The sequence below is a fragment of the Coregonus clupeaformis genome, chromosome 8 (assembly GCF_020615455.1).
Source record: "Coregonus clupeaformis isolate EN_2021a chromosome 8, ASM2061545v1, whole genome shotgun sequence".
In the NCBI taxonomy this organism is placed as follows: domain Eukaryota; kingdom Metazoa; phylum Chordata; class Actinopteri; order Salmoniformes; family Salmonidae; genus Coregonus; species Coregonus clupeaformis.
In genome coordinates, this window is record NC_059199.1 from 61825155 (window position 1) to 61966609 (window position 141455).

A 141455-nucleotide genomic window follows, 5' to 3' on the forward strand; every position below is an offset into this window, starting at 1 on the left:
CTGATTGGACAGATGGCAAAGAGGGCCGTTTCCTTTTGAAATGCAGACCCTAATGTGACGAGCAGTGACAAGTTGGCCAGCACATGACAATCAAAAGTTAGACGCATTTCTAACAAACCAGGAAAGTATCATGACCATGATGGTATTACAGTACTGTCCCTCTTCAATGCCACTCCATTCAACCCATGCATGCTCACACACATAAAGTACACATTTGAAAACACTTTGGAGCGACACACACACACACACACACACACACACACACACACAATCTCTCTCTCTCTTTATTTTCTAACCACTAATCTATAACTTTTCTCTTCTTTTAATTATAAAAATACATCAACAAAGCATTTACCAAGCTCTATCAAAAACAAATAACTAAACCAAACCACGTTGTAGCCCTGTCGTTGATTTACAGTTGGTAAGGCAGCAGAGGAGCACCTGCCCACTGGCCTCCACATATGGGCACCTGGGGTTGATCACCATGGAGACAGAGGGACACACGTTGCACCGCAGCCGGCTCTGGGGGGCGTGTCTGATGGAGCCAGATGCACACTGGGATATTGTACGTTCTACCTGCTTGGATGACAAATGGTTTTCATGGGTCACTTCAATAACAGGGAGGGAGAAAGTGGTGAAAATGTTCTCAAAGTGAACTAAACTAATTAGTTATTAATAGCCAATGCCAGTCGGATTGCCATAATTTGGAACTGAAATAGTACGCACTTCTTCTTTTCCTTGTAGGGGAAACCTCTGGTTGAGACAGAAATATAATGTTAAAGAGAAACTGCTCCTAAAAACCAACTTCTCATTTAGAAAACAGCGTATGTGGTATCGATATTTGTCAGAAACATTTATTCTACTGTCAAAATTGACTACAAAGTGTAAATAGGATAATTTTGATCATAAAGTCAGAGTTTTGTACCTGAGTATGTCACAATGTAAATGAAGGTTGGGTTCCTTTCAATCCTGCCCACATGCCCACAGCTGGTAGCACACAAGTAATCATCAATTCGGAGTGCAGCTGCATGCGACCCGATCGTAATGCCCATGGTAAATGTGTTTTTACTTTGGATATCCCTATGGGGCTAGTTAGGGACCATTGGTAAATTACACAATGTACATGGCACAATATGTAAAGATTTCAATAGCTCCAAATTTAAATGACTTAAAAACCTCAAACCAACTATAAATTGTAGAAATTCATATACAAATATTGAAAGCATTTAATGAGAAAACTAAAAGGTGTGCAACATGAAAATATTGTCTCATTTGTATTGGATTTATTGACGGTCCCTAACTAGCCCTGGAGATAGGCTATCCAAAGCCAAACCAATTTTGCCACGGTCGCACACCAGCCAGCTGAAGCTAATTGGCAAAATAATTTGGCTAACTCTCCCACCTGCGAACACACACACACACGAGACACCCACATCAATCCACACCCCGAAACCAACACACGTATGAATTCAGTCATGGCCGCTAGCATTTTTTTATTAACCAAATCTAAAACAAGGCCAAATCAGAATGTTCAGCCACCCTTTAAGATTCTGCATCATTTAAGGCAGACACAGGGCATTCAAGCTGTAAAACAATGGTCTGGTCCAGAAACAAACCCTAGAGTGCAATACAGAAATCTGGCCACAGATCTTTGCTTAGCACGAGAACCTCTTTCAGCAAACCTTTCTAATACACTTTGTTGGTGACTTTAGGTGTCATGACCGCTACAACAGCAGCGCCACCAACACCACAACTTCTAACAGTCTTTTCAGAGTGACACAGGATCGATAATAGGTTCGATAAAGGACAAATGATGATACAGGTTTATAAGCTGTGAACTTACAGTAGAAGTCTACATACAGACGCAGGTCTCCATTAGTCACTGTAACATTCTTGATATCACTGACAACTTCAACAGGGAAGCTATATTTACACTGAAAAGAGTGCAAAGAGAGAGGGGGGTGGGGGGCATGTAATCAATAATGGCACACTCGCTACAGTGTTGTGTTTTGCCTGTAATAATAGCTATAATTTGTTGTTTTGTCTGTAATAGTAGTCAACAGAACAATGATGGGTTCAATGCCCTCTTGTCCAGGTATTTTAGACATCAGGAAGCAATTGGTGAGTTTATTTACTGGACTGCAGTGCTGCTAAACGCACATGAAGGCTGATTGTGGCATTCAAGTTGTTGTTGGTTAGCTAGCTAGCTACTTCACCCCACGTTGACAGTAGTAAGTTCTGGTGGCAATAACATGGTAAACCATTTGTCAGACGTCAGAACACTCAAGTGGCAAAGCACAGCCCCAAAGCATTGGGAGTGGCTAACAAGCTGTTGCATGGTTTACAAACCAGGCATTGCTCGTAAACTAGCTTACATGGAGCAGAAAACAGCTAGCTGAATTTCTAACATATTCTTTACAGATTTTTTTTTTGTAATTTTTTTTTCATTTTTCCACAAACAAACAAACAAACAAATAAACAAAAACAAAAACATTGTACAGCATAAAAACATTGAGTATGACGTTCAGACATATCCTCCAACATAGCACACATACACAGTCAAATAGTATCTCACAAGTTACAATACAGAACTAAATGAGTTCACAAGCATAAGTCATCACCTCCCAGTCAACAACATGACAAATAAAACACGTCCAGCTTCTAGAATTGTCGTTTCTACCAGTGATCCTAGCAAGCATTTGTTCATAAGATGCTAGTAGCATGACCCTTCCAAATTCTAAGGATTACTCTAGCTGCTGTAACCATACCAACAGTGATAAGTGTAAATTCCTCATTTGTTACATTGGGTAACTCTTTCTATAGCCAAAGAGACATATTCTTGGTGAAACTAGAATTGTCAACCCTAACCATTCCTCCAGATATTTCAAAACATCTTTCTAGTAAGGCAGCACTAATGTACATTCCCATATTGCGTGTAAGAATGTCCCAGTGTCATTTTGGCATTTCTAACACAGAATTGTTGGTCAGCCCCCTCTTATGAAGCCTTGTTGTAGTATATCATATTGAGTAAGTTTCCCCCTGTGTCACGACTTACCTCCGAAGCTGCCACCTCTCCTTGTTGGGGCAGGCTTCGGCGTTCGTCGTCACCGGCCTTCTAGCCACTGCCGCTCCGCATCTCAGCATTCCATTTGTATTGTCTTGTTTATTACACACACCTGGTTCATATCCCCTCATCAGTACCTGTATAAGTGTTCCCTCTGCCCCTTGTCTTTGTGTGTGATTGTTTCTTGTGGAGGATAGTGAAGCTCGGTGGAGCTCCGTGTATTTTGTATCGCCGGGATATTTCTCAGTGTGCCATGTATTTTCCAGTGCGCCTGTTTTGCGCACTAGAGTGTTTTGACGCATTTCTGCGTAACTCTGTAATTGCGGAATAAAGCCTGTTATTCTGTGATATACCCTCCTGCACCTGACTCCTTCGACATCCCGATGGATCGGGTTCTCCAGGTCGTCCAACGCCTGGAGAGGAGAGGACCCAATCTTTCAGGACCAGCTGAGCGACCGGATCCAGCCACCCACACCCCAGCAACTAGAGGGATCCATATATCCCGACCACGGGATTTCGACGGGACAGCTGCCCTCTTTCAGGGATTCCTTCTACAACTGGAGTTATTCTATTCAATCATCAGCCCGGCTCCATCGGAGCAGGACAAGGTGTCCGCCTTCGTCTCCTGCCTCTCGGGGAAAGCCCTGGAGTGGGCCAACGCGGTCTGGAGTGAGGGAGGAGCCTACGGAGCCTACAGACAACTACGATGAGTTCGCTCGCCTCTTTCGGGCCGTCTTCAATCACCCGACCGAAGGTAGAGAGGTGGGCGAGCGGCTGGTCCACCTGAGGCAGGGGACGAGGACCGCGCAGGACTTTGCCCTGGAGTTTCGGACCCTAGCGGCTGGGTCCGGGTGGAACGAGCGGGCCCTCATCGGCCACTTCCGGTGCCATCTACGAGAGGACGTCCGAAGGGAGCTAGCCTGCCGGGACACCATGTTGTCCTTCAACCAACTGGTGACATGGCCATCCGGTTGGACAAGCTGCTGGCTGCTAGTCCTGGAAGGGGCATGCATTGGCACATAGTCTAGGCATTACATTGGTTCCCCTATCCATTCCACTCCCCATCAGAGCACTTGACAGTCGACCATTAGGCTCCGGGTCTGTTAGGGAAGTTACAGCACCAGTCACTATGGTTACGCACGATACCCATAGAGAGCAAGTCCCCTTTATTTATTATTGAGTCTCCTGATTTCCCTGTTGTGTTAGGTCTTCCCTGGTTAGCACTACACAACCCCACCTTTTCATGGCCGCAGAGGGTTGTCACAGGGTGTTCGCGAGAGTGTCAGGGTAGGTGTCTAGGAGTTTCAGTTGGTGCAACCACGCTGTGCCTCCCAGGAGTCATGTGTATCCCCTGTCGCAGGCTGAAATGGAGGCGATGGTTCGAAAGTTTGGGGTCACTTAGAAATGTCCTTGTTTTCCATGAAAACATACATGAAATGAGTTTGAATAGGAAATATAGCAATATGCATAGGAAATGTAGTCATTGACAAAGTTAGAAATAATGATTTTTAATTGAAATAATAATTGTGTCCTTCAAACTTAGCTTTTGTCAAAGAATCCTCAATTTGCAGCAATTACAGCCATGCAGACCTTTGGCATTCTAGTTGTCAATTTGTTGAGGTAATCTGAAGAGATTTCACCCCATGCTTCCTGAAGCACCTCCCACAAGTTGGATTGGCTTGATGGGCACTTCTTACGTACCATACGGTCAAGCTGCTCCCACAACAGCTCAGTAGGGTTGAGATCCGGTGACTGTGCTGGCCACTCCATTTTAGACAGAATACCAGCTGACTGCTTCTTCCCTAAATAGTTATTGCATAGTTTGGAGCTGTGCTTTGGGTCATTGTCCTGTTGTAGGAGGAAATTGGCTCCAATCAAGCGCCGTCCACAGGGTATGGTATGGCATTGCAAAATGGAGTGATAGCCTTCCTTTTTCAAGATCCCTTTTACCCTGTACAAATCTCCCACTTTACCACCACCAAAGCACCCCCAGACCATCACATTGCCTCCACCATGCTTGACAGATGGCATCAAGCACTCCTCCAGCATCTTTTCATTTGGTCTTTGTCTCACAAATGTTCTTCTTTGTGATCCGAACACCTCAAACTTCGATTAGTCTGTCCATAACACTTTTCTCCAATCTTTCTCTGTCCAGTGTTTGTGTTCTTTTGCCCATCTTAATATTTTATTTTTATTGGCCAGTCTGAGATATGGCTTTTTCTTTGCAACTCTGCCTAGAAGGTCAGCATCCCGGAGTCGCCTCTTCACTGTTGACGTTGAGACTGGTGTTTTGCGGGTACTATTTAATGAAGCTGCCAGTTGAGGACCTGTGAGGCGTCTGTTTCTCAAACTAGACACACTAATGTATTTGTCCTCTTGCTCAGTTGTGCACCGGGGCCTCCCACTCCTCTTTCTATTCTGGTTAGAGCCAGTTTGCGCTGTTCTGTGAAGGGAGTAGTACACAGCGTTGTACGAGATCTTCAGTTTCTTGGCAATTTCTCGCATGCAATAGCCTTAATTTCTCAGAACAAGAATAGACTGACGAGTTTCAGAAGCAAGTTCTTTGTTTCTGGCCATTTTGAGCCTGTAATCGAACCCACAATTGATGATGCTCCAGATACTCAACTAGTCTCAAGAAGGCCAGTTTTATTGCTTCTTTAATCAGCACAACTGTTTTCAGCTATGCTAACATAATTGCAAAAGGGTTTTCCAATGATCAATTAGCCTTTTCAAATGATAAACTTGGATTAGCAAACACAACGTGCCATTGGAACACAGGACTGATGGTTGCTGATAATGGGCCTCTGTACGCCTATGTAGATATTCCATTAAAAATCAGCCATTTCCAGCTACAATAGCCATTTACAGCATTAACAATGTCTACACTGTATTTCTGATAAATTTGATGTTATTTTAATGGACATTTTAATGCTTTTCTTTCGTAAACAAGGACATTTCTAAGTGACCCAAAACTTTTGAATGGTATTGTGTGTGTGTGTGTGTGTGTGTGTGTGTGTATATATATATATCCTTTGTTAAAATATATTTTCCTTTATTATTTTCCAACCCCACCACCCCTCCCCTAATTGGAGTAAACTAGTTTAGGCCTCTACTTCCAGCTTATACATACTATATAAATTTTATGGACACATGTCACGCCCTGGCCTTGAGAGGCCGGTTGTCTTTAGTTGGTTTGGTCAGGGCGTGAGTATCTATGTTAGAATTTCTATGTTTAGGTTCTAGTTTTCCTATTTCTATGTCTGGCCGGGTGTGATTCCCAATCAGAGGCAGCTGTCGCTGGTTGTCTCTGATTGGGGATCATACTTAGGTAGCCCATTGCCTACTGTGTATTGTGGGATCTTGTTTCTGTTAGGCTGGTGTGTGTATAGCCCTTTGTTGTATATTTATTGAGTAAATAAACATGTACGCTTTTCACGCTGCACCTTGGTCTGACCCGTCTCTCAACGATCGTGACAACACAATTCTATTTTGTTTGTTTTTACTCCTGAACTTCAACCTCTCCGATCATTTTCACGATGTCCATCCGGTTTGCTTCTATATGCCATATCTTTAAAACTGTGCTCTTTCACAAAAGTTCTCAACCTATATACAGTGAGGGAAAAAAGTATTTGATCCCCTGCTGATTTTGTACGTTTGCCCACTGACAAAGAAATGATCAGTCTATAATTTTAATGGTAGGTTTATTTGAACAGTCAGAGACAGAATAACAACAACAAAATCCAGATAAACGCATGTCAAAAATGTTATAAATTGATTTGCATTTTAATGAGGGAAATAAGTATTTGACCCCCTCTCAATCAGAAAGATTTCTGGCTCCCAGGTGTCTTTTATACAGGTAACGAGCTGAGATTAGGAGCACACTCTTAAAGGGAGTGCTCCTAATCTCAGCTTGTTACCTGTATAAAAGACACCTGTCCACAGAAGCAATCAATCAATCAGATTCCAAACTCTCCACCATGGCCAACACCAATGAGCTCTCCAAGGATGTCAGGGACAAGATTGTAGACCTACACAAGGCTGGAGTGGGCTACAAGACCATCGCCAAGCAGCTTGGTGAGAAGGTGACAACAACTGTCAATCTCCCTCGGCCTGGGGCTCCATGCAAGATCTCACCTCGTGGAGTTGCAATGATCATGAGAACGGTGAGGAATCAGCCCAGAACTACACGGGAGGATCTTGTCAATGATCTCAAGGCAGCTGGGACCATAGTCACCAAGAAAACAATTGGTAACACACTATGCCGTGAAGGACTGAAATCCTGCAGCGCCCGCAAGGTCCCCCTGCTCAAGAAAGCACATATACATGCCCATCTGAAGTTTGCCAATGAACATCTGAATGATTCAGAGGAGAACTGGGTGAAAGTGTTGTGGTCAGATGAGACCAAAATGGAGCTCTTTGGCATCAACTCAACTCGCCGTGTTTGGAGGAGGAGGAATGCTGCCTATGACCACAAGAACACCATCCCCACCGTCAAACATGGAGGTGGAAACATTATGCTTTGGGGGTGTTTGTCTGCTAAGGGGACAGGACAACTTCACCGTATCAAAGGGAAGATGGACAGGGCCATGTGCCGTCAAATCTTGGGTGAGAACCTCCTTCCCTCAGCCAGGGCATTGAAAATGGGTCGTGGATGGGTATTGCAGCATGACAATGACCCAAAACACACGGCCAAGGCAACAAAGGAGTGGCTCAAGAAGTAGCACATTAAGGTCCTGGAGTGGCCTAGCCAGTCTCCAGACCTTAATCCCATAGAAAATCTGTGGAGGGAGCTTTGAGTTCATTAAGGTTTGAGTTGCCAAACGTCAGCCTCAAAACCTTAATGACTTGGAGAAGATCTGCAAAGAGGACTGGGACAAAATCCCTCCTGAGATGTGTGCAAACCTGGTGGCCAACTACAAGAAACGTCTGACCTCTGTGATTGCCAACAAGGGTTTTGCCACCAAGTACTAAGTCATGTTTTGCAGAGGGGTCAAATAGTTATTTCCCTCATTAAAATGCAAATCAATTTATAACATTTTTGACATGCGTTTTTCTGGATTTTTTTGTTGTTATTCTGTCTCTCACTGTTCAAATAAACCTACCATTACAATTATAGACTGATCATTTCTTTGTCAGTGTGCAAACGTACAAAATCAGCAGGGGATCAAATACTTTTTTCCCTCACTGTACTTATTATGGACACAGTATGTTTTACATTAGTTATTTTGTTGTTATTAGTCTCAACTTTCAGCTCCATTCAACCCCTCCCATCTATCTCTCTAACACCATCCATAATGGATTTCTATTTGCCATATATTTTTCAACTGTACTGTGATGTTTCACAAAAGTTCTGAACTTTCTATGGCTTGTGTTTGCTAATCCTGAGTGGCGCAGTGGTCTAAGGCACTGCATCGCAGTGCTAACTGTGCCACTAGAGATCCTGGTTCGAATCCAAGCTCTGTCGTAACCGGCCGCGACCGGGAGACTCATGGGCGGCGCACAATTCGTCCAGGGTAGGGGAGGGAATGGCCGGCAGGGATGTAGCTCAGTTGATAGAGCATGGCGTTTGCAACGCCAGGGTTGTGGGTTCGTTTCCCACGGGGGACCAGTATAATTCTTTTTTTTTTATAATAATGTATGCACTCACTAACTGTAAGTCGCTCTGGATAACCCTTCTATTCTCATTGTTTCTACAGATTGAAAATATTTTTTTTTGCAGAAAGTATTATTATATTATTGATCGATTGACTATGACTTTTCAGAGCACCCAGTAGTGCTATCTGCAGGGTTAGCTCCAGGTAAATATTGCAATACTTCAGCCATTCCTGGACCTGTGACCAAAAACAAGCTACAAATGGACAGTACCAAAACAAATGATCTAATGATTGTCTCTTCGCAGCAAAATCTGCAGAGCTGGGAAGATTGTATCCCCCATATAAATAATATTCTATTGGTAGCAAGAATTTTGTATAATGATTTAAATTGAACAATTCTACGTTTTAAATCAGGTGTCGTTTTGCGTATCAGTTCATAAACATTTGCCATGGAATCGGTACGTCAAATCTCTTCCCAACTATTTTGCAATCTATATGGGACGGCTGTCAAGCCTTTGGTCCTTAAATGAAACTGGTATTCTTTTTTATTTATCACAATTTTCTTTAACCAATTATGTTCTTTAATGCAGGGCCGACAGGCAAGTTCCTTACTTTTTCCCCCTTCCACTTTCCTCTTCCATTTTTGCGGTAATGCTGCAATTATTTGGTTGTAATTTTGGGTAGAGCAGACATTTCCATATGTTTTGCGACATAACTCCACCAGTCCTACCGATGATATAATTTACGAAGATTATACCTTTTTTTTTTATATATAATGTTTTTTTAATCAATTAGTATATTTAAGTTTAACCACAATATTTGTTGCATTATTTGTTCTGTCGTTTCTGGAGGATTAAATTGAAATTGCAGCCAACTTTCTATGGCTTGTTTTAGAAATAGTGATATTTTGGAAATGATTTCCTTTTCAAATAACTGAAAGTGAGAGGTTGTAATCTGAATAAAGGGAAAAAGGCCATTCTTGAACATGGGGTGAGACAATCTTACTAATTTGCTAGAGAACCAGTTCAGATTTAAGTATAACTTTTGTATGACTGAAGCTTTTAGTGATAGGTCTAATGCTTTAATATTTAATAATTTCTATCCTCTGAATTCATATTCATTATATACATTTTTATTTATTTTTTATTTATTTTTTATTTAACCTTTATTTAACCAGGTAAGCCAGTTGAGAACAAATTCTCATTTACAACTGCGACCTGGCCAAGATAAAGCAAAGCAGTGCGATAAAAACAACAACACAGAGTTACATATGGGGTAAAACAAAACATAAAGTAAAAAATACCACAGAAAATATATGTACAGTGTGTGCAATTGTAGCAAGTTATGGAGGTAAGGCAATAAATAGGCCATAGTGCAAAATAATTACAATTAGTATTAACACTGGAATGATAGATGTGCAAGAGATGATGTGAAAATCGAGATACTGGGGTGCAAATGAGCAAAATAAATAACAATATGGGGATGAGGTAGTTGGGTGGGCTAATTTCAGAAGGGCTGCGTACAGGTGCAGTGATCGGTAAGGTGCTCTGACAACTGATGCTTAAAGTTAGTGAGGGAGATAAGAGTCTCCAGCTTCAGAGATTTTTGCAGTTTGTTCCAGTCATTGGCAGCAGAGAACTGGAAGGAATGGCGGCCAAAGGAGGTGTTGGCTTTGGGGATGACCAGTGAGATATACCTGCTGGAGCCCATTTAATTTTGTCTGGCTTGCCGTTCCAAATAAAATGGAATATTTTTTTCTCATATAATTTAAAAAACTGTTCGCTAGGTCGTAGGCAAGACCATAAGCAAATAGGTAAACTGGGATAATATTAAAGAGTTCATCAGGGTGATTTTTCCACAAATAGACAGGTATTTCCCTTTCCATGGTAGCAAGATCTTATCTATTTTTGCTAACTTTCTATTAAAATGTATTGGAGTGAGATCATTTATTTATTTTGGGATATGTATTCCGAGTATATCCACATCACCATCAGACCATTTTATTGGTAAACTACACGGTAATGTAAAAATTGTATTTTTGAGTGATCCAATACATAATAAAGTCAATGTATCATAATTTGGTTGTAATCCAGAGAGGTTAGAAAATGTATCTAGATCCTCTATGAGGCTGTGGAGGGATTCAAGTTGTGGATTTAAAAGAAAACATGAATCATCAGCGTAGAATGACACCTTTGTTTTGACACCTTTGTTTTTCTAATCCCTTGATATTATTGTTGGATCTGATTTGAATAGCTAACATTTCGATGGCCATAATAAATAGATATGCCGATAGTGGACAACCTTGGTTTTACTAGCCTATGTGGCTTTCCGCGTGTTAGGCTTGAAGAAGTTTTTAGCGTGTGTCGACATTCCAATAACGCCACTTTAGCGAGATGTTTCAAAATGTTAATGATCTATATATTAAACTGTACTTCAAGTCAATATTTTAAGACAAAAATTAAAGTGTATGCCGTTAAATTTCAGTATTTAAATGTGGGTATTAGGAGCTCTCTAAAGTGCTGCCATCTTATTCTTTATTTTTACTATTTTCTACATTGTAGAATAAAAAATTAAAATAAAGTGTTAAACATTTTAGATTCTTCAAAGTAGCCACACTTTGCCTTGATGACAGCTCTGCACACTCTTGGCATTCTCTCAACCAGCTTCACCTGGAATGCTTTTCCAACAGTCTTGAAGGAGTTCCCACATATGCTGAGCACTTATTGGCTGCTTTTCCTTCACTCTGCGGTCCAACTCATCCCAAACCATCTCAATTGGGTTGAGGTCAGGTGATTGTGGAGGCCAAGTTATCTGATGCAGCACTCCATCACTCTCCTTCTTGGTCTGATAGCCCTTACACAGCCTGGAGGTGTGTTTTGGGTCATTGTCCTGTTGAAAACCAATGATAGTCCCACTAAGCGCAAACCAGATGGGATGGCGTATCGCTGCAGAATGCTGTGGTATCCATGCTGGTTAAGTGTGCCTTGAATTCTAAATAAATCACAGACAGTGTCACCAGCAAAGCAACCCCACACCATAACACCTCCTCCTCCATGCTTCACGGTGGGAACCACACATGTGGAGATCATCCGTTCACCTACTCTGCGTCTCACAAAGACACGGCGGTTGGAACCAAAAATCTCAAATTTGGACTCATCAGACCAAAGGACAGATTTCCACTTGTCTAATGTCCATTGCTCGTGTTTCCCACAGCATTCTGCAGCGATACGCCATCCCATCTGGTTTGCGCTTAGCCCTCCAGGCTGTGTAAGGGCTATTAGACCAAGAAGGAGAGTGATGGAGTGCTGCATCAGATTACCTGGCCTCCACAATCGCCTGACCTCAACCCAATTGAGATGGTTTGGGATGAGTTGGACCGCAGAGTGAAGGAAAAGCAGCCAACAAGTGCTCAGCATATGTGGGAACTCCTTCAAAACTGTTGGAAATGCATTCCTCATGAAGCTGGTTAAGAGTGTGCAAAGCTGTCATCAAGGCAAAGGGTGCCTACTTTGAAGAATCTAAAATCTAAAATATATTGTGTTATTTGTTTAACACTTTTTTTGGTTACTACGTGATTCCATATGTGTTGTTTCATAGTTTTGATGTCTTCACTATTATTCTACAATGTAGAAAATAGTAACAAATAAAGAAAAACCCTTGAATGAGTAGGTGTGTACAAACGTTTGACTGGTACTGTAAGTAAAAATACTTTAAAGCAGTACTTAAGTAGTTTTATATTTTTGACAAGTTTTACTTTACTTCACAAAATTCCTAAAGAAAATATGTACTTTGTTCTCCAATACATTTTCCCTGACACCCAAAAGAACTCGTTACATTTCGAATGCTCAGGCAGGACAGCAATGAGACCAGGCTGAGCAATATGGTCCAATTGATGTACCTGTCAATATAACGCATTGTCATCCCTATGGATCTGTCGGACTCACTTAACACAAATACTGTGTTTGTAAATTATATCTGAGTGTTAGTGTGCCCCTCTCTGTCTGTAAATAAATTTAAAACAATAAAATTGTGCCGTCTGGTTTGCTTAATATAAAGAATTTGACGTATAGCATTTACTTTTTACTTTTACTCAAGCATATGCACAAAATCTGCCTGGTAGTTAACCGACCCTGGCAGATTAATGCTGGTGTGGGCCAGAACTAACTGTTATCTGGGATGAATTGAGAGAATTCCCCCAAACCTGAATTCCAGATAGGCCTGATTACCTATTTGAGTGTTCCATGGTGCAGAGTAGAGAGATCTACTGACGTGCGTAACATAGCAGGTTATATGATGATGGACTGATATCTCTCCATTAGAGACTGTAACATAGCAGGTTATATGATGATGGACTAATATCTCTCCATTAGAGACTGTAACATAGCAGGTTATATGATGATGGACTGATATCTCTCCATTAGAGACTGTAACATAGCAGGTTATATGATGTTGGACTAATATCTCTCCATTAGAGACTGTAACATAGCAGGTTATATGATGTTGGACTAATATCTCTCCATTAGAGACTGTAACATTTACATTTACATTTACATTTTAGTCATTTAGCAGACGCTCTTATCCAGAGCGACTTACAGGAGCAATTAGGGTTAAGTGCCTTGCTCAAGGGCACATTAACGTCATTTAGCAGACGCTCTTAGCCAGAGCGACTCACAAATTGGTGCGTTCACCCTATAGCCAGTGGGATAACCACTTTACAATTTGGGGGGGGTAGAAGGATTACTTTATCCTATCCCAGGTATTCCTTAAAGAGGTGGGGTTTCAAATGTCTCCGGAAGGTGGTGAGTGACTCCGCTGTCCTGGCGTCGTGAGGGAGCTTGTTCCACCATTGGGGTGCCAGAGCAGCGAACAGTTTTGACTGGGCTGAGCGGGAACTATGCTTCCGCAGAGGAAGGGAGCCAGCAGGCCAGAGGTGGATGAACGCAATGCCCTCGTTTGGGTGTAGGGACTGATCAGAGCCTGAAGGTACAGAGGTGCCGTTCCCCTCACTGCTCCATAGGCAAGCACCATGGTCTTGTAGCGGATGCGAGCTTCAACTGGAAGCCAGTGGAGTGTGCGGAGGAGGGGGTGACGTGAGAGAACTTGGGAAGGTTGAACACCAGACGGGCTGCGGCATTCTGGATGAGTTGTAGGGGTTTAATGGCACAGGCAGGGAGGCCAGCCAACAGCGAGTTGCAGTAGTCCAGCCGGGAGATGACAAGTGCCTGGATTAGGACCTGTGCCGCTTCCTGTGTAAGGCAGGGTCGTACTCTCCGAATGTTGTAGAGCATGAACCTGCAGGAGCGGGTCACCGCCTTTGATGTTGGCGGAGAACGACAGGGTGTTGTCCAGGGTCACGCCTAGGCTCTTCGCAGACTCTGGGAGGAGGACACAGCGGAGTTGTCAACCGTGATGGCGAGATCATGGAACGGGCAGTCCTTCCCGGGAGAAAGAGCAGCTCCGTCTTGCCAGGGTTCAGCTTGAGGTGGTGATCCGTCATCCATACTGATATGTCTGCCAGACATGCAGAGATGCGATTCGCCACCTGGTTATCAGAAGGGGGAAAGGAGAAGATTAGTTGTGTATCGTCAGCGTAGCAATGATAGGAAAGGCCATGTGAGGATATGACAGAGCCAAGTGACTTGGTGTATAGGGAGAAAAGGAGAGGGCCTAGAACTGAGCCCTGGGGGACACCAGTGGTGAGAGCACGTGGTGCGGAGACAGCTTCTCGCCACGCCACTTGGTAGGAGCGACCGGTCAGGTAGGACGCAATCCAGGAGTGAGCCGCGCCGGAGATGCCCAGCTCGGAGATAGCAGGTTATATGATGATGGACTAATATCTCTCCATTAGAGACTGTAACATAGCAGGTTATATGATGTTGGACTAATATCTCTCCATTAGAGACTGTAACATAGCAGGTTATATGATGATGGACTGATATCTCTCCATTAGAGACTGTAACATAGCAGGTTATATGATGATGGACTAATATCTCTCCATTAGAGACTGTAACATAGCAGGTTATATGATGTTGGACTAATATCTCTCCATTAGAGACTGTAACATAGCAGGTTATATGATGATGGACTGATATCTCTCCATTAGAGACTGTAACATAGCAGGTTATATGATGTTGGACTAATATCTCTCCATTAGAGACTGTAACATAGCAGGTTATATGATGATGGACTGATATCTCTCCATTAGAGACTGTAACATAGCAGGTTATATGATGATGGACTAATATCTCTCCATTAGAGACTGTAACATAGCAGGTTATATGATGATGGACTAATATCTCTCCATTAGAGACTGTAACATAGCAGGTTATATGATGTTGGACTAATATCTCTCCATTAGAGACTGTAACATAGCAGGTTATATGATGTTGGACTAATATCTCTCCATTAGAGACTGTAACATAGCAGGTTATATGATAATGGACTAACATCTCTCCATTAGAGACTGTAACATAGCAGGTTATATGATGATGGACTAATATCTCTCCATTAGAGACTGTAACATAGCAGGTTATATGATGTTGGACTAATATCTCTCCATTAGAGACTGTAACATAGCAGGTTATATGATGATGGACTAATATCTCTCCATTAGAGACTGTAACATAGCAGGTTATATGATGTTGGACTAATATCTCTCCATTAGAGACTGTAACATAGCAGGTTATATGATGATGGACTAATATCTCTCCATTAGAGACTGTAACATAGCAGGTTATATGATGTTGGACTAATATCTCTCCATTAGAGACTGTAACATAGCAGGTTATATGATGAGGGACTAATATCTCTCCATTAGAGACTCCCTGTAGTCATATGTTTGGTTATGTCCCAAATGGCACCTATTCCGTACATAGTGCACTACTTTTGACCAGCGCTCCAGGGCTCCAGGGCTCCAGGGCTCTGGTCAAAAGTAGTGCACTATGAAGAGAATAGGTCCCTTTTGGGACAGACCCACAAATATATGACTACAGGAAGTCTCTAATGGAGAGATATTAGTATATAATAGGGTGCAATTCAGGAAGTGGCCAATATGACTGATAATGATGGAGAGACAGAACAGAATAGGGGGAGGAGGGTTAGGGGGAGGAGAAGAGGAAACCCCTGCAATGTGTAAGAATATAAATGCTGGGGCATGCAGCATCAGTCAGACAAAACAAGTAGCCTACCAACTTCACCATCACTCAGGAGCATCCCTGGACACGGAGCCTACAAATAATTAACTGGAACATGACTTCTTCTACACACTGTACGTCTGACGTCACACTAATCCGCCGTTCTCCTTGGTCACAGAAGCTGGGTTGGATTTTTTGTATTCTGTCACTCACTCTCTTGCTCTGCTCTCCTTTCAGATCTCTCACTCCTCTCGGTGCTCGTTGTGTTAGTTAAGACGAGTCCCGTGCCCAGCGCGCTCTCTGATCTCAAGACCTCGGGATGGACCTCAGGAGAGGAGCTCGCGACAGACTCGTTCTCAGGTGAAACGGGCGCGCCACCGAAGTGGGAGCAAATTGTCAAGATGCTTGTTCACGAGGTAACCACCTTCAGAGACCAACAGGTGAGTTGTTTTATGTGTGTTTTCCATTTTGAACGTTATAGTTGAAAACGACAATAAACATTGAAAATAATAAATTAAACCAATCTGAAAAATATAACTTTTATTCCTCCTTGTGTTGTAGTTTGTGGAGGAGTTTCAGAAGCCTGTGGAAGAGATGTCATCGTTCACACAGCACCAGGTCCCCTCCACCCCCCCACACCTCTCCAAGACACTTTGCTTCACCTCCAAAAAGGTAAAGATGGAGATCAATTAATGTCTCTGACCTGTGTCTGGAATTCTTTCCAAATAACGAAGCTACGGTATTCCTTTTGTGATCGAAATGAAAAATCCCCTAACTGAAAAATACGCATTTAAATGGTAGAAGCAGATGGACTGTAAGGTAGCAACATGCAAAGATCTTTATTGTCTGACAGTCTGAGCCTAGTTCCTCTGTTTCTTCCTTCTAGAATCTAGGCCCTAGGGAGTTTAAATAAAATGTGACTAATTGATGAATTGATTGAGGGTGTTTGTTGTCCCCTCTCCTAAAGGAGGCATGTCTGCAGGAGATCAGTCGTGGTCTGCAGGTGTACCAGGTTCTTCTCCAGCACGTTAAGGCTGAATACCCACAATCCACCCTGCTCCCCTCTGTCACACACCAGACCACAGTCCTGATAGGGCTGGTCAAAGACCAGGTATGTAATATAAAAGTTATAGTATTACATTGGAATACTACTTAAATAGCATTTAAAAAATAAAAAAGTTGACTTTCATTGTAGTCCATGGGCTGATTTCCCAGACTTGCATTAATTCAGATGCCTACATTTTAGCACAGTCTTGTGGCACACAGATGCCCTAACGTAGTGTATCTCTCTCTCTCTCTCTCTCCAGATGAAGGCTGCTGAGGTAGTACAGGATGTGTCTGCCAGTGAGAGGGAGCGTGTGCTGGGTGAGGTGACTACAGGGACAGAGTGGGAGAGGAAGACCAGCGTTCACACCATCCTTAGGGAGCTACGTAACTTCCTGGTTGACACCAAGAGAGCCCTCTGCGGCATGGGAAAGAGGGGAAAAGGCTTCCAGTAACCATGACAACACCGCTGTGGGCAGAGGGTGTGTTATAGCAGGCCTGGTGCAGAAACCTGCAGTGTCTTATTCTCTAATGCAGTGGTTTCTTTTTATTTATTTATTGAATGTAGTACTTGACTGAACTTGAACTTGAAAATGATCAAAATATTTATGGTTGACATAAAATGCACTGAATTAATTTATTTTATTTGATTCATTCATTTGATCTCGTGAAGCTTTGTGCCTCATGTATACATTCTAGTAACTTTTTATACAAATATATATTTATAGCAAATAGTGTTATTTATTTCCATACAAATGGACTCCGAATGTATTTTTCTAATGATATGCTGTTGATGGATTTCAAGCTCAGAATTAAATGCATCTCCAAGTGCCTTAACAGTACATCAGTGACTTCATGTTGGACAGACACTGTGACAAATGTCGTGGATACAAAAATGAATAATAAATGGTCTCAGAGAATAGAGAAATGTGTTGCTCCTGTGTTGTTTGTTTACTGAACATAGTTTCAACCAGATGGTTATTTGCACGTTGTCATCACAACAAAACATTATTTCCACTGATCGATAGGTGAATTGACCAACCAGTGAATCACAACAAACAGTCATCTTCTCTCAAAGGTGATTTATAGACAAAGTCAGGTCCACTTTCAACCAACAGGCAGACATTTAAAGTAAAAAGACAAACACAGATCCATGACCAAATGACAAGATAACAAAGTTGTACATGTTCCCAAACAGAGAGGAAACAAAACAAGAGAGAAACGTTGGTCACTCCGCAGTAATGGAGCGGTTTCAAAATATGATGTCCATCACGCCCTTGGGTGTTTCAGAATAAGAAGAACGTTCAGAGCTTCATGTCTCCGACACAACCTGAGTGACGTGACACTGAAAGTTCCAACCAACCTATAATATATGGGCCATATAGAAATTGGTGAGGGTAAGATGGCGTCCGTTTCCGTGGTGACAGCTGGGAGTCACATGACCACGGTTGGAGGTGGTGATTGGCCGGGTCAGGGTTGTCCTCAGCCCCACAGCAGACTGGAAGAGAAAAAACAAGGTCAGAGGTCATCTTCGTCTGAATAGTACGGCTCCCCATTCCCTATATAGTGCACTACTTTGACCAGAGCCATGGAACACTATTCCCTATATCAGGTGGCCAAACCCCAGACAGACAGACAGACACACAGTATACCTTAGGATGTTTGGCTCAGGCATTCCAGGATCCCCCCCCCGTGCAAAACCTGTCAATCAAAAAACAAAGGAGAGCAGAGATGAAGAGAAGCAAATTGTTGAAGAGATGTTAGTTGCACTCCCGAACTTCGTTTTTTCAAAGCCTGCTTAACATCTGTTTGTATCTGAGCTGTTTTCCAATAGAACAGGCTCCATCATATCCTCGGACTCAAACTGGCCATTGTAGTTATCTAGCATCAGTAGCTTGCTCCTGAGAAGGGGTGAACATGCGTGTTGCGTAACCAACTCTTGAAGAGTCATAACATTCCAGACCTGAGCATCGGGCAGACAGCGTCGGGATTTCCCCTACTTCCTGACCCTTCCTCAACCCCTCTCTCTTTCTCGCCTTCTCTTTGTCCCCAATCTCTCTCTCTCCCTTTCCTCCTCTGTTTCCCTCTCCCCCCTCTCCTCCTGGCCAGCAGTTGTCCCTGTGGTCCAATAGAGATGTCAGGGAAGGAAGCTGAATGTTGGAACTGACTACCCTAATAGCTAAGACACATCGCAAAGATGAACGGCTAAAAGCAGCCACGGTGGCCACGATGTGCTAGCGATCATTTGCTGGGTGTGAACGAACGGCGGAGATTCAACATCTAGAACCGTCTGGAAATGTTTTTTGGTCTCTAACACCTGTTACTGACCGGTGAGAGAGGGGAGGGGATAAGAGAATAGCAACCTTTAAGAGTGGACAGCTAGCTTGTGAAACTCAGTCAGTGTGTCATCATAAGTTACATTTCGGTTTCTGCAACCATTCATTCACTCCATTCATTCATGCCACATTGCATCACCATCCTCATTCCTGACACTGCAGACATTCTGGGTTTCCCCATCACATTCTCTGAAGATAGTTAGTGTGTGTGTGTGTGTGTGTGTGTGTGTGTGTGTGTGTGTGTGTGCGCATACTGTGTATCCATGCTAGCTTGCGGTAGACACTCAGAGGTTCCCCCAGTGTAACTATCTCCCTCCCAGAGAAGCTGTAACCACTCCGGAGCTAAATATAACTACTGGTCTGGTACCAAAACATTAGCCCACGTAGCATAAGAGATGCGCTGTGCGAATCAAAATTGTTGATACCCAATAGCAATGTGCATTCTGCACTGGTCTCTGAATACAAGTCATGGTGCCCCCACACAAACCATAACCCTCAGTTTGCACCTAGAGAGGAGAGGGGGATCCTTGGAAAGGAGCGGTGCAGTTTCATCAAAAAATGGACAGCTGTGCCATATAGATTGCAAAATAGTTGGGAAGAAATGTTTGATGTACCGATTCCATGGCACATGGTTTATATATATATAGGGGATTCAACCATCCCAGCTCTGCAGATTTTGCTGCGAAGAGAATCATTAGATCATTTGTTTTGGTACTGTCCATATGTAGCTTGTTTTTGGTCGCAGGTTCAGGAATGGCTGAAGGATTGCAATATTTACCTGGAGCTAACTCTGCAAATAGCACTGCTGGGTGATTTGAAGTCATTGTCAATCAATCAATAATATAATAATACTTTTAGCAAAAATGTTTTTCTTTAATTTACAATCTGTAGAAACTATGAGAATAGAAAGGTTCAGAACTTTTGTGAAACATCACAGCACAGCTGAAAAATATATGGCAAATAGAAATCAAAACTGGATGGTGTTAAGAGATAGATTGGAGGGGTTGAGGGTAGCTGAAGGATGGGATTAAAAACAAACAAAAGATGTTGTAAAATATATTGTGTCCGTAAACATGTACAGTACCAGTCAAAAGTTTGGACACACCTACTCATTCAAGGGTTTTTCTTTATTTTTTACAATGTTTTACATTGTAGAATAATAGTGAAGACATCAAAACTATGAAATAACACATATGGAATCATGTAGTAACCAAAAAAGTGTTAAACAAATCAAAATATATTTTATATTTGAGATTCTTCAAATAGCCACCCTTTGCCTTGACAGCTTTGCATACTCTTGGCATTCTCTCAACCAGCTTCATGAGGTAGTCACCTGGAATGCATTTCAATTAACAAGTGTGCCTTCTCAAAAGCTAATTTGTGGGATTTCTTTCCTTCTTAATGCGTTTGAGCCAATCAGTTGTGTTGTGACATGGTGGGGGGGGTATACAGAAGATAGCCCTATTTGGTAAAATACCAAGTCCATATTATGGCAAGAACATCCTCTGTAGCTCAGCTGGTAGAGCACAGCGCTTGTAACGCCAGGGTAGTGGGTTCGATCCCTGGGACCACCCATACACAATAATGTATGCACGCACGACTGTAAGTCGCTTTGGATAAAAGCGTCTGCTAAATGGCATATTATATTATAAGAACAGCTCAAATAAGCAAAGAGAAACGACAGTCCATCATTACTTTAAGACATGAAGGTCAGTCAATACGGAACATTAAGAACTTTGAAAGTTTCTTCAAATGCAGTCGCAAAAACCATCAAGCGCTATGATGAAACTGGCTCTCATGAGGACCGCCACAGGAAAGGAAGACCCAGAGTTACCTCTGCTGCAGAGGATAAGTTCATTAGAGTTACCAGCCTCAGAAATTGCAGCCCCAATAAATGCTTCACAGAGTTCAAGTCACAGACACATCTCAACATTAACTGTTCAGAGGGGACTGTGTGAATCAAGGCTTTATGGTTGAATTGATGCAAAGAAACCACTACTAAAGGACACCAATAAGAATAAGAGACCTGCTTGGGCCAAGAAACACGAGCAATGGACATTAGACCGGTGGAAATTTGTCCTTTGGTCTGGAGTCCAAATTGGAGATTTTTGGTTCCAATCGCCATGTCTTTCTGAGAAGCGGTGGGTGAACGGATGACCTCTGCATGTGTATTTTCCACCGTAAAGCATGGAGGAGATTGTGTTATGGTGAGGGGGTGCTTTGCTGGTGACACTGTCTGTGATTTATTTAGAATTCAAGGCACACTTAAACAGCATGGCTACCACAACATTCTGCAGCGATACACCATCCCATCTGGTTTGGACTTAGTGGGACTATCATTTGTTTTTCAACAGGACAATGACCCAACACACCTCCAGGCTGTGTAAGGGCTATTTGACCAAGAAGGAGAGTGATGGAGCGCTGCATCAGATGACCTGGCCTCCACAATCACCTGACCTCAATGCAATTGAGACGGTTTGGGATGAGTCGGACCGCAGAGTGATGGAAAAGCAGCAAACAAGTGCTCAGCATATGTGGGAACTCCTTCAAGACTGTTGGAAAAGCAGTCCAGGTGAAGCTGGTTGAGAGAATGCCAAAAGTGTGCAAAGCTGTCATCAAGGCACAGGGTGGCTATTTCAACAATCTCAAATATAAAATATGTTTTGATTTGTTTAACACTTTTTGGGTTACTACATGATTCCATATGTGTTATTTCTTAGTGTTGATGTCTTCACTATTATTCTACAATGTAAAAAATAGTAAAAATAAAGAAAAACCCTTGATTGAGTAGGTGTATCCAAACATTGACTGGTAGTGTATATAGTATGTATAAGCTGGAAGTAGAAGCTTAAGTGTTGTTATCCATTAGTTTACTCCAATTAGGGGAGGGGTGGTAGGGTTAGGGTAAAATAATAAAGGAAAATATATTTACAAAAAAAATATATGGGGGATTGGAAATGATGCAGACAATTACATTGATGGAAGCTACAATCTATCTGCAATATTAAAGCTGATCTACCCCCCTATTTATAAATTCGAGTTAGGGGAAGCTCGTTTGCGTATTGCGACCACTGCATGCGATTGGAATTGCATTATCAGCTGTATGTTTTTCCTATTTCAATTAGGTAATTTTAGATAAGCCACGCCACCACCCCCACATTTATGGAGATTTGTGGCCGTCGCCTGACAAAGGGATTTCCTGTCGAAATAATAGCTAAACCAGCTAGTTAGACTTTTCCCAAACTCGGTCCTGGGGACTCCAAATGGTGCACATTTAGTTTTTTGCCATAGCACTACACAGCCGATTCAAATGATCAACTCATCACTGTGTAGTACTAGGGCAAAACCCAAAAATGTACTAACCATGTGGTGTGTGTGCGCTGGGGTAGCTGTAGTAAGACAGCGCTGTGGCTGAAGCGTTCAGGGTCAAATGGCGAGATCAGAATCATGGTTCCCCACGGGAAAAACCAACCTTTTTTTAGTTAGCTAGTTTCCCTTGACAGCTAGGGCGTACCTGTGTTAATTCAGGGACTGTCTCTATCAGGTTTCATTTCCCAATTCACACTCCTAGCTATGATAACTGACTACTGTGAACCACAGCTCAGCGTTTCCCAAATTTGGTTGGTTTCTCGCGTGGGGGCCCATGATTCTGATCTCGCCTGTGACACGCGAAAGCCGTACACACACATATCAAAGCAGTAGCGCACCGCTGCAGAACATTTGACCCTGAACGCTTCAGCCACAGCGCTGTCTTACCCCAGCGCACACACGCCACACAAACAAACTAAGGTTTAACACTAAGAGCCCCAATGTGTGTTTAGCCTAATTTCCTTTGACAGCTGGGGCATATCTGCGTTAATTAATTCAGGGACTGTTTCTCTCTGGTTTAATTTTCCCATTCACACCCCTGGCTATGATAACTGACCACCGTGAGCCACAGCTCAGTGTTTCCCAAACTCGGTCCTGGTGTGCACATTGTGTTTTTAGCCTGCGCTAGGACACCCGGCTGCTAACATGCTAAGCTAATCGGCTAGGCCCGTACTAACCCAGATAGAGCACCGTGGGGATGAAACCCCAGCGGATGACGAACTGTCCGGCCTGGAACACCGTCTGCAGCCGTTGTTTGGTCTCTTTGCTGAGCTTCGCCATGGTACTATACAGGTAAACCCCGGCTAAGGTACACAGATATCTAGCGAGTTCACAGATTCTGTGAAGGACGTGAAAAAGCGGAAGTCGACGGAGGAAGCTTGGCCGTAAAGCAAGGCAGGTGGTTTTGCTTTTTGCGACAGTTGGTACAATCACAATTGTGACGAGCGCCACTTTGTGGGCGCAATGGGAAATGTTTATCTGCTCCAAGTTTCTCGGTTACCCAGAAGTAAAATTCTCCCGAAAATTGTCACTTCTATCCGTTTACACGTGAATCTTTCCATGTGAGATTAGCTCCAAGCAAACTCCTCATACTTCTCAAATGAACATTACGCCTAAAATTAAAATAATACATTCTGAAATATGCTTGCTCATAACATACAAACTGGCTGCATACTTTCACTCAGATGTTTGTGTTTGAGAACTAGGCCCATCATGTTATCTCCTGAGTGAGGATGAGTGAGTGTGTGTGTGTTTGCATGTATTACTGCACTGTTGGTGCTAGAAACACAAGCATTTCGCTACACCCGCAATAACATCTGCTAAACATATGTGTGACCAATAACATTTGATTCGAAGAAAAGCAACAGACATATAGTGAAATATAGAAAGACTTTATTCTCAGAGAGAGTATCTCTATCAGTGAGTTATCTTCAGACAGAAAAGCCAAAACAACAACTGAAGTCCAATAATATGTACAGATTCATGACATCCCGTAAAGCAACAGAATACAGTAACATGATTGTTATTGTTCCACCATATGAATATAAAACTGATCTAGAACACTGACTGACAGAACTCTGGGACTGATAGAACACTGGTTCTAGAACACAAAGGTTCCAGAAGGGCAGACTTTATTCTGCATTCAGATGTCCAGTAGGAAACAACAGTGTTCTGTCTGACCTACAGACTCCCAACCATAGAAATAGAATGAATAGAATGGGCATCACCATTCAAGTCAATGATGGCATAATGGGTGGACTGGCGGCCATTGCGAGTGTGCCCATAGGAGCAAAGCAGGAAGTAAAAGCAGTATGTGTACACATCAATATGTGCTGTGATTTGTTTAAACTCAACTGACATTACAAGCCACATCAGTTAACAATTTGAATGAACATTCCACATTACCTTGGAAATGATTGCATCACAATACCAGGCAGCCATTGCGAGTGTACCTATGGGTTTACCAGTCAAATTGCCAGGGTTAGAGCTTCCAAGCCCGTTCTATCCATTCTATTTCTATGCTCCCAAAACTTCTCTCCATCTGCACTGCAGTGAACTTTATTGCCACCAAATGGAGAAGAGTGTGACTTTCTGACTCATATGTTCTGCTAGTCAGCAGTACACCTATCCTCAAAGGGTGTTATTTATGTGTATTACGTTATAAAGCAGGTGATGAAATACCAGAGAACAGATTAATTAAAGATCAACCAATCAATCAATAAAGATCAACCCTTGCTTGAATAGGCCTACTCCCAATTCCCTAGCCCCTATACCCACTACTCCTAAGCCTAGGGATGTGTTTGGGATGGTGGTGGTGGGTTTGGGAGTGAGGCCTGTATCGTGCAGGGTTCGGTTCTTCTTGTGCTTTAACACTGAAGGGATTAAATACTGCTAAAACAACAACAACTATCTCTCTCGCAGGAAAATAGCACACATATAACTAGACTTTCTGCTGTACATAGAACACCACAGTTAAAAATGTAGACTCTGCAATATGACATCAGCATACAGGGTGGGGGTGACTTCCTGCTGAATCACTCCTTTCCCCTTTCGTTGGAGCGTCCCTGCGCGCCTCCGCCATATGCACAAGTGTCCCAAAGCTGAGGGAGTGGAAATGATCGAGGGTGTAGGGGGGCTAATTAGACCCTCCGATAGCCACTTCGGCCAAGCCAGCAAGGCTGCAGGCTTCAGAGCCAAGTGCTATCCTGACACGCACTGTGATATGTTTGCAATTTGATACAAAAGAATGGAGAGGCGTGCCTAATTATAAGCCCCTTGCAGTTGTCTGATTTCAAGATTTGACACATGTAACAGATGGAAAAACCTCACAAATTAAACATTTAACTGTTACTGAGGTTTATATCTTGTAAAATGACAGGGGGATTTGTTAATTTGAATTTCATGCTCATTTTATTATTTACAAGTGGAACATGAATTAGATCATTCAAGTCAGTAGTGTGTCCCGAAGTTGATGGGTTTAGTGATCCCTCTGGAAGTCACCCTCTGAGTTTCATCAGCAACGTGACAACGGAGGGCCCTCCAAGCGAGTTGGTAGGGGAGAGGGGGTGGTTTGGGATTCACTGTTACACTTATATCAATACTGTTAGCAGGAAGTCACACCACTGTGTATGATGATGTCATATTGCGGAGTGTATCTTTAAAAACCCAAGTCTCTCTCTTCATCACAGTTTACAAAAACAGTTCACACATCATCATACAAACATTAAAACAAACCCACCCCAATCAACTTACTGATCGGAAACATAACGACCCCAATCAACTTGTTTATTAATCCAATCCGATCAGTGAGAAAAGAACCAAAGAGAGATAGATATTGCTTCTAATAGGATGACATCAATCAATACTTTTCAGACATTTACGACATTCATAATTTTTTTGGGGGTTTCTATAATTTAGCAATCTGTCATTTAATCATTACGTGGGATGCAGAATTATTCAGACTGGATGAATAAATAGTTGCTATGGCAATGAGTGTGAACTTGGCATTGTGTTGGGGTTGTTCAAACCCTAGTGCATGATGAGTAGGAACACAGGATTACCACCTGGGGTGGGGGGGCGTGGTCAGGAGGGACAAACAGGAGTCTTTTAAATACTCCATTTCCAAACCCTTTCAAAAAACAGTTGTAGTGAGTCACTCTGTCCAGTCTCGAGTTCTGTATGGTTACCACCAGGGGGGGGTGGTTTAGTAACTCCAGGGTTGAGTGATGGACCCAGGCTCCCAGGCTCCCTGGACCCAGGCTCTCGCTTTGGGGAGAGAGGAGTGGGAGGAGAGGAGCCGGCCTTTGGAGGTGGGAAGCTGTCCTACTGGAGAAGAAGAGGTGGGGGAGATGAAGAATGGTGTGGAGAGGAAATAAGTGGGGATGGTGAAGAGAGGAGGGGGACGAGGGGGAATGTGTTAATGACTTTGTGTTCCAGTCCCACTGGCAGGCTGTTAGTCCAGGTCAAAGGTACAGGGGCATGAGGTTAGAAGGTTTAGATGGGGGGGTGAGAAGTCAAGGGTTAAATGTCAGGGTTCACAGGTCACTCCTAAAGTGCACGCTGATGCTTGGCGAGCGCTTGATGTGGTTGGGGGAGGGGCTTATATAGCCTAGCTCCTCCTCCTGTAGGCTGCCACTGCACGAATAGCGGGCAGCCTCTGGGTTACTACGGTTACCTCCAGTGTTGTTTCCTTCATAGGAGCGGGAGAACACGGCGCTGGCTGTACGCGATAGGCTGCTCAGAGCGCTATGGCCCGGCCCCTTGGGCACCGAATGGCTGGACGTCAGCGTCAGACGTTTGATTGACAGATCCAGGTTCTCGACCAGGGCCTGCCCCCCTGGAGGACAAGCCTCCTTCTCCTTATGCGACCGTCCGCCTAAATGCCACTTCCTGCTTCCTGTCTTGGTCCCTCCCACTCCAAGGGTGATACTGTTGCTGATAGTGATGGTGGGCGGAGTCAGCAAGTCTGGGCTGGCCCCTCTTGTAGGCCACACCCCTTCATCCACTTCCGAGATCTCCATCAACTCGTCCGGGGAACCCAAATCCACTGCGTCTAACAAGAGAGGGAGGAAGGGAGAGAGACGGGGGGAGAGAGCGAGAAAGAGAAGGAGAGAGGAGTTAGTTGTCATTAAATGACAGAGAGTAGAATGGTAGAGCAGGCTACAGCACAGGACAGGAGAGGGGTAGCCAGCTAGCAGTGGTTGAAGTGGGCTGGTGCTGACCCCGGTAGTGAGTAGTACCGGCACCTTTTTCCATTCCACTTCAAGCACTGGTTGCCATTCAGCTGTACTACTGGGTGATTGCAGTTAGTGGTGCTGCGATCAGTTAACTTATCAGGTATCACCAGTTATCTGAGGGCAGCAACAGGCAGAGGTCTGGGCAGCAGAAGTAGTAGAAAGCAAAACACACCCACCACACACACCCACCACACACACACACACACACACACACACACACACACACACACCCACACACACTACCATCTACTATCTTATACTAGCAGACAGATAGGTAGGTCCTTCATTAAAACTGAACTGATAAATACTGAAATTAATACTAAATAAAAACGTTATAACATCTGGGGAAGAGACTCCAAAGTATGGAAAGACTAGATAAAACCACTGTCTGATTTGATGAGCACAGTGACCTAATGGCCAATCCAGAGCTGCCTATCCTCCTCAGCTGCTACAGCTAACCAATCAGAAGAGAGCAGTCTGTATCCCCCGGCAACCCAGTGATGTGTTGGAGCAAGGCGTTTTAGAGACCAAAATACTTCGACACACACCAAACTTCCTTCACAGTGAATGGAGAACGGATGGAGAACGGATGGAGAACAGATGGAGAACAGATGGAGAACAGACGGAGAACAGATGGAGAACAGATGGAGAACGGATGGAGAACAGACGGAGAACAGACGGAGAACAGACGGAGAACGGATGGAGAATGGATGGAGAACAGATGGAGAACAGACGGAGAACGGATGGAGAACAGATGGAGAACAGACGGAGAACAGACGGAGAACAGATGGAGAACAGATGGAGAACAGATGGAGAACAGATGGAGAACAGACGGAGAACGGATGGAGAACAGACGGAGAACAGACGGAGAACAGACGGAGAACAGATGGAGAACAGATGGAGAACAGATGGAGAACAGATGGAGAACAGATGGAGAACAGATGGAGAACAGATGGAAAGAGTGAGGAGGAAGAAGGGACCTCTCACACTGAGCAAATCGGAGGAAAATCGGAGGACATATCAGGAGAGAGGCAACGCAGCGCGGCAAAAGTTAGTCAGCAAACCAATCAGCCATCATGCTTAGATAAGACCACGCCTCCACACACTGTTACCTAGGTTACCCCGGGGATGGGGAGGGTCTTAGTACTGGGCCCTCCCTGCAGAGGCGGGCCCAGAACCCTCGTCCACCAATCGCCTCACAGACTTCTGCCTCCTGACCTCTTGACCCCTAAGACTGAGGTCGTGGGTGGGGCTGACCTCCGAGGCTGACCCCAGCGGCTCCGGCTCGGGCTGGGTTAAAGGTCGGGGGTCACGGGGTCGTAGAGAGTCTCCATTGGGCATCGTCACACTGATCTCTGGGATGGATGACCCTTGACCTCCAGGGGCCGCCGGGTCACTGTCTACACTGACCTCCTGGGACTCTGGGGTCATGGAGATGAAGACACAGATATGAGACAGACACACAAACAGACAGTAAAATAAATGTGATGGCAAAAAAATCATGATCACACAGTATACAGAATATAGTGATACTGCACATTCAGACAGTGATAATGTACATGCATGTATAATGATCCATACAGTAAACTATACAAACAGAGACAGTGATCATGTACAGACAGTGATTATGTATCAGTAATATGCATAGACAGTGATAATGCATCAGTAATATGCATAGACAGTGATAATGCATCAGTAATATGCATAGACAGTGATAATGCATCAGTAATATGCATAGACAGTGATAATGCATCAGTGATATGTATAGACAGTGATAATGCATCAGTAATATGTATAGACAGTGAATGCATCAGTGATATGTATAGACAGTGATAATGTATCAGTAAAAGTATAGACAGTGATAGAGCATGGCGTTGGGTTGTGGGTTCGATTCCCACGGGGGGCCAGTATGAAAAATAAAAAATAATAAAAAATAATGTATGCACTCACTAACTGCTAAATGACTAAAAATTTAAATGTAAAATAATGCATCAGTAATATGTATAGACAGTGATAATGCATCAGTGATATGTATAGACAGTGATAATGCATCAGTAATATGTATAGACAGTGATAATGCATCAGTGATATGCATAGACAGTGATAATGTATCATTAATATGTATAGACAGTGATAATGTATCAGTGATACATATAGACAGTGATCATGTATCAGTAATATGTATAGACAGTGATAATGTATAGAGAACAATATGGAGACAGATGAGCAGTGATGTAGTGAATAATACATAGATTAGTACATGTCTTGATGTGGAGAACCCATGGCATGCTGAACTCCAGTTCCTCCTGGAACTGATAACCTCTCATTAGTAGTCAGTAGAGCTGTGTGGATGGGAAGGGTCTGGAACTGATAACCTCTCATTAGTAGTCAGTAGAGCTGTGTGGATGGGAAGGGTATGGAACTGATAACCTCTCATTAGTAGTCAGTAGAGCTGTGTGGATGGGAAGGGTCTGGAACTGATAACCTCTCATTAGTAGTCAGTAGAGCTGTGTGGATGGGAAGGGTATGGAACTGATAACCTCTCAGTAGTAGTCAGTAGAGCTGTGTGGATGGGAAGGGTCTGGAACTGATAACCTCTCATTAGTAGTCAGCAGAGCTGTGTGGATGGGAAGGGTCTGGAACTGATAACCTCTCATTAGTAGTCAGTAGAGCTGTGTGGATGGGAAGGGTCTGGAACTGATAACCTCTCATTAGTAGTCAGTAGAGCTGTGTGGATGGGAAGGGTCTGGAACTGATAACCTCTCAGTAGTAGTCAGTAGAGCTGTGTGGATGGGAAGGGTCTGGAACTGATAACCTCTCATTAGTAGTCAGCAGAGCTGTGTGGATGGGAAGGGTCTGGAACTGATAACCTCTCATTAGTAGTCAGTAGAGCTGTGTGGATGGGAAGGGTCTGGAACTGATAACCTCTCATTAGTAGTCAGCAGAGCTGTGTGGATGGGAAGGGTATGGAACTGATAACCTCTCAGTAGTAGTCAGTAGAGCTGTGTGGATGGGAAGGGTCTGGAACTGATAACCTCTCATTAGTAGTCAGTAGAGCTGTGTGGATGGGAAGGGTATGGAACTGATAACCTCTCAGTAGTAGTCAGTAGAGCTGTGTGGATGGGAAGGGTCTGGAACTGATAACCTCTCATTAGTAGTCAGTAGAGCTGTGTGGATGGAAAGGGTATGGAACTGATAACCTCTCAGTAGTAGTCAGTAGAGCTGTGTGGATGGGAAGGGTCTGGAACTGATAACCTCTCATTAGTAGTCAGTAGAGCTGTGTGGATGGGAAGGGTATTCGAACTGATAACCTCTCAGTAGTAGTCAGTAGAGCTGTGTGGATGGGAAGGGTATGGAACTGATAACCTCTCATTAGTAGTCAGCAGAGCTGTGTGGATGGGAAGGGTCTGGAACTGATAACCTCTCACTAGTAGTCAGTAGAGCTGTGTGGATGGGAAGGGTCTGGAACTGATAACCTCTCATTAGTAGTCAGCAGAGCTGTGTGGATGGGAAGGGTCTGGAACTGATAACCTCTCATTAGTAGTCAGCAGAGCTGTGTGGATGGGAAGGGTCTGGAACTGATAACCTCTCATTAGTAGTCAGCAGAGCTGTGTGGATGGGAAGGGTCTGGAACTGATAATCTCTCATTAGTAGTCAGTAGAGCTGTGTGGATGGGAAGGCTCTGGAACTGATAACCTCTCACTAGTAGTCAGTAGAGCTGTGTGGATGGGAAGGGTCTGGAACTGATAACCTCTCATTAGTAGTCAGCAGAGCTGTGTGGATGGGAAGGGTCTGGAACTGATAACCTCTCATTAGTAGTCAGTAGAGCTGTGTGGATGGGAAGGGTCTGGAACTGATAACCTCTCATTAGTAGTCAGTAGAGCTGTGTGGATGGGAAGGGTCTGGAACTGATCACCTCTCATTAGGACATTGTCCTACAGACAGACCACTACAGAGACAGACAAATGTCTATAATCACTAGAGTAGCTACAGACAATAGGCCAGATACCCTACTAACTCTAGGATAGAGTATCTGTGTGAATGTGTGTGTGTGTGTGTGTGTGTGTGTGTATCTTACCATGTCGTTTCCATCGGTGTCCTCTGATAGAGAGTGATGTGACTGCATTCCGTGAGATCCTACAGGACGGAATTCACATTCAGAGGGACAATTATTAGTAGTTCAAAACAGGTAAACAGGAAACATTTGTAATTTTAGATCATCATCCATCAAAAAACAATATTGATCTAACTTGGCACATGATACTGTTATTGAATGCAATGTGAAAATCCAATAAATAAAAATGTCCACACACAAAAGAAGATAACTCTATGAAACTACACCTATAGATGAAACATGGATACTGTGTAGATAGAGTTTATACAGAACATACCTAGAGGAAGTTGGAGTCACCTCCACCTGAATGATGCAAGCTCCTTCTTTACCACCGCCAGACTTTAGCGCTGCACACTGTTGGGACGACTTGATGGCATTACCCACCTAAACACACAATGTTAGGCATTGACAACGGTACTGTTGAACAACCACTGCCTGCTGTAAAGCTGTTTGATACAGCAGCAGCCTTCAGGATTACAGATTAACATCTCAAAGTCTCAACACTGAATAATCTACTGGGTTTACAGGCACCACACACACACACACACACACACACAACATGGGAGAGGTCAGTGTCCTGGCACACACCTGTGTGTGTGTGTGTGTGTGTGTGTGTGTGTGTGTGTGTGTGTGTGTGTGTGTGTGTGTGTGAGATGTCACCCACCAGTAGAGCTTCAGGGAACAGTTCTAACTGAGCTCGGTACAGAACATCATCCAGCGCCTTGGAACCCAGGTCCATCTCCCCATTACACCTGGAACACACACACACACACACACACACACACACATCAACCCTCTCGTTCACAGGGTCCGGGTAAAGGTTAAAATCAGGGGTCAGAGGTCAGGGCTAGTGTGTATCAAAGGAGGCTGGTGGGAGTAGCTATAGGAGGACTGGCTCATTGTAATGGCTGGAATGGAATAAATGGAACAGAGTCAAACATGTGGTTTCCATATGTTTGATACCGTTCCATTAATTCCATTCCAGCCATTACAATGAGCCTGTCCTCCTATAGCTCCTCCCACCAGCCTCCTCTGGTGTGTGTGTGTGTGTTCTCACAGTGCGTAGTGTATCCCTGTGACGAGTTGAACCAGGAACTCAGAGGTGACGGTCAGACGAGAGCTGATGCCTTTATACCTCCTCAGCTGTTGCCGTGGGAAACCACAGATACACACCCTGTTAACCAATCACAGGACAGAGAATACCATCAGTCAACCAATCACAGTTTAAAGAACACAGTCAACCAACCAGAACACAAAAGGGCAAGCTTTGAGAAATGTGTCAGCCAGCGTATCTTTAAATAAAAGAGCACTAGGATTTGAAAAATCCATACCAGTCTAGGTATACTGCTATGTTTTGGCAGGTTTTGCAAGTAAACTTTATTTTTGGGACAAGACAAAGAAGTCTATTACTTGTGTCTAAGTCTATTACCTCAAGCAGCCCTGTTCCTAAAGGCCACAGTGGTACCTGCCTGCAACTTTCTATCCAGTAGAACTGCAGTGAGCTGATCACCTCTCTGTGTCTCTTTAACTCAGTGTTCATCACACTGATGCTCAACCACTGCCAGCAGATGAACTACTCCTCAGAGAGAGATCTATGTGTGTTTTCGTGTGTGTGTGTGTGTGTGTGTGTGTGCGCGCGCGTCCTAGCCCCTCTGGAAAGTGGTAGTATCTTGGCTCAGTTCCACGCTAAAGTCTTTAAGACAGGGGTATCAAACGTACGGCCCGCGGGCCGGATCAGGCCCGCAAACGGGTTTAATCCGGCCTGCGAGATGATTTTCCAAAAAAATAAAACAATCTAAAAAAATTTTTTTGGGAAAGTATAAAAATGCGCTGCAATTTTTCAATAAAATAAACTGCTGTTCCAATTGCATCCACTGGATGGCGCAATAGCAATTGTGTTAAGCAAGCAAACTGTTTATACCGGGGCAGAGCAAGTAGGTCAAGCACGTGCAGCCAATGAGCTACTTTTTTTCCCCGCGATATTTATTACGGCTTCTACTTTTAACATTATGTGCTTTGGCACCCTCATTGCCCCAATATGTCTCTGTCAAAAAAGAGAAAAGTGGACGCAGAGTGTTCCAAGAAAAATGGTCATCCTATTTAATCACGGAATTGAATGGGAAAGCTGTATGTTTGGTGTGTTCAGAGCATGTTGCAGTGCTGAAAGAATATAACCTTCGTTGCCACTATGTGAGTCTTCATGCCGACAAATATGACAACTTTCAAGGACAGCAGAGATGAGAGAAGGTGAATGAACTGTTGGCGGGTCTGAAGAAACAGCAGTCTGTGTTTACTCACAGCCGAGACATCAGTGACGCTGCAGTGAAAGCTAGCTACCTCATTGCTAATGAAATCGCAGTGGCTTCAAAACCATTTAGTGAGGGTGAATTTGTAAAAACATGCATGATGAAGGCAGCAGAGATTGTGTGCCCTGAAAAGCACCAGGCTTTTGCAAATATCAGCCTGACAAGAAACACAGTTGCAGACAGGATTTCCGATCTTTCAGTGGATTTGGACAGCCAGTTGAAGCAAAAAGTAAAGTCATTTATTGCGTTTTCGGTTGCAATTGATGAAAGCACGGACATTACAGATGTTGCACAACTGGCCATTTTCATCTGCGGAGTTGATGACACATTGACCGTCACCGAGGAGTTTGTGGAGTTGGTGCCGATGACAGATACAACGACAGCAGCTGATATTTTTACTGCACTCGTCGGCGCGCTGGACAGGGTCGGAGTGGACTGGTCCCGCGCTGTCAGCCTGGCTACAGATGGTGCGCCCTCAATGATCGAGAAAAAAGCAGGCGTTGTGACAAAGTTCAGAGAGAAAGTGCAATCTGCAAATGGAGGACGTGATTTTTTGACTTTTCACTGTATTTTGCACCAGGAGGCTTTGTGTTGCAAGTCATTAAAGATGGATAACGTCATGAAGGTGGTCATCCAAACTGTTAATTTCATCCGATCCAGAAGCCTGAATCACCGTCAGTTTGACAGCCTTCTCAGAGAGAAAGACCACATCTATGGCCTGCCATACCACACTGAGGTAAGATGGTTAAGCCGAGGTGCTGTGCCGAGGCGTTTCTTTGATTTACGAGAAGAAATTTAACAGTTCATGGAAGAAAAGGGCAAACCAGTGTTAGAATTTCATTCCGCAGAATGGATGCAGGACCTTGCATTTATGGTGGATGTTACAGAGCACCTGAATAACTTGAACAAACAGCTGCAAGGGCGCAACAAAGTTGTCACGCAGTATTATGACAGCATACGTTCTTTCAAGTTGAAGCTGTCATTGTGGGAGACGCAACTTGCCGGTGGTGATGCAGCTCACTTCCCCTGTCTGAAAAATGTGTGCGCGACCCAACATGTGAGAGACATGAAGCGGTTCAAAGATAAAATAACGGGACTGTTACGGGAGTTTGAGCAACGCTTTCAGATTTATGTTTATATGTTTTTATGTTGATGTGCTATTGTTTTTAATTGATTTTATTTTATTTGTATATTTAACCTATTCTTGACTCTGTGGTTCTTGCACTTGTTTGGGGAACAGGATTTCATTATTTGTATCTACATTTCTGCCTGAGAAATGACACCCTGATATAGTTCAGTGATCTGTGAAACAGTTCTGTTAATCACTGAGGCATTGTGTGTTTGTGTGTTCTTTTTCTTTAGAATTTTCAAATAAACTTGACGTGTTTTATGATTAATAGTGATGTTGTGCTTGTACTATTTTGGACACACTGTCCTCAGGCTCCAGCTTTATGTTGTATGTTGATCGTATTAAAACAAAGAAAACAATCTGAAGTTGTTGTTTTTAAGTTATATATATACCATGATTTTTCCGGTCCGGCCCACTTGGGAATAGATTTTCCTCCATGTGGCCCCTGAGCTAAAATGAGTTTGACACCCCTGCTTTAAGAGGATCAGATGAGTGGATGCTGGCAGGGGAGTGTGAATGTGTGTGTGTGTGTGTGTGTGTGTGGGTTACAGTGTGTGTTTGGAACTGACTTTCCCTGATGGCAGAACAGTGCAGGGTCATGACAGTATGCCCTCTGGGTCATCATATTAAAGTATTATCTGTGTTTGTGACCGTGTGTGTGTTACCTGGAGCTGAGCTGGCAGAGGGACTGCAGAGAGGAGGAGGCCATGTAGCTGAGAGCTGCATTGTAACTCAGCAGCAGGAAGGTCAGCACCTCAAACCTACACACACACATTTATGTTACTATCCTTGTGGGGACCAACAAATGTATTCCCATTAAAAATACTATTTTTCCTAACCACTAACCCCTTAACCCGTAACTCCTCACCCTAACTTTAATTCTAACCCTAAACCTAAAAGCCTAAAATATCATTTTTCCTTGTGGGGAACGGCAAAATGTCTCCACTAGTCCAAATTCTCCTTGTTTTACTATCCTTGAGAGGACTTCTGGTCCCCACAAGGATAGTAAAACCACAAACACAAAATGCAACATTAACACAAACCAAGAACTGCTGCACAACAGTCAATTAGTCATAAAATAAATGTATCACACTGCAGTCCAGCTCCAATTCAACCACAGCTCGCTGTGTCTGACCTGTTCTGAGCAGTGAAGGTTTCTCTCTGTAGGTGAGGCCCGCTGTACACCACTCTACTCAGCCCGTGATTGGCTAAAGCCCCTTCCGTCAACGCCAGGGAGCCAATGGTGGAGGGCTGGTGGAGGGGTTTATTCATATTAATAACTTGACCCATAGAAAGTTTCAGTACTCTGGATTTTTGAGTCATGGATTAGAAACACTTTCTACGGGGGAAGATTTAACAGTTAGCCATCTCTATCCATACACTATTGTTCATAGAGAAAGACTGACTTGGACTTACCTCGTGGTAGACTGAGGGTTTAGAGAGGGAGGGGACAGTGAAGGAGAGGACTTTACTCTGTCCATCCTTATCTACGATCTCCTACAGAGAGAGAGGCGGGGGAGACAGAAGGAATGTCAGGTTGAAGGAAATAAAAGCAGTTTTAAGAGCGTGCCATGAAGCTCTGCAATGTCTGAGTGGTGTGTGTGTGTTAATGTCAGGATGAGTAATCGCTGAGACAGGATGATGACTGACAGCTGACCTATTCTGCTATTCTGAGAGAGAGACCGCGAGAGAGGGAGCGAGACCGCGAGAGAGGGAGCGAGACCGCTAGAGAAAGAGAGAGAGAGATACAGAGACCGAGAGAACAAGACCGAGCGAGACAGCGCGAGAGAGAGCGCGAGAGAGAGACCGAGCGAGAGAGAGACCGAGCGAGAGAGACCGAGCGAGCGAGAGCGAGACAGCGCGAGAGAGAGCGCGACAGCGAGAGATGGCGAGAGAGAGACCGAGCGAGAGAGACCGAGCGAGCGAGAGAGAGACAGAGCGAGAGAGAGCGAGATACAGAGACCGAGAGAACGAGACCGAGAGAACGAGACCGAGAGAACGAGACCGAGAGAACGAGACCGAGAGAGAGCGAGACCGAGCGAGCGAGAGACCGAGCGAGCGAGAGAGAGACAGAGCGAGCGAGAGAGAGAGAGCGAGAGAGAGCGAGATACAGAGACCGAGAGAACGAGACCGAGAGAGAGCGAGACAGCGCGAGAGAGAGCGTGACAGCGAGAGATGGCGAGAGAGAGACCGAGCGAGAGAGAGACCGAGCGAGAGAGAGACCGAGCGAGAGAGAGCGCGACAGCGAGAGATGGCGAGAGAGACCGAGCGAGAGAGAGACTGAGCGAGCGAGAGACAGCGAGAGAGAGAGAGAGAGACAGAGAGAGAGAGAGAGAGAGAGAGAGAGAGAGAGAGAGAGAGAGAGAGAGACAGCGAGAGAGAGAGAGAGAGAGAGAGAGACAGCGAGAGAGAGAGAGAGACACAGCGAGAGAGACAGCGAGAGACAGCGAGAGAGAGAGACAGCGAGAAAGAGAGAGAGACAGCGAGAGTGATCGAGACAGCGAGAGCGAGAGAGACAGAGAGACAGAGAGAGCGAGACTGCCAGAGAGATGCAGTGAGAGAGAGACAACGAGAGAGAGAGAGACCGCGAGAGAGAGACACAGTGAGAGAGAGAGACACAGCGAGAGAGAGAGAGACACAGCGAGAGAGACACAGCGAGACACAGCGAGAGATAGAGACAGTGAGAGAGAGAGAGACAGCGAGAGAGAGCGAGACAGCGAGAGAGAGCGAGACAGCGAGAGAGAGCGAGACAGCGAGAGAGAGAGAGCACGAGAGAGAGAGAGAGCGAGAGAGTGAGAGAGAGACACAGCGAGAGAGCGAGACTGCCAGAGATCAAGACAGCGAGAGAGAGAGAGAGAAAGAGAGAGATCGAGACAGCGAGAGAGAGAGAGACAGAGACAGCGAGAGAGCGAGAGACAGAGACAGCGAGAGAGAGACAGTGAGAGAGAGAGAGAGAGAGAGCGCACGAGAGAGAGAGAGAGACACACCGAGAGAGAGAGAGACACACCGAGAGAGAGAGAGAGACAACGAGAGAGAGAGACACACCGAGCGAGAGAGAGACACAGCGAGAGAGACAACGAGAGACAGCGAGACAACGAGAGAGAGAGAGACAACGAGAGAGAGAGAGAGAGAGAGAGAGAGAGACAACGAGAGAGAGAGAGAGAGAGACAACGAGAGAGAGAGAGAGAGAGAGAGACAACGAGAGAGAGAGAGAGAGAGAGAGAGACAACGAGAGAGAGAGAGACAACGAGAGAGAGAGAGAGACAACGAGAGAGAGAGAGACAACGAGAGAGAGAGAGAGAGAGAGAGAGAGAGAGAGAGAGAGAGAGAGAGAGAGAGAGAGAGAGAGAGAGAGAGAGAGACAACGAGAGAGAGAACGATAGAGCTCCAGGACAACAACACATTTAAACCCAACCAAATCATGATTAAAAAAAATATAATTACTTGACACATTGGAAAGAATTAACAAAAAAACAGAGCAAACTAGAATGCTATTTGGCCCTAAACAGAGAGTACACAGTGGCAGAATACCTGACCACTGTGACTGACCCAAACTTAAGGACAGCTTTGACTATGTACAGACTCAGTGAGCATAGCCTTGCTATTGAGAAAGGCCGCCGTAGGCAGACCTGGCTCTCAAGAGAAGACAGGCTAAATGCACACTGCCCACAAAATGAGGTGGAAACTGAGCTGCACTTCCTAACCTCCTGCCAAATGTATGACCATATTAGAGACACATATTTCCCTCAGATTACAGAGATCCACAAAGAATTCAAAAACAAACCCAATTTTGATAAACTCCCTTATCTACTGGGTGAAAAACCACAGTGTGCCATCACAGCCGCAAGATTTGTGACCTGTTGCCACAAGAAAAGGTCAACCAGTGAAGAACAAACACCTTTGTAAATACAACCCATATTTATGTTTATTTATTTTCCCATTTGCACTTTAACTATTTGCACATTGTTACAACACTGTATATATATACATAATATGACATTTGAAATGTCTTTATTCTTTTGGAACTTCTGAGTGTAATGTTTACTGTTAATATTTATTGTTTATTTCACTTTTGTTTACTATCTACTTCACCTGTTTTGGCAATGTTAACATACATTTCCCATGCCAATAAAGCCCGTAAATTGAAATTGAATTGTGAGGGAGAGATCGCGAGAGAGTGTGTCTCTCACCAGGTTGTAAATCCCCAGTAGCAGGGCCTCTACACAGCCTGAGGTGTGTGGGTCCCTGGCTGCAGACGGAGCCAGGAGGAGGGACCAGAGCAGCTCAGGGAGGAACTGGAGCACAAACCGCTGCAGCCGCTGCTCCCCGCTACGGTAGAACTCAAACAACTGGTGACACACCGGCTCCAACAGCTAGACGACAGAAAGAAGAAGGAGAAAGTTTGAAGGATAGTTCACTTTTTGAAGTTTTAGTTTCAACATACCTAGGACGTTGTTGTTGTTGTTGTTTCATCTAAACCATTTTAAAAGTTAGCTGGTTATCTAGCAAAGATCAGAAGCTCCTGGCTAGCATTTTTGCAGAATGTAGCAATGCTAGTGGAAAAGGATTGCATCACTGTGTGTATGTGTGCAGTACGTACGTCACTGTAGTTCTCTCTGATGACCTTGTAGAGCGCTGGGACCAGGGAGCCTTTCTCCTTCAGAGACGCTGCGTAGCTGGACACTGCACTGTCAGGGAGGGTCTACACACAAACACACAGATCAACACTCTGTACCCGGAGCAACCTTGAAATAACAGGTAACGATGTGTGTACGCGTGAGAATACGTGTGCATGTGTGAGAGAATGAGTGATTGTTTTGTTTGTTTGAGTGAGTGCGTGAGAGCAACAAAGTCTTCTCATGCTTTGTTCATTTCAAAAAAGCTTTTGACTCAATTTGGCATGAAGGTCTGCTATACACATTGATGGAAAGTGGTGTTGGGGGAAAAACATATGACATTATAAAATCAATGTACACGAACAACAAGTGTGCATTTAAAATTTGACAATAAAGGCACATTTCTTTCCACAGGGCAGTGGGGTGAGACAGGGATGCAGCTTGAGCCCCACCCTCTTCAACATACACTACCGGTCAAAAGCTTTAGAATACCTACTCAATCAAGGATTTTTCTTTATTTTTACTATTTTCTACATTGTAGAATAATAGTGAAGACATCAAAACTATGAAATAACACATATGGAATCATGTAGTAATATATTTCATTTGAGATTCTTCAAATAGCCACCCTTTGCCTTGATGACAGCTTTGCACACTCTTGGCATTCTCTCAACCAGCTTCACGAGGTAGTCACCTGGAATGCATTTCAATTAACAGGTGTGCCTTCTTAAAAGTTAATTTGTGGAATTTCTTTCCTTCTTAATGCGTTTGAGCCAATCAGTTGTGTTGTGACAAGGTAGGGGGGGTATACAGAAGATAGCGATATTTGGTAAAAGACCAAGTCCATATTATGGCAAGAACAGCTCAAATAAGCAAAGAGAAACTGCAGTCCATCATTACTTTAAGACATGAAGGTCAGTCAATACGGAAAATTTCAAGAACTTTGAAAGTTTTTTTAAATGCAGTCGCAAAAACCATCAAGCGCTATGATGAAATTGGCTCTCATGAGGACCGCCACAGGAAAGGAAGACCCAGAGTTATCTCTGCTGCAGAGGATAAGTTCATTAGAGTTACCAGCCTCAGAAATTGCAGCCAAAATAAATGCTTCACAGAGTTCAAGTAACAGACACACCTCAACATCAACTGTTCAGAGGAGACTGTGTGAATCAGGCCTTCATGGTCAAACTGCTGCAAAGAAACCACTACTAAAGGACACCAATAAGAAGAAGAGACTTGCTTGGGCCAAGAAACGCAGGTAGCTTAGTGGGTAAGAGCGTTGTGCCAGTAACCGAAAGGTCGCTGGTTCTAATCCCCGAGCCGACTAGGTGAAAAATCTGTCGATGTGCCCTTAAGCAAGGCACTTAACCCTAATTGCTCCTGTAAGTCGCTCTGGATAAGAGCGTCTGCTAAATGACTAAAATGTAAATGTAAAAACGAGCAATGGACAAAGACCGGTGGAAATCTGTCCTTTGATATGGAGTCCAAATTGGAGACTTTTGGTTCCAACCACCGTGTCTTTGTGAGATGCGGTGTGCTTGAACGGATGATCTCTGCATGTGTTTTCCCACCGTAAAGCATGGAGGAGGAGGTGTTATGGTGTCGGGGTGCTTTGCTGGTGACACTGTCTGTGATTTATTTAGAATTCAAGTCACACTTAACCAGCATGGCTACCACAGCATTCTGCAGCGATGCGCAATCCCATCTGGTTTGGGCTTAGTGGGACTATCATTTGTTTTTCAACAGGACAATGACCCAAAACACACCTCCAGGCTGTGTAGGGGCTATTTGACCAAGAAGGAGAGTGATGGAGTGCTGCATCAGATGACCTGGCCTCTACAATCTCCCGACCTCAACCCAATTGAGATGGTTTGGGATGAGTCGGACCGCAGAGTGAAGGAAAAGCAGCCAACAAGTGCTCAGCATATGTGGGAACTCCTTCAAGACTGTTGGAAAAGCATTCCAGGTGAAGCTGGTTGGAGAAAATGCCAAGCGTGTGCAAAGCTGTCATCAAGGCAAAGGGTGGCTATCTGAAGAATCTCAAATATAAAATATATTTTGATTTGTTTAACACTTTTTTGGTTACTACATGATTCCATATGTGTTATTTCATAGTTTTGATGTCTTCACTATTATTCTACAATGTAAAAAATAGTAAAAATAAAGAAAACCCTTCAATGAGTAGGTGTTCTAAAACTTTTGACTGGTAGTGCATTCGGAAAGTATTCAGACCCCTTGACTTTTTCCACATTTTATTATGTTACAGCCTTATTCTAAAATGTACTCAATTATTTATTTTTCATCAATCTACACACAATACTCCATAATGCCAAAAACAGAAATACCTTATTTACATAAGTATTCAGACCCTTTGCAACGAGACTCGAAATTGAGCCCAGGTGCTTCCGGTTTCCATGAATCATCCTTGAGATGTTTCTACAAGTTGATTGGAGTCCACCTGTGGTAAATTATATTGATTGGACATGATTTGGAAAGGCACACACCTGTCTATATAAGGTCCCACAGTTGACAGTGCATGTCAGAGCAAAAACCAAGCCATGAGGTCGAAGGAATTGTCTGTAGAGCTCCAAGACAGGATTGTGTCGAGGCACAGATCTGGGGAAGGGTACAAATACATGTCTGCAGCACTGAAGGTCCACAAGAACACAGTGGCCTCCATCATTCTTAAACGGAAGAAGTTTGCAACCACCAAGACTCTTCCTAGAGCTGGACGCCCAGCCAAACTGAGCAATCGGGGGAGAAGGGCCTTGGTCAGGGAGGTGACCAAGAACCCAATGGTCACTGACAGAGCTCCAGAGTTCCTCTGTGGAGATGGAAGAACCTTCCAGAAGGACAATCATCTCTGCAGCACTCCACCAGTCAGGCCTTTATGGTAGTTGCCAGACAGAAGCCACTCCTCAGTAAAAAGGCACATGACAGCCCGCTTGGAGTTTGCCAAAAGGCCCCTAAAGGACTCTCAGACCATGAGAAACAAGATTCTCTGGTCTAATGAAACCAAGATTGAACTTTTTGGCATGAATGCCAAGTATCACATCTGGAGGAAACCTGGCACCAACCCTACGGTGAAGCATGATGGTGGCAGCATCATGCTGTGGAGATGTCTTTCAGCGGCAGGGACTTGGAGACTAGTCAGGTTTGAGGGAAAGATGAACGGAGCAAAGTACAGAGAGATCCTTGATGCTCCAGAGCGCTCAGGACCTCAGACTGGGGCCAAGGTTCACCTTCCAACAGGACAATGACCCTAAGCACAAAGCCAAGACAACGCAGGAGTGGCTTTGGGACAAGTCTCTGAATGTCCTTGAGTGACCCAGCCAGAGCCCGGACTGGAACCCGATCTAACATCTCTGGAGAGACCTGAAAATAGCTGTGCAGCGACGCTCCCCATCCAACCTGACAGAGATAGAAAGGATCTGCAGAGAAGAATGGGAGAAACTCCCCAATACAGGTGTGCCAAGCTTGTAGCGTCATACCCAAGAAGATTCGAGGCTGTAATCGCTGCCAAAGGTGCTTCAACAAAGTACTGAGTAAAGGGTCTGAATACTTATGGAAATGTGATATGTTTTTTATTTTTAATACATTTGCAAAAATTTATAAAAACCGGTTTTTGCTTTGTCATTCTGGGGTATTGTGTGTAGATTGATGAGGGAGGAAAAAACAATGTAATCCATTTTAGAATAAGGCTGTAATGTAACAAACTGTGGAAAAAGTCAAGGGGTCTGAATAATTTCCATTTTATAAAAACCTTTTTGATGTGCAATGTTTACGGTTAATTTCTAATAGCTTTTTGTTGATGTTAAATTTGTTTCTTCTCACTTTTTTTTAAAATGCCAAAGTAAGTGAAATAAACAATGTACACATGTTTCCCATGCCAATAAAGCCCCTTTGAATTGCGAGCGAGCGAGAGAGCGCGAAAGAGCGAGAGAGACAGAGAGAGAGCGAGCGAGCCCAGCAGATAGAAACAGAGAGTGAGAGAGAGAGACACACAGAGAGAGACACAGCTGCAGTGAATACTGATGATGGAGACACATTGACACTGGCTCTCCTCTAACTCACACGCACGCCTCACCTTAAACTCTGACAGCCATTCCTCCACCACTCCTTGGTCCATAGCCAACATCTTCCGTCATCTGCTGTGGACACACATCTACCTGGCAATCAAGCAGAGAGACTGTTATTAAAAGTTGACAATGGGCAAAAACGCAAAAATAACTACTTTAAACTGTATAACTGATCAATGCACCATCATACCAGGTCATTTAATGCTTAAAAAAAAAATATATATATATATATAAATTAATCAGATATTTAGCTACAGAAGTGCCATTTCTTACCGATCTCTACAGCTTCCATCCAAAAACAAATCCTGTGAAATCACAACACATACTGGAGGAGTTACTGGCTAGCTACAAGTGGCTAGCTTAGCTAACAAACTAGCTATGTCTGGAGGAGTTACTGGCTAGTTACAAGTGGCTAGCTTAGCTAACGAACTAGCAATGTCGGACAAGGAGCACATGCCCAGAATGATATCGATGAACCACCAAAAGGCACACCCAATTTCTATTTGAAAATTGAGAAAGGAGTGTTTGTACCCAAAGTTGACCTTTAACACAACAAAGACACACAATCCAAACACCCTTCCTTCCTTCCTTCTCGTTTCTCCCCTGATTGCAGCTTCAGATATTCTCTGCTGTTTCTCAGCTCTCTCATTATCAACAGTATTCTCCCTCGCTGTCTCTTTCACTTCCTCCTTTTCTTTATAATGTTACTTCAGGCTCTCCCGCAAGGTACATAAAAGTGTGTGTGAGAGAGAGCTATCTACTTCACTTGCTTTGGCAATGTTAACATACGTTTCCCATGCCAATAAAGCCCTTAAATTGAAATAGAGAGAGAGAGAGAGAGAGAGAGAGAGAGAGAGAGAGAGAGAGAGAGAGAGAGAGAGAGAGAGAGAGAGAGAGAGAGAGAGAGAGAGAGAGAGAGAGAGAGAGAGAGAGAGAGAGAGAGAGAGAGAGAGAGAGAGAGAGAGAGAAACCAGAAAGGTTAACCAGTGAAGAACAAACACCATTGTAAATACAACCCATGTTTATTTATTTTCCCATTTGTACTTTAACTATTTGCACATTGTTACAAGACTGTATATAAACATAATATGACATTTGAAAAGTCTTTATTCCTTTGGAACTTTTGTGAGTTTAATGTTTACTGTTAATTTTTTATTTCACTTTTGTTTATTATCTATTTCACTTGCTTTGGCAATGTTAACATACAGTGGGGAAAAAAAGTATTTAGTCAGCCACCAATTGTGCAAGTTCTCCCACTTCAAAAGATGAGAGAGGCCTGTAATTTTCATCATAGGTACACGTCAACTATGACAGACAAAATGAGAAAGAAAAATCCAGAAAATCACATTGTAGGATTTTTAATGAATTTATTTGCAAATTATGCTGGAAAATAAGTATTTGGTCAATAACAAAAGTTACTCAATACTTTGTTATATACCCTTTGTTGTCAATGACACAGGTCAAATGTTTCTGTAAGTCTTCACAAGGTTTTCACACACTGTTGCTGGTATTTTGGCCCATTCCTCCATGCAGATCTCCTCTAGAGCAGTGATGTTTTGGGGCTGTCGCTGGGCAACACGGACTTTCAACTCCCCTCCAAAGATTTTCTATGGGGTTGAGATCTGGAGACTGGCTAGGCCACTCCAGGACCTTGAAATGCTTCTTACGAAGCCACTCCTTCATTGCCCGGGCAGTGTGTTTGGGATCATTGTCATGCTGAAATACCCAGCCACGCTTCATCTTCAATGCCCTTGCTGATGGAAGGAGGTTTTCACTCAAAATCTCACGATACATGGCCCCATTCATTCTTTCCTTTACACGGATCAGTCGTCCTGGTCCCTTTGCAGAAAAACAGCCCCAAAGCATGATGTTTCCACCCCCATGCTTCACAGTAGGTATGGTGTTCTTTGGATGCAACTCAGCATTCTTTGTCCTCCAAACACGACAAGTTGAGTTTTTACCAAAAAGTTATATTTTGGTTTCATCTGACCATATGACATTCTCCCAATCCTCTTCTGGATCATCCAAATGCACTCTAGCAATCTTCAGACGGGCCTGGACATGTACTGGCTTAAGCAGGGGGACACGTCAGCACTGCAGAATTTGAGTCCCTGGCGGCGTAGTGTGTTACTGATGGTAGGCTTTGTTACTTTGGTCCCAGCTCTCTGCAGGTCATTCACTAGGTCCCCCATGTGGTTCTGGGATTTTTGCTCACCGTTCTTGTGATGATTTTGACCCCACGTGGTGAGATGTTGCGTGGAGCCCCAGATCGAGGGAGATTATCAGTGGTCTTGTATGTCTTCCATTTCCTAATAATTGCTCCCACAGTTGATTTCTTCAAACCAAGCTGCTTACCTATTGCAGATTCAGTCTTCCCAGCCTGGTGCAGGTCTACAATTTTGTTTCTGGTGTCCTTTGACGGCTCTTTGGTCTTGGCCATAGTGGAGTTTGGAGTGTGACTGTTTGAGGTTGTGGACAGGTGTCTTTTATACTGATAACAAGTTCAAACATGTGCCATTAATACAGGTAACGAGTGGAGGACAGAAATCTTCTTAAAGAAGAAGTTACAGGTCTGTGAGAGCCAGAAATCTTTCTTGTTTGTAGGTGACCAAATACTTATTTTCCACGATAATTTGTAAATAAATTCATTAAAAATCCTACAATGTGAATTTCTGGATTTTTTTTCCTCAATTTGTCTGTCATAGTTGACGTGCACCTATGATGAAAATTACAGGTCTCTCTCATCTTCTTAAGTGGGAGAACTTGCACAATTGGTGGCTGACTAAATACTTTTTTTCCCCACTGTATGTTTCCCATGCCAATAAAGCCCTTTCAGACAGAGACAGAGACAGAGACAGAGACAGAGAGAGAGAGAGAGAGAGAGACAGAGACAGAGAGAGAGAGAGAGAGAGAGAGAGAGAGAGAGAGAGAGAGAGAGAGAGAGAGAGAGAGAGAGAGAGAGAGAGAGAGAGAGAGAGAGAGAGAGAGAGAGAGAGAGATGGGGGGTGTGTGAGAGATGGGGGTGTGTGAGAGATGGGGGTGAGTGAGAGTCTCTCAGAGCGTTCAGTCAGCCCACTGACAACCCTATCAGATTAACAGCAAAATCACAGTATACTTGAACAGAGCAATACTCAAATCAAGAGGCATCAAAGCCAAAGGAACTGAATAATATTAAGAAATGCTATAGATGGAAGGAAAATAGTGTAGAAACCTACCAAAAAAACAATTAGGCAACAACAAATTCAATCCCTTCTAGACAACTTCCTGGACAAAACGTTCCACTGTAATAGTGAAGGTGTAAACTTGGCAGTAGAAAACCTAAACAATATATTTAACCTCTCAGCTTCCCTATCAAATCTAAAAATGTAAAGCAGACAACCTAAGAAAAGTAACAACAATGACAAATGGTTTGATGAAGAATGCAAAAACCTAAGAAAGGAAATGAGAAACCTATCCAACCAAAACCATACAGACCCAGAAAAAGAGCCTACGCCTTCACTATGGTGAATCACTAGAACAGTACAAAAATACACTACGGAAAAAGAAGGAACAACATGTCAGAAATCAGCTCAATGTAACTGAAGAATCCATAGACTAACCACTTCTGGGAAAATTGGAACACACTAAACAAACAACACGAAGAGCTATCTATCCAAAATGGAGATCTTTTCAGCTTTATAACAAAGAACAAACAGCAAAAACATATACATGATCAAATCCAAATCTTAGTCTTTAATAGTTGATTCTATCTGCAAAAATATCCTCAGTGTACACCAAATAATGCATGCAGAGCAGAATTAGGCCGATACCCGCTAATTATCAAAATCCAGAAAAGAGCAATAAAAAATTCTACAACCACCTAAAAGGAAGCGATTCCCAAACGTTCCATGACAAAGCCATCACCTACAGAGAGAGCAACCTGGAGAAGAGTCTCCTAAGCACGCTGGTCCTGGGGCTCTGTTCACAAACAAACAGACCCCACAGAGCCCCAGGACAGCAACACAATTAGACCCAACCTAATCACGAGAAAACAAAAAGATAATAAGTTGACAAATTGGAGAAAAAAATTAACAAAACAAATCAGAGCAAACTAGAATGCTATTTGGCCCTAAACAGGGAGTATACAGTGGCAGAATACCTGACCACTGTAACTGACCCAAACTTAAGGAATGCTTTGACTATGTACAGACTCAGTGAGCATAGCCTTGCTATTGAGAAAGGCCGCCGTAGGCAGACCTGGCTCTCAAGAGAAGACCGGCTATGTGCACACTGCCCACAAAATGAGGTAGAAACTGAGCTGCACTTCCTAACCTCCTGCCAAATGTATGACCATATTAAAGACACATATTTCTCTCAAATTACATAGATCCACCAAGAATTCAAAAACAAATCCAATTTGGATAAACTCCGATATCTATTGGGTGAAATGCCACAGTGTGCCAACACAGCAGCAATTTGTGACCTGTTGCCACAAGAAAAGGGCAACCAGTGAAGAACAAACACCCATATTTATGTCTATTTTCCCTTTTGTACGTTAACTATTTGCATATCGTTACAAGCCATAATTTAACATTTGAAATGTCTCTATTACTTTTGTGAGTGCAATGTGTACTGTTAATTCTTTATTTCACTTTTGTTTATTATCTATTTCACTTGCTTTGGCAATGTAAACATATGTTTCCCATGCCAATAAAGCCCTTTGAATTTAATTGAGAGGGTGAGAGAGAGAGCGAGAGAGAGAGAGAGAGCGAGAGAGAGCGAGAGAGAGCGGGAGAGAGCGGGAGCGAGCGAGAGAGAGCGAGCGAGAGAGAGCGGGAGCGAGCGAGAGAGAACTCTCATGCAGGAACATGTGCTCAGTTTAGTTGAAGAAAGAATAATTCCACTTCTTAAGATTCTTTATATTCACATGTGACGTCACACACACGACACATTCGTCTGGTACTACACACAAACACATCTCCTTGTATGGTATAAACAGAGCTAGATGAATCATATAAATATTATCCAGCTACAGTGTTTCCATGGACTCCACCTACTAGACTAGAGAACACATAGCGACCAAATGTTGACCATGGCAACAGGGGATCACTGGAAGTCAGTCATTTTAACAGGGTAGAGGCACAGTGGAGTGTTGCGAGGGAGCAGGTCAGGTTTGCCCAACACAAAACATGAACTTGAGTGTGTCGGTTATAATATTCACCTCTATAGCTATGTTTCCATTAACTTGTCCCGTGATTTTTTGTTGACATTTGGAAAGTTTGCTAAACAAATATTTGACAATTGCCTGCTAGGGTGCGTTTACATCGAACTATCTTGAGTCGATAAAACAGCTGAACGTAATGTGTCACACCTAAAAAAATAAAAACACAGAAAACTAGTGTCGAATAAAAATGTAGTGGTTGAAGTGTTCCCATTTAGGCAAATTGTGCATTAATAAATTGGCGACCGCTTGTATGCTCTCCCACCTACAGTGCCTTCAGAAAGTATTCACACCCCTTGACTTTTTCCGCATTTTGTTGTGTTACAGCCTGAATTTAAAATGGATTAAATTGAGATTGTTTGTCAATTGCCTAAACACAATACCCCCATAATGTCAAAGTGGAATTATGTTTTTCGAAATTTTTACAAGCGGAAATGTCTTGAGTCAATAAGTATTCAACCCCTTTGTTATGACAAGCCTAAATAAGTTCAGGAGTAAAAATGTGCTTAACAAGTCACATAATAGGTTGCATGGATTCACTGTGTGCAATAAGTGTTTAACATGATTTTTGAATGACTACTTCATCTCTGTACCCCACATATACAATTATCTTTAAGGTCCCTCATTTGCGCAGTACATTTCAAACACAGATTCAACCACAATGACCAGGGAGGTTTTCCAATGCCTCGCAAAGAAGGGTACCTATTGGTTGATTGGTAAAAAAATAAAGAAAAAAAATGCAGACATTGAATATCCCTTTGAGCATGGAGAAGTTATTAATTAAACTTTGGATGGTGTATCAATACACCCAGTCACTACAATGATACAGGCGTCCTTTCTAACTCAGTTGCTGGAGAGGAAGGAAACCGCTCAGGGATTTCACCATGAGGCCAATGATGATTTTAAAACAGTTAGAGTTTAACATCTGTGATAGGAGAAAACTGAGGATGAATCAACAACATTGTAGTTACTCCACAATACTAACCTAATTGACAGAGTGAAAACAAGGAAGTCTGTACAAAATACAAATATTCCAAAACATTCATCCTGTTTGCAACAAGGCAGTAAAGTAATACTGCAAAGAATGTGCAAAGCAATTAACTTTTTGTCCTGAATACAAAGTGTTTGTTTGGGGCAAATCCAATACAACATATTACTGACTACATAGTGGTGGCTGTTATGGATATGCTTGTAATCGTTAAGGACTGGGGAGTATTTCAGGATAAAAAAGAAACGGAATGGCGCTAAACACAGACAAGTCCTAGAGGAAAACCTGGTTCAGTCTGCTTTTTCTACACTGTAGTTTCTTACCAAGAAGACAATGAATGTTCCTGAGTGGCCGAGTTTGAAGACTTGAAAATCTATGGCAAGGCCTGAAAATGGTTGTCTAGCAATGATCAACCACCAAATTGCTTGAAGAATTTTGAAAATAACAATGGGCAAATGTTGCACAAGTGTGGAAAGCTCTTAGGGACTTACCCAGAAAGACTCACAGCTGTAATTGCTACCAAAGATGCTTCTCCAAAGTATTGACTCAGGGGTGTGAATACTTATGTAAAATGTGATACACTACATGACCAAAAATGGCGATTAGGCCTGGCTCGCAGTCGGCGTTCCAATTCAGCCCAGAGGTGTTCGATGGGGTTGAGGTTAGGGCTCTGTGCAGGCCAGTCAAGTTCTTCCACACCGATCTCAACAAACCCTTTCTGTATGGACCTCGCTTTGTACACGGGGCATTGTCATGCTGAAACAGGAAAGGGCCTTCCCCAAACTGTTGCCACAAAGTTGGAAGCACAGAACTGTCTAGAATGTCATTGTATGCTGTAGCGTTAAGATTTCCCTTCACTGGAACTAAGCCCAAACCATGAAAAACGGCCCAGACCATTATTCCTCCTCCACCAAAAATTTACAGTTGGCACTATGCAATGGGGCAGGTAGTGCTCTCCTGGCATCCGCCAAACCCAGATTTGTCTGTCGGACTGCAAGATGGTGAAGTGTGATTCATCACTCCAGAGAACACGTTTCCACTGCTCCAGAGTCCAATGGCGGCGAGCTTTACATCACTCAAGGCCGACGCTTGGCATTGTGATCTTAGGCTTGTGTGCGGCTGCTCGGCCATGGAAACCCATTTCATGAAGCTCCAAACGAACGATTCTTGTGCTGATGTTGCTTCCAGAGGCAATTTGGAACTCGGTAAGGAGTGTTGCAACTGAGGAAAGACACGCTTCAGCACTCGACGGTCCCGTTCTGCAAGCTTGTGTGGCTTACCACTTCGCGGCTGAGCCGTTATTGCTCCTAGATGTTTCCATTTCACAATAAAAGCACTTACAGATGACCGGGGCAGCCCTAGCAGGACAGAAATTTGACAAGGGTCCTCGGGTCCTCAGATCCTCAAAAAATGCTACAGCTGCACCATCGAGAGCATCCTGACTGGTTGCACCACCGCCTGGTATGGTAACTGATTGGCCTCCGACCGCAAGGCACTACAGAGGGTAGTGCGTACGGCCCAGTGCATCACTGGGGACAAGCTTCCTGCCATCCAGGACCTCTATACCAGGCGGTGTCAGAGGAAGGCCCTCAAAATTGTCAAAGACACCAGACACCCTAGTCATAGACTGTTCTCTCTGCTACCGCACGGCAAGCGGTACCGGAGTGCCAAGTCTAGTTCCAAAAGGCTTCTCAACAGCTTCTACCCCCAAGCCATAAGACTCCTGAACAGCTAATCACGGCTACCCGGACTATTTGCACTGCCCCCCCCACCCCATCCTTTTACGCTGCTGCTACTCTGTTAATTATTTATACATAGTCACTTTAACTCTACCCACATGTACATATTACTTCAACTACCTCAACTAGCCGGTGCCCCCGCACATTGACTCTGCACCGGTACCCCCTGTATATATAGCCTCCCTACTGTTATTTTATTTGACTTCTGCTCTTTTTTTCTCAACACTTACTTTTTTGTTAAAAAATAAATGCACTGTTGGTTAAGGGCTGTAAGTAATGTCTGCACCTGTTGTATTCGGCGCATGTGGCCAATAAAATTTGATTTGATTTGATTTGTTGGAAAGGTGGCATGCTATGACGGTGCCATGTTGAAAGTCACTGAGCTCTTCAGTAAGGCCATTCTACTGCCAATGTTTGTCTATGGAGATTGCATGGCTGTGTGCTCGATTTTATACACCTCTCAGCAACGGGTGTGGCTGAAATAGCCGAATCCACTAATTTGAAGGGGTATCCACATACAAATATATAGTGTATTTCTGTATTTAATTTTCAATAAATTTGCACAAATTCCTAAAAACATGTTTTCAATGTGTCATTATGGGTATTGTTTGTAGATTGGGTGAGAAAAAAACAACAACATTTAATCCATTTTGAATTCAGGCTGTAACACAACTAAATGTGGAATAAGTAAAGAGGTATGAATACTTTCTGAATGCACTGTATCTGCTTCATATCTCAGGTAGCACAGGAAAGCCAACATGGTTAGAATACAATAATTGACTAATATTTGCCATATTCTAATAATTCTCATGTGCCAACGTATCACCACGGTCCGTGCCATGGTGAAACTTGCATTCCTGTAGATCTGAAATAATTGGATGGTGAAAGGCATTCTTGAAAGTCAGGACAATCCTTGTCCTGCAAAGAATTTTTTTTATAGTAATTGTATTATTTTGCAAGTAGTAAGCATTTCAAATAAAAAATGTGGAGTTACAGAATTTATTTGAAAAACAATGTTTCCTTCATCATTTGTCGCAATAAATAAAGTTTGACCCTGTCGAATGGATAAAAATGTCTCCTATATCTGCCGTTTCCATTTCTAATTTTGTGACATTGCTTTTATAGAATAAACCTGGGTCAATGGAATAAACCTGGGTCAAAGGAATAAACCTGGGTCAATGGAATAAACCTGGGTCAATGGAATAAACCTGGGTCAATGGAATAAACCTGGGTCTGCTGAGAGCATGCCAATCGGTTCTAGCTGCAACCACTCACACACACACACCAGGTGTATGCTAGCTCCAAGGTAGTAGTTTCTGCTCTATCAAAGTACTAACACCAACAGCTTTTCCTATACACTACACACAAACCATCAGAGACAAGCTAACTGTCAGCACAGTCAATCACAAACTCTTACACTGGCTAACTGGGGATCAAACAAATCTGAATCAAGTTATTATCACACGCACATATACAGTGAGGGAAAAAAGTATTTGATCCCCTGCTGATTTTGTACGTATGCCCACTGACAAAGAAATTATCAGTCTATAATTTTAATGGTAGGTTTATTTGAACAGTGAGAGACAAAATAACAAAAAAATCCATTTCAAAATTTTTATAAATTGATTTGCATTTTAATGAGGGAAATAAGTATTTGACCCCCTCTCAATCAGAAAGATTTCTGGCTCCCAGGTGTCTTTTATACAGGTATTTATACACTCTTAAAGGGAGTGCTCCTAATCTCAGCTTGTTACCGGTATAAAAGACACCTGTCCACAGAAGCAATCAATCAATCAGATTCCAAACTCTCCACCATGGCCAAGACCAAAGAGCTCTCCAAGGATGTCAGAGACAAGATTGTAGACCTACACAAGGCTGGAATGGGCTACAAGACCATCGCCAAGCAGCTTGGTGAGAAGGTGACAACAGTTGGTGCGATTATTCGCAAATGGAAGAAACACAAAATAACTGTCAATCTCCCTCGGCCTGGGGCTCCATGCAAGATCTCACCTCGTGGAGTTGCAATGATCATGAGAACGGTGAGGAATCAGCCCAGAACTACAAGGGAGGATCTTGTCAATGATCTCAAGGCAGCTGGGACCATAGTCACCAAGAAAACTATTGGTAACACACTACGCCGTGAAGGACTGAAATTCTGCAGCGCCCGCAAGGTCCCGCTGCTCAAGAAAGCACATATACATGCCCGTCTGAAGTTTGCCAATCCAATGAACATCTGAATGATTCAGAGGAGAACTGGGTGAAAGTGCTGTGGTCAGATGAGACCAAAATGGAGCTCTTTGGCATCAACTCAACTCGCCGTGTTTGGAGGAGGAGGAATGCTGCCTATGACCGCAAGAACACCATCCCCACCGTCAAACATGGAGGTAGAAACATTATGCTTTGGGGGGGGTTTCTGCTAAGGGGACAGGACAACTTCACCGCATCAAAGGGACAATGGACCGGGCCATGTACCGTCAAATCTTGGGTGAGAACCTCCTTCCCTCAGCCAGGGCATTGAAAATGGGTCGTGGATGGGTATTCCATCATGACAATGACCCAAACACACGGCCAAGGCAACAAAGGAGTGGCTCAAGAAGAAGCACATTAAGGTCCTGGAGTGGCCTAGCCAGTCTCCAGACCTTAATCCCATAGAAAATCTGTGGAGGGAGCTGAAGGTTCGAGTTGCCAAACGTCAGCCTCAAAACCTTAATGACTTGGAGAAGATCTGCAAAGAGGAGTGGGACAAAATCCCTCCTGAGATGTGTGCAAACCTGGTGGCCAACTACAAGAAACGTCTGACCTCTGTGATTGCCAACAAGGGTTTTGCCACCAAGTACTAAGTCATGTTTTGCAGAGGGGTCAAATACTTATTTCCCTCATTCAAATGCAAATCAATTTATAACATTTTTGACATGCGTTTCTCTGGATTTTTTTTGTTGTTATTCTGTCTCTCACTGTTCAAATAAATCTACCATTAAAATTATAGACTGATCATGTCTTTGTCAGTGGGCAAACGTACAAAATCAGCAGGGGATCAAATACTTATTTCCCTCACTGTACACACTACTTCTGTTACAGCAAGGCTGTATACTAAAACACACACACACAGAGAACAGACACACACACACACACACAGAGAACAGATACACACACACAGAGAACAGACACACACACACACACACACACACACACAGAACAGACACACACCCACACACACAGAGAACAGACACACACACACAGAGAACAGACACACACACACACACACAGAGAACAGACACACACACACACAGAGGACACACACACACACACACACACACACACACACACACACACACAGAACAGACACACACACACACACACAGAGAGAACAGACACACACACCCAACACACACACACACAGAGAACAGACACACACCCACTCCTCCCAGACAACTCCCTCACCATGATCTCACCTCCTAACCCATACTCACACTTTCTCCCAAAGAATACACTCCTCCCCACCCCACACACATAAAACGGGATTGGTGTAAGCATGGGCTAGCCTACACCAGTCTTTTTCCTTATAAAAACCATGAAGGGAAGTGAACAAGTGCTGTGAAAATGGACAGGACAAGCAAACGCTGCTCTGGCATGTTATCAGACAAGAGCAAAAGCCAGGAAGTGAATGGACCAATCAGAACACCCTGTTTTGGAGAGTTTGGAGGTTAGAAGAAAGATGCTTTTCCTGTGTTGCAGGGTAAACCACACACACGCACACTAATGGCAGTCATATCATTGTGCAGTGCCTTAGAGGAAACAGAGAAGAGACAAAGAGAGAGAGACAAAGAGAGAGAGACAGAGAGACAGAGAGAGACAGAGAGAGAGAGACAGAGAGAGAGACAGAGAGACAGAGAGAGACAGAGAGAGAGAGAGAGACAGACAGAGAGAGAGACAGAGAGAGAGACAGAGAGACAGAGAGAGACAGAGAGAGACAGAGACAGAGAGAGACAGAGAGAGACAGAGAGAGAGAGACAGAGAGAGAGAGACAGAGAGAGAGACAGAGAGAGAGAGACAGAGAGAGAGAGACAGAGAGAGAGACAGAGAGAGAGAGACAGAGAGAGAGAGACAGAGAGAGAGAGAGAGAAAGAGAATTGGCGAGGGCACTAGAACAGTCTGCAGCACCCGGCCTCACCCTACTAGAATCTGAAGTCAAATGTCTACTGTTTGCTGATGATCTGGTGCTTCTGTCCCCAACCAAGGAGGGCCTACAGCAGCACCTAGATATTCTGCACAGATTCTGTCAGACCTGGGCCCTGACAGTGAATCTCAGAAAGACAAAAATAATGGTGTTCCATAAAAGGTCTAGTTGCCAGGACCACAAATACAAATTCCATCTTGACACCGTTGCCCTAGAGCACACAAAAAACGATACATACCTCGGCCTAAACATCAGCGCCACAGGTAACTTCCACAAAGCTGTGAACGATCTGAGAGACAAGGCAAGAAAGGCCTTCTATGCCATCAAAAGGAACATAAAACTCGACGTACCAATTAGGATTTGGCTAAAAATACTTGAATCAGTTATAGAACCCATTGCCCTTTATGGTTGTGAGGTCTGGGGTCCGCTCACCAACCAAGAATTCACAACATGGGACAAACACCAAATTGAGAGACTGCATGCAGAAGTCTGCAAAAAATATCCTCAGTGTACAACATAAAACACCAAATAATGCATGCAGAGCAGAATTAGGCCGACACCCGCTAATTATCAAAATCCAGAAAAGAGCATTCAATTCTACAACCACCTAAAAGGAAGCAATTCCCAAACCTTCCATAACAAAGCAATCACCTACAGAGAGATTAACCTGGAGAAGAGTCCCTTAAGCAAGCTGGTCCTGGGGCTCTGTTCACAAACAGCGTGAGCCGATGCTCCGATACCGTTTGCCGGACGGTAGCAGAGTGAACAGTCTATGGCAGGGTTCTTCAATTCCGGTCCTGGAGGGCCGAAACACATTGTTTTTCATCCTCTCCTTCTAATCAGGGGCTAATTCAGACCTGGGACACCAGGTGAGTGCAATTAACTAGTGTTAATTTAACTAGTGTTAAAGTGTTTCGGCCCTCCAGGACCAGAATTGAAGAACCCTGTGTCTATGGCTTGGGTGGCTGGAGTCTTTGGCAATTTTTCGGGGCTTCCTCTGACACTGCCTGATATAGAGGTCCTGGATGGCAGGGAGCTCGGCCCCAGTGATGTACTGGGCTGTCCGCACCACCCTCTGTAGCGCATTTCGGTCAAGAGCGGTGCATTTGCCATACCAAGCGGTGATGCAGCCATTCAAAATGTTCTCGATGGAGCAGCTGTATAACTTTTTGAGGATCTGAGGGCCCATGCCAAATCTTTTCAGCCTCCTGAGGGGGAAGAGGCGCTGTCGTCCCTCTTCACAACTGTACGGGTGTGTATGGACCATGTTTAAGTCCTTAGTGATCTGGACGCCAAGGACCATGAAGCTCTCGACCCGCTCCACTACAGCCCTGTCGATGTGGATGGGGGCGTGCTCTCCCCTCTTTCTCCTGTAGTCCATGATCAGCTCCTTGGTCTTATTGACGTTGAGGGAGAGGTTGTTGTTCTGCTTATTTCTATTGTTGTTAGCTATTCAGTAACAATCCATAATCATTCATTCATTCATTCATACAGCAGGTTATACCCCATTCATACAGCAGGTTAAACCCATTCATACAGCAGGTTAAACCCATTCATTCAGCAGGTTAAACCTCATTCATACAGCAGGTTAAACCCCATTCATTCAGCAAGTTAAACCCCATTCATTCAGCAGGTTAAACCCCATTCATACAGCAGGTTAAACCCCATTCATACAGCAGGTTAAACCCCATTCATACAGCAGGTTAAACCTCATTCATTCAGCAGGTTAAACCCCATTCATACAGCAGGTTAAACCCCATTCATACAGTTGTTAAACCCCATTCATACAGTTGTTAAACCCCATTCATACAGCAGGTTAAACCTCATTCATACAGCAGGTTAAACCCCATTCATACAGCAGGTTAAACCTCATTCATTCAGCAGGTTAAACCCCATTCATACAGCAGGTTAAACCCCATTCATTCAGCAGGTTAAACCCCATTCATACAGCAGGTTAAACCCCATTCATACAGCAGGTTAAACCCCATTCATACAGCAGGTTAAACCCCATTCATACAGCAGGTTAAACCCCATTCATACAGCAGGTTAAAACCCATTAATTATATACGCACGCTGCGCTCGCTCCTATCCTTGCTCAGCTGACTGACCGCAGCATCTATCGGTAGCCTAAAACTGTGGCACAAATTGGGGAATTTTCACACCTAGCTATTAGACTATCCTTTGGTAAATTATTGGGAGATGTGAATGTTTCGGTCAGAGAGTCTTTCTCCTCTCGCACTTTAGAGTCCTGCATCGGCCCTCCCCCCCCCAAATTTTTAAAAAAAAAAATCAGCTGGCAGGTGGTCCCGGAGTTGAGAGAACTTTGGTAAATGGCACAACTCCACTTGACATGTGGACTGACAATTTTCGAAAAATAGGACACAACTGCAGATCCCATAACGCCAGCTATTGTGAAAGAATACTTGGGGATCTTGTTGATTTCCTCTATCACTTCAAAAGAGGCCACACTCGCCTTGGAGGCAAGTAAACAGCCTACTCTTCACCTGATCATGGTGTGGTTCCAAAGGATAAAGCTTCACCTACAGCTGGAGTTGTGGGGTCAGAGAGGAGAAGCCAGCTGACCAGGCATGTTTCCTGCTATTCTTACACTGTTGTTCTAAATTCAATCACCCTCTTCTTCTTCTTCTTCTTCATCCTTGTTTGGTTTCTCAAATGACTGCCTCGCCTGGTTCACCAACTACTTCTCAGATGGAGTTCAATGTGTCAAATCGGAGGGCCTGTTGTCTGGACCTATGGCAGTCTCTATGGGGGTGCCATAGGGTTCAATTCTTGGGCCGACTCTTTTCTCCGTGTATATCAATGATGTCGCTCTTGCTGCTGGTGACTCTCAGATCCACCTCTACGCAGACGACACCATTTTGTATACATCTGGCCCTTCATTGGACACTGTGTTAACAAACCTCCAAACGAGCTTCAATGCCATACAACACTCCTTCAGTAGCCTCCAACTGCTCTTAAACACTAGTAAAACTAAATGCATGCTCTTCAATCGAACGCTGCTGGCACCCGCCCACCCGACTAGAATCACCACTCTCGACGGGTCTGACCTAGAGTATGTGGACAACTACAAATACCTAGGTGTCTGGTTAGACTGTAAACTCTCCTTCCAGACTCACATAAACAATCTCCAATCCAAAGTTAAATCTAGAATCGGTTTCCTATTTCGCAACAAAGCCTCCTTCACTCATGCTGCCAAACATGCCCTCGTAAAACTGACTATCCTACCAATCCTTGACTTCGGCGATGTCATTTACAAAATCGCCTCCAACACTCTACTCAGCAAATTGGATGTAGTCTATCACAGTGCCATCCGTTTTGTCACCAAAGCCCCATACACTACCCACCACTGTGACCTGTACGCTCTTGTTGGCTGGTCCTCACTACATGTTCGTCGTCAAACCCACTGGCTCCAGGCCATCTATAAATCACTGCTAGGCAAATCCCCGCCTTATCTTAGCTCATTGGTCACCATAGCAGCACCCACCCGTAGTCTGCGCTCCAGCAGGTATATCTCACTGGTCATTCCCAAAGCCAACACCTCCTTTGGCCGCCATTCCTTCCAGTTCTCTGCTGCCAATGACTGGAACGAATTGCAAAAATCTCTGAAGCTGGAGACTCTTATCTCCCTCACTAACTTTAAGCATCAGTTGTCAGAGCACCTTACCGATCACTGCACCTGTACACAGCCCATCTAAAATTAGCCCACCCAACTACCTCATCCCTATATTGTTATTTATTTTGCTATTTTGCACCCCAGTATCTCTATTTGCACATAATCTCTTGCACATCTAGCATTCCAGTGTTAATACTATTGTAATTATTTTGCACTATAGCCTATTTATTGCCTTACCTCCATAACTTGCTACATTTGCACACACTGTACATATATTTTCTGTTGTATTTTCTGACTTAATGTTTTTTTACCCCATATGTAACTCTGTGTTGTTGTTTTTATCGCACTGCTTTGCTTTATCTTGGCCAGGTTGCAGTTGTAAATGAGAACTTGTTCTCAACTGGCTTACCTGGTTAAATAAAGGTGAAAAAAAAGAATAATCCTCATCATTCAGTTCATTCAAATTCAATCGTGAAGTCGTGCACATTTATCAGTTTCTATCTGGGGTTCCATCACCCATTCATCAATGCACGTCATTCATCCAGTGAGGAGAGAGACATTAGCGCCTAGGTACCAACGCTTTACACCGAACCCAAAAGAATAAATCAGCATTCTAACTCCCGCTTGCAGTGATGCAATATATCGCACTATACCATAGTGTACCTCAACGCACCACAGCATAACCTCAAAACATTTAATTGAGGAACCACAGTATAGGCTCAGCTCTGATCATATTTACAGAGAGCTCGGTCCTCATACTGCTGTTTGGCCAAGCTCTCTCCTCATACTGCTGTTTGGCCAAGCTCTCTCCTCATACTGCTGTTTGGCCAAGCTCTCTCCTCATACTGCTGTTTGGCCAAGCTCTCTCCCCTCATACTGCTGTTTGGCCAAGCTCTCTCCTCATACTGCTGTTTGGCCAAGCTCTCTCCTCATACTGCTGTTTGGCCAAGCTCTCTCCTCATACTGCTGTTTGGCCAAGCTCTCCTCATACTGCTGTTTGGCCAAGCTCTTCCTCATACTGCTGTTTGGCCAAGCTCTCTCCTCATACTGCTGTTTGGCCAAGCTCTCTCCTCATACTGCTGTTTGGCCAAGCTCTCTCCTCATACTGCTGTTTGGCCAAGCTCTCTCCTCATACTGCTGTTTGGCCAAGCTCTCTCCTCATACTGCTGTTTGGCCAAGCTCTCTCCTCATACTGCTGTTTGGCCAAGCTCTCTCCTCATACTGCTGTTTGGCCAAGCTCTCTCCTCATACTGCTGTTTGGCCAAGCTCTGTTCTATCAGGACCCATGAGCACCAACATGTGAAGTTCATAACCGCATGTCAAATTGGGTGTCAAATGAAAGCTAAGAGTCTATATTTTTGAGAAATTAAGGCATATACATTTGAAGTCTGAAGTTTACATACACTTAAGTTGGAGTCATAAAAACTTTTTTTTCAACCACTCCACAAATTTCTTGTTAACAAACTATCGTTTTGGCAAGTCGGTTAGGACATCTACTTTGTGCAAGACACAAGTAATTTTTCCAACAATTGTCTACAAACAGATTATTTCACTTATAATTCACTGTATCACAATTCCAGTGGGTCAGAAGTTTACATACACTAAGTTGACTGTGCCTTTAAACAGCTTGGAAAATTCCAGAAAATGATGTCATGGCTTTAGAAGCTTTGATAGGCTAATTGACATCATTTGAGTCAATTGAGGTGTACCTGTGGATGTATTTCAAGGCCTACCTTCAAACTCAGTGCCTCTTTGCTTGACATCATGGGAAAATCAAAAGAAATCAGCCAAGACCTCAGACAAAAATTGTAGACCTCCACAAGTCTGATTCATCCTTGGGAGCAATTTCCAAACGCCTGAAGGTATGGGACGTTCATCTGTACAAACAATAGTATGCAAGTATAAACACCATGGGACCACGCAGCCGTCATACCGCTCAGGAAGGAGACGCGTTCTGTCTCCTAGAGATGAACGTACTTTGGTGCGAAAAGTTCAAATCAATCCCAGAACAACAGCAAAGGACCTTGAGAGGATGCTGGAAGAAACAGGTACAAAATGATCTAGATCCACAGTAAAACAAGTCCTATATTGACATAACCTGAAAGGCTGCTCAGCAAGGAAGAAGCCACTGCTCCAAAACCGCCATAAAAAAGCCAGACTACGGTTTGCAACTGCACATGGGGACAAAGATCGTACTTTTTGGAGAAATGTCCTCTGGTCTGATGAAACAAAAATAGAACTGTTTGGACATTATGACCATTGTTATGTTTGGAGGTAAAAGGGGGTACTCTGCAAGCATAAGAACACCATCCCAACCGTGAAGCACGGGGGTGGCAGCATCATGCGGTGGGTGTGCTTTGCTGCAGGAGGGACTGGTGCACTTCACAAAATAGATGGCATCATGAGGAAGGAAAATTAGGTGGATATATTGAAGCAACATCTCAAGACATCAGTCAGGAAGTTAAAGCTTGGTCGCAAATGGGTCTTCCAAATGGACAATGACCCCAAGCATTCTTCCAAAGTTGTGGCAAAATGGCTTAAGGACAACAAAGTCAAGGTATTGGAGTGGCCATCACAAAGCCCTGCCCTCAATCCTATAGAAAATGTGTGGGTAGAACTGAAAATGTGTGTGCGAGCAAGGTGGCCTACAAACCTGACTCAGTTACACCAGCTCTGTCAGGAGGAATGGGCCAAAATTCACCCAACTTATTGTGGGAAGCTTGTGGAAGGCTACCCGAAACGTTTGACACAAGTTAAACAATTTAAAAGGCAATGCTACCAAATACTAATTGAGTGTATGTAAACTTCTGACCCACTGGGAATGTGATGAAAGTAATAAAAGCTGAAATAAATCATTCTCTCTACTATTATTATGCTGACATTTCACATTCTTAAAATAAAGTGGTGATCCTAACTGACCTAAGTCAGGGAATTTTTACTAGGATTAAATGTCAGGAATTGTGAAAAACTGAGTTTAAATGTATTTGGCTAAGGTGTATGTAAACTTCCGACTTCAACTGTATACATTTTTCAACCATTTTCTATCCTACAAATTAGCAATTAGGAATAAGGCTTTGATTTTTGGTCAAACAGATGGAAAAGGGGTCTTAGACAACATCTACCAGAAAAAGTCTTAAGGTATTAGAAATTCATCAAACGACAACGAATGTTTAAGTAAAGACCCCTGCCTACTACGATCAACACATATTTAGTTGATAAATGTTTCTGCCTTCTGTAAGTTTAAGAAACATTCCGTTACCAAAAACCCACATATCTTTAAGATATTTTCTAATTTCTCTCCCTCATGTGGAGGAGGGAGGATAGTGAACGTTCACAGAAGTAACAAGTAAAAGGTAGACCTACCAATTAGATATAGTGATTTTACTGACATGAAGTTTGTTTAAGAATTATTAATTGATTAAAAATCTTAATGATCTTACCAAATCGGTAACAGAATTACTGCAATTGAATTGGCTACAATGGGAACTCATAGTAGTCACAAACCACAGTTGGATCACCTGCTACTGTCCTCCCTTCCACTGGCATACTGTTATGTTCAGCTCATAACTGTTTTCCCTCTCTTTCTATCTCTGGTGGTCAAAACATATCTCTCTCTCCCTCCCTCTACTGCAGGGTTCTTCAATTCCGGTCCTGGAGGGCCGAAACACTTCTGTTTTTTATTTCTACCTGGTAGTTAATTGCACTCACCTGGTGTCCCAGGTCTGAATTAGCCCCTGATTAGAAGGAGAGGATGAAAAACAGAGGTGTTTCGGCCCTCCAGGACCGGAATTGAAGAACCCTGCTCTACTGTAATAAGCATCCTCACCCACTGAGTACCGACCGTCCAAAAGTAGTTGAAATTTCATCAGTCCGCTCTGGCCTGACCAAATCTGAATCAATCATAGAAGTCTATGTTTCACAAGTTTGGACAGCACAGTAATTACAGTAGAGCACAGTAGAGAACAGTACTGTACATTACTGTTCAGTAGAGAACAGTACAGTAGGGGTCGCAGACCATCAACAAATCTGCATTTTAAACCGCTTCACCTGTGTTTTATATTGAAAGTCAGTGTTTATTTGCATCAAGAGTGATCAGGGACGTGCAACTATTGTTTTCCTTCAAAGAAAATACATTTATTATGCGCTCTTTTTTTTGGGGGGGGGGGTGAAAAACGCAGATTAATGGGACCGCTGATACAGTAGAGCACACTACAGTAGAGTACAGTATAATGTACTGTATTGTACTGTACTGAACAGAACATATCTACTTCACTGTATGTACTGTACTCTACTGTGCTGTACTGTGTTGTCCAAACATAGACATCTATGATTGGCTCAAATTTGGTCCGGTACAGACAGTGGTCACAGAGTTTCTAAACTCAGAGGTGCAACATCGCGAGACTTCTGGGAACACTTGCGAAGCAGACCAGGCCGGGGTTTGGAGTTAGAGAATTCAATGAGAGAAGTTAAACATTCTTCCTTAGTTGTTCATTTTCTCTGAATCTAAAGCCACAACCTAGATTCGAGCCAATGTCTCAAGTAGGTGAACTTATTATTACTCCAACGTCGTGAGTGACAAACTGACATTTTTGTCAAAAACAACTTTATATTGAAGGAGTGCCTTCGATTTGACGGCCTGCACATGCGCAGTTCGGCGCGAGACGACCGTTAGACCCAATGACGTGTTTCTACACATGAGCTTAGCTAGCCAACGTCGCCTACATTTGTGATCGGGGATTTGTATTGGAGAAGCAGTACTGTATTGCTTCTCCATACTGTACTGTCTTTGCCATGGTCTTATTTGGGGGAGGAGAGGAGCTCATTAAAATAATAGCCAGTGTGTAGAATAATACCTAAATATGCAAAATAAGTATATTGGATATTTCTACATTTGCGTACCTATTCAGGATACATCACCATGACGAGAATGATATTCATATCCATAATTATGTATTTCTGTGTAGTACAGATAAGGGACACATGATCTAATTCCTTTACCGGAAGTAAATCCACTTAACTTACTGTAGTTCAATAACAAAAATATTTTTTGGCAAACTCAAGGTGTCATGTCATAGCTGACACCCAGTTCTTTCTGCAGACATCTTTGAATCTTAATTCGGAGCAGATATTTAAGAGTTTTTGAAAAACGTGGTCGCATAAAAAAAACTGAGGGAGATTTACGAAAATTTGCATCTGCACAATTCTTCCAGTAAATGTGTTTTTGTGAAAATATCTGTACATTTTTCAAAGTAGTCCTTGTGCATGGTTTGCTAAACTTTGAAATCAATGGTTTTTGTTTGGCATACATTTTAAAGTGAAAAATCTGAGTCAAATAGTAATTCCGTTACTGTGGAATTGCCCTATAACAGAGGGACTGTGTGTGTGCCTGTCTGTGTACTAGTCTGCTGAAGTTCCACCGCAATTGGACACAGACCCAGGCAAGAGCCGTGTTTCTCCCCAGTCTCTAGGGGTTTTACTGAGGAAAGCTGTGTCACATGTCAGCTATTGCAAAGATCTGAACAATGAATTACTCAACCCCCCCACACCCTGTAGGGCCTTTATAACAGCAACCTTTATAATGAAACTCAGGTTTATAATTAAACATTCTTGACAGAGCGCACACAGACACATCTGACTAAAGACTCAGTCGCAGGTACACAAACGCACACCTCCACAGTGGTGTCCACCGCAGATCGATGCTACAGGACTATTGATCAGTGTACAGCCACAATATCTACTGGCATAAACACCAAGCAGTAGCTAGTTGACCGTCACTATAATAAAAATCATCATCAATTGATTAGCTACATCATATGGAGACTAAACGACTGACTAACTGAAACGGGTACTGCTGGAAATAAGACTAGGGTGTACTTGCTAGCTAAGGGACAAACTTTTTGACAGCTGTCTGGTTACGGAAGCTACCTGGGCTTGTCATGCCAATGGCAGTACAGTTAGCTAACTAGCAACTAGTTTACTATCTAACCCGCGAACATAGTTAGTTATCTGGCCAACCTTGTCACGAAACCAGCTACTATTTGTGAGTTTCAACTCACGCCTGACACTGTTGGCAACAGTAGACGCTACAGTATTTGGCAAGATCCCTAGTTCTCAAAGCTTCGCCAGTCAGCTCTACAGAAATCCGCTAGTTAGCTAGCTAGCTAGCTTCCTACTGTAGATAGGTAAAGTAGCTATCAGTTATTGCAAGCTACATTGTATGAGGTCCCTAGCATCAGTAACTACTCTAGCTAGCTATATTTGCTTCCCAGAGCATAATCCCCAACATTAGCCAACTAAATCAGATTTCAAACTGAAAATGTGCATTCAGTCAGAATGGGCTCTCCAAGAAGACGAGCTAGCTGGGAAATGTATTATTTACTTACTATCATGCTCTCTCGAGATTTTCTTTGTCTCCAAGTCCAATATTGTTCCGTCCAGGCAGATATGTAGCTATCAATTACTCCATAAATCCACTATCTAAATCATTTATCAACATAAACCTCCACCTTCATTTACGACCACAATTCACACTAGCGTGAATTCGAGGACTATTTCGGAATGACAGGCCTGTGAGCAAATGGTCAAACAGTATAAAATGTAACACCCACGCCTCCAGAAATAGCGACCAATTACATTTGTTATAGGGGCGGGACATAATAATTTCCACAAATAGGGTAGACTGTCGCTGTCATCTCCTGTTTGACGGTCAGGGCAGACCAAGGGAAGAGGAAGAGACACTGGTCATATATTATGAACCTTTGTGTTTTACATCATATCTGATACTTGTAACTTTGAAATGAATCTTTATATGTGATTTTAAAAGGGAAAGTATCCAATGTTCTCAACTCTTTTTTTTATTTTCTTTTTTTATTTAGGGGGTAGATCAGCTTTAATATTGCAGATAGATTGTAACTTCCATCAATGTAATTGTCTGCATCACTTCCAATCCCCCATATGTTTTTGTTTTGTTTTTTTCTCTCGCTTATATATATATATATATACACATACATACATACATATACGCATATACATACATATATATACATACATATCCTTTAAAAATATATATATTTCCCTTTATTACTTTCCAACCCCACCATCCCTTCCCTAATTGGAGTAAACTAGTGAACAACAATGCTTAGGCCTCTACTTCATGCTTATACATACTATATACATTTTATGGACACAGACAATAATGATATTTTGTTTGTTTTTACTCCTGAACTTCCTCCGATCATTTTCATGATGTTCATCTGGTATGCTTCTGTATGCCATATCTTTCTAACTGCTCTTTCACAAAAGCTCACAATATATAACCTATATACTTATTATGGACACAGCATGTCTTACACTAGTTATCTTGTTGTTATTAGTTGTTGTTATTAGCCCCATCCTTCAGCTCCATTCAAACCTATCTATCTCTTAACACCATCCATATTGGATTTCTATTTGCCATATATTTTTCAACTGTACTGTGATTTTTTATAAAAGGTCTGAACCTTTCTATTCTCATTGTTTCTACAGTTTGTGAATTGAAAATAAACATTTTTGCTAAAAGTATTATTATATTATTGATCGATTGACTATGACTTTTCAGATCACCCAGTAGTGCTATCTGCAGGGTCAGCTCCATGCAAATATTGCAATCCTTCAGCCATTCCTGGACCTGTGTCCAGAACCAAGCTACAAATGGAAAGTACCAAAACAAATGATCTAATGATTCTGTCTCTTCACAGCCAAATCTGCAGAGCTGGGAAAATTGTATCCCCCTTTTAGTGATAGGTCTAATGCTTTAATATTTAATAATTTCTGTCCTCCTAATTCATATTCATTATATAAATTGGCCCGTTTAATTTTGTCTGGCTTGCCGTTCCAAATAAAAGGGAATATTTCTTTCTCATATAATTTAAAAAACTGTTCGCTAGGCGTAGGCAAGACCATAAGCAAATTGGTAAACTGGGATAATACTAAAGAGTTAATCAGGGTGATTTTTCCACAAATAGACAGGTATTTACCTTTCCATGGTAGCAAGATCTTATCTATTTTTGCTAACTTTCTATTACATTTTTTTGGAGTGAGATCATCTATTTCATTTGGGATATGTATTCCGAGTATATCCACATCACCATCAGACCATTTTATTGGTAAACTACATGGTAATGTAAAAATTGTATTTTTTAGTGATCCAATACATAATATAGTACATTTATCATAACTTGGTTGTAATCCAGAGAGGTTAGAAAATGTATCTAGAGCCTCTATGAGGCTGTGGAGGGGTTCAAGTTGTGGATTCAAAAGAAAACATGAATCATCAGCGTACAATGACACCTTTGTTTTTAAGCCCTGGATTTCTAATCCCTTGATATTATTGTTGGATCTGATTTTAATAGCTAACATCTCGATGGCAATAATAAATAGATATGCCGATAGTGGACAACCTTGTTTCACTCCTCTTGACAGTTTAAAGCTTTCTGAGAAATAGCCATTATTTACTATTTTACACCTAGGGTTACTATACATGATTTTAACCCAATTTATAAGATATTGTCCAAAATTGAAATGATCCAGGCATTTATATATAAACCCCAGTCGTACTTTATCAAATGCCTTTTCGAAGTCTGCTATGAATAGTAGACCTGGTTTCCCAGATTTTCCATAGTGTTCTATTGTTTCCAGTACTTGCCTTATATTATCTCCAATGTATCGCCCATGTAAAAAACCTGTCTGATTAGAATGAATAATGTCTGACAATACCTTTTTAATTCTATGCGCTATACATTTTGCTAGAATTTTTGCATCACAACACTGAAGTGTAAGGGGCTGCCAATTTTTTAAATGGACTGGATCTTTATATTTTCCACTTGTATCCTGTTTCAGTAATAATGAAGTCAGACCTTCTTCTTGAGTGTCTGATAATCTACCATTTACATAGGAGTTATTAAAACATGCTAATAACGGTCCTCTGAGTATATCAAAAAAGGTTTGGTATACCTCGACTGGTATGCCATCCAACCCTGGAGTTTTCCCGGAGTTAAAGTCTTTAATTGCATCCAGAGTTCCTCCTCTGTAATTTCACCTTCACGTGAGTCTTTCTGTATGGCTGTTAAGTTTACATTATCAATAGAAAAAAAATCTCAACAATTTGCTTCAGTTAGAGGAGATGGAGGCGACTGAAACAAAAACATATGCTTAAAGTACTTTGTTTCCTCCTTCAAAATATAATTTGGTGAATCATGGGTGACTCCGTAATTTGTAACCAGTTTCAATAAATTATTTTTGGTAGCATTCCTATGTTGAAGATTTAAAAAGAATTTGGGGCATTTTTCCCCATATTCCATCCAGTTTGCTTTATTTTGATAATATATTACACTTGATCTTTCTTGAATAAGTTTCTCCATTTATTTTTATTTTTCCTCTAATTTATTCTGAGCCTCTATGTTACAGTTTTTATTGCTATCTATCTGTTCTGTTAGACCTTCTATTTCCTTTGTTAGTGTGGACTCTTTTGACCTAAATTGCTTTAGTTTTCGAGATGAGTACTGAATTGCATGGCCTCTAAAGGCACATTTAAAGGTGTCCCATACAATAAGGGGATTTGCTGTACCTATGTTATGTCGGAAAAAATCAGTTATAAATTCCTCTGTCCTAGTTAAAAACAAGTTATCATCCAATAGGCTTTGATTACATTTCCAATATCCTCGCCCACGTGGAAATTCAGTAAGAGTAATGTATATGCCAATTATATGATGGTCCGACCGCATTCTGTCCCCTGTCAACACTTTTTCAACTTTTGGTGCCAACGAGAATGACATAAGAAAGAAGTCAAGGCGACTAGCTTGATTGAGTCTCCACCATGTATATCTCACTAGATCAGGATATTTAAGCCTCCATATATCTACTAGTTCTAATGTATGCATGACATTCACGATTTCCTTAAGAGCATGAGGGTGATTGTTTGTAGTGTGATTTCCTTTACGGTCCATTGAGCTATTTAAAACGGTATTATAATCTCCCGCCATAATAATAGAGTATTGAATTGCTTGCAAGGTCGATAATTTATTATATATATTTTCAAAGAAGTGTGGATCATCATTATTTGATCCGTAAAGGTTAATGAGCCATATTTGTTTATGGTCCAATAACATATTTAAAATAATCCATCTACCTTGCGTATCTGTTTGGACAATTTGCACATTCCTGTAAACAATAGATATTATATTCTTTCTCTTTGAGCCATGTAAATATTGTTCTTCTTTTGTTATTATCTGCTAAGCCATTACAATTATAACTGGCTATACCTATTTCACCACATACCATAATGAGATACAAGTTTCAAATCTATTTGTCATTATATATGTTTGTAAATTTACCAATAGAAAATACCATAGTGATTGAGTTTCCATATAGCTATACCATGATATTTGCAATGTTACTAAATAACCCTCCAATTGTTCTCCACTACTTCCCCCGCTAAAACCCCTCCCCATCCCAAGTTGGGCCGTCATCCCAGTGATCAGCATACCACCCCTGTCCCCCCGGATCCCTATGCCACCCACAAAACAGAAGCAGGTCAACCGCCAAAAGCATTTCCAATGCGCTCACCTCAATATATTGATATAGCTATTTAAAAGACATCTATTCAAATATCTTGCATATCTTATTTTCCATCATTATCAATTAATGTGCGTAATAATGTTGGCAGTTCATGCGTAGGATTTTAACCTATAACCCGAATTGCCATTGTATTACATTACATTTTTAACAAGCAACTATCACTTCAGCAAACATCCACTGTGATTCAACCCCCCCCGCAACAGACACAAACTCATACACACACACAGGCACACACACTCACCCCCCCACAACCAACCACAAGATCAGATGCTCAATGGTTGATACATCCCAGAGCTCAACTCAAGAAAGGACCTGATTTACGAATGCATATACAGTTACAGCCGCTTGAGAAAGCATGCAAGATTGAGCAAAAGTGAACAACAATGTGAGATTTGATTAATCTATTTAATCTATGTTAAGTCCTAGGTGATGGAGATCAGATCCACCCCTCTTCACCTGAGACACAAACACTCTGGTCCCCTGTTGTAACCATTTTCCCAAGCATCTCCGTGCAGTCATACCTTTGATTATTTTGTGCCACAATAGTAAGCCCCCTCTCTGATTATCAGAGTGTGACCCCCTCCCCATGGGTTACTGCAGCCAGTGTTGCCAGCACTGCCACTACCTGGGTGGGGGTACAAGGTCGTCAAGGTTCTCATTAGTAGCTTTGAGAATTTCCTTGTATATTATGCTCCCCCATCAGGGGGCTCTGGCTTTGTAGGACCAACCCTGCCAGGCAGGCTCAGAATCTTGAGGGGGCAGTGCTGCTCAAGTAGGTCTCTGACCGCATCTATTTCTCTGTTTAGGCTGCATACTCACAGCAGGTCCATAAAACAGATGGGAACTTCTCTTTGGTGTATGGGTCGCTCAGGTGGGTGTCCAGGATATAGGGTTGGGGATCGTTCCATCATGATAGGACAATAAAAAAATAGATGTTCTCAACTCTTTAAAGGGTGTGTATTTATAATATGCCGGATTATAAATTGTATCTACATGGTTTTCACTGCAGCGACTATTGACTTACATTATATAACTGTTCTTAACCAGAAAAATATAATGGTATAATAATAATAATTATACCAGGTTGATGTAATAAGTAACTCTGGAAATATATTATTTGGTACATTCATAGACAAGCCTCCAACTGCCAGTAGCTTATGAGGAGCAGCGTTAGATGTGCACAGCTAATGGTCCTGCAAAGGTTATGGATGCAGAAAAACAGTAGGCCTTCAGATAATTGCAGTACTTAACATTTGAACTAATACATGATGTAAATGATTGACCAGGCACATGGCCTGGCTTGTCCTAGTCCACACTGCAGCGCAACATGTCAGTAGCAAAGCTTTTCCTCCATCCTCTCATCTCTCTTTTTCTCTCTCTCTCAATCTCAAGCACACACATCTCTCTCTCTCTCTCTCTCTCTCTCTCGCTCTCTCGCCTGTAACCCCCCCACACAGTCTCTCCTTCCCTACATCTCCCTCTCCTGCTGCCTGGGCCTGTCAGTACCAGTAAGGAGTCTCTGTGTTGTGCTAAGTGGTTGTGATGTTTTGTATACCATGTTCTCATACTCAGCTATGTCACTCAAACATGTTCACATAAATCTTAAGACACCAACAACAGAGTGCATTTTAATTTGTTATAAAACACAATAACATACAGTATTAACACCCTAACATGATCTCTAACATCGACAGTGTTTGTTTAGGTTTAGATTAGATTAGATTAGGAATTCCTGTCCAGGATACATCAGGATATATCTCAGCTAATTTCTCTAACTAGTTAAGAGCTATACTCACTATACAATACTTAAACACTATCTATAACCAGTCATAATCTGTGGCACTCCAAGACCAGGATCAGCCGACCCCTGCAGGAGAGTGTTTTCTAACAGTGTAGGTCCATTGTGTGCTTTTACGTGATAGTAAAAATAGCCTACATTGATTCCCAAAATATTTAAAAGTGACATTTATAGATTCTGTGTCAGCAGAGGTCTCTCTCCTCTCAGTGTGTGTGAAAGAGTACCATCCGGTAAGAGGTGGACCCATAGAGTTGCCAGTGCAAGGTGTAAGGAACAACTGCGCTAGGTCCCCGGTAAGAGGAACAACTGCACTAGGTCCCCAGTAAGACGAACAACTGCACTAGGTCCCTGGTTAGAGGGGGATGGCTCAGTAGGAGACAGGGGTAAAAAAACTCAGGTTTATTGCCAGGAGAATGGGAGATAGTGATTATAAATGCTATCTATAAAGGAAGAGACAAATGATGTATACATTACACAGTGGAATAGCTATAAAGATATAGCAACAGTAATGAGAAAAATACTACCGGGATAATAGCGTGATATGGCACGAAAACAGACCTCAATCCAGGGATGGAAGATGTTGCTGTAGCTTATTCCTAATTATCCCAATATCCGAAATGACAAATTGAGAAGATAGCAATACTGCTAGTTTTTAAGTAGACTGCCTTTATCCTCCTCATTCTAAGCTAGCTAATGCTAAAGGATTCCATTAAAATAGAATACCTACCGTTGGAGTGAGTAGCTACCGGAAGTGTTGTGGAATCCAATGGGTTGCTTTAGCATTAGCTAGGCTAGTGTGCTGACGAAAAAGGCAGTTTAATTAAAAACTAGCAGTATTTCAATCTTCTCGATGCGGTAACACATGGCAGCCAAATTGAATATCTAAATTACCTTGCAGCTGGCGGCCATCTTAGGCCTATAGGTTTCAATGGTAAGTAGGCCTAGAGTGTTGCCTAACTATTGGCCACAAAATAACTACTCATAACTCGACCATAAGTGTATAACCAGCATATGTAACACGGCTTATTACATACAGGTGAAATACTAACCAAGTTATACTGGATAACAGTTAGGAATAGTGGTGACCAAGAAGATTGTAACATTGGATTACAACAGGTGCATAAACGTATACACAAAGGCACACTGGCTCCACAAAGTCCACTTGCTTTGAGCAATGACGCACACACACTAGAGGAGTGAAGAGGAAAGGTGTCCGCAGGTGGTCGTCCTTGGATGGAGAAGTCCAGAGGTGAAGGAAGAAGCACAGGGATACAGGAGTATCCACTCTCTCTGTGCCGCTGGAGGAGGACACTGAGGTCAGAGCAGCATAAACTGGTCCAAACCAGGTAATTGCCTTGGCTAGATAAGTCTGGTGATCAGAATCATAGTTGGCAGGCTACATGGCAACCAATCAGGGGTCAGTTGGCCATGGTGGTGAGAAAGTTCTACAGCCAGACACCTTGGCATCGGGAGTAGATCGTCTGAGTGGGCTGCAGAAACTTCTAAGTTTTGGGGGAGCCACAGGGGATTTTCCACAGTGTGTGTCAGGCCAGTCCTGCTATCTGTGCGGCCTCAGTTTGCACCTCTCCAGCCTGCTGGCGGTAACCTAGCGAAAGCTCCCTCGCCCTTCTCACTTCCTGCATGGTTTCAATCAGGTTATTCTCCAGCCTACAGCGGTCCTGATGGGTTGGTGCCACCTCCCTGACCCTCTCCGCCATTCGCTCCCCCTCATTCAGCAGCCAGCCTATCAGCTCCTGGAGCTTGGTCCCCGCGGTGCTTATTGCTTTGGCGCCCTGGGAAATGCCACAGAGCTCCTCCTGAGCCAATCGGAGACGGCTAGGTGGAGACTCCTCCCCCTCGACCGCAGACCTCAGCGGAACCACTGAGAGAGAGAAGTCATACCCCTTCATCACCATGGTTACACTGCAACTGTCCTCTGGAGAGAGAGAGAGAGAGAGAGAGAGAGAGAGAGAGAGAGAGAGAGAGAGAGAGAGAGAGAGAGAGAGAGAGAGAGAGTGAGAAAAGTTATAAGCCTTCATCTGTAGACTTACCCGGTAACTGTCATATGGAAGGGAGAGGGAGTGAGGGAGGTAAAAAGATTAGATTAGATTAATTTATTAGTCACAAGCACAGGGTTGTAGATGTAATTGCAGGGTACAGTAAATTCTTCAGCTCTGAGCTCCAACAGTGCAGGTCAAAAAGAGAAGTGAATAAAACAATAATTTAAAAAAAAGGTAAAATAATAATATATACATATTGACTGTAACAATAACAAATGTTCATTGGGGGGTGGGGGCAGGGTAAATGTCTGTTGGGGGGGTAGAATGTTCCAGAGGGAATGTCCAAAGGGGGAGCAGCGGGGGGGTCCGTGTGGTTTGACCATTTCAGCTCCTCGGAGATGTGTACAACTAGGAACTTTATGTCCGCGGCGGCCCAGTTCATAAGGATGTGGGGGTGCCTAGCCTGGTTCCTCCTGAAGTCCACAATCAGCTCCTTTATTTTGCTGACGTTGAGGGAGAAGTTGTTTACCTGGCACCATGCTGTCAGAGTGCCTACATCCTCTCTGTAGGCCGTCTCATCGTTGTTGGTAATAAGGCCTTCTACTGTCGTGTCGTCAGCAAACTTGATGATGGTGTTGGAGCTGTGTGAGGCCAGGAAGAGAGAGAGGACTGGCATGGCTCTGTTATGCCTGTGTGTGTTTCTTTGGGGGGTTTTACTATCCTTGTGGGGACCAGAAGTCCTCTCAAGGATAGTAAAACAAGGAGAATTCGGACAAGTGGGGACATTTAGCTGATCTCAAGGAAAAAAGGCTATTTTAGGTTTAGGGGATAGGTTTAGGGTTACAAATAGGGTTAGGGTTAGGTTTAAAGGTTAAGGTTAAGGTTAGGGTAAGGGTTAGGGTAAGAGGTTAGGGAAAATAGGATTTTGAATGGGAATCAATTGTTTGGTCCCCACAAGGATACTAAAACAACCATGTGTGTGTGTGTGTGTGTGTGTGTGTGTGTGTGTGTCTCACTGTGCTCCTCTTTGATCTTCCTCACACACTCTGTCAGAGTCAGGTTGCTGTCATTGTTACAGTCGTAGGTGCATCGCAGAGAGATGATGCGTTCCTTCATGGCATCATAGCTCTCCTGTTGTTGGTTGAACGTCAAGGCTACATCAGAGAACTGCTGGTCCAAGTCTATCACACCCACACGCTTCGGGACCAACAGACCACTCCGACTCACTGAAACACACACACACACACACACAAAAACAGAGTCAATAACACACACACACACACACACACACACACACACACTTGTAATATGATGGTAATATGTGTGATTGAACCTGTGGCTGCTGGTTGAGGCTGTCTGGCCGACTCTGGTTTAGCTGATTTTGAAGGCTTGGTGTGAAGTAGGGGCTGTCTCTGTAACACACACACGTTCCACTGTGTGAGTGAGGTATGGGCGGGATATATAAATCCAATCAATGTCTAACACTGTAACAACAGACCTATTATATTCAGTAGTCTGTGTTTTACTCAAGTGGGTAACATTGTGACATAACACTTCCTGGTGCAGAAACATGCAGTGCGCTATTACATTGGTTTGTTGTAAACATGATCTGATCAAGCTTATTATTTGAATGTAGCCTAACGCATGTCTGATTAATTTTACATTTTAGTCATTTAGCAGACACTCTTATCCAGAGCGATTTACGGAAGCAATTAGGATTAAGTGCCTTGCTCAAGGGCACACTGACAGTTCGGGAATAAGAACTTGCAACCTTTCGGTTACTGGACCAACCTCTTAACCGCTAGGCTACCTGCCGCCCGTGCTTATGTGTCTGATTCCACAAATGATGTTCCCTCGGGAAAAATAAAGTTCTAGGCCACTTTGTTCCTGTGTAACCTAACCTCAGACAATAAATCACGTTTCTTTCCTGTTCCTATACAATACCTCGTCGTTGTCTTCGGAAGGAGTGACACAGCAACAGAATAGCACAGACATTCTCGCTGAAATGATCCCGAGACCCAACAGTTAATCCTCGCAATCAATATCTCTTTATTCGTTTTCTCCACAATCTCTCTCAATCTCTCTCTTTCTCTCTCTTTATCCAGGTCAATACATCTCTGCCCCGCATTCCTGGTGACGTCACCTGTCATGGGACTGGATTTGCGGAATAGTTTTCTAGCTGTGGCAATAGATAGAGGACAGGTGCACCCACCGGATACACTGGAAGTGTACAGTACAGGTGAAATGCATAGCTATAAGTTTTAGCATTCAACAGTAAACACAGACATTTGACACGTCAGCTCCGTCTTTTTCAGTAGTGCATTTATGAAACGACAAACCGTAGGCCTACCTGCAGCAAATAAACTTTTCCCAATCCAGAATGAAAACAGACAAGAGGAGGCGGTCTGTAAACCGGCAATAGAGGGCGATATTTGACAGCCGCTGCCACTGATTTTACCACAACAGGAACCCAGAAGAAAGGAGAAACTGAGCAGTGCTAGCCGGCTAGCTAACACATAAAATCAGAACCAACTCTTCTTGACTTCTTCTGTCAGCAAACTAAGCGGCAGGTAGCTTAGTGGGTAAGAGCGTTGTGCCAGTAACCGAAAGGTCGCTGGTTCTAATCCCCGAGCCGACTAGGTGAAAAATCTGTCGATGTGCCCTTAAGCAAGGCACTTAACCCTAATTGCTCATGTAAGTCGCTCTGGATAAGAGCGTCTGCCAAATGACAAAAAAAAAAAAAAAAGCGGCACGCATTCTATAGCAAGCTAAGTTAGCATAACTGCTAACACCAAAACAAACACAGGCTGTGCTGTGGAGTGGACTTTGGCAGCAGCAAAAGCAGTGGGTTATATCTACTATTGCAAGCTAGTCTGCTTAGACATACACATTATTATTTTGAAAATGTTGACAACCCCTAACTGGCCACCTAATGTAGTAGCTAGCAGCTATGGCCAGCACCTAATGTAGTAGCTAGCAGCTATGGCCAGCACCAGCATGACTTCTGCAGCTGCAACAGGAGACAAACCCTCAGCTTCAGGCTCCAAGAAGAAAAATGAAAATAAGTTGGCTAGAGACGAGTTTAGTTTCCTGTCCAGTATCATGGGCATCATGTACAACCTGAGGACACAGGTGTGTGAGTGAGCTTGTGTCTAACAGTGTTTTCTGCAGGGTACTGTACATGATGTGATCATGGTGATGTGATCTTGGTGTTTCAGGGCAAACAGAGTGGTGCTAGCTGCTCTCTGTGTGTGTGTGTGTGTGTGTGTAACAGCGGTCGGTGTGTGTGTGTGTGTAACCTCTCCTGTGTGTGTAGGTGGGATGTGGTACCACCTGCTATCCCCAGAGGATTGGGAGGAGTTGGGAGAGAACAGTTGACTGCGACGTAAGAAACACGACTACAGGATTGCTCTGTTTGGAGGCTCCCATCCATAGTCCTGCAGATACTTCAACCCTAAGGTACACACACACATACACACCTATCAGATTACGTCCTTCAGTCAGAGCCAGTCTGTAGTCCATTTGTGTCATTCAAATATGTGGAGATGGTAACAAAATGGCTGAATCATTTCAAAAACGGTGTGTGTGTGTGTTGAGGACTACAGCTGGTCAGACATCCGTCCGTTTGAGAAGCGTCGTGATGCCACGGTGGTGTTCTGGGATATTGTTGTCTACATTCTGGGAGGATCTCAGCTGTTCCCCATAAAGAGGATGGACTGTTACAACATACTGAAGGACAACTGTTACTCCAAACGATGTACTGGAAGTGTGTGTGTGTGTGTGTGTGTGTGTGTGTGTGTGTGTGTGTGTGTGTGTGTGTTGTATTAGAGTCTGAAATCGGAGCAGTGTGACTTGTGTTGCAACACAGAGAAAGTTGTGTGTGTGTGTGTGTGTGTGTGTGTGTGTTCTAACCTTTTCTCTGTTGTAAACCAGGCCCCCTACACCACTGGACAGTAAAACACACACACACACACACACACACACACTAGAGGACAGGGAGGTGTTAGGCTTATGGCTGATCTATATCAGCATTGTAATGTAATGTTCAATACAGAACATTGTATTGAAGTGTGTGTGTGTGTGCGCTAATTTTTGTCAGAGTGTGTCCCTGTGTCTCTGTCCGTCTCTCCCTCTAGGCTGCTCAGCGTGGAACCTGAGTGTTATGACACGCTGTGTGAGTCGTGGCGGACCAGCATGCTGATGCCTCATTGTAGCCACGGCAGAGTGGAGGCCAACGGCCTTATCTACAGTGCTTTCAGAAAGTATTCATACCTCTTGCCTTATTCCACATTTTGTTGTGTTACAGCCTGAATTCAAAATTGATTAAATTGATTTTTTCCCCTCACCCATCTACACACAATACCCCATAATGACAAAGTGAAAACATGTTTTTCGAAATCTTTGCAAATGTATTGAAAATGAAATACTGAAATATCTAATTTACATAAGTATTCACAACCCTGAGTCAATACATGTTAGAATCACCTTTGGCAGCGATTACAGCTGTGAATCTTTCTGGGTAACTCTGAGAGCTTTGCACACCTGGATTGTACAATATTTGCACATTATTATTAAAACAATTCTTCAAGGTCTGTTAAGTTGGTTGTTGATCATTGCTAGAAAGCCATTTTCAAGTCTTGCCATAGATTTTCAAGCCAATTTAAGTCAAAACTGTAACTAGGCCACTCAGGAACATTCAATGTCGTCTTGGTAAGCAACTCCAGTGTATATTTGGCCTTGTGTTTTAGGTTCTTATCCTGCTGAAAGGTACATTTTTCTCCCAGTGTCTGTTGGAAAGCAGACTGAACCAGGTTTTCCTCTGTGCCTCTTTGCCTGTGCTTACCTCTATTCCGTTTCTTTTTATCCTAAAATACTCCCTAGTCCCTGCCAATGACAAGCATACCCATAACATGATGCAGCCACCACTATGCTTGAAAGTATGAAGAGTGGTACTCAGTGATGTGTTGTGTTGAATTTGTATTCAGGGCACAAAGTGAATTGCTTTGCCACATTTTTTGCAGTATTACTTTAGTGCCTTGTTGCAAAAAGGATGCATGTTTTGGAATATTTGTATTCTGTACAGGCTTCCTTCTTTACACTCTCTCAATTAGATTAGTATTGTGGAGTAACTACAATGTTGTGAATCCTTCCTCAGTTTTCTCCTATTACAGCCATTAAACTCTTAACTGTTTTAAAGTCACCATTGGCCTCATGGTGAAATCCCTGAGCGGTTTCCTTCCTCTCCGGCAACTGAGTTAAGAAGTACACCTGTATCTTTGTAGGGACTGGGTGTATGGATACACCATCCAAACTTTAATTAATAACTTCACCATGCTCAAAGGGATATTCAATATCTGCCAATATGAGCCCTTTTTTGCGAGGCAATGGAAAACCTCCCTGGTCTTTGTGGTTGAATCTGAGTTAGAAATTCACTGCTCGACTGAGGGACCTTACAGATAATTGTATGTGTGGGGTACAGAGATGAGGTAGTCATTAAAATTTCAAGTTAAACACTATTATTGCACACAGAGTGAGTCCATGCAACTTATTATGTGACTTATTACGCAAAAATGTAGGCTTGCCATAACAAAGGGGTTGAATACTTACTGACAAAACATTTCAACTTTTAATTTTTTATTAATTTCTAAAATTTCTAAAAACATAATTCCACTTAGACATTTTGGGCTATTGTGTGTACGCCTGCAACAAAAAAATCGCTATTTAATCCATTTTAAATTCAGGCTGTAACACAAAAAAAATGTGGAAAAAGTCAAGGGGTGTGAATACTTTCTGAAGGCACTCTATGTATGTACAGTGAGGGAAAAAAGTATTTGATCCCCTGCTGATTTTGTACGTTTGCCCACTGACAAAGAAATTATCAGTCTATAATTTTAATGCTAGGTTTATTTGAACATTGAGAGACAGAATAACAACAAAAAAATCCCCCAAAAACTATGTCAAAAATGTTATAAATGAATTTGCATTTTAATGAGGGAAATAAGTATTTGACCGCTCTGCAAAACATGACTTAGTACTTGGTGGCAAAACCCTTGTTGGCAATCACAGAGGTCAGACGTTGCTTGTAGTTGGCCACCAGGTTTGCACACATCTCAGGAGGGATTTTGTCCCACTCCTCTTTGCAGATCTTCTCCAAGTCATTAAGGTTTCAAGGCTGACGTTTGGCAACTCAAACCTTCAGCTCCCTCCACAGATTTTCTATGGGATTAAGGTCTGGAGCCACTCCAGGACCTTAATGTGCTTCTTCTTGAGCCACTCCTTTGTTGCCTTGGCCATGTGTTTTGGGTCATTGTCATGCTGGAATACCCATCCACGACCCATTTTTAATGCCCTGGCAGGGGGAAGGAGGTTCTCACCCAAGATTTGACGGTACATGGCCCTGTCCATCGTCCTTTTGATGCGGTGAAGTTGTCCTGTCCCCTTAGCAGAAAAACACCCCCAAAGCATAATGTTTCCACCTCCATGTTTGACGGTGGGGATGGTGTTCTTGGGGTCATAGGCAGCATTCCTCCCCCTCCAAACACGGCGTGTTGAGTTGATGCCAAAGAGCTGGATTTTGGTCTCATCTGACCACAACACTTTCACCCAGTTCTCCTCTGAATCATTCAGATGTTAATTGGCAAACTTCAGACGGGCATGTATATGTGCTTTCTTGAGCAGGGGGACCTTGCGGGCGCTGCAGGATTTCAGTCCTTCACGGCGTAGTGTGTTACCAATTGTTTTCTTGGTGACTATGGTCCCAGCTGCCTTGAGATCATTGACAAGATCCTCCCGTGTAGTTCTGGGCTGATTCCTCACCGTTCTCATGATCATTGCAACTCCACGAGGTGAGATCTTGCATGGAGCCCCAGGCCGAGGAAGATTGACAGTTATTTTGTGTTTCTTCCATTTGCGAATAATCACACCAACTGTTGTCACCTTCTCACCAAGCTGTTTGGCGATGGTCTTGTAGCCCATTCCAGCCTTTTGTAGGTCTACAATCTTGTCCCTGACATCCTTGGAGAGCTCTTTGGTCTTGGCCATGGTGGAGAGTTTGGAATCTGATTGATTGATTGCTTCTGTGGACAGGTGTCTTTTATACAGGTAACAAACTGAGATTAGGAGCATTCCTTTAAGAGTGTGCTCCTAATCTCAGCTCGCTACCTGTATAAAAGACACCTGGGAGCCAGAAATCTTTCTGATTGAGTGGGGGTCAAATACTTATTTCCCTCATTTAAATGCAAATCAATTTATAACATTTTTGACATGCATTTTTCTGGATTTTTTTGTTGTTATTCTGTCTCTCACTGTTCAAATAAACCTACTATTAAAATTATAGACTGATCATTTCATTGTCAGTGGGCAAACGTACAACATCAGCAGGGGATCAAATACTTTTTTCCCTCACTGTATGTATGTGTATGTATGTATGTATGTACAGTGGGGGAAAAAAGTATTTAGTCAGCCACCAATTGTGCAAGTTCTCCCACTTAAAAAGATGAGAGAGGCCTGTAATTTTCATCATAGGTACACGTCAACTATGACAGACAAATTGAGAATTTTTTTTCCAACATTAGGGAACACCTGTGCTTTCCATGACATAGACTGACCAGGTGAAAGCTATGATCCCTTATTGATGTCACTTGTTAAATCCTCTTCAATTATTGTATATTGTAGAAGGGGAAGATATTGGTTAAAGAAGGATTTTTAAGCCTTGAGACAATTGAGACATGGATTGTGTATGTGTGCCATTCAGAGGGTGAATGGGCTATGGTAGTAGGTGCCAGGCGCACCAGTTAGAGTTTCTGAAGAACTGCAATGCTGCTGTTTTTTTAAATGCTCAACACTTTACCATGTGTATCAAGAATGGTCCACCACCCAAAGGACATCCAGCCAACTTGACACAACTGTGGGAAGCATTGGAGTCAACATTGGCCAGCATCCCTGTGAAACGCTTTCGACACCTTTTAGAGTACATTTCCCGACAAATTGAAGCTGTTTTGAGGGCAAAAGGGGGTGCAACTCAATATTAGGAAGGCGTTCTTAATGTTTTGTACAGTCAATGTATGTATGTACAGTGCATTCGGAAAGTATTCTAACCCCTTCAATTTCGTTCTTTTGAGACTTTTTCAGAGAACATTTTCTTTTGATTGCAAGCTGTTTTTCCCCAATCATTGCACAAATAAATATACAACTAATTTTATAGAGACATTGGGGATTTTATCAGTGTAATCAGATCGAAAATATTAGGATATGTTATTGTCATTGAACTGATCAGATGTGTAAAAAATTGTGTTTCCTTTGCCTATGAATTGGACCGCTATTATGTTCTGTCATGCCGACTTTTAGCTGAGAATTTTTTTTGGCACGATAAAAAAACCTATTGCAGACCTCTGCTGTACACTAGTCTATTCTGGGCTCCCGAGTGGCGCAGCGGTCTAAGGCACTGCATCTCAGTGCTTGAGGCGTCACTACAGAATCACAACCGGCCGTGATTGGGAGTCCCATAGAGCGGCGCACAATTGGCCCAGCGTCGTCCGGGTTTGGCCGGTGTAGGCCGTCATTGTAAATAAGAATTTGTTCTTAACTGACTTGCCTAGTTAAATAACGGTTAAAATACATTATAGTTTAGTTGGGATAGGAGGGTTAGTCATTTTTTTGTCTCGCCTAGGGCGGCAGAACGTCCAGGGCACATACATTTTTTGGGTTCACGTGCGTGGGAGGTCCGTACCGGGTAGAAATTAAATCTACTTTCAACCCTGATATAAACTATGTACTCTTTTCTACACTATACATTATTATTATTCTGGAGAATGGCTGTGTCGCTGACCAATGCCGCCATGGAAAAACATACGCTATTGGTGCCTTCAAGACAACTGGGAACTCGGAAGAATACGAGGTCAATTCATGACGTCAGTGATCTTCAGGTCGGAGAGTCGTTACTCGAGAAAGATGCCTGAGTTTCCGACTTGGAATTCCGAGTTGGATGACCATTCAAAACGTTTTTTCCCAGTCACAGCTCGTTTTTTCCACGAGTTCCCAGTTGTCTTAAACGCATTGAAGTCAGAGATTTCCGAGTTCCGAGTTGTTTTGAATGCAGCATTAATATCTGATTTTTAAACCTAACCTTAACCACACTGCTAACCTTATTACTAACCATAATTAACTAATGACAACCCAGTTGTATTGAAAACACACCAGTTTCACTTCAAAACAATTTACCCTAGCCACATGCCAAGTTTACTTTCTTCTACGTCAGGACAGGAGCGGTACCTTGGGAGATTTAGTTCATTCGTCAGTAACGAAGGCGATGACCTTCTAATCTACTTGCTAGCTGTTCATTGTATAAAAAAACAACACAAGAAAATCTCGTTTTATTACTCTAATCGAAGATTTTATGTAAAAGAGATAATGGCGCCTTGCCATGCATCAGTTCCAGTGAATGTATGTATATATTATCAGTTCACACTTCAGCTGATCTGTGTCAGACAGTGGAGTTTTGCTTCTATCTGCTGGACATAGAGAGTGAACACCTGAATCAATTTGTATTTTTGAAAAATTCTCCCGTTCTATCGCGTGTTTTGGGAAGTTGCACATAGCGTGTGGGCGAGGCTGTCTTGCAGCGGTAACAGCAATTAAGCGGGCTAGTTTTCCACCCGTTATTATCGGCGTTATAATGGCGACAGCGTCTGGAGGACCGAATCTTGTGGCTCCTGGGACCAGCCAGAGTCCACGCACCACCACAGCACAGCGAAAGAAAAACGGAAATCTGTCCGCGAGGTTTTGGGAGAGCCCCGATACCCTGGCTCAGCTCGAGACTGTCCGACAGTGGATCGGGAAGCACTACAAAAAGGTGCGTGAGCTAACACTAGCATAGCGGCTAACTCCACTGTTGATTCGGACTAAATGAAAACTAGGCAGTCTCTCACCACTTTGTTACTAACTGTTTATTAAAAACATTTGCTGTATGCGGTAACATCAACATAAACCTTATCCAGCTATCTGAGGTTGGAAGCTAGCTAACAAGATGGCTAGTACACTAACGTTAGCTCTTTTTACAAGCTAATTCTGTTACATTATGACCTGTTTTTACACTTATTGCTAATGTGCTCCATATTTAGTACTGACTGCTGCGGACAGTATGACGTAGCTAGATGCTCAAGCTATACTAGATGTCTGACTGTTGGCTATCTATACTAGTTACATGTCCTTTTGGATTACTCTGTGTGTGTGTGTGCGCGTGCGCTCGCGCAGTATGTGCAGGCAGACTCTCCATCCTGCCCGGCTCTAGTATCCCTCACACTGCAGCTGCTACAGTTCCAGGAAGAGGTCCTTGGCAGAAGTGCAGACAAACCCACACTCACCAAGCTACCTGTGAGTACACACACACGCGCACACTAACACATACTCTCAACCCATGCTCACCAAACTGCCCCTGTGTGTACTCCCCTCTAGTCTCAGTGCTTCCTGGACCTGCTGCCTGGAGGCGGGCTTTGCCACATCCTTGGCTCCGCCTACAAGTTCAAGATGGATCAGGGCTGGTGAGTGACAGATCTTATTACCTATCTTGTACCTCCTATCCCCTACCTCCTGTCTCCTACCTTCTACCTCTATCAGGGCTTGTGAGTGACACCTCAGGGCCACGTCCCATTTCAGCCCCTGCTTGGTGATCTGCATGGCACTATACCTCAAGTGTGTGCTTATGACACAGAAAGCATTTCACTGAGACCCTCCACCCTTTCTCCACTCTTCCTTATTTCCATTTCCTTTATCCCTTTCTCCCTCCCCCAGGAGAAGGTTTGACCTACAGAACTCCTCTAGGACGGACCATAACTTAGAGATGTTTACTACCCTGGAGAAGAACCTGGTCCAGAATAGCTGTCTTTCGAGGCCCGTGGTGTATGTGGACCAGGAGGTGGATCAGAACCTGAACAGCAGACTGGCTGACATCATCACCAAACACCAGGTGAGGGAGGGGGATTTATGTAATATTGCCAGAATGGTGGGTAATGTTGTTTTCTCTCTTGGTTAATGTAGTTGTCTGTCTCAGGGTTCGTTGACTGAGGACAGAACCCAGGCCTCTCACCACATCTACCCCCGTCCAGCCGTTACAGATCACGGTCAGTGTGCGTATGTGTTCATAGTCGGTGTTGACAGCTATGACCCCAATTTCCATTTTAAGTGACTGTGTGTGTCTACTGATTGTTCCAGATGAGTGGGTGCGTCCCATCATGCGGAAAAACAAGCATGTGTTGGTGCACTGGGGAAGGCACCCTGACAGGTAACACACACACACACACACACACACACACACACACCTCCATAATCATGTGTATGACTGTGTTTGTGTTTCATGTAGCTACGATAGCTGGCTGTCCTCTAGTGATGTAGAGGGAGAGGTGGAGGAACCACCACACACACACAGACCTTGGAGGGTAAGAACACACACATACTAGGGCTGTCCTTTGACCCCCCCAAAAAATATTGGTCGACCGAGAGTCGTTTGTTCTTTCGACCAATTGATTGGTCTCAATTTTAAAACTTGTATTTTTCCATATGTAGACGCATCCTATGTGTTTTAATCAAATCAACTATATGCACTGGGCTTGTCTGATGCTTTAAACACACTGTTTGATGAAATAATTAAGACACACACATGACTAGAGGGAGTCCGACCGCAATTAAATTGAGTGTGCCAGGCGGGGCTCAGACTTGCTGTGTTAAAAAAAACGACAGCGAGTGACTGTGTGACTAGCACCCCGTTGTCTCTCTCTCCTCCCTGCTGCAGCGACCACCACAGAACGTCAACCGTGTTTTATCACGCTGTCCGTGTTGCTGAAGCTGCAACATAATTACAGCCGTTTCTGACTGAAATGTTCTGTTACCGAAATCTCTAATTCCCTCAACCCTTGCTCTCTTTACGTGACACATGTATGCATTGCAGGGCCTGACCTATAGCATATCATGGGGCGGCAGGTAGCTTAGTGGTTAAGAGCGTTGTGCCAGTAACCGAAAGGTCGCTGGTTCTAATCCCCGAGCCGACTAGGTGAAAAATCTGTCTGTGCCCTTGAGCAAGGCACTTAACCCTAATTGCTCATGTAAGTCGCTCTGGATAAGAGCATCTGCTAAATGACACCAAAAAAAAAAATATATATATATATATATATATCATAATCACATCAATAAATTGGTTATAACAAACTCTGAACACCATAACAAGTGACAGCAAAATGGATGCAGAGGACGTGACAAATAAACTTGAAACGGGGGAATGTTTACTGGTTTCTCAGGAGGTAAAGGGGAATGTTTACTGGTTTCTCAGGAGGTAAAGGGGAATGTTTACTGGTTTCTCAGGAGGTAAAGGGGAATGTTTACTGGTTTCTCAGGAGGTAAAGGGGAATGTTTACTGGTTGCTCAGGAGGTAAAGGGGAATTCAGATGTGTGGAATAAATTTGACTAGTTGTGGAAAATAGTGGAGATCAAGAAAATTAAGTTAAGGAGCATGCGCTGCATGCATGTTATGTGTGCCGAACAGGATCAGATTACAATATAATGTTTGGAACAATGGAAACCACACTAAATAAAAGCGTACCAGAGAGTCTGTTGTAAAGAAATGTAGTTATTTGTAAAGCCTTTATTACAGCAAAGACTATACGGTCGCATTCATCGTGAGTGCAATTCCCGAAATGGAAAGGTTTATTTATTGTTTACGCTAATTATTCAAGGATCGCTTTATTTTATTTTAGAAACTAAAATCCTTGATTTTTGCATTTCTTTCATGAATGACTCGTATGCTTGTGTGATGACATAGGCCTATATTTCAATAGTTATATTGGCTAAGTAATTTACGGTGTTAAAGACTAAACAGGATGCACTCTTAGGCCTACAGCTCGATGGTGGTCACGCAAGGTTGCTATACTAAGCCTACTAATGATAATGACATCATTTATAATGATAATGATGATCATAATAATAAAAATAATAATAATAATAATAATAATAATAGTAAAAATAACAAGGAGATCATGAAAAAGGAGAGTTATTATTATCAATATTATTTTCTTGACGATTTGGAACAGTGTAAACAACACTAAATAACGTATAAATAATACCAGAGAGGCTGTTCTAACGAAAAAACGTGTGTAGCTATGGTTGCGTGAGGCTTGGCGCTCACGGAATCAGTAGACTATTAAACAAACACTCATACGGGCAACAGAAGCAGGATCTGTCTTATTTCTGTAGATACAGTGAAGGAAAAAAGTATTGTCAGCCCTCAATTGTGCAAGTTCTCCCACTTAAAAAGATGAGAGAGGCCTGTAATTTTCATCATAGGTACACGTCAACTATGACAGACGAAATGAGACAAAAAAATACAGAAAATCACATTGTAGGATTTTTAATGAATTTATTTGCAAATGATGGTGGAAAATAAGTATTTGGTCAATAACAAAAGTTTCTCAATACTTTGTTATATACCCTTTGTTGGCAATGACACAGGTCAAACGTTTTCTGTAAGTCTTCACAAGGTTTTCACACACTGTTGCTGGTATTTTGGCCCATTCCTCCATGCAGATCTCCTCTAGAGCAGTGATGTTTTGGGGCTGTCGCTGGGCAACACGGACTTTCAACTCCCTCCAAAGATTTTCTATGGGGTTGAGATCTGGAGACTGGCTAGGCCACTCCAGGACCTTGAAATGCTTCTTACGAAGCCACTCCTTCGTTGCCCGGGCGGTGTGTTTGGGATCATTGTCATGCTGAAAGACCCAGCCACGTTTCATCTTCAATGCCCTTGCTGATGGAAGGAGGTTTTCACTCAAAATCTCACGATATATGGCCCCATTCATTCTTTCCTTTACACGGATCAGTCGTCCTGGTCCCTTTGCAGAAAAACAGCCCCAAAGCATGATGATTCCACCCCCATGCTTCACAGTAGGTATGGTGTTCTTTGGATGCAACTCAGCATTCTTTGTCCTCCAAACACGACGAGTTTAGTTTTTACCAAAAAGTTCTATTTTGGTTTCATCTGACCATATGACATTCTCCCAATCCTCTTCTGGATCATCCAAATGCACTCTAGCAAACTTCAGACGGGCCTGGACATGTACTGGCTTAAGCAGGGGGACACGTCTGGCACTGCAGGATTTGAGTCCCTGGCGGCGTAGTGTGTTACTGATGGTAGGCTTTGTTACTTTGGTCCCAGCTCTCTGCAGGTCATTCACTAGGTCCCCCCGTGTGGTTCTGGGATTTTTGCTCACCGTTCTTGTGGTCATTTTGACCCCACGGGGTGAGATCTTGCGTGGAGACCCAGATCGAGGGAAATTATCAGTGGTCTTGTATGTCTTCCATTTCCTAATAATTGCTCACACAGTTGATTTCTTCAAAACAAGCTGCTTACTTATTGCAGATTCAGTCTTCCCAGCCTGGTGCAGGTCTACAATTTTGTTTCTGGTGTCCTTTGACAGCTCTTTGGTCTTGGCCATAGTGGAGTTTGGAGTGTGACTGTTTGAGGTTGTGGACAGGTGTCTTTTATACTGATAACAAGTTCAAACAGGTGCCATTAATACAGGTAACGAGTGGAGGACAGAGGAGCCTCTTAAAGAAGAAGTTACAGGTCTGTGAGAGCCAGAAATCTTGCTTGTTTGTAGGTGACCAAATACTTATTTTCCACCATAATTTGCAACTAAATTCATTAAAAATCCTACAATGTGATTTTCTGGATTTTTTTTCCTCAATTTGTCTGTCATAGTTGACGTGTACCTATGATGAAAATTACAGGCCTCTCTCATCTTTTTAAGTGGGAGAACTTGCACAATTGGTGGCTGACTAAATACTTTTCCCCCCCATAAATGGATGATTTATAAAGCCAGGCATGTTTAACAGGTAGGCTATTGATTATATACCTAATCAAGTTGGCATTTCCTCTCTCCTCACTTTTCTTAGAAAATTAAGGCAATGGCTGTTTTCACATCTCCTAACTCCACTGCTGCCTCCGCCCCATTGTTCTCAACACCAATATGCTGGTTAACTTAGCTATTATGCACATAGCAACATGGTCTCGGAAAAGGCGACAATTCAACAGCGCACTGATGTTTCAGAACGCTGGAGAAAGCGCATTTGTTATAAAATAATATTATTCTTATTAGTGATGCACCATTGTTCTTACGTAATATAACCATATACAGTTTCAGTAGCACGTCTTAGAGTGATGGACTGTACCACCCCCACGGCCTCCACAGTGGATCAGTCCACTCAGACAGGAGCCAATCAGACAGGTGTCTTGTGCACCATTATCTTTTTTTAAAATTATTTTTTTGCTACTGCTCAACTAAAGAAATCTCAGTCGACCATCAGCCTATTGACCAAACAATCGACCAGTCGACTAAATTGGGTCAGCCCTAACACACACACACACACACACACACACACACACACACTTCTATGGCTATTTCCCACAAGTGTTGAATGTGTGTGTGTGTGTGTGTGTGTGTGTGTGTGTGTGTACAGGTGCATGCAGGCTGGGTGTTGGATACGGAGGTGTATAATGAATGGATGAATGAAGAAGACTACTTGGTAAATGACAGAAACGTTCCTCTCATCCTCCGCCGGAGAGTCCACCTCACAGACCAACAGGTGTGTGTCTGTGTCTCAGTGTGTGTCTGTGTCTCAGTGTGTGTGTGTCTCTGTGTGTTTCTGTGTCTCTGTGTGTTTCTGTGTCTCAGTCGTCTGTGTCTCTGTGTGTGTCTCTGTGTGTGTGTGTGTGTGTTTGTGTGTGTGTGTCTGTGTCTCAGTGTGTGTGTCTGTGTCTCAGTGTCCCAGTGTGTTTCTGTTTCTGTCTGTGTGTTTCTGTGTCACAGTCTCTCTGTGTCTCCGTCTGTCTGTCTTTCTGTGTCTGTGTGTTTCTGTGTGTCTCAGTGTCTGTGTGTTTCTGTGTCTCAGTCGTCTGTGTCTCTGTGTGTGTCTCTCTGTGTGTCTCTGTGTGTCTCTGTGTGTGTGTGTGTGTGTGTGTGTGTCTATTTGTGTTTGTGTGTGTGTGTCTCAGTGTGTGTGTCTGTGTCTCAGTGTCTGTGCCTCAGTGTCCCAGTGTGTTTCTGTTTCTGCCTGTGTGTTTCTGTGTCACAGTCTCTCTGTGTCTCTGTCTGTCTGTATGTCTGTCTGTCTGTGTCTCAGTCTGTGTGTTTCTGTGTCTGTTTGTTTCTGTGTGTTTCTGTGTCTTTGTGTGTTTCTGTGTCTCAGTCGTCTGTGTCTGTCTGTGTGTGTCTCTGTGTGTGTCTGTCTCAGTGTGTGTCTGTCTCAGTGTGTGTCTGTCTCAGTGTGTGTCTGTGTCTCAGTGTGTGTCTGTGTCTCAGTGTGTGTGTCTGTGTCTCAGTGTGTCTGTGCCTCAGTCTGTGTGTTTCTGTGTCTTTGTGTGTTTCTGTGTCTGTGTGTTTCTGTCTGTCTGTCTGTCTGTGTCTCAGTCTGTGTGTATGTGTGTGTGTCTGTATGTCTGTGTCTCTGTGTGTCTGTGTCTCTGTGTGTGTGTGTTTCTGTGTCTGTGTGTGTGTGTTTCTGTGTCTGCCACAGTGTGTGTATGTCTGTGCCTCAGTGTGTGTGTCTCTGTCTCTGTGTCTCAGTGTGTGTGTGCGAGAGATCCTGTTGCTCAGTGCTGAGTGTGTGCTGGTGAAATTGGTGTGTGTGTGATGTCCTCTCTCCTCAATCTTTAACCGAGGCCTGTGTGATGTCCTCAATCTTTAACCGAGGCCTGTGTGATGTCCTCTCTCCTCAATCTTTAACCGAGGCCTGTGTGATGTCCTCAATCTTTAACCGAGGCCTGTGTGATGTCCTCTCTCCTCAATCTTTAACCGAGGCTTGTGTGATGTCCTCTCTCCTCAATCTTTAACCGAGGCTTGTGTGATGTCCTCAATCTTTAACCGAGGCCTGTGTGATGTCCTCTCTCCTCAATCTGTAACCGAGGCCTGTGTGATGTCCTCAATCTTTAACCGAGGCCTGTGTGATGTCCTCAATCTTTAACCGAGGCCTGTGTGATGTCCTCTCTCCTCAATCTTTAACCGAGGCCTGTGTGATGTCCTCAATCTTTAACCGAGGCCTGTGTGATGTCCTCTCTCCTCAATCTTTAACCGAGGCTTGTGTGATGTCCTCTCTCCTCAATCTTTAACCGAGGCTTGTGTGATGTCCTCAATCTTTAACCGAGGCCTGTGTGATGTCCTCTCTCCTCAATCTTTAACCGAGGCCTGTGTGATGTCCTCTCTCCTCAATCTTTAACCGAGGCCTGTGTGATGTCCTCTCTCCTCAATCTTTAACCGAGGCCTGTGTGATGTCCTCTCTCCTCAATCTTTAACCGAGGCCTGTGTGATGTCCTCTCTCCTCAATCTTTAACCGAGGCCTGTGTGATGTCCTCTCTCCTCAATCTTTAACCGAGGCCTGTGTGATGTCCTCTCTCCTCAATCTTTAACCAAGGCCTGTGTGATGTCCTCTCTCCTCAATCTTTAACCAAGGCCTGTGTGATGTCCTCTCTCCTCAATCTTTAACCAAGGCCTGTGTGATGTCCTCTCTCCTCAATCTTTAACCGAGGCCTGTGTGATGTCCTCTCTCCTCAATCTTTAACCGAGGCTTGTGTGATGTCCTCAATCTTTAACCGAGGCCTGTGTGATGTCCTCTCTCCTCAATCTTTAACCGAGGCCTGTGTGATGTCCTCAATCTTTAACCAAGGCCTGTGTGATGTCCTCTCTCCTCAATCTTTAACCGAGGCTTGTGTGATGTCCTCTCTCCTCAATCTTTAACCGAGGCTTGTGTGATGTCCTCAATCTTTAACCAAGGCCTGTGTGATGTCCTCTCTCCTCAATCTTTAACCGAGGCCTGTGTGATGTCCTCTCTCCTCAATCTTTAACCAAGGCCTGTGTGATGTCCTCTCTCCTCAATCTTTAACCGAGGCCTGTGTGATGTCCTCTCTCCTCAATCTTTAACCGAGGCCTGTGTGATGTCCTCAATCTTTAACCAAGGCCTGTGTGATGTCCTCTCTCCTCAATCTTTAACTGAGGCCTGTGTGAGCCACTTTCTAAGAGTTGATACGTCCTCACTATACCCCTTCTCTGATCACTCCTCTCTCCCCCTCCCTCCCGTCCTGTCTCCCCCCTCCCACTCTCCATCAGGACCTTAAGTTTACTCCAGTGAAGAAGAGAATACGCTCCCCCTCTCCTCCCTCTTCCGACGGCAGAAAGAAAGGAGGAAAGAAGAGGTAAAGTTGACCTATTGTCCCTTTCTCCCTCTAACTCTACCCTCCTCATTGGCCCTTTCTCCCTCTGACCCCTTCTACCCTCCTCATTGGCCCTTTCTCCCTCTGACCCCTTCTACCCTCCTCATTGGCCCTTTCTCCCTCTGACCCTTCTTCCATCCCTATTGGCCCTTTCTCCCTCTGACCCCTCTTCCATCCCTATTGGCCCTTTCTCCCTCTGACCCCTCTTCCATCCCTATTGGCCCTTTCTCCCTCTGACCCCTTCTTCCATCCCTATTGGCCCTTTCTCCCTCTAACCCTTCTACCCTCCTCATTGGCCCTTTCTCCCTCTGACCCCTCTTCCATCCCTATTGGCCCTTTCTCCCTCTAACCCTTCTACCCTCCTCATTGGCCCTTTCTCCCTCTGACCCCTCTTCCATCCCTATTGGCCCTTTCTCCCTTTAACCCTTCTTCCATCCCTATTGGCCCTTTCTCCCTCTGACCCTTCTACCCTCCTCATTGGCCCTTTCTCCCTCTGACCCTTCTACCCTCCTCATTGGCCCTTTCTCCCTCTGACCCCTCTTCCATCCCTATTGGCCCTTTCTCCCTCTGACCCCTTCTTCCATCCCTATTGGCCCTTTCTCCCTCTGACCCCTTCTTCCATCCCTATTGGCCCTTTCTCCCTCTAACCCTTCCCTCACTAGTGGTGGGTCTAAGAGGCGTGGCCCAAAGGAGGAAGAGGAGGTGGTAGAGGAGGATCTGACTAAAGATATGGAGGATCCAACACCTGTCCCTAATATGGAGGAAATTGTACTGCCTAAGAATGGTACACACACACACACACACACACACACACACATATACAGTTGAAGTCGGAAGTTTACATACACCTTAGCCAAATACATTTAAACTCAGTTTTTCACAATTCCTGACATTTAATCCTAGTAAAAATTAGGATCACCACTTTATTTTAAGAAGGTGAAATGTCAGAATAATAGTAGAGAGAATTATTTAAATCAGCTTTTATTTCTTTCATCACGTTCCCAGTAGGTCAGAATTTTACATACACTCAATTAGTATTTGGTAGCATTGCCTTTAAATTGTTTAACTTGGGTCAAACGTTTCGGGTAGCCTTCCACAAGCTTCCCACAATAAGTTGGGTGAATTTTGGCCCATTCCTCCTGACAGAGCTGGTGTAACTGAGTCAGATTTGTAGGCCTCCTTCCTCGCACACGCTTTTTCAGTTCTGCCCACACATTTTCTATAGGATTGAGGTCAGGGCTTTGTGATGGCCACTCCAATACCTTGACTTTGTTGTCCTTAAGCCATTTTGCCACAACTTTGGAAGTATGCTTGGGGTCATTGTCCATTTGGAAGACCCATTTGCGACCAAGCTTTAACTTCCTGACTGATGTCTTGAGATATTGCTTCAATATATCCACATAATTTTCCTTCCTCATGATGCCATCTATTTTGTGAAGTGCACCAGTCCCTCCTGCAGCAAAGCACCCCCACAGCATGATGCTGCCACCCCCGTGCTTCACGGTTGGGATGGTGTTCTTCGGCTTGCAAGCATCCCCCTTTTTTCTCCAAACATAACGATGGTTATTATGGCCAAACAGTTCTATTTTTGTTGCATCAGACCAGAGGACATTTCTCCAAAAAGTACGATCTTTGTCCCCATGTGCAGTTGCAAACCGTAGTCTGGCTTTTTTATGGCGGTTTTGGAGCAGTGGCTTCTTCCTTGCTGAGCGGCCTTTCAGGTTATGTCGATATAGGACTCGTTTTACTGTGGATATAGATACTTTTGTACCTGTTTCCTCCAGCATCTTCACAAGGTCCTTTGCTGTTGTTCTGGTATTGATTTGCAATTTCCGCACCAAAGTATGTTCATCTGTAGGAGACAGAACGCGTCTCCTTCCTGAGCGGTATGACGGCTTCGTGGTCCCATGGTGTTTATACTTGCGTACTATTGTTTGTACAGATGAACGTGGTACCTTCAGGCATTTGGAAATTGCTCCCAAGGATGAACCAGACTTGTGGAGGTCTACAATGTTTTTTCTGAGGTCTTGGCTGATTTATTTTGATTTTCCCATGATGTCAAGCAAAGAGGCACTGAGTTTGAAGGTAGGCCTTGAAATACATCCACAGGTACACCTCCAATTGACTCAAATGATGTCAATTAGCCTATCAGAAGCTTCTAAAGCCATGACATCATTTTCTGGAATTTTCCAAGCTGTTTAAAGGCACAGTCAACTTAGTGTATGTAAACTTCTGACCCACTGGAATTGTGATACAGTGAATCATAAGTGAAATAATCTGTCTGTAAACAATTGTTGGAAAAATGACTTGTGTCATGCACAAAGTATACTTGCCAAAACTATAGTTTGTTAACAAGACATTTGTGGAGTGGTTGAAAAACGAGTTTTAATGACTCCAACCTAAGTGTATGTAAACTTCCGACTTCAACTGTATACACATTCACACCAGATGTTGTTGACTTGTTGACTCTCTGTCTGCAGTAAACCCGAAGAAGGACAGTGAGAACACTCCTGTCAAAGGAGGGGTGATGACTGACCTGGGTGAGAGCGACAGCGTGTGTTTCTCTCTCTGTGTGTGTGTGTGTGTGTGTGTGTGTGTGTGTAGTTGTGTAACTCCTCCTCTCATCCCTCTGTTATTCTCTTTGTCAGATGAAATCGAGGATGACTCTTTGCTTCCTGGAGGAAGGGTAACTATAAAATTCGAATGTATGGCATTTTATACAATCACTTTATATAATGTTACTAGGACTTAGTATGTCTGTACCATCCATATAGCTGTGTGTGTATTGGTGTGTGTGTATTGGTGTGTGTGTATTGGTGTGTGTGTGTGTGTGTGTAGGAGGATGATGAGGAGGGCAGAGAAGGGCTGCGTCTATCAGACGGAGAAGACAACATCACAGAACAAACACACCACATTATCGTCCCCTCCTACACTGCCTGGTTCAACTATAACTGGTGAGTACACACACACACACACACACACACACACACTCTCAAACACACACACACGTCTCACACACACTCTCACACACACACACACACACACACACACACTCTCAAAAACACACACACACACACACACACACTCTCAAACACACACTCTCAAACACACACTCAAACACACACACACACTCTCAAACACACACACACACGCACACACACTCTCAAATACACACACACACACACTCTCAACCACACACACATTCCAGAATGAGCGTTCTTTGTTGTGTTCGTTAAACCAAACAGTGTGTCTATGTTCCAGTATTCACCAGATCGAGAAACGAGCGCTACCGGAGTACTTTAACGGAAAGAACAAGTCCAAATCTCCAGAGATGTGAGGAGCAATTTCACGTGTTCCCCAGGGTTCAGTTCTTGGACCCCTGCTGTTTTCTTCAGACGTGACTGTACCCCTTGGAGACATAATGAACACTGTGTGTGTTTGTGTGTGTGTAGATACCTGGCGTACCGTAACTTCATGATCGATTCGTACCGGCTGAACCCCCAGGAGTACCTCAGCTCCACCTCCTGCAGAAGGAACCTGACGGGAGACGTCTGCGCCGTCATGAGGTGTACTAGGAAGTTCAAAACACCACTTAGTGTGTGTTTTCTATCAGTGTATATTCTAACTCTGTATCTGTGTGTGTGTGTGTGTGTATATTCTAACTCTGTAACTGTGTGTGTGTGTTGTAACTGTGTGTGTAGGGTCCATGCGTTGTTGGAGCAGTGGGGGTTAGTGAACTACCAGGTGGATGCAGAGATCAGACCTCTCCCTATGGGACCCCCTCCCACCCCTCACTTCAACACACTGGCTGATACACCCTCAGGACTGGCCCCGCTACAGCACAGACCACTACAGGTAACACACACACACATTTATGTATTCAAAATCATAGACTATAAAGGTGAAATTATTGAGGTGATTTTTACCGTTAAATTGACAGCCTGTATCCTCACTGTGTTATGACTAGAAGATCCTCTCAAATCTCTCCCCCTCCCTCTCTCTCCTCCCCTCCATCCATCCATCCATCCATCCCTCCCTCCCTCTCTCTCCCCCTCTATCCCTCCCTTCACATCTCCCTCTCCAGGTGTCCTACTCCCAGCAGATGTTGTTCTTCCCAGAGAGGAGTGTAGAGAAGCCCTCAGACTCTCAGAACTTTGGCCTCAGAACAGACCTGTACACCAGGAAACACCCAAAGAGTAAAGGAACCAGTTCAGGGAGGGATTGGACAGAACAGGAGACCCTCCTACTGTTGGAGGTGAGCCAATCATCTCTCAGCTGATGTTCCCTCCACCAATCAGAAAGGTATTATATGTTATCTGGCCTATAATCTTTTTCTTCTATTTTTCTCATGCCTATCCATCTCTTACCTCCCACATTTCTCTACCTCCCATGCCCCCCTTGTTCTCCTTCCTCTCTCTCTCCCTCTCCCTCTCTCATTCCATCTATCCATCCCAGGCATTAGAGGTGTATAGAGATGACTGGAACAAGGTGTCCGAACACGTAGGGTCTCGTACCCAGGATGAGTGCATCCTTCACTTCCTGCGTCTGCCAATAGAAGACCCCTATCTGGAGGACTCTGCCTCCTCACTCGGCCCATTGGCCTACCAGCCCGTTCCCTTCAGCCAGTCAGAGAACCCAGTGATGAGCACTGTGGCGTTCTTAGCATCCGTGGTCGATCCCAGAGTCGCCGCTGCCGCCGCCAAGGCTGCCCTAGGTACGTGTGTGTATGTGTGTTTGTTTTACTCAGTGTATGTGTGTTTGTTTTACTCAGTGTGTGTGTGTGTGTGTGTGTGTGTATGTGTGTTTGTTTTACTCAGTGTGTGTGTGTGTGTGTGTGTGTTAACCCAGTTTCTGTCTCTGTAGAGGAGTTTTGTCGTGTCCGTGAGGAGGCTGACAAGGTTCTGGAGTTCCCTGCCCTCAAGGAGGCTGAGAAGACAGGTATGAGTCTGAAACACGGCAGACACACACGTACACACCAGGTTTTCCACTAGGAAAATGTAGCGGCGGACATTTGACCGGCAGCATTTTAATTTAATGGACATTTTGAGAAATTTACCGGACCCATATGCATTCGGTGCGTAACCTGATTAGGGCATCCACCTAAGGTGGTCAGAATGACAGAAATCACATTTAGATGATGGTAATTCATAATAACAGAACAGGCAACTCGAGGATGCAACGGTGTGCGTCCTTCTTACCGAATTCCGATGCGCATTTGAAGATGTTAATATACATCTTCAATAACTGTCCATAACTGTCCACATTTTACTTTTCCTCAGCCAACAAGACGAGTAACTAACAGCAAAATCACTAGCCTATGTCAATCTACTATCCCCCATAGTAGAAAAGTTGACCTGTTCTGTTGGTCAGCTTGTCGTTCTGCGCGACAAAGAAATAGCCTGTTCCAAACAGACTCTGGGACAGTTGTGGGAGGATAGATCCCAAAGTCATCCAACCAGTAGGCCTAGGCTACATAAAACAATAACTTTAAAAAGCAATGAGTCTGATGCAACAGATCAGAACGTTTAGCTTTAAAATGTTGATAACCGATTATTTCTTCACATTATAAGCTCAGCAATGTGCACAAGGCAGGAGGCTACGTGCGAATGTTTGTTCCATAATGCAATTAGCGGGAAAACACCATTGTCAAAAGCGCAAATGCGAGCTGTTTCATGTGACAAAGATGAAAATATCCATTCGAAATGTTGAAAGGGGTGAGATCTAAAGATGCAACAACTAGGATGGGTTGCTAATATGACTAGGTTTGTGTCTTTGGCTACTGGACAATGAAAGGAAGTTGATTTAAAAACCAATAGAACACGAGTGAAATAGGCTTCTTGTTTCAATGGCATATGGAAGTCGATAAAATAATTCCCTCCATGTTGGATTTTACTTTGAAGCAAGGGAAGCATAACGACTATACACATGCGGCAATTTAATTCCACTAAATTATGCAAAGTAACGTATAGACCGATAAGCACGACCGGTCAAATGTATTTCCATCGGCTGGTATTTCCATCAATGAATAGGCTAAAAATCATTATTTTGCAATGGGATTTTTCTTCTTCTCCTGGACAGTTGGCCAGCGGAAGTTTTTATTTATCAGCTTAACTTTTTTTTTTATCGTCCAAAAGCCATCTGTTACCGGAAACCCTGGTACACACATACACACTCCAAAACCCTCAGACTCTGTGCAGCAGAGAATCCTTCCATCATCCTGTAAGATTGAGATCACTTTATTGGTCAATTGCACACAAGGTCCAACCGAAATTTGACATCCGCTTTTAGTTAAATAAAGTCCACCTGTGTGCAATCTAAGTGTCACATGATCTCAGTATATATACACCTGTTCTGAAAGACCCCAGAGTCTGCAACACCATTAAGCAAGGGATACCACCAAGCAAGCGGCACCATGAAGACCAAGGAGCTCTCCAAACAGGTCAGGGACAAAATTGTGGAGAAGTGGCTGGGTTATAAAAAAATATCAGAAACTTTGAACATCGCACGGAGCACCATTTTTAAATCCATTATTAAAAAATTGAAAGAATATGGCACCACAACAAACCTGCCAAGAGAGGGCCGCCCACCAAAACTCACGGACCAGGCAAGGAGGGCATTAATAAGAGATTCAACAAAGAGACCAAAGTTAACCCTGAAGGAGCTGCAAAGCTCCACAGCGGAGATTGGAGTATCTGTCCATAGGACCACTTTAAGTCGTACACTCCACAGAGCTGGGCTTTACGGAGTGGCCAGAAAAAAGCCATTGCTTAAAGAAAAAAATAAGCAAACGCATTTGGTGTTCGCCAAAAAGCATGTGGGAGACTCCCCAAATATATGGAAGAAGGTACTCTGGTCAGATGAGACTAAAATTGAGCTTTTTGGCCATCAAGGAAAAAGCTATGTCTGGTGCAAACCCAACACCTCTCATCACCCCGAGAACACCATCCCCACAGTGAAGCATGGTGGTGGCAGCATCATGCTGTGGGGATGTTTTTCATCGGCAGGGACTGGGAAACTGGTCAGAACTGAAGGAATGATGGATGGCTCTAAATACAGGGAAATTCTTGAGGGAAACCTGTTTCAGTCTTCCAGAGATTTGAGACTGGGACGGAGGTTCACCTTCCAGCAGGACAATGACCCTAAGCATACTGCTAAAGCAACACTCGAGTGGTTTAAGGGGAAACTTAAATGTCTTGGAATGGCCTAGTCAAAGCCCAGATCTCAATCCAATTGAGAATATGTGGTATGACTTAAAGATGGCTGTACACCAGCGGAACCCATCCAACTTGAAGGAGCTGGAGCAGTTTTGCCTTGAAGAATGGGCAAAAATCCCAGTGGCTAGATGTGCCAAGCTTATAGAGACATACCCCAAGAGACTTGCAGCTGTAATTGCTGCAGAAGTTGGCTCTATTAAGTATTGACTTTGGGGGGATGAATAGTTATGCACGCTCAAGTTTTTTTGTCTTATTTCTTGTTTGTTTCACAAAAAAAATTATTTTGCATCTTCAAAGTGGTAGGCATGTTGTGTAAATCAAATGATACAAACCCCCCAAAAATCAATTTTAATTCCAGGCAACAAAATAAGAAAAATGCCAAGGGGGGTGAATAGTTTCAAAAGCAACTGTACATGCATATACAGGTTTTGGAGAGGTGTGGGGGGCTGCCACACTGGGTGCCTGGGGAGCTGTTGTTGTGGGGGGGGGTTAAGTGCCTCAAGGGCATGACAGCAGGCAATGGCATCTAGGATTTGATACCAGCAGCCCTCCGATTGCCAGCTCACCTTCTGCCTGAATTTTTTTTTCTCCATCGGAACCGGGATTCGAACTGGCAACCCTCGAACTGATTACTTTGCTGGCTTGCCTCTCTAACCACTAGGCTACCTCTCTCTCGCTCTCTCTCCTGTAGACGTGATGGATGGTGAGAATATGGAGTCGGACTCTGACTCCCAGCAGCATCTGCAGGTGAGACAGGAAGTTACACTTTTTTTTCTTCTTCTAATAATCTGATTGTAAATGGGTGATGATTTGTTGTTTTGTTTGTGTTCCAGGCGGATGGACAGAAGGTTCCAGAGCCCAGCAGAGGAGAGAGAGCAGAAGGAGAGCGAGTGAAGAGAGAGAACACTGAAACGACTGTCACAGAGGAGAGAGACGGAGAGAGAGGAGAGGAGAACAAGACAGGTGTGTGTGTGTGTGTGTGTTGTTATTTATATAGACGTGGTGTGTGTGTGTGTGTGTGTGTTGTTATTTATACAGACGTGGTGTGTGTGTGTGTGTGTTGTAATTTATATAGACGTGGTGTGTGTGTGTGTTGTTATTTATACAGACGTGGTGTGTGTGTGTTGTTATTTATATAGACGTGGTGTGTGTATGTGTGTTGTATCTTGTAGATGATTTCTCCTTCGTTCTCTCGTTTAGACCAAGGGGAGGAGGAGGAGCTTGTGGGGGGAGGGAGGGATGAAGGGAGGAGACGGGCAGAGCTGGAGTTTGTAGACGGGACCGTTGTCAAGGCAGCAGCTGCTGCTCTGGCCTCCGCCGCTACTAAGGCCAAGGTAAGCCCCGCCCACGATCCTCAAACCACCCTATAGATGCCCACGTACCCCACCCATCAGCCCATCCCTGTCTACTGTCCATTCAACTGGCCTATTACGCTCTGCTTCCTTTCTTCTGGCCTGTCACTACAGCCATTACTTAGGACCTAGTCAATCAAGTCCTCTAACCTCTCTCTCTCTCTTTCTCTCCCTCCCTCTCTCTCTACTCCTCTCTACTCCCCTCTCTCCACCTCTCTCTCTCTACTCCCCTCTCTCCCCCCTCTCTCTCTACTCCCCTCTCTCCCTCCCTCTCTCTCTACTCCCCTCTCTCCACCTCTCTCTCTACTCCTCTCTACTCCCCTCTCTCTCTACTCCCCTCTCTCCACCTCTCTCTCTACTCCTCTCTACTCCCCTCTCTCTCTACTCCCCTCTCTCCACCTCTCTCTCTATTCCCCTCTCTCCCCCCTCTCTCTCTCTACTCCCCTCTCTCCCCCCTCTCTCTCTATACTCCCCTCTCTCCCTCTCTCTCTATACTCCCCTCTCTCACCCTCTCTCTCTCCCCCCTCTCTCTCTCTACTCCCCTCTCTCTATATATACTCCCCTCTCTCTACTCCCCTCTCCCCCTCTCTCTCTACTCCCCCCTCTCTACTTCCCTCTCTCCCTCACTCTCTCTCTACTCCCTCTCTACATGTGTCCCTCTCTCTACATGTGTCCCTCCCTCTCTCTCTACATGTGACCCTCTCTCTCTACTCCCCCCTCTCTACTCCCCTCTCTCCCTCCCTCTCTCTCTACTCCCTCACTCTCCCTCCCACTCTCTAAATGTGTCCCTCTCTCTCTCTACTCCCTCTCTCTACATGTGTCCCTCTCTCTCTCCCTCTCTCTCTCTACTCCCCTCTCACCCTCCCTCTCTCTCTACATCTCTCCCTCTCTCTCTCCATAGCACCTGTCAGCGGTAGAGGAGAGGAAGATCAAGTCTCTGGTGGCTCTGCTGGTGGAGACTCAGATGAAGAAGCTGGAGATCAAACTGAGACATTTTGAGGAGCTGGAGACTATCATGGACCGAGAGAAAGAGGCGGTGAGTATAGATCACTGTAGACTAGATCACTGTAGACTAGATCACTGTAGACTAGATCACTGTAGACTACATCGCGCGTTCTTCTGTCTCTTCTCTCCGTCTCAGACCGGACAAGTAGGCGCGCAATGGATTATGGTAATTGTAGTTAATTACCACGTTTTTGGCACTAAATAATGTAGAATATTGGCCTGTTGGAACTACAACTCCCTATTACATCATACAGTTCGGGCTTGATCTGATCTATCTAGAGAAACTGTGCATTGCACTCCCATAAAAAAATAATAATAATTGAACCGATGTTGGTCAATTAGTTCTTTAAAAAAATGAAATGAGTTGTTTAAAAACTAAAAAAGAACAAATATTGGTTAATCGCTCAACACTGTTTTTTCATCCAGTCAATCTAAATGTGATATTGTCAAGTTAAAATGTCATTATTTGTGTATGGAGGGTAGGTTATAATAGGCTGTAGGCTACTTGCTCAGCCCGCAAATTTAATATAAAATCAGCCGATATTGAAATTAGGCGCATCATACGCTTTTCTGTGCGATCTTGGCACAGGCCAGTATTTCTTTTAATTCAGGCCAGTAGCTTTCAGTTGGCACTGGCACATTTACCTGAATGTCAAGCCCTGGTGTCTCCCCTCCCTATGTAGTTGGAGCAGCAGCGTCAGCAGCTGTTGTCAGAGCGACAGAGTTTCCACTCCGAGCAGCTGAAACACGCAGAGATGAGGATTCTACAGCAGAGAGAGCAGCAATCACCATACGCTCTACAACAGCACACAGGTCTGTACACAGTACAGTCGTGGTGAGAAGTATTGGTCTTCACAAAGTTCGCTGCTTCAGTGTTATGAGATATCTTTGTCAGATGTTACTATGGTATACTGAAGTATAATTACAAGCAGTGTCAAATGTTTTTATTGACAATGACATTAAGTTTATGCAAAGAGTCAATATTTGCAGTGTTGACCCTTCTTTTTCAAGACCTCTGCAATCCGCCCTGACATGCTGTCAATTAACTTCTGGGCCACATCCTGACTGATGGCAGCCCATTCTTGCGTAATCAATGCTTGGAGTTTGTCAGAATTTGTGGGTTTTTGTTTGTCCACCCGCCTCTTGAGGATCGACCACAAGTTCTCAATGGGATTAAGGTCTGGGGAGTTTCCTGGACAACGATTCCCTGAGCCACTTAGTTATCACTTTTACCTTATGGCAAGGTGCTCCATCGTGCTGGAAAAGGCATTGGTCGTCACCAAACTGTTCTTGGATGGTTGGGAGAAGTTGCTCTCGGAAGATGTGTTGGTACCATTCTTTATTCATGGCTGTGTTCTTAGGCAAAATTGTGAGTGAGCCCACTCCCTTGGCTGAGAAGCACACACCTTGACCCCAGTCACACACATTCCAGTTCTCTGAAGAATACACACGGTACATATTTTGAGTACTTTAATTTAGATCCACAGTAAGATATTATGTCAAGGTCATACAGATGCCTGGACAGGTAGTCATGGAAACGTATGTCATCTTCACATCTGAAAGGTCCTCATGTGTGACTGTTTACTGTCATTTTGATGGTATTTAATCATTGTCTCACACACACACATGCTGTACCCTTTACTGACCAGTGCAGAAGAGTAAACTCAAATCATTAAAAGTGTTTTCTATGAAACGATCACAGTGTGTGTGGCTGTGTTCATGTTCAGAGTTGATTGATGTTGGAATGTGTTATGTTATACACAATACATTTAGAATCAAAATGGACTTTCAACAGTTATTTAACAGACTTATCACATTGCAAAAAAATATATATATTTAGTTGAATTTGGAAGTTTACATACACTTAGGTTGGAATCATTAAAACTTGTTTTTCAACCAATCCACACATTTCTTGTTAACAAACTATAGTTTTGGCAAGTCGGTTATCGACCACAAGTTCTCAATGGGATTAAGGTCTGGGGAGTTTCCTGGACAACGATTCCCTGAGCCACTTAGTTATCACTTTTACCTTATGGCAAGGTGCTCCATCGTGCTGGAAAAGGCATTGGTCGTCACCAAACTGTTCTTGGATGGTTGGGAGAAGTTGCTCTCGGAAGATGTGTTGGTACCATTCTTTATTCATGGCTGTGTTCTTAGGCAAAATTGTGAGTGAGCCCACTCCCTTGGCTGAGAAGCAACCCCACACATGAATGGTCTCAGGATGCTTTACTGTTGGCATGACACAGGACTGATGGTAGCGCTCACCTTGTCTTCCAGATGCCCCAAACAATCGGAAAGGGGATTCATCAGAGAAAATGACTTTACCCCAGTCCTCAGCAGTCCAATCCCTGTACCTTTTGTAGAATATCAGTCTGTCCCTGATGTTTTTCCCGGAGAGAAGTGGCTTCTTTGCTGCCCTTCTTGACACCAGGCCATCCTCCAAAAGTCTTCACCTCACTGTGCGTGCAGATACACTCACACCTGCCTGCTGCCATTCCTGAGCAAGCTCTACACTGGTGGTACCCCGATCCCGCAGCTGAATCAACTTTAGGAGACGGTCCTGGCACTTGCTGGACTTTCTTGGGCGCCCTGACGCCTTCTTCACAACAATTGAACCTCGCTCCTTGAAGTTCTTGATGATCCGATAAATGGTTGATTTAGGTGCAATCTTACTAGCAGCAATATCCTTGTCTGTGAAGCCCTTTTTGTGCAAAGCAATGATGACGGCACGTGTTTCCTTGCAGGTAACCATGGTTAACAGAGGAAGAACAATGATTTCAAGCAACACGCTCCTTTTAAAGCTTTCAGTCTGTTATTCTAACTCAATCAGCATGACAGAGTGATCTCCAGCCTTGTCCTCGTCAACACTCTCACCTGCGTTAACGAGAGAATCACTGACATGATGGCAGCTGGTCCTTTTGTGGCAGGGCTGAAATGCAGTGGAAATGTTTTTTGGGGATTTAGTTCATTTTCATGGCACAGAGGGACTTTGCAATTAATTGCAATTCATCTGATCACTCTTCATGACATTCTGGAGTATATGCAAATTGCCATCATCAAAACTGAGGCAGCAGACTTTGTGAAAATTAGTATTTGTGTCATTCTCAAAACTTTTGACCACGACTGTACATTATACGCACGCCTGCACCCGCACACACACTGTGAGTATGTAGAGATCAAGATATCCATCTCTACCCCATCTCTAGGCCAGTCCATGCCCGGCCGGATTATGCCTACTGAAGGGAACTCTCTCACCATGGCCCCCCGACACCCTGGAGCTTCCAATGGCATGTGTGGGTACCCTGACCTCTAACCCTGACCTCTAACCCTGACCTCTAACCCTGACCTCTAACCCCTGACCTCTAACCCTGACCTCTAACCCTGACCTCTAACCCTGACCTCTAACCCCTGACCTCTAACCCTGACCTCTAACCCCTGACCTCTAACCCCTGACCTCTAACCCCTGACCTCTAACCCTGACCTCTAACCCCTGACCTCTAACCCTGACCTCTAACCCCTGACCTCTAACCCTGACCTGTAACCCTGACCTCTAACCCCTGACCTCTAACCCCTGACCTCTAACCCCTGACCTCTAACCCCTGACCTCTAACCCTGACCTGTAACTCCAACCCCACACTGCTCCAAACGTGCCCTTAGCTGTGAAAAATTTGTAGAGCATAAATTTTGTATCCATAAAAGTTACATATATTGAGCGTGTTTTGAGTTTGAATTTAAGGTGCATCTGCCACAGCCGACATTCGGACACTGTGTAGTGGTTTTCAACAGCAAGCCTCAGATTAACATGGTAGTGTCAACAGCTGCTATTGTTTATAAAAGGTTTCTTTTAAATGTCGAAAATAAACTTGTCCCTACCCCCTGTATCACACACTCACAAACTGAAAACATTTAAAGAAAACTTTTATAAACAATAGCAGCTGTTGACACTACCATGTGTACAATGAATTGGTTGGAGAGAGGTCTCAAATATCACATTAATTTATATCCACTGTAGCTTTTGATTTGCGGCCAAGGTGGTTTCTGTTTCAGTCACGTCTTTGGTCACATTTGCGTGTGTCAAGCAAAATCACCCTAATTGACAAATAGTGCCTGCCTCCCACAATGCAGGTGATGACTGCAGGGTGCAGTTGGTATGCAGCAACTGCATGACCTTTGATCACATGGTTTTTGTAAAGTTCATGCAGTCGACATGTAGGCACAAGTTGGACAATTTTTATCCCCATAATGCAACCCATTGACTGCATAAAACTGATCTGCTGGAACGCAGCCACTTATGTCGTTTCTTCTTCTCTTCTGTCAGACCCACCTGCGCAGCCTGATGGGATAGCTCCGGCCCAGCCTGGTCCTCCAACCACGGCCATACACAGCCGGGGAGCCGACACATGAGAGACACACACCTTGACCCCAGTCACACACATTCCAGTTCTCTGAAGAATACACACGGTACATATTTTGAGTACTTTAATTTAGATCCACAGTAAGATATTATGTCAAGGTCATACAGATGCCTGGACAGGTAGTCATGGAAACGTATGTCATCTTCACATCTGAAAGGTCCTCATGTGTGACTGTTTACTGTCATTTTGATGGTATTTAATCATTGTCTCACACACACACATGCTGTACCCTTTACTGACCAGTGCAGAAGAGTAAACTCAAATCATTAAAAGTGTTTTCTATGAAACGATCACAGTGTGTGTGGCTGTGTTCATGTTCAGAGTTGATTGATGTTGGAATGTGTTATGTTATACACAATACATTTAGAATCAAAATGGACTTTCAACAGTTATTTAACAGACTTATCACATTGCAAAAAAATATATATATTTAGTTGAATTTGGAAGTTTACATACACTTAGGTTGGAATCATTAAAACTTGTTTTTCAACCAATCCACACATTTCTTGTTAACAAACTATAGTTTTGGCAAGTCGGTTAGGACATCTACATTGTGCATGACACAAGTACATTTTCCAACAATTGTTTACAGACAGATTATTTCACTTATAATTCACTGTATCACAATTCCAGTGGGTCAGAAGTTTACATACACTAAGTTGACTGTGCCTTTTAAACAGCTTGGAAAATTCCAGAAAATGATGTCATGGCTTTAGAAGCTTCTGATAGGCTAATTGACATCATTTGAGTCAATTGGAGGTGTACCTGTGGATGTATTTCAAGGCCTACCTTCAAACTCAGTGCCTCTTTGCTTGACATCATGGGAAAATCAAAAGAAATCAGCCAAGACCTCAGGAAAAAATGTTTACCTCCACAAGTCTGTGTAGGGCGGCAGGTAGCTTAGTGGTTAAGAGCATTGTGCCAGTAACCGAAAGGTCGCTGGTTCTAATCCCCGAGCCGACTAGGTGATAAATCTGTTGATGTGCCCTTGAGCTCTGGATAAGAGCGTCTGCTAAATGACTAAAATTTAAATTTAAATGGTTCATCCTTGGGAGCAATTTCCAAACGCCTGAAGGTACCACGTTCATCTGTACAAACAATAGTACGCAAGTATAAACATAGGACCACGCAGCCGTCATACCGCTCAGGAAGGAGACGCGTTCTGTCTCCTAGAGATGAACGTACTTTGGTGCGAAAAGTGCAAATCAATCCCAGAACAACAGCAAAGGACCTTGTGAAGATGCTGGAGGAAACGGGTACAAAAGTATCTACAGTGGGGAGAACAAGTATTTGATACACTGCCGATTTTGCAGGTTTTCCTACTTACAAAGCATGTAGAGGTCTGTAATTGTTATCATAGGTACACTTCAACTGTGAGAGACGGAATCTAAAACAAAAATCCAGAAAATCACATTGTATGATTTTTAAGTAATTAATTTGCATTTTATTGCATGACATACAGTGGGGAAAAATAGTATTTAGTCAGCCACCAATTGTGCAAGTTCTCCCACTTAAAAAGATGAGAGGTCTGTAATTTTCATCATAGGTACACGTCAACTATGACAGACAAAATGAGAAGAAAAAAATCCAGAAAATCACATTGTAGGATTTTTAATGAATTTATTTGCAAATTATGGTGGAAAATAAGTATTTGGTCAATAACAAAAGTTTCTCAATACTTTGTTATATACCCTTTGTTGGCAATGACACCGGTCAAACGTTTTCTGTAAGTCTTCACAAGGTTTTCACACACTGTTGCTGGTATTTTGGCCCATTCCTCCATGCAGATCTCCTCTAGAGCAGTGATGTTTTGGGGCTGTCGCTGGGCAACACGGACTTTCAACTCCCTCCAAAGATTTTCTATGGGGTTGAGATCTGGAGACTGGCTAGGCCACTCCCAGGACCTTGAAATGCTTCTTACGAAGCCACTCCTTCGTTGCCCGGGCGGTGTGTTTGGGATCATTGTCATGCTGAAAGACCCAGCCACGTTTCATCTTCAATGCCCTTGCTGATGGAAGGAGGGGTGAGATCTTGCGTGGAGCCCCAGATCGAGGGAGATTATCAGTGGTCTTGTATGTCTTCCATTTCCTAATAATTGCTCCCACAGTTGATTTCTTCAAACCAAGCTGCTTACCTATTGCAGATTCAGTCTTCCCAGCCTGGTGCAGGTCAACAATTTTGTTTCTGGTGTCCTTTGACAGCTCTTTGGTCTTGGCCATAGTGGAGTTTGGAGTGTGACTGTTTGAGGTTGTGGACAGGTGTATTTTATACTGATAACAAGTTCAAACAGGTGCCATTAATACAGGTAACGAGTGGAGGACAGAGGAGCCTCTTAAAGAAGAAGTTACAGGTCTGTGAGAGCCAGAAATCTTGCTTGTTTGTAGGTGACCAAATACTTATTTTCCACCATAATTTGCAAATAAATTCATAAAAAATCCTACAATGTGATTTTCTGGATTTTCTTTCCTCAATTTGTCTGTCATAGTTGACGTGTACCTATGATGAAAATTACAGGCCACTCCAGGACCTTGAGATGCTTCTTACGGAGCCACTCCTTAGTTGCCCTGGCTGTGTGTTTCGGGTCATTGTCATGCTGGAAGACCCAGCCACGACCCATCTTCAATGCTCTTACTGAGGGAAGGAGGTTGTTGGCCAAGATCTCGCGATACATGGCCCCATCCATCCTCCCCTCAATACGGTGCAGTCGTCCTGTCCCCTTTGCAGAAAAGCATCCCCAAAGAATGATGTTTCCACCTCCATGCTTCACGGTTGGGATGGTGTTCTTGGGGTTGTACTCATCCTTCTTCTTCCTCCAAACACGGCGAGTGGAGTTTAGATCAAAAAGCTCTATTTTTGTCTCATCAGACCACATGACCTTCTCCCATTCCTCCTCTGGATCATCTAGATGGTAATTTGCAAACTTCAGTTGGGCCTGGACATGCGCTGGCTTGAGCAGGGGGACCTTGCGTGCGCTGCAGGATTTTAATCCATGACGGCATAGTGTGTTACTAATGGTTTTCTTTGAGACTGTGGTCCCAGCTCTCTTCAGGTCATTGACCAGGTCCTGCCGTGTAGTTCTGGGCTGCTGATCCCTCACCTTCCTCATGATCATTGATGCCCCACGAGGTGAGATCTTGCATGGAGCCCCAGACCGAGGATGATTGACCGTCATCTTGAACTTCTTCCATTTTCTAATAATTGCGCCAAGAGTTGTTGCCTTCTCACCAAGCTGCTTGTCTATTGTCCTGTAGCCCATCCCAGCCTTGTGCAGGTCTACAATTTTATCCCTGATGTCCTTACACAGCTCTCTGGTCTTGGCCATTGTGGAGAGGTTGGAGTCTGTTTGATTGAGTGTGTGGACAGGTGTCTTTTTTATACAGGTAACGAGTTCAAACAGGTGCAGTTAATACAGGTAATGAGTGGAGAACAGGAGGGCTTCTTAAAGAAAACTAACAGGTCTGTGAGAGCCGGAATTCTTACTGGTTGGTAGGTGATCAAATACTTATGTCATGCAATAAAATGCATACATTGTGATTTTCTGGATTTTTGTTTTAGATTCCGTCTCTCACAGTTGAAGTGTACCTATGATAAAAATGACTGACCTCTACATGCTTTGTAAGTAGGAAAACCTGCAAAATCGGCAGTGTATCAAATACTGTGTATCCACAGTAAAACGAGTCCTATATCGACATAACCTGAAAGGCTGCTCAGCAAGGAAGAAGCCACTGCTCCAAAACCGCCATAAAAAAAGCCAGACTACAGTTTGCAACTGCACATGGGGACAAAGATTGTACTTTTTTGAGAAATGTCCTCTGGTCTGATGAAACAGAAATAGAACTGTTTGGCCATAATGACCATTGTAATGTTTGGAGGAAAAAGGGGGTTGCTTGCAAGCCGAAGAACACCATCCCAACCGTGAAGCACGGGGGTGGCAGCATCATGCTGTGGTGGTGCTTTGCTGCAGGAGGGACTGGTGCACTTCACAAAGTAGATGGCATCATGAGGAAGGAAAATTATGTGGATATATTGAAGCAACATCTCAAGACATCAGTCAGGAAGTTAAAGCTTGGTCACAAATGGGTCTTCCAAATGGACAATGACCCCAAGAATACTTCCATAGTTGTGGCAAAATGGCTTAAGGACAACAAAGTAAAGGTATTGGAGTGGCCATCAGAAAGCCCTGACCTCAATCCTATAGAAAATGTGTGGGCAGAACTGAAAAAGCGTGTGCGAGCAAGGAGGCCTACAAACCTGACTCAGTTACACCAGCTCTGTCAGGAAGAATGGGCCAAAATTCACCCAACTTATTGTGGGAAGCTTGTGGAAGGCTACCCGAAACATTTGACCCAAGTTAAACAATTTAAAGGCAATGCTACCAAATACTAATTGAGTGTATGTAAACTTCTGACCCACTGAGAATGTGATGAAAGAAATAAAAGCTGAAATAAATCATTCTCTCTACTATTATTCTGACATTTCACCTTCTTAAAATTAAGTGGTGATCCTAACTGACCTAAGACAGGGAATTTTTACTAGGATTAAATGTCAGGAATGGTGAAAAACTGAGTTTAAATGTTTAAGGTGTATGTAAACTTCCGAATTCAACTGTATCTATTTTTTTGTATCATGCATGGTGCATTTACCCTCTCTGATTCACTGTCATCACAGGAAATAAAAGTAAATCAGTGATGAGCATGTTTTAAAAACAACTTGATTTACTTTGATCTGATCCTCGAACAGTGTGGGAGAGTTCCTCCATGCGTTGGACTGCAGTGTTTGTGTGGACGTGTTTAACTATACTTGTGGGGACCAGAAGTCTTCAAGAACAGTAAACGAACAAAACATTTGACCAACTTGGGAATTTATTTGTCCCCACAAGGTCAAATGCTATTTCTAGGGGGTTTAGGCTTAAGGTAGAATTAGTGTTAGGGTTAGAGTTAGGGTTAGTTTTTGTAGTATCGTGTCAATGCTGGTAATTATTGCTGTCAAACAAAGGAGTCCGCTTAGGCTGTACTTTGATCATAAGGTTTATTCATATCACAATATTCCAGCATAAGTTTTACAGATGTCATGACCACCCGGAGAGCGGCGTCCCAGATTGCAATGGCCGCTCTAACCTCTTCTTCGTTTTTGCCCAGTATATATAATCTTCCCAAGATATGGGTGGCTCCCTCTACTGTCCAATCCCCTGTCTACAACACACACTTCCTGTCTGTTGTATGTGGCGTCACACTAAAACATTCCCTCTTGACACTAAAATAAACATCCTCTCAGGTTCCACTTAAAACCATTAACAAAGTCATAATCTTCATATACTACATATTCCCCCCTTCGAGACTAACTAAAAGTCTCGAAAACAAACAGAATAGGATTATGACAAGTAACAATTTATCTTATTGAGTATCTTTAACCATAAACCCAAAACACTTTTCTCTGGAGTGTAAATACCTTTCTATGAAATATGAACAAATCTTTATGAAGTGTGAATACATTACTATGAAATATGAACAAATCTTTATGAAGTGTGAATACATTACTATGAAATATGAACAAATCTTTATGGAGTGTAAGAGCGAAAAACCTGTCTGGCAGCCTTCTTCCAAATATCCATCCATCAATCAAGACAGTAAAATTCTCTCACGGTCCCTCTGCCCCAGGCAACCACCTAGGTACTCCAGATCAACTCATAAATCTTTATCAATGCATTTGAAACTATGATGCCATTAAATATACATGAAAGCCCCTGCAAACAAAATACTATCCAAAACGTCCACTCTCAGGCTGGTCGACCCATCGGACCCTACAGTGGATCTCTATCCCTGCCTAAACTCCATGTCCCTAAGCATTCACGAAATAACCAAAAACATCTAAGATCCCCACATGTATCCAATAACATCAAATATCATTCTACAAAAAGTAATACCTAAGAATATGACACAAATTATGTATTACACATGCAAATATGTCTATATTTCATTGCAGACACTGGAATGTAGTCCACTACACTTCATCTCCTTAGCAGTGTCGATCCAATGCATCGTTGATGATGGAATCGGAACCTTTCCACACCTTCCTTGTTCCATCTCCTCCAGTCATTGTCCTTTCATATTGTCCTTGTTTGCGTATTTCAATCTCTACATATTCCCCCATATGCTTCTGGAAGAAAAGAAAAAACCAAACAGTATCTTTTGCAAAACAACACTTTCAAATTAAAACATCAATATCAACTAAGAATATAAAAAATTATATATAAATGATGTATGAATCACATTATCCTATTTCCCCCCTTTGATTCATAACATCATATTAAAATCACACTAATATTGATTTTTTTTTTTGAAAAATGATCAAATAATCAAAAAGGATATTTATCCATCAATACTCCATCCAGTCCCACTTGACCCTCTTCATCCAGATCAGGAACAGTCAACAACGGCATCTGAGTGTTGTCTCCAGGCATCACAACTCCAACCTATCTCAATATCATAGCTTTCTCAAAGGTCAGTAACAAATTACAAAAGAAAAACATCACACACAGTGCTATCAAATCTACTAGTAAATCTGAACCATCACTGCTCCCACTGGGCCTAACTGATCTTGCAACCAAGACTTCACTGACCATCCAGCTCCTTCAGATCTACCAAATGCATCCCTTATATTCTTTAATGCATTTATAACCCTAGTGATATTATCTGAACTATCTGGACTCAAAGTATAACTAATATTATCAATATGATCTTCCCAAATTTTACCCCATACCATGGAAAAATTCCCACTTCTCTCTTAGACTTATCCTCCAATGATAGGCTTCAAGACTATGAAATGTCGCCATGTCCCTTTTCACCCTATTTCCAAACCTAGAATCAGATTTATCTGTGTCCGGTGCTACCCCTCTTTTAATGGTAGAAACCTCATATGGAAGCTTCAACGTTGACATGTAACAACGTCCTGTCCATCCATAGGGTAAGAATATATACGCTTTATCACCACAAACCCTCCAAATATCTCTAAAATTCCCAATAGTCACATTGTCAGGCAAAAGCTAATCTTTCACCATCAAAGTCCTGCTGTTCTTACTAACGGGAACATAAAAAGTAACATTATATTTCTCATCTCTAACCTTATGTTCATGCTTACCCAAAGTCATCATATAATCATCACAATCTGATATTCCCATGAACATACCCTTTCCATCATATGTTTTATTAGAACAAAAACAACTTTTAGCCCTCACTGGTTTCACCTCCAATGCTTCAGGGTTCGCTGTTACCTGATTTTCCTTCCCATCTAACAAATTCACATAGGTTAATACACTTAACCCAATAACACCTAAACCTAGGCTTAAACAAATGTTTTGACAACGACATTATTTTATCTGTTAATGATTGTTGCTGATACAACAGTCATGACAAAGCATAAGATTGACACGTACTTGATAGAGGTTGAGCGACCGTCTCTAAAATGGAACCCCACGTGTCTGGTGCTGGAATTCTCAACAGACATGGACCCTCAAGATTCCTCACTGATCTTACAGAATGAGCTAGCTGCTGGAACCAAAGATTCATACCTGCCCATCCATCTTTAATTTTCACAACAGAAGAATCAAACCCATATGCCTTCCATTTAGTTTCTCTCTTCCCTAACGAGCGGTACTGATCAAATACCTCTCCTTGTCTGTCATTAAAATCAAAGAACTCATCCTGTACCTCCATGATAGTATCCTTCACTATTTCAGATGAATCTATATTCTTCTCTACCACCATCTGCTCTCCTATTTTAACCCTATCCTTACTACCATTGACAGCACTCTCCATCCGTATCATAAACTCCTGAGTCACTCTTGCTACATCCTTTAATTTCAGAAAAGTTGTTGTTGGTGTCGGTGTCATACTTCCTACATTTGTTATTGCCGTCGTACCATTAATCCCTTTCAAAGTTACCATTAAAGTAGTTGATTTAGTTGATGTATTAACACCCTTAACTACTTCTAGTGGGAAAGCTACCGATATCCTCTGTGTATTATTTACTGTTGGAGTGGCTACTGTAATATACTTCTCCTGAACTCCTTCGGTGACTGTGGAAGCTTCAACAGACTTCAACTCTTCCATTATAAGCGTCACTTTACGAATTACATAGCCTTTTAACCAATAATTCTTAACCGGAACAAATTTTAATGCTTGCACTAGATAAGTACACATATATTCTCCCTGATCTTTCTCTGTAACATTACGCAAAATAAGTGAACAATCACTCATAACCCTCTTCCACTTCATATCGTTGTACAAACTATACTTCCTTTGACTAGGTGCAACAGCTTCTACTTCTGGTCCTGATAACAATACTTCTTCTCCATAATTATCTCTTCATGTGGGAGGAACGTCACCATCCCCACTCCATCTCTCACAGCTACAAGGAAGATGAGCTGTATCACCCATCCTAACCCTAATAATAGTATTTTCTTCTAAAATTGGTGCTGGAGCTATTGGTTCCCATGTAATCAAATGCGATATATTTATGGCTTTAATAACTATCAATGTTGAAAGAGTTAAATTGCTTCTCACTGTTGTTATAATAGGCTGAAGTGTTGATGTCATTGTCGTTGTTTCATCTAGTTTCCCCCTAAGACTTTTAACTCCTTACTTGTATTTCCATCTATCACCACTAGTGTCACTACATTCACTCTCTCTTCCTACTCTAAACCCTCACTTTCAAACTTTTGATTATAAAAAATACACCCACAATTACCTTGATCTTCCTGCTGGGAATTGTAAATATAGATACTCAATCACCCTCAATCTTCTCTTATCATTCAGCAACGCATACTTTCTCAATGCATCTGCTCCTAACAGATCTAAACTCCTACCATATCTATCTTCCCACTAAACACTAAATTTTCCTTCACCACTGTTCTCTCTCTCTTACTACTAACTTTGAAACTTAGCTTACTGCCCTAGAGCTCATTCAACCCTAGTTCTCATAACTTTTTTTAATCTAATCTTTTCTCCTAACCTTTAAAAACATTTTCCACTGATTTATTCACAAAATCCTTTACCACCAAATTTTTTGAATATGTGATTGGGAAGTCCCCACCTGCTTCTGACTTCTTTGCACACAGACTTGGCAAACGACTAAACATATTTTAGCCTAGTCTGAAATCTCCTGGTTTAGGAATGTAACCCAGAATAAATCACCCCTTTTAACTTTATTTTCCAGACAGATTGTCTAATAGGCAGTCTAATAGATTCCCGAAAACCCTACTTTAAAAAAAAATATTCTACCAGACAGCCGTCTAGTGTACATCTTAATGTACAGTTCAATTTAAACAATGCATCTCTTCCCAACAATGCAATAGGTATATGTTCTAATACCAGTATGTGTATTTTAATTTCTCTTTGATTTTTTATAGCAGAGCTCAATTGGTTCCTTAAGAGTAATCAGCTGTTTTACCCCCTCAAATCCCTATCCTAATTAGTTAATTTTACATAATGAGATGTTTAACCTCTTTAGGCTCAACACAGATAAAAGCTTTTCCTCTATTCACCATCACTTCTCATAGTCCTTTTTATTTTCACTTCAATTGTTGGATATTTTCTTCCTCTCCCTAAATCGGTGCTATCAGCTGACACCCCCCCTTCGGATCTTCTAGGCACTCTAGAATCCTTGCTCCTTTAAGGGTTCACCTGGAGAACAGGTGATCTTCACTTGCTCCTTTATCTTCCTCAGAAATTTCCTCTGTTGTTTCCTCCTTGCCCATTGCAGTCACAGGTAAAGTAACCAACCTGTCCACAATTATAACACGCTTCTGAAAGTTGCTGGAAGTGTGGCTGAAACCTTCCTCCTCCTTCTAAGCCTTCTCGTCCTCTTCCTCTCCAATTCTGTATCTGTCCAGAAACTGGCTGTGGATATGGATAACAACTGGTACCGCTCTTGGTGGCTGGTACAATTGCGATTGACCTTGTTCAGTTGAAGCTATAGCAGTGATTGTTGATTCGGTTCACCCTGATTCTTCATAACCAAAGCTTCTCTTCTCCTTCTTCTTCTCCACCAGTTGTATTTGATTGAGTTTTCTGAGAGTTTCTTGGTCCTGTTCTTTCTTGTTGTTGACATATCAGTATTCTTCAACAGCTTATATTCTAAGTTTTGCCCTCGAAATATCATCTTCCATCATCTTCCTAGTGGCCTTTTTCCTTGGCCTCAATGTATTCTTCTCCTCCAATTCTTGGGATCCTTTTCTCAGCAGTTTCTCCTCTCTTCTGTATCTTCAGCTTCTCGAGTTGTACTTTGCAGTTCTCTTACTTCTTCTAAATTATTCCCCTTATCCAGGCATGATACGCATCGATCTATATCTCTTTCTATTTCTTCTCTTGAACATAAAGCACCTTTAATCTCCAAGTCTTCATCTTTATCTTCATCTTTCCGAACCTCATTCTTCTCTTAGTTTCCAGACATCTCGGTTTTTTCTTACTTCTGGAGTTTTGGATTCATTTTTATGGTCGTTTCTGCTTGTCCTCTCTCTATTATTGGTTCATCTTCATCTTCATCTCTGATGCAATAATCACCCTCCTGGATGATCACTGGAAGCTGAGGATAAACATCCCTAAGCTCTACTTCCTTCTCATAAGGTGGGGGTGTTTTTGCTGAATCCGTATGTGAGAAAGGTATACTGACTTCTGCCATTAGTTTTTCTGTCGCCTTCTCTTCCTTTAGCATTTTCTCTATACCTTTGTTTATCTTATCGCTGGAATCTTTTATCAGTTTTTGTTTGAGAATGAAGGACAACTTAAGAACACCCAGCTCTCTTTGTGTCTTTTCTTTACGTTGTTCCCTTTTTTCCCTTCTTTTGATCTGCTTTATGAATTGACAGAAGCACTTTCATGATGTTGATTACGTCAGGGTTAAGAGTCCCTCTACTGTCTATGGTTGTTCAATGTCAGGCCAACTTTTGTTCCCTTTTCCAGACAACCTTTAGTTAATGGTATTGCAATGTTTACTATTTTCAACTATATCAACAGGTGTAATTACCTTCATAGTCCTGATATCCTTTTTCCCCATTGTAACAACTCTTTTATATTCCTTTATTGTGAATTATTTTATTTTAGACTATATAGCCTATGGCTTCCTCCCTTTAATTATTAATATAAACTAAAAAATATATATATATTTTCCCCCCCTCCCAAATCAATCAATAAAAATATGAATATTCAAAAAAATTCATTAAAAAAATTATTCAAAACATTTAGAATTAAAATAAAATAAAACATCATTTAAAAAAAAATATGAATATTCAAAAATAATTTTTTATTTCTATATCCTATTTTACTAATTTATCAATTAGTGGCAATTTTACCACATCCCATCAGGAAAGTAAATGCAAGTAGTCAACTTCAGAGCAATCCAAAAACTAAAGACTTCTAATCCTACAACACTACAATACCCATAAACCCCCTTGCTTTATAAGCACCCAATTATCTTAATTTTACAGAATAATGTCAGTACTCGATTTCCAACAGAACTGTAATCAAACCAAGTGATGCACAGAAACTCCAAAATGCAAATGTTATTCAATTGATCAGTCTGTTGCCAAGTCTCTGTGAAATTGTCATAACATCAAATATCCTGTAGGGGAAGATTTTTTGTAAACAGAACAGCACTAGCCTGATATCTGACTCGATCCTCTGTCGCGTCACACCTTGTCACGTGATGTACACGTCAGCACCTCCTCTCTTTCTCTCTCTCTCGCCCCATCGCCTCTCATATGACAAAAGAACAGAGAAACAGAAAAATAATTTAGCAGTCTATGCAGTCACTGAGTCACTTCAACCATTCAATATTCCTCCGTTCACATTCGCTCTAAGAATTAACTCAGGAATCGCATAAATAGCTCTAACATTTTTATTTTATTTACTTATTTAATTACTTTTATTTTTAATCCGTCAACATATCTCTCTCATTTATCAATTCAATAGGTCACAAAAACAGTTTCATCTTTAACCAACAGCCGATGTAACAACTAGAAGATTCCATTCGTGTTCAAATCTCTCCTCTTTGTTCCTTCGTCTGTGTCAGAAGCATATGCTCCCTACGTCACTCTAGTGTCGTAAAATCACACGCATGCGCATTACATTCATCAATACGATTTCACCGTGGAAGGGAGCCTCTCAGCTCTCTCCCCAACCCAAACAGAAAGTTTAACAGTCCCGCTGTAACTCCGTTTTCTCCTCATAGTAAAACAACATTTAACAGAGCTCACAAAGCATAGAACCTAAATTCTACACACACAAACATAATTTAAGAGGCTTTATTCCATCGCAATGGCCCTCTAAGGTCACATGTTAGCATGTAGCATGTAACACAATTAGCATTTAGCATTAGCATTTAGCCTTAGCATGTATGTACCATGTGGCGTGCAACAATGTAACAATGTAACCTGCATTGCCCTTTTTCTTTGTCTTATTCTCTACCTTTTATGATGCCGTGAGTTCAATGGATATCTACTGAGAGGTTCCCCCAAACAGATACCCCGTCGGATAGAAGATGAGCAGTAACCCCAATCAAATATATTCCACCGCCTCGAGTTCCCCGAACTCACCTAATACACATCTAACGCGCAAAAGGATTTTCGGCCCATCCTGGATCGCCCCCCTGGGGTCTTTACAAGATTGCAATGCCCTAATTGTATACGTATATCTGCCTTGTATATCTGCCTTGTATATCTGCCTTGTATATCTGCCTTGTATATCTGCCTTATTCACTACCATCGATTGTTCTAGAATTCCTATTCAAGCCTATTCCTTCTCCTTTTGCGCCGTTCACCAATGCAACCAAAATTTTGAATAATTATTACAAACCCTTAGTCGACAGCAACAAAACCACATCAGCACACACCCAAGTAATTTACACGGTACACCTTTCCAATGCACATCATAAGCCAGCGAACCAACTAGCGCCCAAAATTTGTGAGGAATCTCACCTTATAGCCGGCTTGAGTGGGAGTCACTTCGCGGCTCACGAATGGAACAAAAGGAAGATGCAGACCGATCCCAGACGAGCCCCCATTTGTAGTATCGCGTCAATGCTGGTAATTATTGCTGTCAAACAAAGGAGTCCGCTTAGGCTGTACAGTGGGGAAAAAAAGTATTTAGTCAGCCACCAATTGTGCAAGTTCTCCCACTTAAAAAGATGAGAGAGGCCTGTAATTTTCATCATAGGTACACGTCAATTATGACAGACAAAATGAGAAAAAAAAATCCAGAAAATCACATTGTAAGATTTTTTATGAATTTATTAGCAAATTATGGTGGAAAATAAGTATTTGGTCACCTAAAACAAGCAAGATTTCTGGCTCTCACAGACCTGTAACTTCTTCTTTAAGAGGCTCCTCTGTCCTCCACTCGTTACCTGTATTAATGGCACCTGTTTGAACTTGTTATCAGTATAAAAGACACCTGTCCACAACCTCAAACAGTCACACTCCAAACTCCACTATGGCCAAGACCAAAGAGCTGTCAAAGGACACCAGAAACAAAATTGTAGACCTGCACCAGGCTGGGAAGACTGAATCTGCAATAGGTAAGCAGCTTGGTTTGAAGAAATCAACTGTGGGAGCAATTATTAGGAAATGGAAGACATACAAGACCACTGATAATCTCCCCTCGATCTGGGGCTCCACGCAAGATCTCACCCCGTGGGGTCAAAATGATCACAAGAACGGTGAGCAAAAATCCCAGAACCACACGGGGGGACCTAGTGAATGACCTGCAGAGAGCTGGGACCAAAATAACAAAGCCTACCATCAGTAACACACTACGCCGCCAGGGACTCAAATCCTGCAGTGCCAGACGTGTCCCCCTGCTTAAGCCAGCACATGTCCAGGCCCGTCTGAAGTTTGCTAGAGTGCATTTGGATGATCCAGAAGAGGATTGGGAGAATGTCATATGGTTTTTTGGTAAAACCTCAACTCGTCGTGTTTGGAGGACAAAGAATGCTGAGTTGCATCCAAAGAACACCATACCTACTGTGAAGCATGGGGGTGGAAACATCATGCTTTGGGGCTGTTTTTCTGCAAAGGGACCAGGACGACTGATCCGTGTAAAGGAAAGAATGAATGGGGCCATGTATCGTGAGATTTTAAGTGAAAACCTCCTTCCATCAGCAAGGGCATTGAAGATGAAACGTGGCTGGGTCTTTCAGCATGACAATGATCCCAAACACACCGCCCGGGCAACGAAGAAGTAGCTTCGTAAGAAGCATTTCAAGGTCCTGGAGTGGCCTAGCCAGTCTCCAGATCTCAACCCCATAGAAAATATTTGGAGGGAGTTGAAAGTCCGTGTTGCCCAGCGACAGCCCCAAAACATCACTGCTCTAGAGGAGATCTGCATGGAGGAATGGGCCAAAATACCAGCAACAGTGTGTGAAAACCTTGTGAAGACTTACAGAAAACGTTTGACCTGTGTCATTGCCAACAAAGGGTATATAACAAAGTATTGAGAAACTTTTGTTATTGACCAAATACTTATTTTCCACCATAATTTGCAAATAAATTCATAAAAAATCCTACAATGTGATTTTCTGGATTTTTTTTCTCATTTTGTCTGTCATAGTTGACGTGTACCTATGATGAAAATTACAGGCCTCTCTCATCTTTTTAAGTGGGAGAACTTGCACAATTGGTGGCTGACTAAATACTTTTTTTCCCCACTGTACTTTGATCATAAGGTTTATTCATATCACAAGATTCCAGCATAAGTTTTACAGATGTCATGATCACCCGGAGAGCGGCGTCCCAGATTGCAATGGCCGCTCTAACCTCTTCTTCGTTTTTACCCAGTATATTTAATCTTCCCAAGATATGGGTGGCTCCCTCTACTGTCCAATCCCCTGTCTACAACACACACTTCCTCTCTGTTGTATGTGGCGTCACACTAAAACATTCCCTCTTGACACTAAAATAAACATCCTCTCAGGTTCCACTTAAAACCATTAACAAAGTCATAATCTTCATATACTACAGTTTTAATTCAACAGTGCATTCGGAAAGTATTCAGACATCTCGACTTTTTCCGCATTTTGTTACGTTACAGCCTTATTCTAAAAGTGATTACATTTTTTTTCTCAATCTACACACAATACCCCATAATGACAAAGCAAAAACAGGTTTTTTGAAATTTTAGCAAATTTATTACAAATAAAAAAACATATCACATTTGCATAAGTATTCAGACCCTTTACTCAGTGCTTTGTTGAAGCACCTTTTGCAGCGATTACAGCATCGAGTCTGCTTGGGTATGACGCTATAAGCTTGGCACACCTGTATTTGGGGAGTTTCTCCCATTCTTCTCTGCAGATCCTCTCAAGCTCTGTCTGGTTGGATGGGGAGCATCGCTGCACAGCTATTTTCAGGTCTCTCCAGAGATGTTAGATCGGGTTCAAGTCCGGGCTCTGGCTGGGCCACTCAAGGACATTCAGAAACTTGTCCCGAAGCCACGCCTGTGTTGTCTTGGCTGTGTGCTTAGGGTCGTTGTCCTGTTGGAAGGTGTACGTTCGCCCCAGTCTGAGGTTCTGAGCGCTCTGGAGCAGGTTTTCATCAAGCATCTCTCTGTACTTTGCTCCATTCATCTTTCCCTCGATCCTGACTAGTCTCCCAGTCCCTGATGCTGCCACCACCATGCTTCACCGTAGGGATGGTGCCAGGTTTCCTCCAGACGTGACGCTTGGCATTCAGGCCAAAGAGTTCAATCTTGGTTTCATCAGAGTAATACAGATTACAGATTACTGAAAAATAAATGGGGAGAAGAAAAAGAGAGAACAACTGGGGAGGCATGAGAGGGAGAGGGAGAGGGTGAGGGTAGATGTAGCGTGTATCACAGTCACAAAGGCTTAACAGAGCGCCTGGCATCACGCAGGAGAACCATCGGGTGATTACAATCAGAATCCAGTCAGCACTGTCGTCTCTCTGTGTGTCTGTGTATGTCCAGTGGAATCACACACACACCAGCCCTGTGAGTGCACAGCAAGTGGAGGAGCTCTCTTCTCTTCAGGGTGATGGGAGTCAGTAACAGAAAGAAACCCACTTTAGCACTAAAGGACTAACAGACTAAACCAACAGACAGAGGAACAGACCAAACCAACAGACAGAGGAACAGACCAAACCAACAGACAGAGGAACAGACCAAACCAACAGACAGAGGAATAGAAAAAAACTACAGACAGAAGAACAGAAAAACCTTGAACCACAGACTAACGGAGGAACAGACTAAGAAGAACAGACCAAACCAACAGACAGAGGAACAGAGGAACAGACCAAACCAACAAACAGAGGAACAGAAAAACCCTGAACCACAGACTAACGAAGGAACAGACTCACAGATGAACAGACCAAACCAACAGACAGAGGAACAGAGGAACAGACCAAACCAACAGACAGAGGAACAGAAAAACCCTGAACCACAGACTAACGAAGGAACAGACTCACAGATGAACAGACCAAACCAACAGACAGAGGAACAGAAAAACCCTGAACCACAGACTAATGAAGGAACAGACTCACAGATGAACAGACCAAACCAACAGACAGAGGAACAGACCAAACCAACAGACAGAGGAACAGAAAAAAACTACAGACAGAGGAACAGAAAAACCCTGAACCACAGACTAACGGAGGAACAGACTCACAGATGAACAGACCAAACCAACAGACAGAGGAACAGATGAACCCCAGACCATGTCACACCTGCAACAGATCTGAACAGAGAGGATTTCTGCTTGGATTAACACTGCTACACACACACTCTCACACACACACACACTCCGCGTCTGACGGAGTCTCTGCTGCTGAGTGACTGTGTGCACCGGGGTGTGAAGTGAGGTCTGTGTGTCGGAAGACGGTGGTATGACGCGCGGGAAGAGCTGGCCGTGGAGTTGGTCGTTAATGCTGTCTCTCCTCCTCTCTCTGTTTGCTCACGGTAAGAACACTGCTGTGTGTCTGTGTGTCTGTGTGTTCACTATTTCACTACAAAAGTCTGGCAATGTGGGCTCAACAAATTATTTTATCAGAGTGTGTCGCTGACATTAGAATATAGTATGGAATGTGTGTGTGTTACTGTACTGCTAGTGATGAACTCTGGCTCTGAGAGCTTCTTTATTGATCACCAATGTTGTTTAGCCAACGGGCCACCGCTGTCCCAGATCACACACAGTTGGAGTTGATCAGACAGTAGTGTAGAAGAGATAAGGAACTTGAACTGCATGAGTGTGTGTGTGTGTGTGTGTGTGTGTGTGTGTGTGTGTGTGTGTGTGTGTGTGTGTGTGTGTGTGTGTGTGTGTGCACACTGCGTATTGGAATGTGTGTGGACCCACCCAGCGAGGTCCATCTGCCCTGTAGCCCCAGAGAGCAACATTCTGTCACAATGTATCAGTGTCAACACACGCACACACACATTCATATTAAGTGTGTGTGTTAATGGCCAACCGGTGTAGCTACCCATAATCCCTTGCTCTCCTGCCAGGAGATGGTTGCTGGGACTGAGATCTGACCAATCACAGCCAAGCCAACCTGGTTACTGAAGCCAGAGCCCTGTTTCAAGGCTATAGATCTGTTACTATGGTGACAAGCTGAATATTTAATGGCGTGTCGATACATTTCTCCTCTCCTATCGTCAGCGTCCCTGTCAGTAGATTGCTGTGAGTAGTTCTACATGGTCAATGTTTAACCTATAGCTGTAGCTGTCAAACCTAATCTAATCTGTGGTCAGTAGAGCATGTTAGAATTCCACACTGACACAGCTTCTTCTCCACAGTATAGAGGGAGAGAGAATGAGAGATGGGGGAGAAAGACAGAGAGGGGGAGAGAATGAGAGATGGAGTGAGAAAGACGGAGAGGGGGAGAGAGTGAGAGATGGAGTGAGAAAGACGGAGAGGGGGAGAGAATTGAGAGATGGAGTGAGAAAGACGGAGAGGGGGAGAGAATTGAGAGATGGAGTGAGAAAGACGGAGAGGGGGAGAGAATGAGAGATGGAGTGAGAAAGACGGAGAGGGGGAGAGAAAAGGAGAGATGGGAGAGAAAGATGGAGAGGGGGAGAGAATGAGAGATGGAGTGAGAAAGACGGAGAGGGGGAGAGAAAAGGAGAGATGGGGGAGAAAGATGAGAGAGCAGTTAATTGAGCACCTTGGCTTCCTGTCTTGCTAGCCTGTATTTTGAATGATCATGGCTACGTGGTGAATCAGATCCTTTGGTGTTGTCTGTCTCCTGTGTGTATACTGTATCTGTTTGTTGTTTCTGATTGACTTGACAGGAGAACTCTCATTGGCCACCGCCAGCAGGACTGAAGTCAAGCACAGCCAATCCTCTTTCTCTGCTGCAGAGAGGGCGGTGCTTAGCGGTGATGACTCAGCAGAGCTGATTGGCTTAGGGTTAGGACTTGGGGCTGGACTTCCTCTCAGCGTCACCAAGCGTGACCACTCTCACAGAAGACACTCCCACCTGGACTTTGCTGAAGAGGACATTCAGCCAATCAGAGAAGAGCTAACTGGCGGGGAATCTCCGGAACGCTCAGATGACATCATCAAAGTAGAGTTCCATAACACCGACCGTCCCCTGCCCCCTGACCGCTTGTCTGATTCTTTTTGGCTGATGGCTGTAGCTCAGCCCCTGCAGCAGCGGGCGGGAGACCCCACGGCCTGGACCCTCTCAGACTTCTATGACTACATGTCCCCCGACGACAACATTTCTGCCATAGAAATGACCCTTGACCCTGAGCCAACCCTGAACCCTCCAGCAGACATTGAGGATGAAAACCCATCGCTCACTGGCACCACTGTTACCCCCGGCAATGACGACCCCCAGCCCCCATCTCAGTCTCAACCCCCCCCACCTCCTTCCCCTTCTCAGGGGTCAGATGGGTGTGGTCTGGGCTTTGTGAGGTCAGAGGTCGGAGGTGAGTGTGTGTCTCAGTGTGATGCACAGCCTGACTTCTGCTACAACAGAGGAGTGTGTGCCATCGATACGGGGATAGGAGCATTCTGCAGGTAATTTAACACAATCCTCAGTGGGAGGAGATACAAATCTCTTCCTTTAGAGTTACAGTACGTGTGTGTATTGGTTGGAGGGGGGGGGGGGGGGCACGCTTAGTTTGTACACTACAGAACAATATACAGCTGGTGTCTTTCTAACAAAGGACAGAATATAGGACAGATAGACCATAGAGTTAGAATTCTAGATACCCCACTGACCAGCCTGGTCTCATAGACTAGACGTAACATAGTAAATGTAAATCCGGGAAACTCAAATTAGTATGATACTGTATGTTACGTTTGGTATGGCTACATAAGACAGAAGGTTACTTAAGGCAAAAACGAAAATAGGGTGATTGGTCGGGGTGGATGGTTGGACAACGTTAGCATTTTAGCTAATTAGCAACTACATAGCTTGTTAGCTAACCCTAACCCTTTAATCTAACTCCTAACCTTAACCCCTAACCCTAATCCCTAGCCTAGCTAATGTTAGCCACCTAGCTAATGTTACCGTAAGCCACCTAGCCAACTGCCAAATTCTCTAAAACGACATTGGAGGAGGCTTATGGTAGAGAAATTAACATTAAGTTATCTGGCAACAGCTCTGGTGGACATTCTTGCAGTCAACTGCACGCTCCCTCAAAACTTGAGACATCTGTGGCATTGTGTTGTGTGACAAAACTGCACATTTTAGAGTGGCTTTTTATTGTCCTCAGCACAAGGTGCTCCTGTGTAATGATCATGCTGTTTAATCAACTTCTTGATATGCCACACCTGTCAGGTGGATGGATTATCTTGGCAAAGTAGAAATGCTCACTAACAGGGATGTAAACAAATTTGTGCACAACATTTGAGAGAAATAAGCTTTTTGTGCATATAGAACATTTCTGGAATCTTTTTTTATTTCAGCTCATGAAACATGGAACCAACACTTTACATGTTGCGTTTATATTTTTGTTCAGTATAAATGCAGATAGTGAGGCAGTTTGTTCTACTGCCTGTCTGTCTATTCTATGTTTTAAAGATTCCCTCCCTCCTCTCTATATCCCCCTCCTCTCCCCATCTCTTCCTCTCTCTATCCCCCTCCTCTCCCCATCTCTTCCTCTCTCTATCCCCCTCCTCTCTCATCCCCCTCCTCCCTCTCTCTCTCGCTCTCTCATCCCCTCCTCTCCCCATCTCTTCCTCTCTCTATCCCCCTCCTCTCTCTATCCCCCTCCCTCCCTCTCTCTCTCTCTCTCTCTATCCCCTCCTCTCCCCCATCTCTTCCTCTCTCTATCCCCCCTCCTCTCTCATCCCCCTCCTCTCTCGCTCTATCCCCCGCTCTTCCTCTCTCTCTTCCTCTCTTTATCCCCTCCTCACTCTCTCTCTTCCTCTCTCTATCCCCCTCCTCTCTCTCTCGCTCTCTCATCCCCCTCCTCTCTCGCTCTATCCCCCGCTCTTCCTCTCTCTATCCTGCTCCTCTCTCTCTTCCTCTCTTTATCCCCTCCTCACTCTCTCTCTTCCTGTCTCTATCCCCTCTCTCGCTCCGTCTCTTCTTCTTTCTCCCTCTCCTCTCTCATTTTGAAACTTTCTCCCTCCTTTCTCCCTAGGTGTAATGCTCAGGACTATATGTGGAATAAGGGCTCTCGTTGTGATTGGGTGGTGACAGTCTTCCAGGTGCTGTGTGTGGTAGTGGGCGTGGCCTCTCTGACCCTCATCCTACTCATCATCATCATTGTCTTCTTCGCCAAGCGACTCCACCGCTTCAGGATTGAGAACAGGCGACTCCGCAAACGCAGGTCAGTTTGTGTTGTGTTCGTGTGTGTATGTTAGAGAGAGACCTCATTTATTAAACGATCGTGGAGATGGACTCATATTTGAGAGTATAAATGGCTGTGTGCATGCCACGTTTGTCACGTCATTGAAAATCCATCTCTTCCCCTAACCCTCTTTTTTCCCCCACACCTCTCTCCTCTCCTCCCTCCAATCCCTCTCTCCTCTCCTCCCTCCAATCCCTCTCTCCTCTCCTACCTCCCTCCAGTCTATACCGTCCACAAAGCGAGATGCAGACGGATGGCTTCTCTGTTTCCATGGCGCCAGACAGTTCCCATGCCAACGTAAGGAAGATGTGTGACCCCCCCCAACCCCAACCCCAACCCCACGCTCACAACCTGGCTTACTATGAGAACATTATCTGTCAGATAACTAACCCCTGACCCCTAACCCCTAACCCCTCAACCCCTAACCTTAAGCCCTAACTCTGGCTAGCTGTGTGTCAGTCTGTCTCTGTCCATTAGTCTGTTTGTCTGTAAAATCAGCCTGGTCTCATAGACTAGACGTAACATAGTAAATATAAATCCGGGGACACTCAAATGAGTATGATATGTTATGTCTGGTATAATTACATAAGACAGAAGGTTACTTAAGGCAAAAACCAAAGTAGGGTGGTTGCTCTGGGTGGATGGGTAGATGTATAACGCAAATGTCTAGCAACCCAAAGGTTGTTTGTGGACAACTTTAGCATTTTTGCTAATTAGCAACTTTGCAACTACTTACTACTTTGCAACTACTTAGCATGTTAGTTAACCTTTCTCCTAACCCTTTAACCTAACTCCTAACCTTAACCTTAACCCCAACCCAGCTGACGCTAGCCACCTAGCTAACGTTAGCCACAACAAATTGGAATTCGTAACCTACTATATGTTTTGCAAATTTGTAATGTCTCCTACATCTGCTGTTTCCATCACACATTTGTTTGTTTGTTGCGACATTGCTTTTGTCGAATAAACCTGGGTCAATGGAAACCTGCCTATTGTTTCAACTGGGGCCCTGAGTTTCCCGTGCCAATGAGTTCCCGTGTATTTGAGTTCCGTATTTCAGCCCCTTTGCAGTTAGCCTACTTTTTGAAGCGATTTTTTTGACAATCAGATGAAAACATGACTGGTTGTGTTCATGCCACATTAAGGTAATACATTTTTTACCTTTAAAATACATGTCTTTACTTAAGCCGATAAAAAAATCAAAGTCTTGTGAAAGAAAATGATATAATTTGCGATCTGCTTGACCAGCGTCTTCCACCTCATGGTGAAACTTGAGTTGCACCGAATGATTTCTACCTCATGCACAAATTCTTGTTTTTACTATGACCAGAGAAAGTGAAATAGTCCTTAATATTAAAAGAGACACGAGCCACTAATAATAAAAACTCAGGCCTATCTGGGTCCCCCTGTAGCTCAGTTGGTAGAGCATGGCGCTTGCAACCTCAGGGTTGTGGGTTTGTTTCCCACGGGGGGGCCAGTATGAAAATGTATGCTCTCACTAACTGTAATTCGCTCTGGATAAGAGCGTCGGCTAAATGACTTAAATGTAAATGTATCTGTACACCACTCATTGCAGATACAGTGCTGGTTGTAGAGTGAGTCAAAGTAGGGAGAAGCGCGTTTCTTGGTTTATAAAAGTGTTCAATAAAAACACATTTGAAAGTGTTGAATAAAAACTTGAACACAAACTCACTCATTAAAACAGCAGCCCTTTTCTGTATTCTTTGACAATCGCTCTCTAGTCATGGTTTTGAAAATCACCGTAGTCTAACATGCAGTATCAACTTTGTGGAAGCTGCTGCAGACACACGGTGATCTGAGCTATTCGATTGGCCAGCACTAGGCAAATGGGTGCACTTGATTTAGCTCTCCAGGTCCGCCAGGTAGACAATTTGTATCTTCTGAAATGGTTCAAAATGGGACAATTTCGCCAACCCGGCATGCAGGGCAGCTGAATCAAGTGCACCTATCATATAATTGCTGAATAGTCTACTAAACATACATTGCATTCGGAAGGTATTCAGACCCCTTGACTTTTTCCACATTTTGTTACGTTACAGCTTTATTCTAAAATTGATTAAATTAATTATTTTCCTCATCAATCTACACACAATAATAATGACAAAGCGAAAACAGGTTTTTAGAAATGTTTGCACATTTATTAAAAATAAAAAACAGATATAACTTATTTACATAAGTATTCAGACCCTTTGCTATGAGACTCGAAATTGAGCTCAGGTGCATCCTGTTTCCATTGATCATCCTTGAGATGTTTCTACAACTTGATTGGAGTCCACCTGTGGTAAATTCAATTGATTGGACATGATTTGGAAAGGCTCACACCTGTCTATATAAGGTCCCACAGTTGACATTGTATGTCAGAGCAAAAACCAAGCAATGAGGTCGAAGGAATTGTCCGTAGAGCTCTGAGACAGGATTGTGTGGCACAGATCTGGGGAAGGGTACCAAAAAATGTCTGCAGCATTGAAGGTCTGCACCATTCTTAAATGGAAGAAGTTTAGAACCACCAAGACTCTTCCTAGAGCTGGCCGCCCGGCCAAACTGAGCAATCGGGGGAGAAGGGTCTTGGTCAGGGAGGTGACCAAGAACCCGATGGTCACTCTGACAGAGCTCCAGAGTTTCTCTGTGGAGATGGGAGAACCTTCCAGAAGGACAACCATCTCTGCAGCACTCCACCAATCAGGCCTTTATGGTAGAGTGGGCAGACGGAAGCCACTCCACAGTAAAAGGCACATGACAGCCCATTAGAAACAAGATTCTCTGGTCTGATGAAGCCAAGATTGAACTCTTTGGCCTGAATGCCAAGCGTCACGTCTGGAGGAAACCAGGTACTGCTCATCACCTGGCCAATACCATTCCTACGGTGAAGCATGGTGGTGGCAGCATCATGCTGTGGGGATGTTTTTCAGCGGCAGGGACTGGGAGACCAGTCAGGATCGAGGGAAATATGAACGGAGCAAAGTACAGAGAGATCCTTGATGAAAACCTGCTCAGGACCTCAGACTGGGGCGAAGGTTCACCTTCCAACAGGACAATGACCCTAAGCACACAGCCAAGACAACACAGGAGTGGCTTTGGAACAAGTCTCTCAATGTCCTTGAGTGGCTCAGCCAGAGCCCGGAATTGAACCCGATCGAACATCTCTGGAGAGACCTGGAAATAGCTGTGCAGCGACGCTCCCCATCCAACCTGACAGAGCTTGAGAGGATCTGCAGAGAAGAATGGGAGAAACTCTCCAAATACAGGTGTGCCAAGCTTGTAGCGTCATACCCAAGAAGACTCAAGGCTGTAATCGCTGCCAAAGGTGCTTCAACAAAGTACTGAGTAAAGGGTCTGGATACTTATGTAAATGTAATATTTCCGTTTTTTTTTTTATACGTTTGCAAAAATGCATAAAAACATGTTATGGGGTATTGTGTGTAGATTGATGAGAAACAAACACAATTTAATCCATTTTAGAATAACGCTGTAACGTAATAAAATGTGGAACAAGTAAAAGGGTCTGAATACTTTCCGAGTACATTAGTGGGGTTTACTGAATTTAGAGCGAATCCAAACGAACTCCTCTGACATTTAGGAATATGCAAACATTCACGCACATGTGCACATGTGTACACACATACACACACCACACACACACACACACACACACACACACACACACACACACACACACACCACACACAATACACACACCACCACACACACACACACACACACACACACACACACACACACACACACACACACACACACACACACACACCACACACACACTTTGTAACTCGTACAGAATGGCTGGTCGATGCTAGCTAACCCATTTACTGTACTGTCCTCATGACCTTCATATGTCTGCCATCAGACGATCAATGTATGTGTATGCATGTGTGTGTATTGTTCCACAGAATGACCCTCAGAAAATGGAGGACCCTGTGAAGTCTCCGTTCACTCAAGGGGAGGAGTATCTGAACATCGCCAAACTCTCATTCGCCGAAACATATGAACAACCACCCCGCCCACTCCTCTGACCACACCCCTAACACAAACGAGGAGGTAAATAGAGAGAAGGCAAACTCCTCCCCCTCCAACGACTTATACTAAATTATTATGATAATTACTGTAATACCACCATGCACATAAGGGGCAACATAATACAATATACTATACAATAATTTCCTACACTTTACTATAATATACTGTAATATACAATAATATACTACACTTCACTATAATACATTATAATATACTATAATATACGATACTATACTATAATATACTACACTTCACTATAATATAATATACTATAATATACAATACTATCATATACTATACTACACTTCTCTATAATACACTAGACTATACAATAACATACTATACTACACTTCACTATAATACACTATAATACACTATACTATGCTATACTATAATATACTATACTATACTTTACTATAATATACGATACTATAATATACTATACTACGCCTCACTATAATACACTATACCACACTATACTATGCTATACTATAATATACTATACTACACTTTCCTATAATATACTATACTATAATATACTACACTTCACTATAATACACTATACCACACTATACTACACATAACTATAATTAAGCAATAAGTCCCAAGGGGGTGTGGTATATGGACGGAACGCAGAGTGCCTGGACACAGCCCTTATTTTTTATATTTTTATTTTGTATTTATTTATTTATTTTTAAATTTGGACACAGCCCTTAGCTGTGGTATACTGGCAATATATCACAAATCCCAGAGGTGCCTTATTGCTATTATAAACTGATTACCAATGTAATTAGAGCAGTAAAAATTAACGTTTTGTCATACCTGTGGTATACGGTCTGATATACCACGGCTGTCAGCCAATCAGCATTCAGCGCTCGAACCACCCAGTTTATAATATACTATAATATACTACACGTTACTATAATATACTATACTACACTTTATTATATTAATACTACACTATACTAGGATCCTGGAAAGGAACTGTTGAGGCCTTTGGCTCCACTAGGAGCTAAAAGGAATCAGCCAAATTATACTACTGTATACTATGCTATACGATACTACAGGGATCATCAACTAGATTCAGCAGCGGGCCGATTTTTTGTTGAGCGGATGATCTCGGGGCCGGAACATACAGTGAGGGGAAAACAGTATTTGATCCCCTGCTGATTTTGTACGTTTGCCCACTGACAAAGACATGATCAGTCTATAATTTTAATGGTAGCGAGAGACAGAATAACAACAAAAAAATCCAGAAAAACGCATGTCAAAAATGTTAAAAATTGATTTGCATTTTAATGAGGGAAATAAGTATTTGACCCCTCTGCAAAACATGACTTAGTACTTGGTGGCAAAACCCTTGTTGGCAATCACAGAGGTCAGACATTTCTTGTAGTTGGCCACCAGGTTTGCACACATCTCAGGAGGGATTTTTGTCCCACTCCTCTTTGCAGATCTTCTCCAAGTCATTAAGGTTTCGAGGCTGACGTTTGGCAACTCGAACCTTCAGCTCCCTCCACAGATTTTCTATGGGATTAAGGTCTGGAGACTGGCTAGGCCACTCCAGGACCTTAATGTGCTTCTTCTTGAGCCACTCCTTTGTTGCCTTGGCTGTGTGTTTTGGGCCATTGTCATGCTGGAATACATTTGACATTTTAGTCATTTAGCAGACGCTCTTATCCAGAGCAATTTACAGTTAGTGAGTGCATACATTATTTTTACATTATTATTTTATTTATTTTTTTCATACTGGCCGCCCGTGGGAATCTAACACACAACCCTGGCGTTGCAAACGCCATGCTCTACCAACTGAGCTACATCCCTGCCTGCCATTCCCTCCACCCTACCCTGGGCCAATTGTGCGCCGCCCCATTGGTCTCCCGGTCGCGGCCGGCTACGACAGAGCCTGGATTCGAACCAGGATCTCTCATGGCACAGCTGGAATTAGACCACTGCGCCACCCATGGGTACCCATCCACTACCAATGTTCAATGCCCTGGCTGAGGGAAGGAGGTTCTCACCCAAGATTTGACGGTACATGGCCCCGTCCATCGTCCCTTTTGATGTGGTGAAGTTGTCCTGTCACCTTAGCAGAAAAACACCCCCAAAGCATAATGTTTCCACCTCCATGTTTGACAGTGGGGATGGTGTTATTGGGGTCATAGGCAGCATTCCTCCTCCTCCAAACACGGCGAGTTGAGTTGATGCCAAAGAGCTCAATTTTGGTCTCATCTGACCACAACACTTTCACCCAGTTCTCCTCTGAATCATTCAGAAGTTCATTGGCAAACTTCAGACGGGCCTGTATATGTGCTTTCTTGAGCAGGTGGACCTTGCGGGCGCTGCAGGATTTCAGTCCTTCACGGCATAGTGTGTTACCAATTGTTTTCTTGGTGACTATGGTCCCAGCTGCCTTGAGATCATTGACAAGATCCTCCCGTGTAGTTCTGGGCTGATTCCTCACTGTTCTCAGGATCATTGCAACTCCACGAGGTGAGATCTTGCATGGAGCCCCAGGCCGAGGGAGATTGACAGTTCTTTTGTGTTTCTTCCATTTGTGAATAATCGCACCAACTGTTGTCACCTTCTCACCAAGCTGCTTGGCGATGGTCTTGTAGCCCATTCCAGCCGTGTGTAGGTCTACAATCTTGTCCCTGACATCCTTGGAGAGCTCTTTGGTCTTGGCCATGGTGGAGAGTTTGGAATCTGATTGATTGATTGCTTCTGTGGACAGGTGTCTTTTATACAGGTAACAAGATGATATTAGGAGCACTCCCTTTAAGAGTGTGCTCCTAATCTCAGCTCATTACCTGTATAAAATACACCTGGGAGCCAGAAAACTTTCTGATTGAGAGGGGGTCAAATACTTATTTCCCTCATTAAAATCCAAATCAATTTATAACATTTTTGACATTTGTTGTTATTCTGTCTCTCACTGTTCAAATAAACCTACCATTAAAATGATAGACTGATCATTTCTTTGTCAGTGGGCAAACATACAAAATCAGCAGGGGATCAAATACTTTTTTCCCTCACTGTAATTACAAATAATTTGTAAACTGCAAATTGACTGCAAAAAGCCCAAACAGACATAATGTTTGACTAAAACATAATCATTTCAAACCTTGCTTACATTTTTATATGATCATGTCTCTCTATTAAGCATGGGAAAACTTGGGAACAGATTTCTTGAATTAAAATCACTTGGAGCTGATTTCCTGGTGTTTTTACAGTCTTTTATGTCTAACAATGAAGATTAAAAAATATATATAAAACCGCCAAATAAAACCAACCGCCATTTGGGGAACCCTGCTTAACCACCCATACATAACATGTTGTACCACTACTGACCACACGGGGGCGATGCTGCCTCTTTGCGCTGCAGCACTGTAGCAACCCTGAACTAAACTGTCTCTGACTGGACAAACAATCCTCTCCCACAATGCCCTGCTCTGACCTTTGAACTCTGACCGTTTACTGCTGTCCCCCCTGACCCCTCCCCCTTTGTCCACGTCCAAAATAAAAATGTATACCGTTTATAGTCCACCACTTTTGGCTAGAGCTCTGGTAAAAAGTAGTGCACTATGTTGGGAATAGGGTACCATTTCAGATCTTTTGTCTGCATGCGTTGCTGTTTTCTACTAAAACAGTTCTTTATGGAAAATCCTTATAAACAAGATTAATAAGAAATAGAAAAGAGTTGAGATACTTTGATGTTTGATATGAACCGATGAATATGTATGCGGTAGGTATCATGGGGTAAAGCTACTGTGTTGCCTGGCTTGCTAATATTGATATATTTATGGTTTCTATTGATGTGGGTTATTAGAACACTATAATGTACTTGAGTTTTTTTTTTAGTTTTTTTTGTTAGAATACATAATTATAGCATTGAAACCAGAGTTGTTGAAATAAAACTGTAACTTTAAATCACTTGCCCCTGTGTGTTCCTGGAATGGCCTTCTCTCCCTCTCTTCCTCTCCCTTTCTCTCCCTCTCTCCCTCTCTTCCTCTCTCTTTCTCTCCCTCTCTGCCTTTATTGTTCTCTCTCTCTCTCTCTCTCTCTCTCTCTCTCTCTCTCTCTCTCTCTCCCTTTCTCTCAATTCAATTCAATTTAAGGGCTTTATTGGCATGGGAAATGTATGTTAACATTGCCAAAGCAAGTGAAGTAGATAATAAACAAAAGTGAAATAAACAATAAATATTAACAGTAAACATTACACTCAGAAGTTCCAAAATAATAAAGACATTCTCTCTCTCTCTCTCTCTCTCTCTCTCTCTCTCTCTCTCTCTCTCTCTCTCTCTCCCTTAGCTTTCCTTGGCTGATTTTGCATGGCTTCATTAACATTGTTGAGCAGCTAACTACACACACACACACACACACAGCTAACAGTGCCGTGGACTCAATGTACAATAAGTCTTTATCTCTATCCTCCATCTCATTTTCTATTATTTTATCACACCTGTTCTCTTTCTTAACCCTCATTGTCAATTTCTCCTTTCCCTCTACAGTATCTCAACCACCTCTTTATCTCTATAATGTCTACCCTCTGCCTCTCTATTCTATATTTCTACGGCAGGGCGGAGTCACCATCGGTCTGCAGTTGCTCCTCCCTAAAGAGGCTAAGCTCCGCCCTGAGGCCAGCCCCCCTCTGCACTACAACGTCTTCCTCTACAAGAAGGGGACCGGTCCCTCTACTACTATTAATACTACTGCCACTAACTACACCAACCACAAAATGGCTGCTGCTAGGAACCACTCTAACCGTAACATACTGCCCACTAGCAACTCCAATAAGTCTAACCCTAACATTAACCATAACACCAATAAACACTCACAGCTCTCCCAGAATCACGTTCCTCCTCATCGTCACCCTCACACTTCCCCCTCCTCCCATCACAGCTCCCCCTGTTTTACCCCTCCTCAGAGAACACTTGCCTCCTCCCATCATGCCTCCCCCCATCACCCGCCCTACCAGCCCTCCCCCAACCACCATAGCTCTGCCTTCCCCCCTTCCCCCCCTCCCCCGCTCCAGAGACACACCTCACCCCCAGGTCCCTCTACATCCCTCCCCCTCCTCACCCATTCTCTGCCATCCCACCTCCCCCCAGCCAAATACAACCCTATCAGCACCTACTCACTGTGTTAACCCCTAACCTCTAACCTCTAACCTCAACACAACCATACCATAACCACATCCCAACCATAGTCTAACTATACCCTAAACAGCTTGACCTGACCACATTTCAACCACCCCCTGACCAAAACTAGGACCCCATGTCTGGGACATACTTTCTCATAAGGATGGTGCCAATGTCAGAGCAGTCAGGTGCTACTGAGGCACTTCTTCAGGTTAATTAATGTCTTATTAACTTTTTATAAAGTGGTGTTAACATGTTATTAGGCTCACCAATGTCCTATTACAGCATGTATTCTCGTGTTAGGTTTATTGATGTTTTTCATGTTGATGATCTTTGATTATTCCTTTTTGTTTAAAATAAAGATGTCTATTACCTACTGCCAGGGACATTTAAAGATCCTTAATATACATGATTGTTCCACTGTAATAACGTTTGATAAATGAGTTGATTTCTCCTCATGGCCACTAGATGTCAGGTGTGTTCCATGGTTATGACTGAAGAGACTTGTACTGTAGAAAAACAGTTTGGATCCCCTGAACAAAATATATATCCTATCATTCAACAGACAAATTCACATGCAGCCTGTGTAAAGGACATGCACAAACGCATGTACACACGTGACACACACACACACACACACACACACACACACACACACACACACACACACACACACACACACACACACACACGCAGACACTAGACATATAGATGGGACTGAGCGCAATACTGCAATGCTTTGTAGCGCTGCATAACAATGACAGCACATTTGCTGCAATATTTACAGTTTACCTGTGTGTGTGTGTGTGCGTGCGCACGTGTGTATGCATGTGTATTCATGCACCGTGTGCATAATTGAGTGTGTGCACGTGCAGGAATGTGTGTGCGTATATTTGTGAGTGTGTGCAGGTGTGTGTCAGAGCAGTGGTTTTCAACCTGCAATAAAAGGCCTTTAATCTGTTACGTTCACTGATCGCATTAACTCTAAATTTGAGCGCAAAGATATGTTATGTCCCCAAAAAAATCTGTGACTTCGCGAATGTTGGTCCTCAAGAACTTTTGACAGTGATTTGGTGGTCCCTGGAAAGGAAAATGTTGGGGACCACCGTGACAGAGGAGGGGCTCCTTATAAGTCAGCCTCCAGCCGTGTTACCGGTACTCAGACTGGGAGAGACATCTGGTGCCACCGGGGTGTGTGTGTTGATTCTGATTCTGGTGTAAATAAATATGTGTCATGGAAATCCTCACAACAGGAAGCCAACCCTGGGATGTCAACCAATCAATACTGAGGGGTGATAAGTAGGAATGATAGGGGAAGAGGTAGGAACATGAAAGAGGGAATGTGAGAGAGAAAGAGGGAAGAAGATAAAGTGAGAGTGAAAGAGGAGAGCGAGGAAAGAGAGTGAGAGAGAAAGGAAGAAAAAGAGAGATGATAAGGGAAGTGAAGTCTGCTCTCTCTTCACCTGGCAGAGGCCCTTGGGAGGTGAATACAGCTCTCTCTTCATCTGGCCTAGAGGCCCTTGGGAAGTGAAGTCAGTTCTCTCTTCATCTGGCAGAGGCCCTGGGGAAGTTAAGGCAGCTCTCTCTTGGGAGGTGAATACAGTTCTCTCTTCATCTGGCCCAGAGGCCCTTGGGAGATGAACTCAGCTCTCTTCATCTGGCATAGGCCCTTGGGAAGTGAAGTCAGCTCTCTCTTCACCTGGCACAGGCCCTTGGGAGGTGAAGTCAGCTCTCTCTTCATCTGGCATAGGCCCGTGGGAGGTGAAGTCAGCTATCTCTTCACCTGGCAGAGGCCCTGGGGAAGTGACGTCAGCTATCTCTTCACCTGGCAGAGGCCCTGGGGAAGTTAAGTCAGCTCTCTCTTGGGAGGTGAATACAGTTCTCTCTTAATCTGGCCCATAGGCCCTTGGGAAGTGAAGTCAGCTCTCTCTTCACCTGGCCCAGAGGCCCTTGGGAAGTGAAGTCAGCTCTCTCTTCACATGGCCCAGAGGCCCTTGGGAAGTGAAGTCAGTTCTCTCTTCACCTGGCAGAGGACCTGGGGAAGTTAAGTCAGCTCTCTCTTCACCTGGCCCAGAGGCCCGTGGGAGGTGAAGTCAGCTCTGTCTTCATCTGGCCCAGAGGCCCGTGGGATGTGAAGTCAGCTCTCTCTTCATCTGACCCAGAAAGTCAGCTCTCTCTTCATCTGGCCCAGATGCTCTTGGGAGATGAAGTCATCTCTCTCGTCATCTGGCCCAGAGGCCCTTAGGAGGTAAAATGGTGTGTGAGAGAGAAAGAGAGTGTTTGCACTCACACAGTGATGAAATGTCTTTCCCTGGCCTGAAAGGAAAGCTATTTAACCTGACACAAAAGCCTTTAGCTGAGAAAGAGTGAGATAGAGAGAAATAAAAGAGGGGATGGAGCGAGATGCAAGGTTCCTGCTTGTGTCTTGCCCGTCTTATTACTCCTGAGGGATGAATAAAGGTGTATTGAAATGAATCAAGGGGAATAATTATAAAACCCTCCTCTCCTCTTGTCGTCCTCTGTTCTCCATGATGACGGTCCTGACAGTCTCACTGTTGAGAGGGTTAATGTTGCAGCTGCTCATCCTACTCTTATCTGCGTCGTGTGTGACTGTCTCTGTACAGTGGGGGAAAAAAGTATTTAGTCAGCCACCAATTGTGCAAGTTCTCCCACTTAAAAAGATGAGAGAGGCCTGTAATTTTCATCATAGGTACACGTCAACTATGACAGACAAAATGAGAAAAAAAAATCCAGAAAATCACATTGTAGGATTTTTAATGAATTTATTTGCAAATTATGGTGGAAAATAAGTATTTGGTCAATAACAAAAGTTTCTCAATACTTTGTTATATACCCTTTGTTGGCAATGACACAGGTCAAACGTTTTCTGTAAGTCTTCACAAGATTTTCACACACTGTTGCTGGTATTTTGGCCCATTCCTCCATGCAGATCTCCTCTAGAGCAGTGATGTTTTGGGGCTGTCGCTGGGCAACACAGACTTTCAACTCCCTCCAAAGATTTTCTATGGGGTTGAGATCTGGAGACTGGCTAGGCCACTCCAGGACCTTGAAATGCTTCTTACGAAGCCACTCCTTCGTTGCCCGGGCGGTGTGTTTGGGCTCATTGTCATGCTGAAAGACCCAGCCACGTTTCATCTTCAATGCCCTTGCTGATGGAAGGAGGTTTTCACTCAAAATCTCACGATACATGGCCCCATTCATTCTTTCCTTTACACGGATCAGTCGTCCTGGTCCCTTTGCAGAAAAACAGCCCCAAAGCATGATGTTTCCACCCCCATTCTTCACAGTAGGTATGGTGTTCTTTGGATGCAACTCAGCATTCTTTGTCCTCCAAACACGACGAGTTGAGTTTTTACCAAAAAGTTATATTTTGGTTTCATCTGACCATATGACATTCTCCCAATCCTCTTCTGGATCATCCAAATGCACTCTAGCAAACTTCAGACGGGCCTGGACATGTACTGGCTTAAGCAGGGGGGACACGTCTGGCACTGCAGGATTTGAGTCCCTGGCGGTGTAGTGTGTTACTGATGGTAGGCTTTGTTACTTTGGTCCCAGCTCTCTGCAGGTCATTCACTAGGTCCCCCCGTGTGGTTCTGGGATTTTTGCTCACCGTTCTTGTGATCATTTTGACCCCACGGGGTGAGATCTTGCGTGGAGCCCCAGATCGAGGGAGATTATCAGTGGTCTTGTATGTCTTCCATTTCCTAATAATTGCTCCCACAGTTGATTTCTTCAAACCAAGCTGCTTACCTATTGCAGATTCAGTCTTCCCAGCCTGGTGCAGGTCTACAATTTTGTTTCTGGTGTCCTTTGACAGCTCTTTGGTCTTGGCCATAGTGGAGTTTGGAGTGTGACTGTTTGAGGTTGTGGACAGGTGTCTTTTATACTGATAACAAGTTCAAACAGGTGCCATTAATACAGGTAACGAGTGGAGGACAGAGGAGCCTCTTAAAGAAGAAGTTACAGGTCTGTGAGAGCCAGAAATCTTGCTTGTTTGTAGGTGACCAAATACTTATTTTCCACCATAATTTGCAAATAAATTCATTAAAAATCCTACAATGTGATTTTCTGGATTTTTTTCCCTCAATTTGTCTTTCATAGTTGACGTGTACCTATGATGAACATTACAGGCCTCTCTCATATTTTTAAGTGGGAGAACTTGCACAATTGGTGGCTGACTAAATACTTTTTTCCCCCACTGTGTGTGTGTGTGTGTGTGTGTGTGTGTGTGTGTGTGTGTGTGTGTGTGTGTGTGTGTGTGTGTGTGTGTCATGCAGATTCAGTGTGGTGCAGTGACAGAGGGTTAATGTAGAGAAGCTGCTTCCTTCAAATAACACTCTAAATTATTCATATCACACAGCACTATCTCTCCATCTCTCTCTCTCTCTCTCTATACACATGTCCCATGTGACACTGACTCTTACTAAACTAGACAGCCATCCTCTTTGAATCACCTATCAGCATGCCTTATTATCTGATAGCATATCTATTTATGAGTGCCTTTCAATCATAAGTGCTGTGTGTTTATAACGATTGCTTTCCACTTAATTCCTTACATTCTAACGTGTGAAATCGAATTGAATCGCATGGACTAGTTTGCTTGCTTGCATGGTGTGCTGTGATTCCACAGATTGGCATGGACGAAAGTGACATTGAGACAGCTGTTGCCAATTCCCTATCACCACCCCCCCTTCCCCAAACTAATTACTTTTACACGCCCCAGAAGTAGAGTCAAAAGTAACTGGTCTGGCGATGCGGCCCAGAGGCTCCGTATGAAAGTTAATTGCGGAGCCTCCTGAGGCCAAACCAAGCTCCATACTGCATCGCTGTGTTCCTCTGAAATTCTCTAACTCTGCTCCACAAACTAACTCTCTAACTCTGCTCCACAAACTAACTCTCTAACTCTGCTCCACAAACTAACTCTCTAACTCTGCTCCACAAACTAACTCTCTAACTCTGCTCCACAAACTAACTCTCTAACTCTGCTCCACAAACTAACTCTCTAACTCTGCTCCACAAACTAACTCTCTAACTCTGCTCCACAAACTAACTCTCTAACTCTGCTCCACAAACTAACTCTCTAACTCTGCTCCACAAACTAACTCTCTAACTCTGCTCCACAAACTAACTCTCTAACTCTGCTCCACAAACTAACTCTCTAACTCTGCTCCACAAACTAACTCTCTAACTCTGCTCCACAAAGCACAAGTATGAAAGTGCTTATTTCCAGCGTGTGAGTGGGACTCCAATTGTTGGCCAGTACATGCTATAACTGTATGTTTTGTGTCCCGTGCGACTGCAGACACGAGGGGACAACCCAGCAGGCCCAGTGTAGAACGAGAGACAGCCCAGCAGGCCCAGTGTAGAACGAGAGACAACCCAGCAGGCCCAGTGTAGAACGAGAGACAGCCCAGCAGGCCCAGTGTAGAACGAGAGACAACCCAGCAGGCCCAGTGTAGAACGAGAGACAACCCAGCAGGCCCAGTGTAGAACGAGAGACGACCCAGCAGGCCCAGTGTAGAACGAGAGA

At 43.4% G+C, this 141455-nt stretch overlaps 5 protein-coding genes and 2 long non-coding RNA genes across 10 annotated transcripts; 4 read left to right on the forward strand and 3 right to left on the reverse strand.

Annotated features, from left to right (window-relative positions):
- The first annotated feature begins 15906 nt into the window (after window positions 1–15906).
- On the forward strand, window positions 15907–17290 carry il6 (interleukin 6 (interferon, beta 2)). Its single transcript, XM_041885065.1, has 5 exons — window positions 15907–15925; window positions 16029–16231; window positions 16353–16463; window positions 16759–16902; window positions 17099–17290. Exons 1-5 carry the CDS (start codon window positions 15907–15909, stop codon window positions 17288–17290), a joined length of 669 nt encoding a protein of 222 aa, XP_041740999.1.
- Window positions 17291–17902: 612 nt separating this feature from the next.
- On the reverse strand, window positions 17903–23436 carry LOC121572275. The gene is made up of 3 exons (XR_006001862.2): window positions 23218–23436; window positions 18488–18536; window positions 17903–18333 (listed from the first exon to the last, which is right to left on the reverse strand). It is a non-coding gene; the product is annotated as an uncharacterized LOC121572275 (long non-coding RNA).
- Window positions 23437–26110: 2674 nt separating this feature from the next.
- LOC121572276 (hyccin) lies at window positions 26111–65795 on the reverse strand. 3 transcript variants are annotated; one of them, XM_041884298.1, is made up of 13 exons: window positions 65639–65795; window positions 43526–43607; window positions 39426–39527; window positions 39016–39198; window positions 36242–36322; window positions 35961–36076; window positions 35491–35586; window positions 32448–32564; window positions 32055–32142; window positions 31668–31774; window positions 31355–31413; window positions 28389–28697; window positions 27007–27092 (listed from the first exon to the last, which is right to left on the reverse strand). In XM_041884298.1, the coding sequence occupies exons 2-12, from the start codon at window positions 43574–43576 to the stop codon at window positions 28417–28419; spliced, it is 1281 nt and encodes a 426-aa protein (XP_041740232.1). In that variant the 5' UTR covers window positions 43577–43607; window positions 65639–65795; the 3' UTR covers window positions 27007–27092; window positions 28389–28416. The 3 variants fall into 3 exon arrangements, with proteins under 3 accessions (XP_041740230.1, XP_041740231.1, XP_041740232.1); XM_041884296.2 differs by lacking the exon at window positions 28389–28697 and having other exon boundaries at window positions 26111–27092; XM_041884297.2 differs by lacking the exons at window positions 28389–28697; window positions 65639–65795 and adding an exon at window positions 43791–44144 and having other exon boundaries at window positions 26111–27092.
- Window positions 65796–71465: 5670 nt separating this feature from the next.
- On the reverse strand, window positions 71466–75781 carry si:ch73-345f18.3. Its single transcript, XM_041884299.2, has 4 exons — window positions 75612–75781; window positions 75001–75079; window positions 74684–74893; window positions 71466–73603 (listed from the first exon to the last, which is right to left on the reverse strand). The coding sequence occupies exons 1-4, from the start codon at window positions 75660–75662 to the stop codon at window positions 73212–73214; spliced, it is 732 nt and encodes a 243-aa protein (XP_041740233.1). The 5' UTR covers window positions 75663–75781; the 3' UTR covers window positions 71466–73211.
- Window positions 75782–76023: 242 nt separating this feature from the next.
- Window positions 76024–77967, forward strand: LOC121572279. 2 transcript variants are annotated; one of them, XR_006001863.2, is made up of 3 exons: window positions 76024–76249; window positions 76984–77126; window positions 77273–77967. It is a non-coding gene; the product is annotated as an uncharacterized LOC121572279 (long non-coding RNA). The 2 variants fall into 2 exon arrangements; XR_006001864.2 differs by lacking the exon at window positions 76024–76249 and adding an exon at window positions 76427–76799.
- Window positions 77968–83219: 5252 nt separating this feature from the next.
- LOC121572280 (SWI/SNF complex subunit SMARCC1) lies at window positions 83220–106191 on the forward strand. Its single transcript, XM_045222134.1, has 26 exons — window positions 83220–83517; window positions 83919–84038; window positions 84120–84205; window positions 84456–84630; window positions 84715–84784; window positions 84876–84945; window positions 85024–85099; window positions 89169–89294; window positions 91811–91896; window positions 92577–92698; window positions 94395–94454; window positions 94563–94600; window positions 94753–94868; window positions 95176–95247; window positions 95367–95480; window positions 95616–95769; window positions 95999–96169; window positions 96370–96628; window positions 96778–96852; window positions 99790–99875; window positions 99962–100091; window positions 100329–100462; window positions 101382–101516; window positions 102169–102298; window positions 104692–104778; window positions 105804–106191. Exons 1-26 carry the CDS (start codon window positions 83341–83343, stop codon window positions 105887–105889), a joined length of 2955 nt encoding a protein of 984 aa, XP_045078069.1. The 5' UTR covers window positions 83220–83340; the 3' UTR covers window positions 105890–106191.
- Window positions 106192–121618: 15427 nt separating this feature from the next.
- LOC121572643 lies at window positions 121619–135909 on the forward strand. Its single transcript, XM_041884674.2, has 5 exons — window positions 121619–122861; window positions 124191–124923; window positions 126498–126686; window positions 126929–127004; window positions 135340–135909. The coding sequence occupies exons 1-5, from the start codon at window positions 122789–122791 to the stop codon at window positions 135907–135909; spliced, it is 1641 nt and encodes a 546-aa protein (XP_041740608.2). The 5' UTR covers window positions 121619–122788.
- The last annotated feature ends 5546 nt before the right edge of the window (window positions 135910–141455 follow it).

Excerpts from the sequence above, each read along its gene's own strand:
- il6 (XM_041885065.1), top strand. Across the intron at positions 16,232-16,352 it reads CCACCTTCAGAGACCAACAG|TTTGTGGAGGAGTTTCAGAA; the intron begins GTGAGTTGTTTT and ends CTTGTGTTGTAG. Across the intron at positions 16,903-17,098 it reads TAGGGCTGGTCAAAGACCAG|ATGAAGGCTGCTGAGGTAGT; the intron begins GTATGTAATATA and ends CTCTCTCTCCAG.
- LOC121572276 (XM_041884296.2), bottom strand. The coding sequence starts at position 43,576 with ATGTTGGCTATGGACCAAGGAGTGGTGGAGGAATGGCTGTCAGAGTTT. Across the intron at positions 31,775-32,054 it reads TGTTCCCTGAAGCTCTACTG|GTGGGTAATGCCATCAAGTC; the intron begins GTGGGTGACATC and ends TTGTGTGTTTAG. Across the intron at positions 27,093-31,354 it reads ACACCGATGGAAACGACATG|ACGCAGTGGATTTGGGTTCC; the intron begins GTAAGATACACA and ends CTCTCTTGTTAG.
- si:ch73-345f18.3 (XM_041884299.2), bottom strand. The coding sequence starts at position 75,662 with ATGTCTGTGCTATTCTGTTGCTGTGTCACTCCTTCCGAAGACAACGAC. Across the intron at positions 75,080-75,611 it reads CTTCCGAAGACAACGACGAG|AGACAGCCCCTACTTCACAC; the intron begins GTATTGTATAGG and ends TGTGTGTTACAG. Across the intron at positions 74,894-75,000 it reads GCCTCAACCAGCAGCCACAG|TGAGTCGGAGTGGTCTGTTG; the intron begins GTTCAATCACAC and ends TGTGTGTTTCAG.
- LOC121572280 (XM_045222134.1), top strand. The coding sequence starts at position 83,341 with ATGGCGACAGCGTCTGGAGGACCGAATCTTGTGGCTCCTGGGACCAGC. Across the intron at positions 84,946-85,023 it reads TGGGGAAGGCACCCTGACAG|CTACGATAGCTGGCTGTCCT; the intron begins GTAACACACACA and ends TGTTTCATGTAG. Across the intron at positions 99,876-99,961 it reads ACTCCCAGCAGCATCTGCAG|GCGGATGGACAGAAGGTTCC; the intron begins GTGAGACAGGAA and ends TTTGTGTTCCAG.
- LOC121572643 (XM_041884674.2), top strand. The coding sequence starts at position 122,789 with ATGACGCGCGGGAAGAGCTGGCCGTGGAGTTGGTCGTTAATGCTGTCT. Across the intron at positions 126,687-126,928 it reads AGGCGACTCCGCAAACGCAG|TCTATACCGTCCACAAAGCG; the intron begins GTCAGTTTGTGT and ends ACCTCCCTCCAG. Across the intron at positions 127,005-135,339 it reads CAGACAGTTCCCATGCCAAC|GGCGGAGTCACCATCGGTCT; the intron begins GTAAGGAAGATG and ends TTTCTACGGCAG.